The sequence below is a fragment of the Eleutherodactylus coqui genome, chromosome 4 (genome assembly GCF_035609145.1).
Source record: "Eleutherodactylus coqui strain aEleCoq1 chromosome 4, aEleCoq1.hap1, whole genome shotgun sequence".
In the NCBI taxonomy this organism is placed as follows: Eukaryota; Metazoa; Chordata; class Amphibia; order Anura; family Eleutherodactylidae; genus Eleutherodactylus; species Eleutherodactylus coqui.
In genome coordinates this window covers 22,251,056-22,395,234 of record NC_089840.1, presented here as the reverse complement: position 1 = coordinate 22,395,234, position 144,179 = coordinate 22,251,056, and positions in this window count along the sequence as shown.

Sequence of the window (144,179 nt, the reverse complement as noted above, 5' to 3'; positions counted from 1 at the left end):
GATTCCCCCAGAAGTAATTATATCCTTCAGTGCTCCTCAAGGTAGTGGTGGTCCCTCTGTAACTTCACCAACCCGCTTTGTGCCATCACTGGGCTCCTGCACAACAATACAGTTGTACAGTGAGGACGACAGATACTCACTTGGACTCTAGTAGACAGAAGGGAATTGGAAGTCAATAAAATAACAAAACAAAAATACTGTAGAAATAAACTGAACACACACACTCTCTCGGAAAAGTAAATATTTGCCAAAAATCTGTTCGGGTTGAACTGATTTTATGAAAATTGAGAAGCTTACTTGGTTGGACCTTAAAGAATCCTAAAATATAACTTTTATTCTAATTAATTAAAAAGGTATAGAAGGACAAACATATACATATATTTACAAAAAGAGAAAGGATTGTTGAAAATAATCAGTTTAGAGCCACTAAAGCACTAAGATAACGACTGATTTGGTTAAGTTCCAACGGTGGGCGCTCAACCAACTAGTTCAATCAGTCCAGAACGTAACAGATATCTTAGTTGTTTACAGTGATTACAGGACAGGTGCCTACCCGATAGCTGGGTGACTACTACAAAAAGACCTGGACTGTAGGTTTATCCCTACGCGTTTCCCCCATTAAAGGGTTCCTCAGGGGCAAGAAAAATTGGATGATTCCAGTCGTAATGAACCGGATAGTGGCTTGCCCCTGAGGAACCCTTTAATGGGGGAAACACCTGCTATCGGGTAGACACCTGCGCTGTACTAACTGTAAACAACCAAGATATCTGTTACGTTCTGGACTGATTGAACTAGTTGGTTGAGCGCCCACCATTGGAACTTAACCAAATCAGTCGTTATCTTAGTGCTTTTGTGGCTCTAAACGGATTATTTTCAACAATCCTTTCTCTTTTTGTAAATATATGTATATGTTGGTCCTTCTATACCTTTTTAATTAATTAGAATAAAAATTATATTTTAGGATTCTTTAAGGTCCAACCAAGTAAGCTTCTCGATATATACAATTCTTGGACTCACACTGCCGCTGTGAAATTCTGATTTTATGAAAAAAGGCTCGAGTTTATTGCCCAACTGATCTCTGAAACCTTACTCCCTGATTTTAGTTACAGGAATATATCCAAAAGAGTGGAACAACCTGTGTTCCAAATTGTGAGGCTGGGGCATTGGAAGCACCCATCTCTGATGAGGAAATTCGGGAGACTATTAAATCAATTGTGACACCATAAAAAGCATTTTAGTATGGCAATGGGGAGGGTGTGGAACAGGTATAGTAGAAAGCATTTTAAGGGTGCGTTCACACGAGCGTAGGCGTATTTACGTTTGCACGAGCGCAACGTATATTCGCCGGAGAGAACTTTTTTCGCCGATCACGACCAGAGCTAGAAAGCGTATTTTCGTTTGTTCCTACTTTGCAAACGGTCTTTTCGGCCATCGAATATGCGTTGGCGCGTATTTCGGTCGCATATGTTCTGTTTTTTTTCGGGTTGCCGTTTTTACGCGCCGTAAAATCGCCCATGTGAACGAATACATTCGAAACCATTGCCTCAGATGGTCACGTATATACATTTGGTCGCAAAAACGTGCCGTTTATGCGCTCGTGTGAACGCACCCTAAAGGTGGCAAATCCTTCCTTGCCATGATATGTCAAATTTAGAAAGTCTGAGGGATTCTTCCTGTAGCCCCCTTAGCATAGATTCAATTATATTAGAATAGATATGTGTGTGAGGCGCTGGTTGTAGTACCCAAATATTTGATACCATTTTGTTGCCAATCAAACATTTATGTTGAAGATAGTGTATTGTATCCCTAGCTAAATTCATTGATAGAAATTGAGATTTTTGCATGCTCTGTAGTACGAGATCTGTCCAAATTCCTTGATAACTTCCAATGCGATATCTAGAGAGCTTATAGGGATTGTTATAGTTAATATGATGTCACCTGCATAAAGTGATATTAACTGTGTACGGTCTCCTATGTGAACCCTTTCAAGCAAAGGGGTTTTCTCTAAGGGCTTGGGCTAGTGGTTCTAATGATAACAGAAGATCAACGGAGATGGTGGGCAGCCTTGTATAGTGCCAAATGCTAAATTCTGTTGATAGGGCCCCATTTGTAAAAACAAAGGATTGGAATATAGATTGAAAACATGAAATCCAATTTAGTAAATCCGTCAACAAATATGCCCAATTTATGCGGTCAACATATTGTCCGGTGCCTAACGGCCTTTCCCAAAACCCACTTGATCTTCCCCAATGAATGTTGGTAGAATAGAAGGCAATCTAGAGGCCAGTACTTTTGCATAGATTTTAATGTCGGCGTTCAATAATGAGATAGGTCGGACATCTGGTTTTTTTTCCCGGTTTAGAAAGAGTGACTATTAACCCTTTCCAATCCACTGCCTGACGTCTAAAGACATTATGATTTAAGGCTGTACATCTCCGATGTTGGAAGACGTCCGTCAGGGTTCTCTTACTGTATATTGCCAGCCTCTCTGCTGTCGGAGCCTATCCAACGTGTCACCTCATGCAGTACTGGCTTTAGCCAGTAGATAGCGTTGTTGTATAACAGCAGAAAAAGAGTAACCCCCCTAGGAAAACCAGGATACAAATTGGATTGGAAAGGGTTAAAGCTTGTTGGTTTTCCTTTGGGAAAGAACCTTCTACAACTGATAGCTGAAAAACTCTATGCATTTGCGGAGATAGAATAGCTTGAAAAGTTTTGTAGCAAGCATTTGTGAGACTATCTGGGCCCGGTGATTTACCCACCGGTAGAGAATTAATATGTTTAAGCACTTCTGCTAGTGTGATGGGAGGATCAAGGGATTCCTTCTAAGCAGTGGAGAAGGTGGGTAGATTAATCTTTTGTAAGAATGCTTGAACATGATGGGCTGCACTCGGAAACATACGAGTTATATAAAGCTGAACAACAGTCTTGAACGCTATTTGCCATATCTGTTAGATTCGTTAATTTCCCGGCATTATTTGGGCTTAGTATGTATGGGATGCGAGATTTAAGATATTGGGCTTTAATGCAAGAAGCTAATAGTTTCCCAGATTTGATGTTTTGTGAGTAATATTGGATTTTGTTTCTTTTTAGTTTCCTTACGTAATTCTTAAGCTAAACATTCCGAAGTGTCCGTCTGCATTGAAATTATTTTTTATGCTTGTTGGGTTTTTGTATCGATTTATTTTGTACTTCAAGGAGTTTAATTTAATCTAATATTTCTTCTAAAAGTTTTTAACATAATGTTCTATTCTTTTAAACGAGCCTCTTATATGTGCTTTTTGTGCATTCCATACATTATGGGGCTTTGTCTCATGTGATGCATTGAGATTAGAATATTCATGTAATTCCCTTACAAGACAAGTTCTATGTCCCAGGGCTGAGAGAGTCAAAAATCATTACTTTGCCACAAACATGTTGGTGCTTGGTTGCGCTGTTCCTTGATAGTTAAAGATATTGCGGCATGGTCAGACCATGTGGTGGCCTCAATCGTTGGTTTCCGGCATAGCAATAGTACATTTCTGTCAATTATAAACATGTCAATCCGCGAATATGTGAATAAAAGGAGTAGTCTTACTCAGAGCTATGCATGGCTCGCCAAGCACCAAAGAACTCCTCTTTCCATCATATATGTCCTAAGAACTTGCTGTGTCTTCCCAGTTTAGAAGATGTCACCGAGGCCATAATTCTTCAAATATGTCTGGAAATAATCACTGCAGAAGAATCTATTAAAACTTACTAACTTTATTAAAGAAATCTAAAACGGACAGAACAAAACATATATAGCGATAGTGGTAGCCTCTGGGAGTAAATTTAAGATGAGAGAAACCATTGGCTCCACAATCGGAAGACCCGTTTGTCAATGAACCTGCTAGTTAATGGGTATTAGGTATCAGACCACCAAATGAGTGTTTATACAGTACATGGAGTGATAACCTTAAGCCATTTATCAGACACGGTCATTGGGTTGGGTAAGGCTTAGCAGAAAATATCTGGAGATCGTGATTTCACATTTTCTCACATGTACTATTCAATCCTTTAAGATTTAACAATACAATTTTAATCACCAACAGTAATTAAAGTCATAGTTAAGTAGCTAATCAAGCAGTTCAAAAAAGTTGACTGCATGGAAGTATCTTTCATATGCCATCGGGCCCAATGGGCGTATCTGGTCAATAATGAGAGGAGAGAAGAAAATAACTGAAAAATATTCAACACTAACTTCAAACTTTACAAGTTATTTAGCTGTTTTCTGGTTTGTTTATCCATACAGCAACAGGGCATGCAAAACAGTCAAAAGTGTGATTGCGTGTGTGGTTTTGCAGTACACCTGTAAAGTCAAACTGGGACATGAACACTCAGCAGAGTCTTACCGGCACGTGAACTGTAGAATTGCGAACTAGACACAAAACTCGCTGGCAGGTGAACGTAGACTGAACTGCAGAACTGCGGACTGGACTCGGAAACAGTGGACATAACTGAGCAGCATACATAGATGCCATGCCACTCACACTCATAAACTGTGGAAAGGGACTTCATACTCGTGGACAGACATAAACCAATGATTGACAAACGCTCAAAACACTCACCTACATGTCTGCACACATAGCCAGATGGAATAACTATAGAATGTACGAAGTATTAGTTCATATTTTGGCCAAGATACTTAAGCCCATGAGCCCAACTTCAAGGGTCCTCATTGTCTCACGGGTTCCTACACTAACGAGAAACTAACCACAGGAAATCTGCCTGTAATGCAGGGTGATTGTCCCGGTAGGGACGACCCTGCCTCATAACCTAGGGACCTTGTTCTAGATGAAGCATGACACTGTTTACACTGAACATTATGAACGCTTCACAGGCACACAGGAGCATGACACTGTTTATACTGAACATCCTGAATCCTTCATAGACACCTTATGTGCAGAACATGCACAGAAGATAATGAAGACTGCACAGACATGAAGGAACACAACACAGTTCACACTGAACACACTGAAGCCTGCAAAGACAAACAGGAACACAAGACTGCTCACACTAGAACAGGCCAGAACAGACATGCAGAAGCATGACACAGTTCACATGGAACAGAACAGGGACAGAGACGCAGGAGCATGACACTGCTCACACCAGAACAGACAGGAGAAAGACCAGCAGTCTCCAGCAAAGGAGCATATATATATATATAAACATAGACATTGGGGATTGGCTGGCCAGAGCAAGACACACACAGCCAGCTCAATCATTCCTGTGGGGCTGTGCTGTTGAAAACCGATGCAGTACAACAGATCCCAGCAGCTACCCTAGCAACATCATTCTTCCAACAAGTGTTGAGGAATCTGATTAGTATGTTTGGCAGGTTCCATTGTTTTAGAAGGTTGATTCCACCTCTTGGAGATTTGATAATAAAGTTGGTATTGTCGTTAGTGATCAGAAGACGAACAAGAAAACCCCAACTGATGTGGAGTAGTTGTCTCCTTTAAGCCAAAAGTGCTGCAGACAAATCAGTGTATAGCAACTAGGATTGGTAAGAGCCTGCTAGAGAGTTCACTTTTTGAAGCCGCAGCCCGTAGTTTCTCTTTTATATGGAAAAAATGAATGCGGACTAGAACATTCTCCAATTATTGATCCGCTACATGTTTTGGGTGAAGAAGCCTATGTGCCCTATTGATTCTAAAGTCCTGAAGTGCACATTCTGGCAATTATGCTCTCATGAGGCTCTATAGGTATTGCACAAGTTCAGAGGTGGGACTGTGAAGATGTGAACATTCCTTCACATTTTCTGGTCATGTTGTACTCTTGGCCTACAAAGTGCAAGAGGTGATGCAGAAGGTAATGGGTCTGACGAAAGACCGCTGTCCTACACTCTTTTTGCTTCATTAGCACTCTGCCCTTCATCTACAAGCAGTCCATACTTTGTTTCTTAGTGATACTGCTCGGGCTTGCATCTCTTTGCAGTGGAAGCAACCACATCTACCCACTATGTCACTACGGTTCACTAAAGTTAAAGATGTTATGCTTACGGAGGATCTCACCTCTTCCCTTCATGACTCTTATGACTTGTTCTTTAAAACTTTCTTCTATTGGATGGAATTCCAAGAAACCTCAAAATATAGGAACCTTCTGTGGGAGACTGAGTAGGCTTACTGCAGATTGACTGTTAGGTAGGTCCGATTTGGACTTTCTCCCTGTCCCCCTCCCTTTTTTAAAACTTCTTTCGTTCCCCTCTCCTTCACCCCTTTTTCTCTCTTTCCTTTCATCTCTCCTTATTTCTCTTGTTCTACCTTCTTCTTGTTGTTATTTATTAAAACAGTTAAAAAGCTTTGGGTGGCTGCAGGGTGAGATCTTCCAACTTCTGATGGGATATATTATTATATTGCTGTTGACCTATTCTTTCACTACTTTGTTACCTGTCTAGTAATCATGTATTTGCATTTATGTATCTTGCACATTCTGTACTTACGTCTTTTGGTTTGGGGATTTCCATCCTCCGCATTTCCACCCTCGTTATAAATAAAGAATAAAAAAAAAAAAAGAACTGGACTAACCCAGGAAGGTATCGCTTTTCATGTGTTCATACTCATTGTATCCTGCGCACAATGTGTATTTATTAGCTATAATATGCCTCTTCCTCTAAGCCTACAAGTTGGAAAGAATAGAGTTAAACATCTAACATGGTGAAGTCTTGGCGCTCGTGAATGCAGCCCTCCTGGGTGGACATCTCATTAAATGATACTTCCATCTAACAAGTGTAGAGCCTCATGCCAACCGCCTCACTTATGTGTATGTGAATACGACATTAGAACCTTCCTTGTGTCAGCAGCTTCACTTTATCACATGCTCATAAATTGACAGCTTGTTGAAGTAAATCTGTGGGTGGCAACTTTCAAAGAGCCAATCTCACACATAACGGATGAAGATGGGAGGTAGAAGTCGTGAGTCATCTATAAACTTTGGACATTGATACAGTAATGATTTCATTATGGGGTATAGATGGGGTATAGATGCTTTTGTTTACAGGATTACGCCCAATGCTCATTGCAAACAGTATATAGAAGATGTTAAGAGGTAACACCAAAACTGTTACAAACACATCACTTGGATGAATTGTTTGGAACAACCATTCTTTTATCGTGACGCGAACAGTAAATGATATTGTATGTTTTCTGTACTATTAGTTACAATGGTCACCGGTAGAGATGAGCGAGTATACTCGTTAAAGGCGATTGCTCGAGCGAGCATTGCCTTTAGCGAGTATCTCCCCGCTCGAAACTGAAGGTTTGGGTGCCGGCGCAGGGGAGTAGCGGCAGTCAGCTGGAGGGAGCGGGGGGAGAGAGGGAGAGAGGGAGAGAGAGATCTCCCCTCTGTTCCGCCCCGCTCTCCCCCGCAGCTCCCTGCCCGCTGCCGGCACCCGAACCTTCCGTCTCGAGCGGGCAGGTACTCGATAAAGGCAATGCTCGCTCGAGCAATTGCCTTTAGCGAGTATACTCGCTCATCTCTAGTCACCGGTCACATCCAACCCCACCAACACAGGTCTAAAGTAATTTAACACAGTGACCCCAGTATTATTCTGCTGGAATCCCAAACTTTCAGTGACTTTAATATTATGTCCAAACCCTAAATAATAAAGTCAGTCATGCAATACTGAGTTAACACCAGGGGCGTAACTATAGAGGATGCAGGGGATGCGGTTGCACCCGGGCCCAGGAGCCTTAGGGGGCCCATAAGGCCTCTCTTCCCCATATAGGGAGCCCAGTACTATGAATAAAGCATTATAGTTGGGGGCCCCGTTCCAGGTTTTGCATTGGGGCCCAGAAGCTTCACATTACACCTCTGGTTAACACTATATATTCATACTGGGTAACTGATTTTGCATGTGACCCCATTTTTCTATATATACACTATACTACCAAAAGTAGTATTTATTTCCATATGTTAATACTTACTGGGGCCACTGCCCAGAGGACAGCAGAGCACCAAATGCATTTGTACCATACAGTATATATTTCTATTGCCAGCTGAATTAACCCTTCACCTTTGTGTCTTATAAAGCAAGAATTCACTATGACCATGTATAGATAGAGTGAATGTTAACTTGACCTATAATGCAGGTATCTCTACAGTTGCAGCAAACTTTAACTTGACTTTTCAGTGCTTTTTGTTGTGTTGAATGTCAATTTAAAGTTTGCTACAGCCGTGCATTCAACACTTTATGCGGCAACATTTGTAGGTCAACTGGTTTGTGAATTATTTTCTGAGCCGTACCAGTCTGCTGGTGTAAAGAAATGCATTCAGTATCATTTCCATTATGTATTCCCAGTGCCTGTTGTCTATCTTGTCTGTTGAGTATCGTAACATACACATTACCATGATAGTCAACCATAATTTCTAATGTAAAATATTACAGTAGCAGGGGTAATGGGGTGTCGACTTCTGGATGGCTTTGTAAATGAGCCAGAACTCCATCAGAGACTCATTTATTCTCTAAAGTGAGAAATCAAATGGCCAAATGTTATTGTGGAGGTTTTACAGTATTTGTTGTTGTAGACGTTCTCGTTCCTGAGAATACTATACAACGAACGGTCGATTAATTAGAGACACCCATCAATAACATTGACTCTCTATTCTGCATCTACACAATAAAGACAAATTACGGAACTAACACAGGTAATCGGCAATGAGTGATTAGCTTTGTGAATTTCAACATTGCCTATGTACACTGAATACTCTAGTAGACTGTCCAACCTAAACCGATGCAAGTCATCGTGGTGCCCATGCACGGGCATCAGAGGACTCAGGGTGCGCCAAGAAAACCTAACCCACACCATTACTGCATCTCCACCAGGAAGGGGTCAGCGATTCATGCTGCTTGTGCCAAATTCTGACCTCCCATCAGCACGGGGCAAGAGAAATCTGGATCCATCCAACCAAGCGTTGTGTTTCCACTGCTCAATGATACAATTTCAGCTCTTTGACTTACTCGAGTCTCGCCTTTCTGTTTCTCTTGTGGTGTATTTATGTGGACGATGTTAATGCGCAATTTCAGCGAGTTGCATATTCATTGAAACACTAGTGTTGCATTCAGCTGCAATTTCCTTGACTGTGCATCGCTTGTGTAGTGGGCCGGAGATAACGGGGCCCCTCCATAATGTATGAATGCATTTGTCTTGTGACCACATGTTGTCAGTGTCTTTTATGTTGCATGAATATGATGTGTATTGCATAGCTGCAGCACTGAATGGGTTAACTGTCTGGTATGCGAGAATGTCTGAGAAATGTATCTGGTTGTTGGTCACATGATCGTGCTATGTAAGTAAATGCAAGGTGTTTGCATGAGTGAGAGAGTTAAGAGTTGTCATTGGCTAGCCCATCCGGATGAGAGAAAGCCACACAGACACCTTCAGTCCTGTGTGGCTAGGAATGGAAATAGCCCAGAGATAACCTTAGCCTTCCCTGGGACTGCCGTACCCAGGAGTTACCAGTGGTAGCCAACGCCACAGATGGAGAGAGCAAGAGGCAGTGGGATCACCATTGCAGCGTGGAGTGCCTGCCAACGTGAGTGCCGACCGGTAGAGAGTTGGAGAGTTTGAAAGGAGTTTGTGTCGGGACCAGAGCCCGGCAGATAACTAGGGCTGTAGATTCCTCTGTGATTCCTGTGATTTCCACCCTGTCGCACCACTTTGTGATTTCTGCACCGTGTTCCTGCTGCATGAACTTGTACTTTTATGGAACTGTAAATAAGTTTTGCAAGTAAAGGAGCACTGCCGACCGCTCCCGGCTTTGCTAGTTAAACATTCCCGCTCCTTTGACGCTGCACTTTTTGTTCAGAATGATTCCCGACATCCTCCTCTGACCCCTTTTGGTGAACAGTTGCTTGCATCCACAGGATCCCCTTTCACTGGAAGTTTTTCCTTAATCACAGCATTCTCTATATACTCTCCACACTATTACACAAGAAATCCCGGCCCCGGCTAGTCTAGCACCAATGACCGGCCTCGTTGGAATCACTCAGATCGCTGGCTTTTCCCATCTAATGTGGATTCACACTGAACCTGATCCACAAAAAGCTTGCTACCTGATTTTATTCTGCACTCCGGGGTCACGGCTCTAATTTCCATTGCTCCAATCCTGAAATGGCCGGGGTCTCTAATAAATTGTCCAGTCGGTGCAAATTTTTATAATATAAGCCGGTTCCTATTTTTTTGTTGTTGCTGTTTCGAAATACTAGCTTAGTAATGACACGGGCTCGAGAAGATCAGTGACTGTTGTCAAGGGTAGGAATTCAGTGATGTTTCCTGCGCTGTCATCCATCACCTTAATGAGCCAACAAACCACTTTGAAATTGATGTCGGTGATCAAATTGAGTCAAGCAGCATCTCTTTATATAATTCCACAATGCATTCAGATGTTTACACATGTGACCCAGGCTGCATGCAAAGACGGAAACCTTATTATCCTACTAATGTATCTAGAACTTCTATCCTGCATCCAAAAATAAATGCATATATAATGTGGAGCGCCGACAACAATGCACTTGTAGGCTGCAGCCGCGGAACCGAATATCAATCTAATCAACTCTATTGAAATTTTCTTCCCTTTTGACAAATAGGCTATTTCCATGTCCTCATTTAGTCCAAATGATATTGGTCATGCATACTGTAGAATGAGGTCAGAGACATAGAAACACCATAAAACAGGCTTCCATTCAAACATCAATCTTCTCAGTGGCTTGTTTCCCATGTCAATTTAGAATTTATTCCAGCGTCTCACATGAAGCATATACTGGAGTTAGAGAGGACTTTGAGATCTTCCTAAGATCTCATGCACATGACCTTGTTACAGATTTGTGTTGCAGAGGTGGATTAATTAGACCCTAAATAGGTCCACATAAATAGATTAATGCAACTTGCTCCTCCGCAAGGTAATAATGATCGACCTAGGAAAAAAAAAAAAAGAAAGCTCGGCACCCGGCGTCCCACATACAAAAATGCTTGAGTCTCCCATTGTAGTCAATGGGGTTCGTTACTCGAGTAGAGCTCTCGAATTTTAGGAAAAGCTTGACTCGAATAACGCAGACTCGAGCATTTGGGTGCTCAACTCTACTGCTTATCTCTGCTGACACTCTCTACCTGCAAAACCGCTCTTAGTGCCTTCTCATAGTAATAGTTTCCCACTTTGTGCTGCAAAGAGTACCAGTGCCCCATAAAGTAATACTGCCCCCACGTACCATAGTAATAATAACCTCATAATGCCCACAGCAAGCAATGATGCCTCTTTGTACTCTACAGTAATAGTCTCTTCCTTTGTGCCCCATACAGTAATAATTCCCCTTTCTGCCTCCCTTGCAGGTAGTAGTAATGCCCAAATCATGCCTAGGATAAGTTGTAGCACCCTTGTGTACCCCCACAAGGTAATAAAGCTTGTTGCATGTCTCCAAAAGTAATCACACTGTCTCTGTGCCCTCACCTAAATAATAAAGCTTCCTCTGTGCTGCCAACAAAGTAATATAGCACTCTCTATGCCTGCACAAAGTAATAGAGCCCCCTCCATACCTCTTCCATGCATCCAGAAGTAATAGAGCCTCTGCCATGACCCCATCAACCAATACAGACCCTTTCTGTGCTGCCAGCAAAATAATACAATCCTCTCCACAAAGTAATAGATTCCGCTTTGTGTTTCCACAAAGTAACAGAGCCTCTTTCATGCACCCATAGGGTAATAGAGCTGGCACTAAAAACATTATAAAGCCCACTATGTGCTTCCACAAAATAGAGCCACCATGTCCTCACAAAATATTAGTGCCACCTTTGTGCCCCCAGATGAATAGGAGCCTTTTGCATGCCCCTGCGAATTAATAGAGCTTCCTTCATGCACCCACAAAGTAATAGAGCCGTCTCTGCATCCCAACAAGGTAATAGAGACCCCTCTGTTGCCAACAAGAGCCCTTTTCATACCTCTACAAGATAATAGAGCCTCTTCCATGTCCTCAAAAAGTAATATAACCTTCTCTGTTCCCACACAAAGTAATAGAGCCTCTTACATGTCTACTGTAAAATAATAGAGCCATCTCTGTGCCCCCCAAATAATAAAGCCTTTCCATGCATCTATTGAGTAATAGAGCTACTTCTATGCCCCCCAACAAAGTAATGGAGCATGTGCTTCCAAAGTAATACAACCTCGGCCTGGTCACTGACACAGGAAAAGCTGTAGTCCAGACACTGCAGCCTCATTGCAGCGTGTCCCATGCGTAGCGTACTCAGGTATTAGTGTATCTTGACACCACCAGGAAGCTAGGGGTTTGACATGCGGAACACCCCTGTCACACCCCCAGCTCCTGATAGGGTCAAGAGACCTAGCAGAGATTCTAGCAGAGCTGGCAACAAGTAATGTTCAGGGTCCACCACTGACTCTCACCGCTGCTTGTCTGTGATGTGTCTGTTCAGTTACGCCACCCGGCTACCTGCTGCAAGCAGCCTGGGGCCTGTGTGCTTCCCCGCCCACACCTAGTGCCCGTGTGTTGGCGCTGCCGCTGAGAATCCTGCTGCGGTCCCGCGGCGCACTGCGATCGCTGCTGTGCTTCAGCACTGTGCGTCCTGTTCTCAGAGTGGCTTTCTCCTGGCGCAGAGCCCTCCCTGCTACGGTCGTAATGTCACATGCTGGGGTCTGCTACTGACCTGCAGGAGAAGGCAACAACCTGGATAATATGCGGCCGCTGGCGCGGACTATACTGCTTTTGTCCCGCGTTGCATTGCCATTCCTGGTCTGCTGCTGCACTGTGCGTCCGGCGTAGTATGACAATGGCTCCCCCCACTTCACTGCCGTCCCTACTGCGCCCGGCGTCAGTAAATAACATGGGTGGGGACCCGAATGGTGTGCAGGAGAAGCCACTTCTTTAGCCTCACCGCTTCATAGACTGGCCCAGCAAGCGGCCGACGCTCTATGCCTTTTTGAGACACATCTTATCGCCTTTCAGGACCTACTGCCTTGCCATCTGTCTAGCCAATCAGCTACAGGGGGCGTCACCCCCCCTGTCACTCTTGACTCCACCAGGACTTCCTGGTGGCGTCAAGATACACTAATACCGTGTACTCCTACCCATCTCCTGCACATACTGTACTGGGATTAAGAGGGGTGATGCAGAGTTATGCTATAATGAGGCAACAGTGCCTGGAATACTTGTAAACTAAATGATTGAATGTACGACAAAGGATATTATGGCCGTAACATACAACGGTATTATTTGGATGCAATGCAAACGGTTTACTAATGTTTAAAAGGCTATAACTCACCTGCACCCTGTGAATAGGGGATCCTTAATATTGTGCATGCAATACAGAGCTATCACAATCAATAAATGGTTTACCCCGGCCAGAGACAAAAAGATGCACAGATGCTGGCTGCAAATAAAAGGCTTCTCTGAAGTTACTTAGTCTTGCAGGAACTTTGGTTAAAGGGGTTGTCCGCCCACTTTTCCACTTGTCGCAGGGAGGTGATGAGTGACAACCCCTTGTGGCAACCAGAATGACTGGCAATAAACAATCTGAGTTTCCCTCTATGGTTACTTGTGCGCACTCAGTTCTGTGTCGGTCACTACAGGTGATAAATCAAACAACATGAATGACATTTACAAGAGTGATAGCAGTGACCCCCAGACATGGGAAGAGGTACACAGTCCTTTTGAACCAGGTTTTCACTGCACTACTATGAATGTGCTATAACTAAACACATGTCTGTACTCCCAAGGTGCACGGTTATGTATTGCATTAAGTCATTGTTATTAATTAGGGAGCACTGTCTAACTAGAAATCATTACAGTGTTTCACTATATAACAGGCATGCTGTGAGTCTGTACTAGTGTGCACACTTACGATACGGGTTGGAGCCGATCTCACTTACAGTTTGTCACTGGAGAGCACATCTCTGTTCCAGTATACCCTTAACTGGTTTCCAAGTATACGAGCCGCAGCATGTGTGCCTTGTACAAGCAGCACCAGCAATTGATCTCTCTCCCTCTTGCTATTGACTGACACTGCAGTGGTGGTTTGGAAGAGGTTGATGCTGTGCAGTTGGAAACTGGAGCATAATGTCAGCAAGAGTTGTCAGAGGTTTGTTTTCCTAGGACTGCGTTATGTTTAATTGCCGGCCAGAGTGGGAGATGTGGATTTCCTGGGACTATTGAACTGTTAAACTCTAGTGTACAAGGTGAAGATTGACACCATTGTAGGGTAATGCAAGTTCTTGCATAGTTAGTTAGGATGATCTAATGATATTATATATATGATGTCATGTAAAATGTTTAATATGATGGCTGTAATGGAGCAGCAAAGCATCTGACAGGGAGAGCAGTAATGGTATGTGAAGTAGAAAGGCCACGTATTGTAGCTGTTCCGTGGTTAGAGACCTCAGTGGATATGGTGTTTACAATGTAAGGCATCTTCTATGGAAAGGACGCGGCTCCTACAGAGGTTGGGCTACGGCTGAGGAAGCTCAGTGTAACGGTTGTGCTGCAGTAGAGCGAAACATAGTCGGAAATGGACGGATAGTCTTGTGTGTAGTCATGTACATTGCTGCCGCCACTTAGAGGGGATGTACAGGTGATATATGTGCCGGTGTGAAACGCCAGGTGATGATAACATTATTTTGGTTCATGCAAGCATGTGCAACCTCCGCTCCATTCATCGGTACTCTTGTTCTTGGGATTGGTGGGGGTCCTGGTGGTTGGCCCCCACTAATCAAAAAAGTTATCCATTATCCTGTTAATAGGGGATAACTTTAAAACTTGGTACAACTCCTTTAAGATATTCATTCATCCCCATACAGATTGCTTTTTTTCAGTAGAACACCCCCTGGATCTGTACTGCCAACGTCAGAACACAAAAGATGTGATTAGCTGATGAACAAGTAATTGCTTGTTTGTTAACTAACTGTGAGCTTATTCACATGGACAAGTGATCATGCAAATTAACATTTGCACAAACATTTGTGTCCAATCATCGGGCCATGTAAAAGCGTCTTAAATACACCAATAAATGGCACTGATGGAGTTTTCAATCCCTTTAAATCACCTTGATTCGCCAGATGTTTGTATGCTCGGTGCGTGTACTACCGGCATCATTGCCAGCCCCTCTATTAGATATACTGTAGCAGAGGCTGGAGCAGAGACAGCACTGAATGGGTAAGTACATCACAATGTATCAATGTGTATCCGCAAACATGTTGCGGTATGGGAAGGCAACACAGGAGCCAGAGGACAATGTGGACACCAGGCTTACAAAAACGGAAAAATGTATAAAAAATAAACGTAGAATAGGTTGGCGATGGAAGCTTCCATTAATAGATAAGCAGTATGAACGTGTTACAGAAACATTTGATAACCTAACTAACTCTAAGGTTATGCACATGTGCACAGACTATTATTTTATAAATCCTAAAGATCAGCAATACACCTCAGTTATAAAACACATGGTAGTACCACTGAGCGTTTCAACTCAGCAGTGGCAGTCGCCTGCACACAGTCCGAAAGTTATGCAAATGTTGTCCAATATCTTGTCCATCCCTAGCAGATAAATATGTATTTTCCTGGTGTTGCTGGAGCTTGCATATTTTAACTGGCAGGTCAGCACTTAAGTCACTATCGAAGTTCACATGTTTTTTTTCTGAGGGTCGACCTCACTTACATATCTCCAATGTCTTTGATATTATATCATAGGTGAAGCATTTTTGGTCATTTCTTGGGGGTACCCTGATGCACAGAGCTGTAGGATAATGTGGACTCTCATGTGCAGTCACTCTAGCAGTAATCCCTGCAGCTTTGTTCTCTCAGCTATGTTGGTTCTGATGCCTATAACTGAGAACTGAGCTTCTCAGTTATAGGACCCTTTTTTTTCCTATGCCACTATCCCTTTCTAGCAGGCACAAATCTCCAGGACACATCTCACATGGATCCCCCAATCAACACCACACTCATCTTGCAGCTCTTTCTCCCTGCAATGCAGTCTCCCTTGGCTGAGTACTACTGGGATCGCTTTCCAGCTTGTCCTTCTCTCACCTAGTGTCCAGCTCTTACAGTTCCTGCCCAAACACACCTCTCTATTATCCCCAGTACTCCAGACATCCCAGCTGATCTCTTCAGCCAATTGGAAGTAGTATGTATTACTCCTTAGAGAAATATACAAAATGCAGTAATGTATGATGGCCAGTAGAGGTCACCCTGATACCATCCAAGTAAAAATCATCTGAGCCCCTTACATATACGCCAAAAATACACTATTTTGATTACTTTTTTAATCAAATGAAGCATGCAATCATAATCTGGCAATACAAGGGTTAAGCTGTTTAACACAAGCATGCAGTGATGCTCTACAGTCTTTCATCTTACAGCAAGATTAGATTTGTTGGTGCAATATGAGCCATTTTCTCAACAGACCACCAAATAAAAAGTGTGAATTCTATAAAAAGCAGTATGAGATGATTTCTTGAAAAGTTCCATCCGTTCACTTCCTGGGATAAAAGTACAAAATATAAACCATCATTTTCGAGAATCGGTGCAGAACAAAAAAAAAAATCAGCATATTTTAATTTGGAAAAATGTGGTTTTCATTAGACGCGCTCACTGTCATTTTTCAAACCAGCTTTCAATCTCAGACATAAAGCTGGAGACTTATGCAAACATTTCTTGTGTCTATAAATAATAAATTATCCCACCAAGGAAAGGAAATCAAGAAATGGGGAGATGGAAAAACAAGAACAGCGGGATAACCAGAAATGATAGGTTCTTGACAGTCCATCGTGCCCGCATTGCATATCAGAAGGAAGTGTTGCACTAAAGTATGCAAGTAATGAAATATATACATGCACACGTACGCGGTGCTTGCCTCCACTCACTATAAATGCACAGCACTTGGATAAAGTTGTGACAGTTACTGTATTTTTCTGACTATAAGACGCAATAGTCAACAAAATAAAATCTTGCTGAAAAGTGTCTGTGCCTTATCATCCAGAGTCAGGGGGGTCTGGTAAATCCAAGGCCCCTGACCGCTGCCTTACCCCCTTACAGACACGGACTATTATGGTCCAAAAAACGCAACATTTGGAGGAAATTTTCATCTACACTTTTCAAAAGCCATTACTGGCTTGTTTTTTTGTTTTTTTTTTGCGTGGCAAGAAGTTTTTATTGGTACCATTTTCGTTAACCTATAATATATTGAAAAACTTTTAAAAAATTTTTTAGGGCAGGGAGAGAAAACATCCATTCTGCCATTGTTTTTTTCTTCAAGTAAATAAATCTTGTTATTTGTATAGCGCCAACTTATTCCGCAGCGCTTTCAGGTAATTTATTTATTACCCCCCAACAAGCTGGGTTCTCATTTTACTGACCTTGGAAGGATGGAAGGCCGAGTCAACCTTGAGCTGGCTACCTGAACATTACGGGGATTGAACTTGCAACCTTCAGGCCGTGAATGAGAGTTTAGGATTGAGGATTTTTAGGTAATTCCCAAAAGTTCCTGAAATAATATTAAAAAATGTAAAAAATATTAGTTTTTTTTTAATAATAATACAAACAACTTCTATAAGAGAAACGCATTTTTATTTACAAGAATAATTTCAATAGAATCAAAACATAGAACTAACGAACATTGAGCATTCTTTTTTCCCTAACAGAGGATTTAGTAGCAGTTGGGTATTATTTTTATGGTCTCGCGCGACAATCTGTAAAACAAATTGTGTCTGAGTTTCATCTTTTGTGAGAATGCTATCGTAATCCCGAATGAGTTTGACGCCTCTTTCTGCAACGTCATTCACAACAACGGTCTTCTCAAGTTTTTCAGTTCCACTTTTGTAACCACATCACAGAAGGGGAAAAAAAAAATTAAAAACAATCACAGAAAATGTCCGTTACTTACTGACTGAGGAGTGCATATAGATGCATCCTCCTCTCACCATGCAGGTAGCTGACTACCAAATGGAGGAGCCAATAACACCTGTGAGGGCACCGATGAGACACCCAGTCACACTGCCTCTTGATAATGAGGGGGGTGGATGCTTGGTGTATACTCCCACACATAGTGGATACAGGGTGCCAGACCATTCTGATATATGTAGTTCACCATGCAGACCAGCAACCTATTAATGACGCCATGATAATTCGGCGGGTTGCCCTGCATTTCAAACGGTGAACCACATTGGTACTGCCACCCTGGGCTCCCTCTGGAGTCTTAAAGCCACAATGCATGTGAATGATAGATAATAAATGCAAGGCATTGGTTGGATGTTGGCCAAGATACATGAGCCCACTAACCACTTCACGGTTCCTTGCCTTGTAGTGGGTCCCTACTAGAGATGAGCGAACGTGTTCGTCCGAACTTGATATCCGTGCGGATATTAGGGTGTTCGGGATGTTCGTTATTCGTAACGAACACCAAGCGGTGTTCGGGTTACTTTCACTTCCTTCCCTGAGACGTTAGCGTGCTTTTCTGGCCAATTGAAAGACAGGGAAGGCATTACAACTTCCCCCTGTGTTGTTCCAGCCCTATACCACCCCCCTGCTGTGAGTGGCTGGCGAGATCAGGTGTTCGCCTAATATAAAAGTCGGCCCCTCCCGCGGCTCGCCTCAGATGCGGTGTGAGTTAGATGAGGGACAGTGCTGTTTGTACCGGAGCTGCTGTAGGGAAATAATTGGTAGTTAGTGTAGGCTTCAAGACCCCCCAAAGGTCCTTATTAGGGCCACTGATAGCTGTGTGTTGGCTGCTGTTAGCAGTGGCAATTTTTTTTCTTCTCAAAATCGCCTCTGCAGAGCGTTGCACCCGGCATTAGGGACAGAAGTGTTGCATAGGCAGGGAGAGTGTTAGGAGTGAGTGTAGCCTTCAAGAACCTCAACGGTCCTTTCTAGGGCCATATTTAACCGTGTGCAGTACTGTGCTGGCTGCTGTTAGCTGTGCTGCATATTTTTTTTCTTCTCAAAATCGCCTCTGCAGAGCATTGCACCCTCCATTGATACTGCAGGGAAAGAATTGTGTAGGCAGGGCCACAACACAGTTATTATTCATTGAATATACGCAGTGCGGCCTTTTGCTTGTAAAACAAGTGAAAAAAATTCTATTTGTCCGGCCTCTGTCCGTCCTAAGGGCTGTGGACACGTGTCGGCTGCGTGTGCAACGTTTAAAAATCAGACGCACCCAGCTACGTTTTACTGCTGGCTTCGCCATTTGCTTTCCTTAATTGGGAAAAAAATACCTGCTCTGCCAGAGTTATAATAACTCTGCTACCCTCACGTTCTGTGACACATTAGCAGGGCCACAGCACAGTTATTAAACTTAGATTATTCATTCACTAGAGGCAGTGGGGCCTTTCGTTTTCAAAAAAGGGAAAAAATTATATTTGGCCTGCAGTCTTGCGCCAATTTATTTCCTGCCTGTGAAATCAAATCACTGGTAATACAGCATGCTGAGGGGTAGGGGTAGGCCTAGAGGACGTGGACGCGGCCGAGGACGTGGAGGGCCAAGTCAGGGTGTGGGCACAGGCCGAGCTCCTGATCCAGGTGTGTCGCAGCCGACTGCTGCGCGATTAGGAGAGAGGCACGTTTCTGGTGTCCCCACATTCATCGCCCAATTAATGGGTCCACGCGGGAGACGGTTATTAGAAAATGAGCAGTGTGAGCAGGTCCTGTCCTGGATGGCAGAAAGTGCTTCGAGCAACCTATCGTCAACCCGCAGTTCTGCGCCGTCCACTGCTGCAAATCCGAATCCTCTGTCTGCTGCTCCTCCTTCCTCCCAGCCTCCTCACTCCACTACAATGACACCTGCTCAGGAGCGGGAACACTCCCAGGAACTGTTCTCGGGCCCCTGCTCAGATTGGGCAGCAGTGGTTCCTCTCCCACCAGAGGAGTTTATCGTCACTGATGCCCAACCATTCGAAAGTTCCCGGGGTCCGGGGGAAGAGGCTGGGGACTTCCGCCAACTGTCTCAACAACTTTCTGTGGGTGAGGAGGACGATGACGATGAGACACAGTTGTCTTGCAGTGAGGTAGTAGTAAGGGCAGTAAGTCCGAGGGAGCAGCGCACAGAGGATTCGGAGGAAGAGCAGCAGGACGATGAGGTGACTGACCCCACCTGGTGTGCAACGCCTACACAGGACAGGTCTTCAGAGGGGGAGGCACGGGCAGCAGCAGGGCAGGTTGCAAGAGGCAGTGCGGTGGCCAGGGGTAGAGGCAGGGCCAGACCGAATAATCCACCAACTGTTTCCCAAAGCGCACCCTCGCGCCATGCCACCCTGCAGAGGCCGAGGTGCTCTAAGGTCTGGCAGTTTTTCACAGAGACGCCTGACGACCAACGAACAGTGGTGTGCAACCTTTGTCGCGCAAAGCTCAGCCGGGGAGCCAACACCAACAGCCTCACCACCACCAGCATGCGCAGACATATGATGGCCAAGCACCCCACAAGGTGGGACGAAGGCCGTTCAGCGCCTCCGGTTTGCACCCCTGCCTCTCCCCCTGTGCCCCAACCTGCCACTGAGATGCAACCCCCCTCTCAGGACACAGGCACTACCGCCTCATGGCCTGCACCCACACCCTCATCTCCGCTGTCCTCGGCCCCATCCAGCAGTGTAGTTCAGCGCACCGTTCAGCCGTCGCTTGCGCAACTGTTGGAGCGCAAGCGCAAGTACGCCGCCACGCACCCGCACGCTCAAACGTTAACCGTCCGCATAGCAAAATTCATCAGCCTTGAGATGCTGCCGTATAGGGTTGTGGAAACGGAGTCCTTCAAAAGTATCATGGAGGCGGCGGCCCCGCGCTACTCAGTTCCCAGTCGCCACTACTTTTCCCGATGTGCCGTCCCAGCCCTGCACGACCACGTCTCCCGCAACATTGTACGCGCCCTCACCAACGCGGTTACTGCCATGGTCCACTTAACAACGGACACGTGGACAAGCACAGGTGGGCAGGGCCACTACATCTCCCTGACGGCACATTGGGTGAATTTAGTGGAGGCTGGGACAGAGTCAGAGCCTGGGACCGCTCACGTCCTACCCACTCCCAGAATCGCGGGCCCCAGCTCGGTGGTGGTATCTGCGGAGGTGTATGCTTCCTCCACTAAAGCACCCTCCTCCTCCTCCTCTGTCTCGCAATCAAGATGTGTTAGCAGCAGCATGTCGCCAGCAGTCGGTGTCGCGCGGTGTGGCAGCACAGCGGTGGGCAAGCGTCAGCAGGCCGTGCTGAAACTACTCAGCTTAGGCGATAAGAGGCACACGGCCCACGAACTGCTGCAGGGTCTGACACAGCAGACCGACCGCTGGCTTGCGCTGCTGAGCCTCCAACCGGGCATGGTCGTGTGTGACAACGGCCGTAAGCTGGTGGCGGCTCTGCAGCTCGGCAGCCTCACGCACGTGCCATGCCTGGCCCATGTGTTTAATTTGGTGGTTCAGCGCTTTCTGAAAAGCTACCCACGCTTGTCAGACCTGCTCGTAAAGGCGCGCCGGCTCTGCGCACATTTCCGCAAGTCCTACACGGACGCTGCCACCCTGCGCACCCTGCAACATCGGTTTAATCTGCCAGTGCACCGACTGCTGTGCGACGTGCCCACACGGTGGAACTCTACGCTCCACATGTTGGCCAGGCTCTATGAACAGCGTAGAGCTATAGTCGAATACCAACTCCAACATGGGCGGCGCAGTGGGAGTCAGCCTCCTCAATTCCTTTCAGAAGAGTGGGCCTGGTTGGCAGACATCTGCCATGTCCTTGGTAATTTTGAGGAGTCTACCATTCCTCTGCTATGCATCTTGAGAAATTCCCTGCAAACCATAAAGGCAGCTGCTTTGCGCTCGGAAACGGGGGTGGTGGAAGACAGTATGCCGCTGGATAGTCAGGGCACCCTCCTGTCTATTTCTCAGCGCGTACAGGAGGAGGAGGAGGAGCATGAGGAGGATGAGGAGGAGGGGGAAGAGACAGCTTGGCCCGCTGCTGACGGTACACCGGCTGATTGCCTGTCATCCTTTCAGCGTGTATGGCCTGAGGAGGAGGAGGAGGAGGAGGATCCTGAAAGTGATCTTCCTAGTGAAGACAGCCATGTGTTGCGTACAGGTACCCTGGCACACATGGCTGACTTCATGTTAGGATGCCTTTCTCGTGACCCTCGCGTTGCACGCATTCTGGCCACGACGGATTACTGGGTGTACACACTGCTCGACCCACGCTATAAGGAGAACCTGCCCACTCTCATTCCCGAAGAGGAAAGGGGTTCGAGAGTGTTGCTATACCACAGGACCCTTGCGGACAAGCTGATGGTAAAATTCCCAGCCGACAGCGCTAGTGGCAGAAGGCACAGTACCGAGGGCAAGGTAGCAGGGGAGGTGCGGAGATCGAGCAGCATGTACATCCCAGGCAGTGCAACAGTCTTTAAGGGCCTGGCCAGCTTTATGGCTCCCCACCAAGACTGTGTCACCGCTCCCCAGTCAAGGCTGAGTCAGCGGGAGCACTGTAAAAGGATGGTGAGGGAATACGTAGCCGATCGCACGACCGTCCTCCGTAACGCCTCTGCCACCTACAACTACTGGGTGTCGAAGCTGGACACGTGGCCTGAACTAGCGCTGTATGCCCTGGAGGTGCTTGCTTGTCCTGAGGCTAGCGTCTTGTCGGAGAGGGTGTTTAGTGCGGCTGGGGGAATCATCACAGATAAGCGTAGCCGCTTGTCAACCCACAGTGCCGACAGGCTTACACTCATCAAGATGAACAAAGGCTGGATTTCCCCAGACTTCTCTTCTCCACCAGCGGACAGCAGCGATACGTAAGCAATACGTAGGCTGCACCCGCCGATGGAAGCTACGTTCTCTCTCACCATCCAAAACGGGGACATTTCTGCTTCATCAATCTGTGTCTAATATTCCTCCTCCTCCTCCTGCTCCTCCTCCTGAAACCTCACGTAATCACGCTGAATGGGCAATTTTTCTTAGGGCCACAAGGCTCACTCAAATAATTTTTCTGAACAATTTTTATAAGTTTCAATGCGCTTAAAAGCGTTGGAACTTTAACTTGAAACAATTTTTCGTTACACTGGGCTGCCTCCAGGCCTAGTTACCTCTTAAGCCACATTAACCAAAGCGATTCACCTGCCATCTTGGTTGGGCATGGCCAATTTTTACTGAGGTACATTAGTACTGTTGGTACACCAATTTTTTGGGCCCCTCACCTACAGTGTAATCATAGCAATTTGTATGTTCTTCGCCTGCACTCATGGTACAGAAAGGTGTGTGGGGTTGGCCTACACTTTAGCTACATAAATGTAACTTGGGCCTTGGCTATACTAAGGCTACTGAAATGGAACTAAGACTGCGCTCCCACTATACTGCTGCTTCAGAATTGTTACTGGAGCCTGTCTTGAGTGCTACTATTGCTGACATGGAACGAAGACTGCGCTCCCGCTATACTGCTGCTTCGGAATTGTTACTGGGGCCTGTCTTGAGTGCTACTATTGCTGACATGGAACGAAGACTGCGCTCCCGCTATACTGCTGCTTCGGAATTGTTACTGGGGCCTGTCTTGAGTGCTACTATTGCTGACATGGAACGAAGACTGCGCTCCCGCTATACTGCTGCTTCGGAATTGTTACTGGGGCCTGTCTTGAGTGCTACTATTGCTGACATGGAACGAAGACTGCGCTCCTCCTATAATGCTGCTAGTGATATGTTAGTGGGGCCTGTCCTAATGCTACGGCTGAAATGTTACGAATTCTGGGCTCTGCCTATACCGCTGCTAATGGTATGTCTCTGGGGTGTGGAAACAGAGGCTTCCCAAAGACATGATGGCGGCGAGGCCATTTCCCACCAACGCGGTTACTGTTAAGGTGCATATAACCACGGACACGTGGAGAGGACACGTAGTGCCTCAAAAACATCCCCCTCCTCCTCCAACAGGGAAAACATTCTTGGCAAATGCCTTTGCATTGGTTCGTCTGGTGGCAGTCCAAGAATTTCACCTTTACCGACACAACAAGAGAGCCCCCACACCATCCCCCCGCCACGGCCCACTTAATCCTGGCCGCATTCCGAAAACCAACAAAATACAACCGTGCTACTAGGTCCGCAGTCACCACCACATTACCACCAACGCGGTTACTGTTAAGGTACATATTACCAGTCTGACTGGGGCATGCAGACACCTTGACAGAATGAATAGTGTGTGGCACATAGGTTCCCCATTGCTATGCCCACGTGTGCAGCTCCTGATGGCGGTGGCACAGGATTATATTTCTCATTGCTTCTGTACAGCATTGTGGGCTATCGCCCCGCCCCTTTTAAAGAGGGTCGCTGCCTAGCCGTGCCAACCCTCTGCAGTGTGTGCCTGCGGTTCCTCCTCATGGCAGACGCACTTCTAAATAGACATGAGCGTGATGTGGCATGAGGGCAGCTGAAGGCTGCGCAGGGACACTTTGGTGTGCGCTGTGGGGGGGGGGGGGGGGGGTTGGTCAGCATGTAACCCAGGAGAAGTGGCAGCGGAGTGTCATCCAGGCAGTGATTGTGCTTTGTTGTAGGTAGTGTGGTGCTTAGCAAAGGTATGCCATGCTAATGAGGGCTTTTCAGAAGTAAAAGTTGTTGGGAGGGGGGGGGGCACTCTTGCCGGTATTGTGGCTTAATAGTGGGACCTGTGAACTTGAGATGCAGCCCAACATGTAGCCCCTCGCCTGCCCTATCCGTTGCTGTGTCGTTCCCATCACTTTCTTGAATTGCCCAGATTTTCACAAACGAAAACCTTAGCGAGCATCGGCGAAATACAAAAATGCTCGGGTCGCCCATTGACTTCAATGGGGTTCGTTATTCGAAACGAACCCTCGAACATCGCGGGAAGTTCGTTTCGAATAACGAACAGCTGAACATTTTGGTGTTCGCTCATCTCTAGTCCCTACACTAATATAAATGCGTCACAGAAGGGGAAACAAAAAATTAAAAACAATCACAGAAAAATGGCCGTTACTTACTAAGAGAGGAGTGCATATGCATGGTGAGAGGATGCATGTATATGCACTCCTCACTTAGTAAGTAAGGCCCTTTTCTGTGATTGTTCTCCACTTTTGTAGCCAGGATCATCCTTCCATGTTGAAGGGTCTTTGTCAAGGAAATCGAAGCCGATAGAAAATCTTGTGAAGAACGTTTTTGTACCAGGAGTTACAAAAGATCAAAACTCGATGCTTGTAAAGGAAGAAAAATCATTTTGGTGCAGAATGTACCTCTTCAGTTTATTTTCTTCTTCCTCCTCTTCTTTACCTTCCAGCATAACTTGAACCATATTTGTGTTAACAGCTGTTGGAACATTGGCATCAAATATCGGTAGAGCCACAGTTTCAGGTACTAAGTACCAGAGATGGTTGGAATTTTTTTTCGCAGCAGCCTTACTGATTTCTGGATCAATATCCTGATATAATTAATCAGTTGACGCATGAATACGAAATCATAACATAATTCACGCAGAACATAATTGTATGTTAAATCAATTGTAGCGCCAACTTAACTTAGCAATAGCAATGCTAATTAAATTAATGAAACCTCACGTTAATTTCCATTACTAGTGCTTACAAGTAATTATACATAAAATAGCTAAAAAAAATTGTATCTGAAAAAATGAATTTCCAGGTAAAAATACTCCATGGATGATGAGGTTCACCGCGCAGTTGTCCAATTGTGCTAAAATATTGCACAGATCATTTTTTTTGCTGATTGGAACAAGATGGGGGTCAGAGCTAAATTTTTAGGGCTCAGTCACACGGGCGTTTTTTTGCCCGATTTGCAGATGCGCTTGCGATCTGCAAATATATATACCCACTGCTTAGCAATGGGATCGATCACATGGCCATTTTTCATGCGGATGTGCTGAAAATTATATGACACAACGATTCAAAAATTATATGACACAAATCATTGTTCTTGTATATGCGCTCAATGGGGCCGGTGGCAGCAGCGCCAACCCCATTGAGGACATATACTAAAGATCGTTCTCCTCTGCCACAGCTATGACAGCTGTGGCAGAGAAGAATGATGTTCTCCCATTGAATTCAATGGAGTCGGCAATACAACCGGCTCCATTGAAAGCAATGGTCTGCCGGCAAGCGCTGTATTAATTTTCGGGGAAGGGCTTTAAATGTAAGCCCTTTCCTGAAAACCATCCAAAAAAGTGTAAAAAATAAAAAAATATATATACTCACCTTTTTGCAGCTGCCGTAGATCAGCCGCGTCCAGCCGGCTCTTCTCCTGAACTGCTTTCTGTAGTATTCAGCAGGTGGGGATTCAATAGCTGAGAGCTGCCTCTGATTGGTCACAGTGCTCAGCCAATCAGAGGCAGCACTCACTCACCCATTCATGAATTCATGAATGGGTGAGTGAGAGCTGCCTCTGATTGGCTGATGGCTGTGACCAATCAGAGGCAGCCCATTCAGCAGGCAGGGATTTTAAATCCCCGTCTGCTGAATACTACAGAAAGCAGTTCAGGAGAAGAGCCGGCTGGACGGGCCTGATCTCCGGCAGCTGCAAAAAGGGGAGTATATTTTTTTTTTATTTTTTACACTTTTTTTGGATGGTTTTCAGGGAAGGGCTTATATTTGAAGCCCTTCCCCGAAAATTAATACAGCGCTTGCCGGCAGCCCATTGCTTTCAATGGAGCCAGCTGTATTGCCGGCTCCATTTACTTCAATGGGTGAACATCGTTTTCCTCTGCCACAGCCACAGCCCTGGCTTCGGTCACGCGGTTTTTTGTGTGCATCAGTTTTGCGCACAAAAAAAATCGCATGATAAAACACCCGTGTGACTAAGCCCTTAGAAAGTTGAAAAATAAGGGCCACCCTATTGTGCAGTTGTAAACTACTGATGGCCCATCCGCCTTCTGCAACAATGTTGGGGAGACGTTTCTGAACGCCCTCTGAATTCAGTTCTAGAAAGAAAGCCTCAATTGTGTAAAGCTGTTCTATCAACTAGCGGGAATAACTTTGAAGAGTCAAAAATCTACATTTAATTTGGTGAAACAAAGTCAATCTGTTACTTTTATTCATCTTAACTAGTTTGTTTGTTCTCTGCTTTCATTTCAAAGTATATTTGAGAAATTAAACTTGAAATAATAAGAAAAACTGGAAAAATTGAGGTATTCTAAAACTTTTGACAGTTAGTGCATACAAGTATTTATTTTGGCAATTAACCTTAAAAGGGTTGTCCAACTTAAAGGGAACCTGTCATCACATTTGAGCCCCATAAACAACATTATAGAGCTCAAACATGAGGGAATGAGGAGCTCGAGAAGCTCTCTTTGATATTCACCGGGTTGCTCATTCCAGCAGTTTGTCCCCATGAAGTTGTCACACACAGCGTAACTCTCTTCAGCAAGTTCTCATTCATCTCTATGGCAGAGCATGTGCACACAGCTGATCAAGTCCTGCTATGTGCATGCAGTAACCTTGTGGGGGCACAATGATGGAATCGGGGACCCAGTGAGTATCAAACAGCTCCCCAGACTCCCTGTTCTCTCATGTTTTAGCCCCATAATACAGTTCATGGAGCTCAACCGTGATGGCAGGTTCCTTTAATTCTTTGATATAGTTTTGGGCCCCTCATGCCCCAAACTATTTTAAAGCAATATACTTACCATTGCGCTGGAGCACCATTTCAGCACTGGCATTCGGCAGGCGAAGTCACGAGGTTTTCTGCTCTGGTGACCTTTTGAAAATCTGTCACATGGGGTTCTAACGTAAAAGCCCCCACAGGTTTGCAGGACATCACTGATGATGTTCCTGCTAGGCTTGCTGTTGGCTGAAGTGGCAACGTGGGTAAATAACCACATGACTACTTCAGCTGGAGTAAACATAAGATCAGAGGTTCGGGGCGGCACATCAGTAGGGAGGTGAGTATTGCTTTTTTTTTTTTTATTACTCATTTCCCCATTGCTACTGATGCTTTATAACTTGGAAAAACCCCTCTAATTTGAAAAATCTATTTTATGTTTGCTTTTCATAGAAATAAAATGATACTAAACTTGATTACAACTGTCATCGCAGCCAAGCCGGACATCTGCATCAGGGTCAGAGAAAGAAGAACAATAGAAGGCACCCAACTCAGTTTCACTGAGACTGGGCCGGACGATCAGTTGATTGGCGTGGATCTCAAGCTGCAGACCCCCACGATCAACTGTTGATTAATAAATGCCCAGAATGCACCTTTAATATTTTATGGAGTTCATCCCTAAATTGACTGCTTCTAATGCAGCACAGACTGCTCGACGTCCACACTGCATGTATGAGCACTATAGCCACTTTATTAGAAACCCCTTTCTAGTGGCACGTTGGACCTTCTTTGGCCTTCACAACTGCAGTAATCTGTCATAGTGTAGATTCCACTAGATGTTGATATTGTTCTGCAGGAACATTGTCCCATGGGACAGGAAGTTTCTTACAGTTGCCGTGAACTAAATGCAAGTACTAACATGCTCTGAACAGCTGACTAAACACGGATGGACTCTGACAGTAGATGACCAGTTCCAGTGGAATTGCTGTCCAAAAGAAACAGAAAGATGAAACTCCAGAGAACAAAAATTGTATCACTGAGCAGTGGAGAAACTTCTCCTGGTCAGAAGAATCCAAATTTCTGTTGCTGATGGGGCGTCAGAATTTGACACAAGCAGCATGAATCGATGACCCCTTCCTTTCAGGCTGTTGTAGATAGAGTAATGGTGTGAAAATATTCTCTTGACACACCCTGGGTCCTCTGATACCTGTGGATGGATGTTTGGACAGTAGGGCTAATCTAACATTGTGATTGACCAAGGTGATTGACTTCTTGGCATCTGTTTACCCTATATAAGAAGAAGACTTTCAGCAGGACACTGCACCATGCCACAAGGTCATATAGTCATGGATTGGTTCCAGGAACATGATTTGCTTCCCTTCATAGTCCTCAAATCTTAATCTTATAAAACAGTGCTTCTCAACATGGGCGCCTGGGGGGTGTTTTTACTTCTTAAGTGGAAAAAAAAGGGGTGGCAGGAGGGCGTTGGAACATAAAGGTGGTGGTAGGGGGGCTTTGTGTGTTTTCTTTGTTGATTTTTTTTTGTCTAGCAGCTAAATTTTACTAAAAATTAGTAGTGATATCTCGGTTTTCATCGATAATCCATCCGAAAGCAACCGATGAAATCCGAAACAAACGAAAACCGAGGCAATTATTTCCATATGAATCACTTCCATGTAATGGGAGTTGTTTGCTGCCTGCGCACCTCTATTATATAATGTATGACTTTTATAACTCCATGACTCCGCTGCAGATCAATCACATTTCATAACACTGGATAACCTACTCCACAACCTAACCGCTGATTGGCTGGAAGCACTTCCACTTGTGTGGGGCTCTGGGAGTTGTAGTCTTAGTGGACGTCAAGCGTCTTTTCAGAACAGTGATAAAAACTACAACTCCCAGAGACCCACACAATTGAAAGTTCCCGCCAATCAGTGGCATTATGGAATGCAGTAGGTTAGGTTGTTTAGGTTATTCAGTGTGATTAATCTGTAGCGAAGTCATGGAGTTATAAAAGTCATACATCATTATATGATAGAGCAACATGTGCATACTTTATAAAAATGACTGAGAAGAAATGCCATCAGCATTCAAATGAATACTTGAAATACGGATTCATCCCTTCTCCTACAAATGGACAGCTTCCATTGTGCCTCGTTTGTGAAAAAGCATTTTCAAATGAAGCTATAAAGCCTTTGAGATGGAGTGATCACCTTCCAAAAAGGCAGTCAGACAAAGTGGGTAAGCCTATTTGGTTTTTCCAAGGTTTAAAGTCAAAGTTTGAGAACCGCAGCACTGTAGGCAAGCTATTTGGAAAATCTGCTCTCATTGCTGACAAAGGCCTACTTGCTTCCTGTAAAGTCTTTTTATAAATAGCGGAATGTGGAAAATCACATACTATTGGTGAAACACTTGCGTTACCCACAGTTAAAGAGATTGTCAGTACTATGCTGGGGCCTGATGCGAGTGCCATGGTGAAATCGATTCCTTTGAGTAATGACCCTGTTTCAAGAAGAATTGATGAGATGGCTGCTGATGTGGATGAAACACTTTTGGATGTGTTAAAGAACACAGAATTTGTAGTGCAAATTGATGAGTCAATGGTTAGAGACAATAAAGCATTGCTGCTAGCTTATGTTCAATTCATTAATTGGAATGAAGAGGTAGTGGAGGAACTGTTATTTACCAGAAATTTAACCACCGACATGAAAGGCTCCTCTATGTACAAAAGAGTGGAAGAATTTTTCCAAAAACCCCCCATCCTTTTAACAAATGTACTTGCTTGTGCAACCGATGGAGCTGTACCCATGATTGGTTGATATTGTGGATTTATAGCCCATTTAAAATCTGCTATACCTGGCATAATGATTCATCGGCAGCACCTTGTTGCTAAATATTTATGTGAGAGATTGCATTCTCTGCGCTATGTAATTAATGCTCTTAGGACAAAAGCACACTCACTGAATGAACATCTTTTCCACATGTTCTGTCAATACCATGATGCAGAATTCAAACATCTACTCCTATACACCGAAGTGAGGTGGCTGTCAAGAGGAAAGTGCTTACAATGTTTCTACGAATTGTTTGATACAGTAGTTGAGGTTTTTTGGCTTTTTGACCCAAGCCTTTGTGATGCAATCGAACTACAATGTCTTGACGTTGTCTATCTCGCAGACATATTTGACAAACTCAACGAGGTCAACACAAAGCTACAAAGGAGACAAAATGAATTTCATTAAGGCTAAAGGTATAATCTCTTCCTTCATTGCCAAACTGGACCTTCATACCAATAACCTGAGTCATTGCGAGCTCTGTCAGTTTTCAAGTCTCAAGAAATTGCACGCGAAGATGGAGTCAAACTTCAAGAGGCAGACTTAGACGTTTTTTGCTCCCACCTCGAACAAGCCAAAGAAGACATGCAAACTAGGTTTCATGATTTATGTATCCTTGAAATACAAAGGTGGGTACTCAATCCATTTTCAGCAGATGCAGGAGAATTTCATCCCAGATTACAAAAGCAGTGACCGACTTTAAACACAATAGTGAAGCCCAAGCACTTTTCCAACAACGTGGCCATGAATGTTTTTGGGTGAAAGTGAAGGATTCCTATCCTATCCTGTGGCAGGAAGTCAAGTAGCTCATGTAGCTTTTCCATCTATGTACTTAGTGGAGAGGGGCTTCAGTGTGGTTCAGCAGCTCCTGACAAAAGCGAGAAATAAACTTAAGATATGTGTAAGGGGCGACGTGAGACTGCGGTTGACGAAGATAGAACCAGATATCGCGAAATTGGCATCCGCTCATCAGGCCCAAGACAACCAATAATGACACAGGTTAATTATGGCAAACATTATTATTAGTTGAATTTCATTGTTCTTGCATTTTAATTAGTCTTCTGACCATTTAGGATTAAGGTGTATCTTGCATTTTCTTTATACGTTCTACGTTTCAATCAAATGATAATTAAGGATGGTATTATTGCTTGCTTCCCCCAAAAATTATCTTTTGCAATAAAACCTATTTAATATTTTATTCACAATTAACCTGTTTTTAAATATTTAGCACTTACATTTTAGCAGTTAAAATCTAGCTGACTGAAATACTTTTAGAGACATGTTTTCACAATTAAAACTAATCTGTTAAACACTATTATACTTTGCAAAAAAAGTATTCAGTATTTTAATTTGTACTTTCAACTTTGTAAGGGTGCATTCACACGAGTGTGTGCATGTGTGTACACAAAAGCGCACACCCGCGTACGTGCACAAACACGCGTGAATGCAGGTCCGTGCAGCATGGCTTTCAATGGGGCCGTGGCTGCTGCCAGCAGCCCCATTGAAAGCAATAGGATGCCTGCAGTGATTTTCAGGGAAGGGCTTACAATATAAGCCCTTCCCTGAAAATCATCCCTGGTTTGTGTAAAAAAATAAAAATAAATTATATATATATATATATATATATATATATATATATATACACCTCTCCGCTGCTGCCGTGTCAACGTTCCCCGTGGGAGTCCCCTTGTCACTGAACACTGTGACAGCACTGTTACAGTGTTCAGTGACAAGAAGACTCCCCTCAGGTAGTAAAGAATCCCCTGCCACAGCTGTGGCAGAGGATCGCGATGTTCTCCCATTGCTTTTAATGGGACCCGTGCCTCTGCAGCCCCATTGAAAGAAATGGGCTGCCGGCAAGCCCCGCAGGGATTTTGGGGAAGGGCTTTAAATATAAGCCCTTCCCTGAAAATCATCCCTAGAATGTGTTAAAAATAAAAAAAAAATTATGCTCACCTCTCCTCAGCTGCCGGGGCTCAGGCGCGTCTAGCCTGTCTTCTCCCTGCACTGCTCTGAACCTCTTTCAGTAGCCGGGGATTTAAAATTCATGACATGTGAATTCACACACGTGTGGTTTTGTGCGCAGCTATATACGCACATGCATACACTCGTGTAAATGCACCCTTAACAAGGTAAACTTTGACTGGGTTTAAGCTAGTAAGGCTGGGGTCGGGGGGGGGGGGGGGCTTTGGGGCTCTGGCCACCATCCCAATACCTAAAGGGGGCACTGGGCTGAAAAAGGTTGAGAACCACTGCTATAAAGCATTTCTAGGATGAGGTAAAACAGATTGTTCAGAACTAGAGATGAGCGAGCGTACTCGGTTCAGGTGTTTTTGCACTCGAGCACCACTTTTTCTGAGTAACTGACTACTCAGACGAAAAGATTCGGGGGGCGCCGGGGGGCTGGGGGCGGCGTGGTGGAGCGCGGGGGGGGGGGTAGCAGTGGGGAACAGGGGTAGCTCTCCCCCCCCCCACTCCCCTCTGCAATCCCCCGCTCACCCCCGGCGCCCCCCGAATCTTTTCGTCCGAGTAGTCATTTACTCGGAAAAAACGGTCCTCGAGTGCAAAAACACCCGAACCGAGTACGCTCGCTCATCTCTATTCAGAACATGTCAGTACCTCCTTCTAATTTGCAGCAACTACAAGAAGCTTCCTGTCCGCAGGGGCCGATATTCCTGCAGCACAATTACAATACCTAGTGGAATCTACGCCATGATAAATTGCTGCAGCTCTGAAGGCCAAAGGAGGTCAAACATGCTACTAGATGGGGGTCTCTAATAAAGTGGTACGATTCTATAGAATTGGAACCCCCAGTCATTTATTAGAGCTCCCCTTTAGTATGTCACTGTATAATCCCATTATGTTCCTGCTCCTTGCAGCAATAAAACACTGTCGATTTTGTTTGAGTACAATAGAAATGTACTCAGCGCACAACTATCATATTTTCATGTTGGGATATAAAAATAACTAATCCTGCAAATCATTTAGATAAAGCAAAACAAAACCAATTTCTTTTTCTAATGAAAATCTACAACTCATGTTTGTTGCTTCTGGTGGATTCAATATAACCAACGCTATTGTGAAACATTGAGTATAAATTGGTCCCGTCACATCCATCTAGAGGAAACATTTCTTGGGTCGTTATCGCCTGCGCTAAAAAGCATTTTTTCAAACAAAATCTAGTTAATTTGTCTTGGCCCTGTAACTTAACTCACTCGTGTATTATTATAATGGGCCGGCAGGTGTAGCTTAGGCAGCAAATAAATGCTCATTGATGGTTTCTCAGTGGGGAATCTGATGAGATTTCATTCTGCAGAACCTTACCCTGGAAATTACTGTCCAAAGAGCAATGTTATTAGTTCAGAGGCAGAAGTATCTCTGCGCCGCAGCTGGTGTATAGTAAGTGATTACTCACATGCTTGGAGAACATAAAATAAACCGTAGCCTTCTCTCAATAGCTAAATATATGTGATATCAGTGTCAAAATAAGACCAATTCAAAATGAAAAGTAGATTTTCTAAATCAGTATACACAGATTTTTATTACATCGTCTATATATCTAATTATCATATAGACCCCGATCATCACTTATGTCCATATCTACCCCTTCTCTAAACTACTGACTGCAGAAAAAGACTACATGTAAGGGGGATGAATGAGTTAACCTAGTGTAGGTGACTAAATGCCAAAGCGGCTGATGTTGATTGTACAATGCTAATGTTTAATTAGGAAAGTTACATAAATGCTGAGGGTTATTAGGAGAAAGCTATAGTAAGTGATGATTATTGCATTATCACTAATGGTTATTGTATGTTGCTATTGTGCATTATGCAATTGATTGACTTTACAGGTACTGTCTTGACCCTCTTGTGGACATTGTGTGTGTGGTCTCAATCTCAGTCCCAATGGCCATACTGAAGGTTGGCATATCTGGTCACCATGCTAGGGGGGCATGTGAGTCTGTTGACGAATGGTAGGAGTGTGCCTGCTGATGGTATCAATGGAGGGGATTGTAAAGCTCGTCAGTGTAGACATGTGGTGTTGAATGAAATTGGCCGCTGTAGTAAAGTGTGCCATAGAAGTAAGGTGGGACACTGAAGTAAAGTTTGCTGTAGTCGAGTGAGCCGCGGCAAAAAGTAAGTCACTGAGTCAAGTGTGCCACTGTGTTGAGTGAGTGGCTGTTGCAGAGCGAGTAAGCATTGTGGAGTGTGAAAGCAAATACCAACGCCAGATAGAGTTTACGAACAGCCAAAGAGTGTGAGCTGTGGAGAAACCCTAGAGTCTCCGGGCTTCGGCAGCGGAGCATACTCCGGTCAGATACCTGCTGTAGTGCTGAAAACCTCAAAGCAAAGAGACTGTTAGCTAAGAGACTGTTAGTTAAATTTCCTGTGTGCCGTATGTTTATTCCTCTGAGCTATGAAAGGCCTGCTGTGTGCTAAAAGACCCATCATGGGAGGGCCAGTAGGCCGATACTGTATTGCCAAGTTCCAAAGACTATGAGCCACATTGGAAAGACATTGTGTTTACTTGTCTCCTGATCCATCTCCCCATAGATGTGCTGTACACATGGTCCATCTATCCTGCCCTTACATTATTTCCTTTTTTTTTTTCTTTCTTAAGATAAAAATATGGTTATACTAGACAATATTAACCCCTCGGTGACATCTGCCGAACATGTATCCTGCTTACACTCTGGTTTGACCCTCTGGCTGAATACCCAGCTTTTCCATACGGAGCCTGTCCTAACCTCAGCCTTTCTACTGACTACATCTTGTCTGTAGGCTTCCTACCCTGACCCTCTGGCTGTCTTCTGTATTGCACGTACTCTGCCTGTCCTGACCATGGTCTATTATCTGACTCTCTGTTATGCAATGTGTGTGGACTCGCTGTGCCACTGAGTGATTTTAATTTGGGCTACTTCTGAGTGATAAACAAAGTGGTCCCCCGATTTTGCCCTTTAACCCTTTTTTTAACGATCTAGTCTTAGCTGCAGGGACTTCCAGGCTGTTACCCAAAGACTAATCTCAATGCAGTGGCAGCTGATTAGGACAGGTTAGCGCCACCATAGTGTGGTATCGGAGGCAGAGACATAGTCAATTTAACAGACTGAGTTCAAGACAGGCAGCGTTCATGCGAAACGGAGAGACAAGCAGAGGGTCAGGTCAGGCAGCAATCATGCAAATTGTGCTCAAGGAACAAGCTGAGGTCAGGAAAGGGAAATTGGGAAAGCTGGGTGAAAAGGTGCAGGTCAAAACCAGGAGTCAATCACAAAACAAGTACAGTTACAGAAACTAATGGAACCTATTGCTCAAGCACTCACCAGAGGGGAGGGTTCCTTAAATAACATGATAAATGTTGGACTGGCTAGAGATGCAAAAGCTAAGTATGGTCTGGCCATTTAAGAGGCAGACTGGATGCATGTGTGCACCTTAACCCCTTAATGACGCGGACCCTTTTTCTTTTTCCATTTTCGTTTTTGGGGATGACTTGATAGGCAGTCTGGTAAGGCAGCCCTGGGGCCTTTCATTAGGCCCTCGGCTGCCATGACAGCTGCACGGCTCCCCCGATCTCACCGCGGGGGGGCCGTGCGGGACACCCAAATACGTTCGGGGGATTTAAATGCCGCTGTCAGAATTGACAGCGGCATTTAAATGGTTAATAGCCGCAATCGGCCGCGCGGCCGATCGCGGCTATTGCCCGTGGGTGTCAGCTGTTATACATACCCCGGTACGTCATGGAGCGGGAAGGGGTTAAAAGTCACAGTGAGAGAAGGAAAGATGGTGCTGTATCTGCTAAACTGAAGACAGATGGGACACTGATGGTCGCACCAATAAAAAATGAATAAATCAACACTTCCCAAATATAAATCTATAGGTGCGCGTTAAATCGTGGCTACGACTAACCAGTACAAGTAGAAACACATGGCATCAGAAAAATGCATAACTCTAATGTATACACTACCGGTAGCCACTTTAGAAAATGCACGGTCCTTAGTATGTAGTTTGATCAGCCCATCCACCAACGTCCAGGTGACCATGCTTACGGATGGGTCCCAGAGTTCTGAATTTTCTAATAAAAAATATATTTGAATACTCTTGTCGTGTGTTTCTGCTTGTACTGTTTAGTTGTAGCCATGGTTCAATGTGCACCAATAGATTTATATTTGGAAAGTGCGGACATTTTTTTTTTTTTTGTTTGCGCTCCATGTACGGAGGTGGAGATGTGGCTGCCTCCACCTTGTTGGTCACTCCTGCCCACTTACCTCCTGTTCCCTTAATTGGACCATATATGTTGGTATCCTGCTTTCCTTGGTTTTATTTGTAGGCTTAGGCCCAAGAGAGATTATTACTCAAAGGTAGGAACCCATATTTCCCAAGTTATAATTAAACCACCTGGTATTAGTGCTAGGACCCATCCAAAAGCATGGTCACCTGGATGTTGGTGGATGGGCCAATATACTTTGATCAAACTATATACTAAGAAGCTTCTATTTTCTAATTAGGCTAGTATATATATATTACAGTTATGTATTTTTCTGATAAAAAAATGTATTTTAGTGCTGCTACCATGTGTTTCTGCTGGGACACTGATGGTCATGAGCCTGGGGTGTAACTATAGGGGATGCAGGGGATGCGATTGCACCCAGGCCCAGGACCCTTAAGGGGCCCATAAGGCCTCTCTTCTCCATACAGGGAGTCTAGTAGTATGAATAAAGCCTTATAATTGGGGGGGCCCTGTTACAGATTTTGCATTGGGGCCCCAAATCTTCAAGTTACTCCTCTGGTCATGACTGGTGAAAGGAAAAAATGGTGAGAGAAGTCACCAGCCATTGCCAGCTGCCATAACACTCTCTCCTAACCTGATCCTCTGGTACCATTCTCCAGTACATCTTGACCATCTGGGTCAGCTTTCACTAAACTAAGACTGCTGCTGAGTTGATGTCCAGAAGGTTCCCTACAGTCAAGACTACATCCCTCAAAAAGGGGTTAAAGGGTGAAGACCAGAAACCTCTTGAAGCTGTACTCTAGAGCAGCCCAAAGTCAAATCAGTCCATGCCCACTATGTTACAGTCCACCATGCCCACTATGTTACAGACACATCTATATCCTGTTAAACATCAGAGTTGAATGGGATGGGCGCAATTTGCACCCCCTGTCTTTGCCCCTATACTCTGCATAATAGTAAGCAGTTATCATTTGTTATCATTTATAGTATATATGCCAACAATTCCCCTGCGGGTATCTTCACATCCTTTCCACTATCGACATGTTTATAAATAAGGGACAAATTAATGAAAAATGGAATGTTTTGTAGGGTACAAGGATGTTGGAACGGTGCCACGTACCCATATGACAAGGCATATGTTTTCATTAGGATGTCTGTTGATCCATTTTTAATGTGCTGAGATTGCGACTTCAACGGTAAATATTCCAAGGAGTGGAGACCATCTCCCGGGACTGCAGAATCTCCAGAGTTAATTGACTTACAGCATAAACAATATTTTATTCATTTATTATAATTAGACATAATGGGAAATACAAAGTATCTGTTCATTTAGTCATTTCTTATTAAATCGGTCAGTTTATTGCTTTCCTCTGTTAATTGATCAAAATGATCTCTTTATTTATGGTGTTTTAGCATAATTCAATGCAGAATGGTGGCCGGATGGAAATGCACAGAGCCGCACAGAGAAGATGGAACAGCAATTGTGTCAATCACTTACGGAAAGAGCGTTTCAGCTCAAAATAAACCATAAGCTGTAAATAGAAAACTTTTGATGGGTTTTGCAATAGTATTGATTGTGTGATCCTAGTCATGCTATAAGACAGGTTAGAGGACATAGGGGAAAAGTTGCCTAGCTCAGCATTTCAAACACCGGTCTTAGTACAATTTCCCCCGATGCAGCTAATACATAAGGAGCACGCCTCTTCATGTTTTAGGCAGATTTTGGCAAAGCTTACAAAGAAATGCATGCCAGTTCCAACCTGGTGTACATTTCTGTTGGTCCGTTGTGGCCACGTTCCCTTTCAACAAGCCTTGCCCACTTTTTACAAAAGGCTTTGTGCATGTCCCCCATTTTATGTTTGCCTGACTGCATGACCAGGGACAAAACTTGTCATCATCTCCTCCTTTGTAATGGACACAAGATAGCAAAGCATGGAAATACAGTGGGACACATTTATTAGTGGTGATGCATCAGAACTCTGACATAAATTGCGCATTTGAAAAAGAAAATGTGCCAAAAACCCACTTTTTTAAATTTTTAGGCAAATTGAAGGAGTTTTTGCAAAATGCAATACATTTATGGTATTCAGATGACACAGAGGCTGAGACTATGCCATTGGCATTGGAAGTGGACTACGAATGACAGCCAGGGTCCTGCTGTTATGGCAGGGATTGGAAAGAATACTGATCCCTATCTTAAAGGGGTTCTATGATAATAGCAAAGTACCCCCTATTCAGGATATGTTCCTGATAGGTGGAGGTCTCACCTCTGAGACCCCCATCCACCTGTAGTAAAGGACTCCCGTGTCCGGCTCTCTTGTCACTACGAAGGTCGCTTTTCCCCCCACAGTGACATTAGTAGGAAGTGAGCGCTGGCCGTGCATACGTGGCCAGTGCTCCATTTACTTCAATGGCGCTAAAGGAAATACCCAAACAGGCGCCACTCAGGAGTCTCCGCAGTTCCACTGAAAATCAATGGAGCGCTAGTGTGATCAGCGCTCCATTCAGTTTCCATCATACTGCAGCGGGTGCAGTAAACCACAGTAAGGAGGATGGGGGACACAGGACCCCCCCTGTTCTTGCTCTCAGTGGTGAGACCCCAACCAATCAGCAAGTTATCACCTACCCTGTGATAAGGGGATAACTTGCAATTGTGTTGACTGCAGCAAGCACAGAGTTAACAGAGGGAGGGAGCTCCCTCTGTGATATCATCAGCCCTTCTCCATCCAATCATGGAGGGCTGATTGGTGGCAATGGCAACTGGACGCCCATCAATGGCCTTCAAGTCTGCCTTATCAAGTACTGGTAAGGACATCAGATAATACATTGCAGTACAGAAGAAAATTAAGTACAGTGTATTATCTTAGCAATCATTGGATAAAGATCCGCGCCGCCACACAATGTTCCGAAAACTGAAATAGGATTCTACTCACCTGGTGCAAAGCGGGGCCCCTAAAACTTAGGTGTTAAGCCGCTTGCACCGATGATCCTGGTTTTCTTGTAGTATACAAAGATCCCTGGATATCTTTAAAAGTTAAGGAGGTGAAGCAGGAAGAAAAAAAACCAAAAGGTGTCAAAACCAAAATGGGGAGATTACAGGTATACAAAATTTTAAAAATCTCCTTCCGCGCTCTTTCTATGGATCTTGTCACGCGGAAAAGTTAACTGTCATAACTCAACAGTTTTTTACGGAGCACATTTTAATATGATTACCATAAACGAAAAGCAGTAAGTACAAATGCAACGCGTTTCGGCGTTCTGTTAAACGCCCTTTTCAAGCATAACATACATATACCGATACAGACTTTATATAGTATTGCTTACCTTGCGGGGTTAGGGGTCCAGGATTCATGGCGTGGGACGCTGGTCGATCCCGCACTGACGTAATCTTTTAGCGTCTGAAGACCGGGTATGATGTTTAGCAATCATAAGATTGCAGGTTCATGTCCCCATCAGAGACATAAAAAACAGATTTTAAAAAATTGTAAAAAAAAAATATCTGCTACAAAAATTAATTAAAAACAAATAATTAAAATTTTGGACACATTTTTTATTTGTTTTCTGGAAAAAAAAAAGGAATTAAAAAACCACGTTTTGCCTACTAGTATTGCTGCAAACACAATGGATGCACCTTTTATCCCACACAGCAAATGCTACCAAAAAAAATGGAGCCAAAATGCTATTTTTTGTTCATTTCACTTCCCAAAAATTCGATAAATTAATCAAGAGAGGCATGTTTGCCTCAAAATGGTACCAATTAAAATGACAGCTTGTCATGCAGAAAGTTCTGGGTCTTTCAATCCAAGCTGGAGTCCAAAGTTAGTATTAGCGCAGCATATTACGCACAAAGAAATCTGTGTGCACAATAGGCAGTGAATAGAACACGTTGACTTCAATGGTCCATTCACATACGCATATTTTGTGCAACAAATATGCAGCATGCTCTATTTTCCTGTTCCTTTGCTCAGGTTAAGAGCACAGATTGAACTAATTACACTAATTGGCCATTTTGATGAATAGAAGCATGGCTGCATGTTGTTTTGCACACACAGATGTACACGGTTTGCACACTCAAAATGTGTAGTACAACATGCACATGCGCATGGAAATGCATTTACACTTATGTGACACTTATGTACAAAAGTAGAAAATCCTAAAAAAACATACCGTGATATAGGCATTTGATTTTTATTTTTGTCCTCTATCACTTTTTAGGTATGATTTTCACATTTTTGTTGTGTCCAGTTTGTTTTATTGGCCTATTTTTAATATTTCCATTTAATAAAGGTTATATTTTAGGGGTTTCTCCAGAGAATTGTTCTTATAAAGGTTCTCCCCTTCTGCCACACTGTGCCTTATCCTTTAGTACCAAATTAAACCGTGCCCTAAAGCTTTTTTTGGTGATGTTTTTTCTTTACATTTTGATGTCACACTCAATATTTAAAAAATCCTGAAAGCCTGCAGTTCTCACACTGACCACCAAGCCTAATAATATTCTGACACTTCCTATTTTGCACAGAGGGGCCATCATCTCATCATCATCACCGGCAGGATTACACTGAAAGGTGACGTCTATATATAAATAATACAGGATCCACCATTCACAAAATGTGTGGTTAAAGGTCACCTCCTCCCCTTCCTGCGCAGGTCACAGAGCATACCCATACCACTCTCTCATAGAAATCAACGGGTCAGCTCCTGTCCATTGTGTCTGGCCCACAAGGCTGCCATAAAGTATATCTCTATATGCGGATAAATGTAGCTCAGGCAATTAATGGGAAACTGATCAAATTTGCCGACGACACAAAGCTAACACCAGAGAAGAGAGGGAAAGTATTCAAAAAGGTCCAGAAAAGCTTAAACAGTGGGCAGCGACTAACAGAATGGTGTTTAAAAAGGAGAAATGCAAAGTCCTACATCTGGGCAATAAAAATAAAAAAAAAGCACATACAGAATGGGAGGAATTGGGCTAAGCAGCAGAAGAAGTGAAAAAGACTTGGGTATACTAATAGATCATAGACTGAACATGAGTCAACAATGTGATGCACCAGCCAAAAAGGCAAACACAATTCTGGGATGTATTAAGAGAAGCATAGAGTCTACATCATGTGAGGTCATTATCCCCCTCTACTCTTCCTTAGTCAGACCTCATCTGGAATACTGTATCCAGTTCTGGGCACCCCACTTTAAAAAAGACATAGACAAACTGGAGTAAGTTCAGAGAAGAGTTACCAAGATGGTCTGCAAGTCATATCCTATGAGGAACGGTTAAAGGATCTGGGAATGTTTAGCTTGCAGAAGAGAAGGCTAAGAGGAGACTTAATAGCTGTCTACAAATATCTGGAGGGCTGTCACAGTGTAGAGGAATCAGCCCTATTCTCATTTGTACAAGGAAAGACTCATAGAAGCAATGGGATGAAACTGAAAGGGAGGAGACGCAAATTAGATATTAGACAGTGAGGGTGATCAATGAGTGGAACAGGTTACCATGGGAGGTGGCGAGTTCTCCTTCAATGAAACTGTTCAAACAAAGGCTGGACAAATATCTGTCTGGGATGATTTAGTGAATCCTGCACTGAGTAGGGGATTGGACCAGATGACCCTGGAGGTCCGTTCCAACTCTACCATTCTATGATGGCCACTTCCATAGTCATGTACAGACAATAGAATAAAAAAATCTACAAACAGAAAATAAAAACAGATTAGAAAAATGGAAAATGTTTCACCATCTGGTTTTAATCGGTAAAAAAATATAGTTGCTATATCCCCATTATCTATCAAGCTACAGCTGCAGTCCGGGGGAATATTGCGAGTTGCAGGCAGCCAAGTGCATTCCTGTGAATTGTAGCTGTCACTCAATAATGGGATTTGCTTGAGAAAGGTTCTGTAGACTGATGATAGGTCATCAGCATCTGAGTCTTAAAAAACATCTTTAAAATCGGGAAGTCACACAATAAAAAGCCTCTATGTAGCCCCAGCCTGACCCCAGCCGGGTACAATTACGAGTGAAGATGCTTTTTCTTAACTACAAATAAAGTAATAGACATGAACATTGGCAATTTGTATGAAGCTTCTTAATCTTTACAAGATATTGTGAGTTAATGCAGGCTTTTTTTTTACTAGCAGATGTCTAATTCGGTTTCTATGGTAACAAAGTCTCCCGGTAATTTTATTGTGGATGTGTATACAGTCGTGGCCAAAAGTTTTAAGATTGACACAAATTTTCACAAAGTTTGCTTTTCAGTGTTTTTTGATCTGTAAGGCTACATTGGGTGGGAGCGATATAACGCTTGCCAATGTGCATTTTTCATGTCGAGGCAAGACATTTTTGATTCAGTTGCAATCCTAGAATCATAGAATGGTAGAGTTAGAAGGGACCTCCAGGGTCATCAGATCCAACCTCCTACTCAGTGCAGGATCACTAAATCATTGCACACAGATGTTTGTACAGCTTTTGTTTGAACACTTCCATTGAAAAACTCACCACCACTCATTGCAACCTCATAGAATGCTAGATTGGTAGAGTTGGGAGGAAACTCCAGGCTCATCCGGTCCAACCCCCCTGCTCAATGCAGGATTCACTAAATCATTTGAAACAAATGTTTGTCCAGCCTCTGTTTGAAGGCTTTCATTGAAGAACCCACTACCTTGCATGACAACCTCATAGAATGGTAGAGTTGGAAGGGACCTCCGGGGTCATCAGGTCCAACCCCTTGCTCAATGTAGGTTTCACTAAATCATCCCAGACAGATGTCTGTCTGGCCTCTGTTTGAAGGCTTTCATTGAAGAACTCACCACCTTCTGTGGCAACCTCATAGAATCAGAGGATGCTAGAGTTGGTTATCGGGTCCAACCCCCTGCTCCATGTAGGATTCCTTAAATCATCCCAGACAGATGTCTGTGTAGCATGCCAGAATTGGGGTTGGTGATGGAATTGTGGTGATGGCGTTCATTTTGTGGAAACAATGACACGAGAGGTAATCTCAGGGCCAAATGCCCATTCATAGTGGCTACCTGTCCTTAATTTAATTTCCCACAAACTGGCAGTGACTGACAGACTCGCGTAAAATATTAGAGTGGGAATGATTTTATAGTTTGTCATGACACCAGTCATAGCCAGGCCTGAGCCCACTATAAACAAAGTTTTGGGGGGTTGTAGTCCCTTCCCCTGGAGGGCAGTGTGGTACTTAGTGTTATGCTGGTGGTCTTGGGTGAGAAGGAAGGCAGCATTTATATTCGTCACAGATTGGGAACATAATCCAGAGTCCAACAGGAGATGAATCGATGGAATCTCGCAGGGACACAGTTAGCTCCTCCATTCGCATGATCTCGTCAGCCCAATGTATCCATTAAATGAGTGTAGGAAGGGGGGCAGAATCTTGCGGCATTGATTAGATGTTTCAAAATAGATTTATCAATGTCTTGTTCACTGAGTCACTTGGTTATCACTTTTGTCTTGTGACATGGTGCTTCATCAGGCTGGAAAAAACATTGTCCATCACCAAACTGCTCCTGGATGGTTGAGAGAAGTTGGTCTTGGAGAATGTTTTGATCCCATTCATGGCTGTGTTCTTTGGCAAAATTGTGAGTGAGCCCACTCCCTTGGATGAAAAGCAACCCCACACATGAATGGTTTAAGTATGCTTTACTGTTGGCATGACCCAGAATTCATGGTAGCGCCTAACTTTTCTTCTCTAGAGAATAATTCTTCAATATGTCCCAAACAGTCTGAAGGGTGCTTAATCAGAAACGTAGCGGTGACACAAGTGCTTTCAATATATGAGAAAACAGGGGTAATACAAGAGCTTACGATCTATGATGAAATAGGGGTGACAAGAGGTAGCACTGTTTGTTTTGTACCATGGTCTGGCCATCTTTTATATAAATAGAGTAGTATACATAAAACCGTATGAGACACTCACCAGCCACTATCTGTGTATGTATAGATATGAGGTGTATTACGGCGCATGGGGTGTGGGGCAGGAGATCAAATTCTAAGAGGGGGATGTAGAAGTGGGATAAGTGGGAAAGCACTACATTAGGCCATGTGATAGACCTCCCTAAGGAGATGTATTTTTAGGACACGCTCAAAGCTGCGGAAATTGGTGAGTAACCAAACTGCCTGGGGTAGCACATTCCAGAGAACAGGTGCAGCCCGAGAAAAGTCTTGTAGATGGGAGTGGGAGGTTCAGATTACAGAGCAATTTAGAAGCCTTTTACACAGGACTACCTGTTGGGCGCTGATGTCTAACAGGTCGTCCCTGCAATAAACATTACACAGCAATGGGCATCACTGTGTGAATGGAGATGGAGGGGATCGTTCTGACCCGTCCGCCTCTATTCACAGGAAACAGGCAGTCGCTCCTAAGTGATACTGCCTGTTTACATGGGCCGATCCATCGTTCAGTTTTATGCATGCAGAAACTGAACGGCAAACGAGAACCCAATAAATTTGTGTTTGTCATTCAGTCGGGTCATGTATTTACACTGAACGATAATTGCTGGATGCGGAAGTCTGAACATTTTATCATTCTGTGAAAGGACCTTTAGGCCAAGATCATCAGCAGAATGGAAAGCATGGGTAGGTAGGGTGGTCAACAATGATGAGGGAAGAGATATAGGGCGGTGCAGCACTGATGAGAGCTTGATGGATAAGAGTGAGGACAGCGATAAATGCAATGCATATGGCCACTTTTAGTCCTGACATATAAGGTAGAGTTACATCAAAGAATTATTGAAGGATTATGAACTGACAAGCATGGCCGTGTATTGCTTCTTAATCATCTAATATGTTCATAATTTTAATATTGTCGGAGAGAAGAATTCCTGGGGCTATTACGGTTGGATCGGATCTATCTCGACCCTTATCCTTTCCGCGGCTCAAATACTTTACTTCTTAAACTTAAAATACAATAGAAACAAATCTCGGCGCTTATAGCCGGGGGGCGCAATCAATGTGTCATACAGGATTTCATTTGTATCCCTTAAATATTTTTAATAGTGATGACTTTTACACCTCGGCATTATACTCGGATTAGGCTGAGCGTTTTATCATGTATTATTCTTGGCGTCCTCACAAATGTTTCTATAATGAAGAGGAAGAATTACAAATAAAAGAGGTTTACAGCCTTCAGATGTTCTAATTTATCTTTTCTTCTAGTCTAGCTCACTGAACTTCAATGTTAATCAGGGTAGAGACCAGAGAAAAGCTGATTTTCATTTCCATTATTCATCCTCCGTCGTCATCACTAAGGTATTTGCGGCCTTGATCTCTGTGTTATTGTTTCTCCTTCTCCTTTATTTTGTAGTCATGAAGGGTGTCGTGTCCTCCACCATCTTCTGGGTAGACCAAGAGGTGACATGAAGACGGAGGGGGGGAAATGATTAAGATTGATTGCTTTAATGGAATTAAACTAAGTTTATTAGTTTACTGTAGCTACGGCCTCTCTCATGATTTCCACTACTGCTCAAATATCAGCAGCAATTTGCTACATTTTAGGTAATTTTACCATTATTACTACTAATGCCACTGCTACTAACTAATTAGCTCTTGTCATTAACAGAGATGTTCACTTACTTTTTCTCTGTGCACTGTGGATGCTATTCAATGTGCTTCAGTAAAAGACATGGGTCGGGAGGGGTATCATCTCTTCTTAAGGAGACCACCTAGGAGGTGAGTGAGAGACTTGTAAGGCCATGCAAGCTTCTCTGGGAAATATATGCAAATAAGGGGGATGGAACAATACCTCTGCAGCACCATCTATTGGAACGCAGTATTCCTTCAAGTCAATGTCAGACTTTTTATATAAGTCTTTATAACAATGATTGGGAATTGGTTAGAAAATCATACACAGACAGCTGTTTCAGGGTTTTTTCCCCCTCATTAGTGTGCAGTATGGTTCCTGATTTGCAGGAATGCTGCCATCCAGTAGGTGGCGCTGCAGAGGTATTGTTCCATCTTCCTTTTTTGCAATAAAAGACATAAACAGTACAAACTGACTGTGTGTTATTAGTTGTATTGTTTGTCTACAATTGTGACCAGGCTCACATTACCATGATTGTAAAGCGTATATCTCCCATAGGAGACCATGTTGCCACTCATACGAATTATGTGAAAAACGCGCTCAAGAAAAGTTGCAGCATGTTCTATTTCAGCATGTTTTAAGTGCACATGTACATCAAGATAGCCAATGGTAATGGTCAGTGCGAAGCAAGTATGCAATGTCATTCGGTACTTGTTGTGTGCCATGCATATACCTCTCGCAAGCGGCATGGCACGATTCACAGCCGTCGGAGCCCGCCCTTAGATGTCACTCAGATCACATTTTATTAGTAATCACTGCAGAAACTCAGATAAGGCCAGAGGCTACACTTACTTTTTCTTGCAATTTTATCTCTCTCTCTCATAGTTTTCTATCTATCTCATATCTATCTATCTATCTATCTTTCTATCTCATATCTATCTATCTATCCCATATCTATCTATCTATCTGTCTATCTATCCCATATCTATCTATCTATCTATCTCTCTATCTATCTATCTATCTATCTATCTATCTCTCTCATATCTATCTATCTATCTATCTATCTATCTATCTATCTCACATCTATCTATCTCACATCTATCTATCTCATATCTATCTATCTCTCATATCTATCTATCTATCTATCTATCTATCTATCTAACTATCCATCCGTCTGTCTGTCTATCTATCTCATATCTATCTATCTATCTATCTATCTATCTATCTATCTCATATCTATCTATCTCACATCTATCTATCTCACATCTATCCATCTATCTAGCTCTCTATCTCATATCTATCTATCTCATATCTATCTATCTATCTATCTATCTATCTATCTATCTATCTGTCTCATCAGCCATAATTGCTGTGGTCCTTGGTGGTTTATAGACATTAATTAAGGAATATACAGAAATCTCATGACTATTCATTTTATATTTGTCAGTAATATCATTTCCAATTAAGCTCCTCATTTTATTGCCATTTCAATGCTTTAAGGAATGCAGCAAGATCAAATTTAGTTTTAATGATTGCTGGATTTGTCTGCAGTGATGACATGTTCAGTAAAATAGTTTAGAGAAAGTCAAAACAACAGTTTGCAAATTGTAAGTTTTAATCCATAGACATCAGTGTTAAAGGAGTTTTTACTATTGATGAGCCATCCATAGAATAGGTCATCAACAGTTGATTAGCAAAGGGTCTGCAGCTCAGGATCCCTACTCATCAGCTGTTCACCACGCCAGTTGTTAGAAGCAGATAGTGCTGGTTGGTATTGCAGGCATAGCTCCCACTGAAGTCAAAGCAGTATCAACATGGGCCACCGCAATATTGACAGTGCTATTTACTTCCATCACTGTCTGCACTGGATAGCTGATCAGTGTGGATCCCGAGTGGCAGAGCCCTGCCGATCAACTATTGGTCACCCATTCTGATTATAGGTTATCAATAGTAAAACTCCTGACCTGGTGATTGGGCCCACATGTTTTGATCAAAATATGCACTAAGAACCTTGCATTCCTATATGTTTAATGTATACAACAGTTATGGAACTTTATTCAAATATTAAATGCATATAAGTGCTGGAGTGTATGTTTCGGTTACTGTATTTGTTACATTTAACTTATTTTTGGAAGTGCTGATGTTTTTTGTTACTACCCTGAGGATAGGTCATCAATAGCAGAAGACCCAAACAACCTCCTTAATGTGAGGAGGAGGAGGAGCACAAAGGTGGAAGCCTTCACATTTCACTGATGACTCCTCCCTCTTATCCAGAGCAGATCTCCAGTGATACAGTAGACTTCATTTTCATCATATATTGTGTATACTGCTCATCTTTGTAAAGGGCAGCATCTTTTAGTTGACCATTTTTTAGTATACTTTGAGGTGGTCGTCTCAAACAGTTTCATTTTACAGAATGTGATAGAGGATAAGCATTTGATCAGTGGGGAGTCTTCCAGTGTCACCCACTGATTACAAGAATGGTGGTCCCAAAGGTCATCAAACGAATGTAGTAGAAGTTAAGCTTGTGCAACATCACCCTATACATTTCAATGGGATGGCAGGAGAGATTCAAGGACAAACAATCCTTTATTTAATACAGTGTGTGATTACTTATTTAGACTTAAGGCCCATTTACACACAACAATAATCACTCAAAATGTGCTCAAAAGCCATCTTTTGAGCAATAATCATTGTGTGTAAATGTGCCCATCTTTCACTGTTCTGCCTGAAATCCATCGTTCGGCAGAACAGCTGATAAGACGGACCGCATGCTGTATTGTGCCCGGGGAGCCCTGATTACAGCTAATTGCATTGTCTCAGATGTTCTCAGCTGTCAGCCCCATGGCAGATCAAAGGGAATATAATCAGGGAACAGCAGGTGGTCTATTCCCACACACTACTAATTGGTACTAATAGGCATTAGTACCAAGCAATAGTTTATGCAAAATGATCACTCAAAAGCCATCTTTTGAGCGATCATCTTTGTGGTGTAAATGCACCTTTAGGTCCTCCAATGCTTTTGATGCATTGAATGATAAAAGAAAGTCATCACTGGTGATCAAAGTCAGCAGTTTCAGCATCATATCATTAAAGGTTGACAGTATGCAAGTCCTCTATAAATGTACATTGCCAGGTGATCTTTTGCCTTCCCCTTCAACGTTTCCTATTTTTTGGATTGGGTGTGCTAGTGATTCTTGCAGGTCTTGTCTCAGGAAAGCCTAAAATGTGTCCAACAAAGCAAAGTCAGCCTTCAGTAACTCGAAAATGGAGTGGCCACATAGCAGAGCAGCAGTAAATTTCTTAATTGCTAACTCAATTATGGTAGGGGACCTTAAACAGGCCGCGAAGGCATCAGTGTTAGAAAACATCAAGTCACTATTAGATTGATGTGGTCACTTTCCATGTTTCAGATGCACATAGCATAGTTGGGATCATGATAGTGTTTAAAAGTCATATCTTAATTTGTAATGGGAGTGAGGCAGTAGCTCATATCAGATGTAGACTTTGAAATGTCGCCCACGCCTTCCCAATATGACACTAGACATCATGTTCGGCGTTCCTGTCATTGTTGATTGTACTGCCTAAATAGACAAATCGGTCAACCTCTTGCAACCGCTGTTGTTAGTTGTCCGTGGTTGAGTCATTTGTGGATGTTGCATATGCTAGAGATGAGCGAGTATACTCGCTAAAGGCAATTGCTCGAGCGAGCATTGCCTTTAGCGAGTACCTGCCCGCTCGAGACAGAAGGTTCGGGTGCCAGCGGCGGGCAGGGAGCTGCGGGGGAGAGCGGGGCGGAATGGAGGGGAGATCTCTCTCTCCCTCTCTCCCCCCCCCACTCCCTCCTGCTGACTGCCGCTACTCACCGCTCCCCCGCGCCGGCACCCGAACCTTCTGTCTCGAGCGGGCAGGTACTCGCTAAAGGCAATGCTCGCTCGAGCAATTGCCTTTAGCGAGTATACTCGCTCATCTCTATGCATATCAAACTCGCATAATCTGTGTTTTCTTGTAGTTAATCCATAAACCAACCATTGTTGCTTCTTGTTCCAGAGCAGATACTTTTTATTGGAGGAGTTTGGGGTATAATAGTACAAAGAGAGCTAGCCTAAATCAGTAAACCATTGTAATGGCTTATGTCCCACACCAATTATATTCGCCTAAATTGCTCATTTCATGATGTGGTCAAGCACTGGGTTGAAAATGAATGGTGGTAACTTACAGCTTGTGTTGATGTTGAAGAAATACTTAGCTCCTATATTGGTTTGAATGCAACAAGTTGGAGGGCAGTGAAGAAAAATGTGAATTGATTGGTTGGGTATTCCATGGGATTTGATGATCTGATTCTAAGTAAAATGTGTTGGAATTATGTTTGTAATTGTCCCAAAGTAGTGATGCACATGCCATACACCAAACTTATATTGTGTTTTAAGGAGAATTTAGACACTACTTTCCCTCTACTTAGGTTCTCATATGACACCATGAAAATGCCAGAACAAGAGGATGATGTTTACTCATGGAGGTACAGAATATTTGATAACTTTTAGAAATTACATTGAGACCAGACCACCATGACGACTTCTTACATCCTTAACTCAGCAGTGTGTCTTCAATTGTCATTTCCTGTCTCTCGCTCTCTAGTTTCTTCTGAGGTACCGTAAAACAGGAGAAAGGAGAGGATAATGGAAGATACATGGATGCTGATCTGTGGCCCAGACTGTGTGAGGAACACATTCTACTAATGACAGGTGAAGGGCACTTAGACTTTCTCCTCGGTTCCCTGGGTGGTGGCACATACTGCCTCGTAGCAGAAACAGCCCTGGAGGCTTACTAACACTACGGGGAGTATGGAAGGTGTCTCACTTTTCCCCTTGCCAGAGAGTTGGCAAGTATGAGGTAGAGCCAAAGAATCTCCTCTTGCTGAAGGACTGTAGCTCCTAGTCACTGATCAACGACTTGTTGATTAGTCATTGAAATACAACGACTATTTGATTATACCAGACGATAATTAACAAGCGACAATTTTTAGGTGAGCTGAAATGAAGCAACTAGCGACTAGTGAATGAATTATTGCTCATCGCCCGTTTGGTGGCCGTATTGACACTGAAAATCTGTCTCTTGCATTCACTCTATCGAGCGACTATTCGAACAGTAGTCGCCCTGCGTATTCCACAGTTATTTTAGAGTTCACAGGACTATCTCAGGACAGCCCTAGGAGTCTTTGTAAGGTTCAGTGCTGACAGAGAAATAACCCGAGGCTTTGGGGGCTTCAAATGCCAAATCTGTAACAGAGGGAACACCAACCATGTGCCATTAATTATACTGATGCCTTATGTGAGGAAGAATCCTTTGGGCCCTCTTTGCATCAAGGCCACTTGCATCAGTAGCTTCAATGTCCAAGTGCAAATGCTACCCTTGTATACCTTATAGAGAAAACAGCTGCCAATGGCAAGACAACACTCATGGGTAAAACTACCACTATCGTAGGTAGCTAATAGAATTATTGTAAAGCCAGACCCAATAAAGTCAATGTGCAGACTGCAAAGTTCCTGTTGGCCCATAGAGGGAGCTCCAATACAGACAATGACTATGGTCAATAGAAATCAATAGAGCCTTTATATTCTATGGACTTTACAGAACATGCTCAAAAGGAATGTGAAGAAAACTTCCAGAAGAAGGCTCTGAGTAACTCTATTAGGAGGCTGAGCAGAGCAGTTGAGGTTACTGCTGGTAAAGAGTTTAAGGCAGACAGTTCTGGAGCTGAGAACTGCTGCTGCCGAGAACCTCTGATTCAACAAGCTGCCGGATCGCCCAACTTCTGGAGCCATTTGCCCACCACAGACAAGAACTCTCATTGACTCTCCATGAGGAAGTAACAAGGTCAAGACCACCACTGCTATGAATTTCGCAAGGAGTAATTGCTCGAGCTATACATCAATGAAGACACAACTGTTGGACACACAAGAGACCAATCTCTGACTAGCTAGTGTGCGCTCACTGATAGGCATGATTACTTGATGGTCTCATAAGGCCCTGATTACTCTGGGCTGACACAAGCTGGGGAAATATCTCCTCCAAAAGACTGTAAATTGGGGACTTTTTGGTGGTTTAAATGTTATTATAGTGATATATTTGATTTCTACATTTTTCTTTTGATGTCTGACATGTGTATATGAATATATCAATATCCAGTGTGAAAGGGTTGTTGTCCAGTTGTAAATCATTAACGCTTTGCAATCCAATTTTGGATTCAGGGTTTCCCAGGGGGCTTTCTTTTTCTGCCATTATAAAATGTCGCCATCTGCTGGCTAGACCCAGTACTGCGGTATGGGACATACTGGAGAGGTCCCTGACAACAGAGCGGCCAGTAATATACAGTAAGAATACCCTGCCAGGCGTCTTCCGACAGCGGAGCTGTACAGCCTTCAATCAGAATGTCTTCAGACGTCAGACAGTGGATTGGAAAGGGTTAATGATCTATTTGCAGGATAGATCATCAATAGTAGATCAGCAGTTGTCCACCCCCTGGTACCCCCACCGATCAGCTGTTCTGTTTTCTGCAGGAAGCAGACAGCCCCGTACTCACTGCAGTGGTCATGTTTGGTATTGCATGCAATGTTTCACTTGAAGTGAATGGGAAACTTTGCCTGTAATACCATGTCTCATCACTGTAGTGAGAAGAGAGCTGCGGCATCCTGCAGAAATCAGCTCAGTGCACGAACACACCAGCCCAGATCTGCGGGCATTCCAGTAGACCATCGCCAGTCTTCTATTGTGATGGCCTATCTGAAATCTAGGCCATCTATAGTTTACAAATGGACAACCTCTTTAGGCCTCAGTCAGACGGGCGTTTTTTCGCGCGTTTTGCGCATCGCATGTCGGATGCGCATGCGCAAATCGCGTGACCGGAGGCGAAAAATCGCGGGAAAAATCTGCACCTACCCGCGTTTATCGTCGCTGCAAAACGCCCGTCTGACCGGAGAAAAATCACCGTGCGCATCAAAATGCGCATGAAACTTCGTCTGACCGGCGAAAAAAATGATTTTGGTGCGCACATAAAACGGCGAACGCAGATAGGCGCGATTTGCGAATCGTCGTGTCCTATAATTTTTCGCAAAAGCGGACATGTGACCGATATCATAGCGAACTATTGGTTCTATATATGCGCGAAACGCATGCGCATGCGCAAAACGCGCGAAAAAAACGCCCGTCTGACTGAGGCCTTAATGTGAAGTTTAATAATCAGTTATAATAAGTCATACTATTTACTTACTTTGCTGGTGTGAACTGTTCCATACAATCTGTCCTCAAGTATCCTTATTCCGTACTGTATCCTAAAAGAAAGTGGGTGCCGCACCCATTACACCGGGATTAAAGTTTCCTCCGGTCTCATCCATTCCCGAGGGGCAGTTGCTGTCAGTCGGCTGGACACTGCAGGTGAATGTGTCGGCACAATTACTCTGCCTAAGGGCTTCTTCAGACAACCGTATTTGTGTGCGTAAAATATACGTGCACAATGCCCCGAGAATAGAACCCATTGGTGTTATTTGGTTCGTTCTCATGTTTTGCCCGTACATTTGGTGCAGAGGAAAAAAATAGGACCTGTTCTATCTTTTTTTTTATATTGCGCAGTAAAGGCCCCCATAGAAATCTATGGGGGGTGGGCAAATGCACGCTCAGTGCATGCGCAGAAGTGCAATATGCTGTCCGATTTCATGAAACAGAGAACACATCTGGACCTCATTAGGCTAAATAGCCTTTTAAATCAGGGCAGGGGTGTGTATACAGGCCATGCATGCGCAAAAATTTCAGTACTATGCGCCAATATGCACACAAATCTACATCATGAACTTCATTCCCTGCGCAAATAGGTTGCGCTTAAGCGTGCACAATTACACATACAGTCATCTGAATAAGCCCTAATAGTGCGGTCGGTATATGGTTCACAGCAGGAAAGGATTCGCAAATGAAAAACTTTGCATAAGGCGTCCTTACTAGAGATGAGCGAGTATACTCGCTAAGGCACATTACTCGAGCGAGTAGTGCCTTAGCCGAGTATCTCCCTGCTCGTCTCTAAAGATTCGGGGGCCAACGGGGGGCGGGGAGCGGCAGGGGAGAGCGGGAAGGAACGAAGGGGAGATCTCTCTCTCCCTCTCCCCCCCCCCTCCCGCAGCTCACCTGTCACCCGCGCCGGCCCCCGAATCTTTAGAGACGAGCGGGGAGATACTCGGCTAAGGCACTACTCGCTCGAGTAATGTGCCTTAGCGAGTATACTCGCTTATCTCTAGTCCTTACTTTTCACCTGACTGTTTGTAAACTCTGACTGCTAACTTTATCAGGACTGAAATTGAAATTCAAGAACCTTCTCACCTCATGTAGTCAATGGAATGTAAATGCAAGAAAATCAAACAATGGCCAAGTAATGGCTTAAGACTTAATAATGTCAGGAAAGTTCACTTTAGTGGAAGTATATTGTTTACCGTAATCTCTTCCTTTCCCCCATAAATTGATCTCCATCTATTCTGCGCGAGCAACAGGTAGCGTATTAAGCCGTAACGCAATCTCTCAGCTGGACTCTTTCTGTGTTTGCGGAGTGATATGTTTTATGTGATGATTTTAATTTATTTTAAGCAGAAGTGGTCAGCAGGCCATCAATTTCAACATTTTACCGATTACGTTTCGCTACAGTTGAAAACTGACAACCTCCCCGGGAGTTTATCTAAATACGCTTGATTCTTAATACATTGCATTAGTCAACTATTATTCCTGGTTGATATAATCCTGCTTATTATCAAAGTTATAATTACTTTTTTTCAAATCACTCTTAATACATGTTTAGTTCAAAGGATGAAAACCACAAAACTGAAATTCAGATGCGAGTTAATTTAAAAATATTCTTCTTTAGAGCGTAGAAGTCATTGTGTGTAATTGTGCGAGCGCAAAGCTGAGGAGGGAAATAATGATAATAATCATACTGTAGGTGTAAAGTCTCAAAAACTGGAACAAAAAACAGTGATTAAAAAAACCAATAATAATTATTAGACTACTATTAATAAGAGTTTTACAACATAATAACAACAGCAACAATAATAGATTACCGTAGAGCGGGAAAATAGGCAAAAGTCATTAACTAACTTTATTAGAGCCCCCGGCCCTTTCATAGTAACATAGTATGGGAGGCCGAAAAAAGACTTATGTTCATCCAGTTCAGCCTATTACCCCCCACCGCACCCTCTTCCACAATGCTGATCCAGATTCATGATTGGCGCTTCCCTGTATAGAAATTAAAGCCGTGACCCCGGAGCAAAAAATTGCATGACAAGGATGTGAACTGGTGCTAGACTAGCCGGGGCCAGGATGTCACTGTCAACCACATGGGGTTTGGCATGTAACAGTGTGAAGAGTATACAGAGAATGGCATGAAAAACATCCAGCGAAAGGGGATCCCGTGGATGGAAACAACTCATCATGAAAGGGGTCAGAGGAGGATGTCAGGAATCATTCTAAACACTCAAGCAAATTGCTGCTGAATACATTGCTGGTGCTCTAATATGTCAAAATACACAACTCGCCGTTTCTTAGCACAGTTGGGCTATAAGAGGAGATGATTAGAGATGAGCGAGCGTACTCATCCGAGCTTGATGCTCGTTCGAGTATTAGGGTACTCAAGATGTTCGTTACTCGAGACGAGCACCACGCGATGTTCGAGTCACTTTCATTTTCTTCCCTGAGAAATTTGCGCCCTTTTCTGGCCAATAGAAACACAGGGAAGGCATTACAACTTCCTCCTGTGAAGTTCCAGCCCTATCCCACCCCCCTGCAGTGAGTGGCTGGCGAGATCAAGTGACCCCCGAGTATTTAAATCTGCCCCGCCCGCAGCTCGCCACAGATGCACGCTGAGAGACATTAGGGAAAGTGCTGTCCTGCTGTAGCTGCTATAGGGAGAGTGTTAGGCTGTTATCTTCGTCTTCAAGAACCCCAACGGTCCTTCTTAGGGCCACATCTGACCGCGTGCAGTACTGTTGAGGCTGCTTTTAGCAGTTTTGTACAATTTTTTTTTGTATATCGGGCGTGCAGACCATAGCGTCCTCAGTCTGCAGTCATTTTACTGAGTATAGGGGCAGTACTGGTGAGGCAGGGACAGTGGTACAGGAAAAGAGATATACTGGCTATATAGGCAGTGGGCTTTTAAAAAAAAATTGGAAAAAAAAAATCTTTGGGCTGCCTGTGACCGTGTTCAGTTTACTACGTACTCTCTCCTAGACCCCTTACAGGCTGGCTTTCGACCTCAACACTCGACAGAAACTGCCCTTACAAGGTTATCCAATGACCTACTGACAGCCAAATCGAGGGGCGATTACTCCCTACTGATCCTCCTCGACCTCTCCGCAGCATTTGACACTGTTGACCACAAACTCCTCCTCAGTATGCTACGCTCCATTGGCCTAAAGGATAATGCCCTCTCCTGGTTCTCTTCCTACCTATCTGACCGCTCTTTCAGTGTCTCCTTTGCTGGCTCTACCTCCCCTCCTCTTCCCCTTGCTGTTGGGGTCCTCCAGGGCTGTGTCCTCGGCCCCCTTCTTTTCTCTATCTACACAGCCCCTATTGGACAAACCATCAGGAGATTTGGCCTCCAATACCACCTGTATGCTGACGACACCCAGCTATACACCTCTTCCCGTGACATCACAGCGCCGATCCTCCGAAACATCACCGACTGTCTGTCCGCTGTCTCTAACACTATGTCCTCTCTCTACCTAAAACTAAACCTCTCTAAAACTGACCTGCTGGTATTTCCACCCTCCACTAACCGACCTCCTCCTGACATCTCCATCTCAGTGTGTGGCACGACCATAACTCCTAGACAACATGCCCGCTGCCTTGGAGTCATATTTGATTCTGATCTCTCTTTTACCACCTACATTCAATCTCTGGCCCGAACATGTCAGCTGCACCTCAAGAACATCACAAGAATCCGCTCTTTTCTCACAGTGGACACGCTAAAAACGCTTACTGTTGCCCTCATCCACTCCCGGCTCGATTATTGCAACTCGTTGCTGATCGGCCTCCCCTGCACCAGACTCTACCCTCTCCAATCCATCCTGAATGCGGCAGCCAGGCTCATCTTCCTGTCCAGCCGCTACTCGGACGCCTCTGCCCTGTGCCAGTCACTGCACTGGCTGCCCGTTAAATACAGAATTCAATTTAAACTGGCTACCTTCATCCACAAAGCCCTCCACAGTGCAGCGCCCCCCTACATCGCCTCCCTCATCTCAATCCATCAACCCGCCCGGGCTCTCCGCTCTGCTAACGAAACCAGATTGAGCGCCCCTTTAATTCGAACTTCTCATTCCCGCCTCCAAGACTTCTCCAGAGCAGCACCGGTCCTCTGGAACGCACTACCAAAGGCTACCCGAGCAATCCAGGACTCGCAGAACTTCAGGCGTGCTCTAAAAACGCACCTCTTCAGGGAGACATACCGCATTCCCTAAACAAACCCCTCTGTACTCCGCCTGATAACATGCTCCCAGCCGTATGCAGGGTATGACTAGTGAATAGAGATAAGCGAGCACCAAAATGCTCGGGTGCTTGTTACTCAAGTCGAAATTCCCGCGATGCTCGAGGGTTCGTTTCGAGTAACGAACCCCATTGAAGTCAATGGGCGACCCGAGCATTTTTGTATTTCGCCGATGCTCGCTAAGGTTTTCATTTGTAAAAATCTGGGAAATTCAAGAAAGTGATGGGAACGACACAGAAACGGATAGGGCAGGCGAGGGGCTACATGTTGGGCTGCATCTCAAGTTCCCAGGTCCCACTATTAAGCCACAATAGCGGCAAGAGTGGGCTCCCCCCTCCCAACAATTTTTACTTCTGAAAAACCCTCATTAGCAATGCATACCTTAGCTAAGCACCACACTACCTCCAACAAAGCACAATCACTGCCTGCATGACACTCCGCTGCCACTTCTCCTGGGTTACATGCTTATAGCCGGTTCCACTGAAAGCAATGGGCTGCCGGCGTGCGCGGGATGAATTGTCGGGAAGGGCTTAAATATAGAAGCCCTTCCCTGCAATTCATCCAGAAATGTGTAAAAATAAAAAAAATATATATACTTACCTTGTCCCGGCAGACGGAGTTCAGCGCGGCCTACAGTGGGTGTGAAGGGAGTGTGAGTCAGACCTGCCCCCTGATTGGCTCAGCCTGCTGTATTGCCGGCTCCATTGAATTCAATGGGCAAACATCGTTCTTCTCTGTCACAGCTGTTACAGCTGTGGCAGAGAAGAATGATTTGTCTTCTATATGTTCTCAATGGGGTCGGAGCTGCTGCCGCCGGCCCCATTGAGCGCATATAGAGAAGAGAACAGGAATCGCAGATCGCAGATAGGTGCGATCTGCGATTTCTGACTATGTCCTAAGAAGGACCGTTGGCGTTCTTGAAGCCTAAAATACTCCTAACGCTCTCCCTATAGCAGCTCCGGCACCAGCAGCACTGTCCCTGATCTCTGTCAGAATGCATCTGTGGCAAGCCGCGGGCGGGCAGATTTTAATACTCGGGTGACACCTGATCTCGCCAGCCACTCACTGCAGGGGGGTGGTATAGGGCTTGAACGTCGCAGGGGGAAGTTGTAATGCCTTCCCTGTCTTTCTATTGTCCAGAAAAGCGCGCAAATTTCTCAGGGAAGAAAATGAAAGTGACTCAAACACCGCGTGGTACTCGTCTTGAGTAACGAGCATCTCTAACACACTAATACTCGAACGAGTATCAAGCTCAGACGAGTACGCTCGCTCATCTCTATCCCTGACCTACTGACTGCAATTCCTGCTAGCCATCATAAACCGCGCCTGCAGTCATACTGTTTCTGCCGTCACACGGCTAAATGTCTGACCATTGTCTATGTGTATATCACCCCTCACTCTCCACCTCGCCATACCGTGCACATCTCCACCTCACCATACCGTGCACATCTCCTGCCCCTTTACCTTCTGTATCCCCCCATTACTTGTAGTATGTAAGCTCGTTGGAGCAGGACCCGCACCCCTATTGCTTCCATCAATTGATTACTTTGTAACCGTGGCTCTGTAATGTTTGTACTTTTGTCTTTCTGTATCCCCCCTGTCTATGTAAGCGCTGCGGAATATGTTGGCGCTATACAAATAAAGTTTATTATTATTATTACTATGTGTCTGCTGGGGGTAGTAGTCGCTCACTATTACCCAGCTAGGTGTTACTGCAGCCTTGCACATAATTTTTTCTGGCTGCACTGTGCTTTCAATAACCACAGTCATCCTCCAACAGGGAAATCCATACACAGGCTATGTAGGCAGTGGGCTTTTTCCCAAAAATAGGAAACAAAATACTATATTTGGCCTGCCTGTGACCGTCTTCAGTTTACTGCGTGTCTGCTGGGGGTAGTAGTCGCTCATTATTACCCAGCTAAGCGTTACAGCAGGCTTGCGCATAATTGTTTCCTGGCTCTGCTGTGTCCGTTACATGATCGCCGTCATCCCGCCAGAGGGAAAGAGTATACATATATACGCTGCATACGGTGTCTGTCTGGTTTTTCACCTCACCATTTTAAAAAATTGAAGCAAAATACTTAAGGCCTACCATTGGCCTTTGGTCATTTGACTGGTTCTGCCCTGTGAATTCCAGTAGCTCAGTCATACGCACCTAGGTCTGACTACAGGCTTGCGCATAATTGTTTCCTGGCTCCAGGCTACTATTACTGAAATGGGCGGTTGGGCAGCATGTTACCCTGGAGAAGTGGCAGCGGAGTGTCATGCAGGCAGTGATTGTGCTTTGTTGGAGGTAGTGTGGTGCTTAGCAAAGGTATGCCATGCTAATGAGGGCTTTTCAGAAGTAAAAATTGTTGGGGGGGGGGGCACTCTTGCCGCTATTGTGGCTTAATAGTGGGACCTGTGAACTTGAGATGCAGCCCAACATGTAGCCCCTCGCCTGCCCTATCCGTTTCTGTGTCGTTCCCATCACTTTCTTGAATTGCCCAGATTTTCACACAAGGAAACCTTAGCGAGCATCGGCGATATACAAAAATGCTCGGGTCGCCCATTGACTTCAATAGGGTTCGTTACTCGAAACGAACCCTCGAGCATCGCGGGAAGTTCGACTCGAGTAACGAGCACCCGAGCATTTTGGTGCTCGCTCATCTCTAGAGATGATCAGCTCCAGTGTCATTGTGTCTTAGAGAAACAGAAAGGTGAGACTCCAAGGATCAACAAAAGCACATAATTTGTATCACTGCATGGTGAAAAAACATCCCCTGGTCAGATGTATCTAGGTTTCTGTTGCCCCGTGGTGATGGGAGGTGATAATTTGGCGCAAGCAGCATGAATCAATGACCCCTTCCTGTCCGCTGGCCAGTACATGTCAGCACCTCCAGCTAATTTGCGGTAACTATAAGTAGTTTCTAGAGATGAGCGAGTATACTCGCTAAGGCACATTCCTCGAGCGAGTAGTGCCTTAACCGAGTATCTCCCCGCTCGTCTCTAAAGATTTGGGTGCCGGCACGGGTGACAGGTGAGTTGTGGCGGTGAGCGGGAGAGATCTCCCCTCTGTTCCTCCCCGCTCTCTCCCGCCGCTCCCCGCGGAGTCGGCGGCCGAGGAGTGACATTTTTGTGCGGGGCTCTGCGAGACCCGCACAGAAATAGAGCATGCTGCAACTTGTTTTCTGCGCGTGATTTCGCACAGACAAATCGCGGCCGTCTGCCTAGGATTTCGTTTTCTAAGGTAATCCTATGGCAGCTTCGACAGGCGGAAATTCTGCAGGAAATTTCCGCCCGTGTGCAGGGGGCCTCAGTCTATTATTAGACTTATTGGTCAGTATGCAGGGAAGGGGAGGAGGTGGACTGTGACATCACGTATTGTAAACAGAGGATCCTGTATTATCTATATATAGATGTCGCCTCTCAGTGTAATCCTGCCTGTGATGATAATGAGATGACTGCTGAGAAGTTTTCTCTACAGAACAATAGTGTCAAACTATTGTTGGGCTTATTGGTCAGTGGGCAGGGAGGGGAGGGGGTGAGCTGTGACAGCACCTATTGTGAATGGTGGACCTTGTATTATCTATATATAGGTATCACCTCTCAGTGTTATCCTGCCTGTGATGAAAATGAGATTATGGCTGAGAAGTTTTATCTACAGATGAAGAAGTGTCAGGCTATTATTAGGCTTAGTGATCAGTGTGCAGGGAGGGGGAGGGGGTGAGCTGTGACATCAGCTATTGGGAATGGTGGATCTTGTGTAATCTTTATATAGGTATCACCTCCCAGTGTAATCCTGCCTGTGATGATAATGAGACGACTGTTGTAAAGCTTTCTCTACAGAACAGGAAGTATCAGACTATTATTAGGCCTAGTGGTCAGTGTGCAGGGAGGGGGAGAGGTGAGCTGTGACATCACCTATTGTGAATGGTGGATCTTGTGTTATCTTTATATAGGTGTCACCTCTCAGTGTAATCCTGCCTGTGATAATAATGAGATGACTACTGCAAAGCTTTCTCTACAGAACAGAAAGTATCAGACTATTATTTGGCCTAGTGGTCAGTGTGAGAACTGCAGGATTTTAGGACTTTTTTTAAAAATATAGATTGTGACATCGAAAATGAAAAATAAATTCTTTAAAAATATGTGTAACATAGAAAACTTGATGTATACAAGAGGGCATTTTCTGACGACGCGTCCCTTTAAGCTTATCCTCGGTCGGTCTAGATGATGCAGTATTTACAGTAGGCTGAACAAACAGCCTCAGACTTTTGTTTGGCTTCGATGTTGGAGTAGCATTTTGAAGAATGTGCAAAACTGACAAAAAACAATGGGCCGGCTCCGATCCCCATTAATATTCTTTACAATAAATGTGGATATTGAATTTATGCAGCATAATATTCGCTGTAAGACACGGCTTGGCTTAGATTATCTGAGCCCGAGGCGCAAACATTTACGATTCTTCATAGCACTTGAAAAATAAAAATGGATTAAAAACTAAGTAGGTCATACATTACTAATGCAGCGTTAGGAACTCGGCTCGTTTTAGCAAGGTGGCAAAATCTCAATTCAAAATAAATCTATTCATCCCCGCAATCCCGAGAAGAAGTGGAAAAACAGACATTCGTCACAGCGAAATAAGTTTCAATAAATAACATGTAAAACTTTTTGCAATAAAAGCCGCCGTTCACCAAAGCTGCTTAAGTTTAAGAAAATGAACGTTGGAGAGGTTTTCAATTTAGCTGTAATAGTGGTGTTTTATTGTGTGATATTAGCGGTATAAGCTCTTAAGCGGAGGGTGTTAAGGAGGCAGATTCATTTATGTGATGTTTCTTGCCCTTTGCTTTTACATCTAGTGAACATGACCTACTTCTTGTTGAATTTTAATGCACATTTCAGTTATTTTGCATTTCATATGCTGGCGAGCTTCACATTTTCTGTCTATCTTATATCCCTCCTTCCCTTCTATCTACACAATTCTACCAAAGGTAGTTGAACACCTGACCAAGAATCATAAGTAGTATTTATTTCCATATGGTAATGGTTAGTGGGGCTCCTCTGGCCCTAATGACCGCAGATACTCTCTGTGGCATACTTTGTAGTAACATTTGATACAGTTCAGCTGGTATTTCCTTCCATTCATCCTGCAAATGTCAAAGAAAATGCAGCAGCCCATCTGCAATGATGCAAGAAGCGTCGTCAGTTCAGCAATGGAAGAATGTTCGATAGAGGGATGAATCTCACCGCGCCATCTTCACATCAAAAGCATGCACCTGGGTGTGGGGGATCCTGGGGGACGTCTTCTGCCTGAGTGTGTTGTACTAACAGCTAAAGGGAACCTGTTAGTGGTTTCTGGCTGCAGGTTTTAGTATACACCCACCGACCTCGCCTGCCGCTGTGATCCATCATTCTGATTTCACTTAGAATTTCACGCATACGCCAAATGCTCCACTAACAGATCGGAATGACAAATCTGCCCACAACAGGGATACATGCGCTGGACTGTGGATACGGTAGTCTGCAAATTTATCTATCCATCCATCTATCTATCTCATATCTATCTATCTATTTATCTATCTCATATCTATCTATCTATCTATCTCATATCTATCTATCTCTATCTATCTCTCTATCTCATATCTATTTATCTCATATCTATCTCATATCTATCTATTTATCTCATATCTATATATCTATCTATCTATCTATCTCTCTATCTCATATCTATCTCTCTATTTCATATCTATCTATCTATTTATCTCATATCTATCTATCTATCTATCTCATATCTATCTATCTATCTATCTATCTATCTATCTATCTATCTATCTATCCATCCATCCATCTCATATCTATCTATCTCATATCTATCTCATATCTATCTATCTATCTCTATCTATCTCATATCTATATATCTATCTATCTCATATCAATCTATCTATTTATCTATCTATCTCATATCTATCTATCTATTTATCTATCTATCTATTTATCTATCTATCTCATATCTATCTATCTATCTATCCATCCATCCATCCATTAAGAAACGTTTCGTGGCCCCAAGATAAACCGTGGCACCCAGGCCCATGCGTTTTTTAGCTACGCCCATCCATCCATTCATCTCATATCTATCCATCTATCTCATATCTATCTATCTATCTCATATCTATCTATCTCATATCTATATATCTATCTATTTCATATCTATATCTATCTATCTATGTATCTATCTCATATGTATCTATCTATCTATCTATCTATCTATCTATCTATCTATCTATCCATCCATCAAGAAACGTTGCGTGGCCCCAAGATAAACTGTAGCACCCAGGCCCATGAGTTTTTTAGCTACGCCCATCCTTCCATTCATCTCATATCTATCTATCTATCTATCTATCTATCTATCTGTCTCATATCTATCTCATATCTATCTATCTATCTATCTATCTATCTATCTATCTATCTATCTATCTATCTCATATCTATCCATCCATCCATCCATCCATTAAGAAACGTTGCGTGGCCCCAAGATAAACCGTGGAACCCAGGCCCATGAGTTTTCTAGCTACGCCCATCCATCCATTCATCTCATATCTATCTATCTATCTATCTATCTATCTATCTATCTATCTATCTATCTATCTCATATCTATTTATTTATCTATCTATCTATCTATCTATCTCATATCTATAAATCTATCTATCTCATATCTATCTATCTATTTATCTATCTATCTCATATCTATCCATCCATCCATCCATCCATCCAATAAGAAATGTTGCGTGGCCCCAAGATAAACCGTGGCACCCAGGCCCATGAGTTTTTTAGCTACGCCCATCCATCCATTTATCTCATATCTATCTCATATCTATCTATCTATCTATCTATCTCATATCTATCTATCTATCTCATACCTATCTATCTATCTCATATCTATCTATCTATCTATCTATCTATCTCATATCTATCTATCTCATATCCATCTATCTATCTCATATCTATCTATCTGTCTCATATCTATCTCATATCTATCTATCTATCTCTCATATCTATCTATATCTATCTCTCATATCTATCTATCTATCTATCTCATATTTATCTCTCATATCTATCTATCTCTCTTTCTCATATCTATCTCCTATCTCATATATATCTATCTATATCTATCTATCTATCTCATATCTATCTATCTATCTATCTATCTATCCATCTATCTATCTATCTATCTATCCATCTATCTATCTCATATCTATCTATCTTTCTCATATCTATCTATCTATCCATCTATCTATCTATCTCATATCTATCTAACTCCTATCTATCTATCTATCTATCTATCTATCTATCTATCTATCTATCTATCTCATATCTATCTCATATCTATCTATCTCCTATCTATCTATCTATCTATCTATCTCATATCTGTCTATCTATCTATCTATCTATCTATCTATCTATCTATCTATCTATCTATCCCATATTTATCTATCTATCTATCTCATATCTATCTATGTATCTATCTATCTCATATCTATCTGTATATCTATATATCTCTAATCTATCTCCTATCTATCTATCTATCTATCTATCTATCTATCTATCTATCTATCTATCTATCTCTAATCTATCTATCTCATATCTATCTATCTATCTATCCCATATCTATCTATCTATCTATCTATCTATCTATCTATCTATCTATCTATCTATCTATCTATCTATCTATCTATCTATCTATCCATCTATCCATCTATCTCTGTAATTCACAAATGTTTGAGAATTATAATATTATGCAATAAAATGAAACAGAATGCAATCACTTTGTTGCAGAATCTTAGATGCACATTAATTGTATATTTATTGATGTTTGGCCACAAGTCTTTAAATGTTAATATAGCCTGAGGTAACCATATGGTGTCTGGGACAGGAACTATGTTGAGATTCTCATTTTCCATGGGTCTCTGCCAGGGGCCATTTTTTTCTCTTCGACAATCGTGATCTCAGTGTTTCAATAATTAATGTTCCTTACAATATCATTTGCTTTATTATTTATCCGTGGAGTAGATCGCGCACGCTGCACTCCACAGTATATAGGTACTAAATCCCTGAAGTGAATTTCTGATGCTGACAAAGACTTTCAAAGAAGATAGTTAGATACTTTATGTGGAAAGCTCTGAATCACTCATAGATATTAACTTACTAATTGTTTGTTCATTAGTATTTCCTCCTAAACAATAAGCAACTCAGTCTTTTCTCTGTTTATCAATGTACCGGTACACCAGGCCCTGCGCCTACACTACTGGAGCGTCTGATGTCCCTCTCCTTGTTTCACTGTGGCAGAGTAACCTCTTAAAGGGACAGGCATGCATTAGCTGTTGGTGCAAGGGACATCATCACTCGAATCCACCTTCCATCCCCGCAAAGGCCTCAATCTCGTTGACACGGTCTTGCTCTTCAACACAGTATCATTTCTCCACCATTTTACTACCGACCCTGCTAACTACGCCACTTTGTAACATGTACTTTATGGCTGACCGATACAGGTTGTCATGCAAAAGATGGAAAAAAAGGTCTGGTCAATGTAAATACAGGCTTAACTAATTGCAAGTACTGGACTAAATGCCCACAACAGTAAGGTAGCAATATTTGAACTACAAGGTTGACACAAACAAGAATAGGTGGCGGTAGTATTTTCCTCTCCCCTATCAAATGGCCACAATGACAAGACTCAGGCCACAGTGTTATGGCGGTGCAGATTTGTGTTCCGTTGTAGTAAGATCCTATTTCCTGGGCACTGTTTAGAAGTTTGCCATGTACCAACCTGTTTTCAGGACTGGTACCCATAGCCTCGCCTACAGACTGTCAACACTCCATTGGAAATAGCCTGACTTCCAAAGAGGCCTGATCATTGGTGCTTGAATGTCCAGGGCCAGGATTTCACTGCCAACCTAGACTAGAAGAGTATACTGTAAAGGTGTGGAGAGTATACTGAGAATGGTGTGATCAAGGAAAGATATCCAACAAAAAGGGATCCTGTGGATGGAGACAACTCATCGATGAAAGGGGTCAGAGCATGTGTGCCAAATCATTGGCTCGTATTAAAGGGCCTTAAAGGGATATTCTTATCTAAGACTTTTATGGCATATCCACAGGATATTGCATGAAAATCTGATAGATTTGGGTGGTCAGGACTTACAGGAGCAGCCACATTGGCTTTGCTACACTATTTCTATAACCCCCATAGAAGTCAATGGAAGTTAGGCAAACAGTGTAGCACAACAACCTACTCTGTTTCTACAGTTCCCAAGTTTAGCTTAATGTGCTACGCCATTTGACTTCTAGGGGAGTTCTGGAAACAGCTTACTGAAGCTTGCTTGGCTGTTTCCTTGAGTTTCAACCACCACTAACCACTGCATTCAGCCAGGTAGGGGGCAGAAGAGGGTCACAACTAGAGATAGGCATGGATCCTAGAGGTAGCCGAGATCTATCAGGCATTCATGGCATACTGTATCATGTGGATATACTATAAAAGACTCAGGTTATCACAACCTTTAAGCTAATACGACATATTATGGTGTATTGCATTTTCTACACTGTTTTATATCAGTATCCCTTTTTTTATCTCCCATTGTAGATGGTAGAACCAGATACCGGCGCTGAAATCTTCATGAGCGGAGCATGTATTAGATATGACACAATGATAATGGAAAGGAAATTACTGAAATTGAATTCTCCAGCTCAAAAGTGAGCAATCATTTCTCTGGAAGGGAAAATGTTTTCATGTGTCGGCTGAGTCAGCAGCCCCTCATATAGGAATTTTATGAAAGATTTAGCAGCACAAGTGGAATCAAATACAGGTGGCTCTCCGAGGGTGAAAATTCTTACAGAGATGAATTGATCCATCAGAAGTAATGTGTGAAGGCGTGGGGAAAGTGCTGATTATTCCATTATTCTACCATGAAGTATTTATCATAGATTGTTCCTATCTGATGACTACAACAATGCACAAGCCAAAGCAATTCATTGCGTCGGTGTTCACTTAACATCTAACTATGGCGCATCCATGTAATACATGTATGTACGTATTGTCTGCTTACTCCAGGTTATTATGTATGATATCAGACTAATTATATTGGGAACATGGTTTTATGGTTAAACAGAGGAGCAGGCACAAAACGGTGGGGGCTCCTGGGCAAAGAATGTGCCCCCCCACCCAAGGAAAAAAAAATAATTCTATATATATATATATATATATATATATATATATATATATATATATATATGCAACTGGAAATGGCTGGGCCCCTGAATGTGAGTATCCCTCTTTGCCCTAGGTGCATGAATATTTAACAGCCCCACATAAGAATTCAGATGTGAACATACTTTCCTGCCATCTCACACTTAACCCGATGACCCTGAAGGTCCCTTCCAACTCTACCATTCTATGATTCTATGACACCAACAATACAGGCATTCTGCACCCTGTATAAGTGATTACAGTACAGTTACCTCAAATGATATCATAGGTAATTTCTGTCTGACCAAAGTCTTTCACTTTATGTTTTCTCCTCCATCTGGCTTAGACCACCACGATGACTGCTCCCAGACATAACCTTTCTTTGCCGAATGACACACAGACATCTTTGGCTTTTCTTGCAGCCTGTCTACATTTTCTCATGTCTGTACAATCTCCCCATTAATAGTGCCCAGATAGTAATAATGACACCCCTGGTGCCACACACAGTAGTGGTATCCCACTTTTTGTGTCCCTTGTAGACACCAAACATTAAGTGCCACTTATGGTGACCTTTACCATGTAGCCCACCTTAGTAATAATGTCTTCTTTATGTCCCCACTCAGTAATAATAGCCCATTTTGACCTCATTCAGTAATGTTGCCTACTTTTGCTCCATTCAGTAATGCCTCTTTTACTTCATTCAGTAATTATGCCTCCCCTTGCCTCATTCAATAATGCCCTCTTTCGCTTCCAGTCAATAATAATGCCTGTTATGCCATTTGTCAGTAATAATGCTCCCATTTACCAAAATATATGTGAATTTGCATGTACAATATGCCACCTACTAGTGATTTCAATGGGAATTAGTGCTATAGTTCATACTTCACATGGATTCTGTGCGGAAATCTGTGTGGATAGCCAGATGTGCATTAGCTAATCTGTGTGTAGCTCTGCGGTGGGCAAACTGTAAATATGCAGTAGACATTGAAAAGTCAATCACACTGATTTCTGCCACAGAATATTATTGCAAATTAGCATCAGAGTTTTCGGCAAAAGTTGGTTGTCTAAACCTAGCCTAGGGCTCTATATTATCCCATTAGTGACCTTCCACACATTTTTACGGCGGTCACAAGTTGGCTTTATTCTGGTAAAGCCCCTTTTTACGGCGCCTGGCTGTCTGTTGATAGCCCGACACATTTTCTAAGAGCGGGGATAGGAGAAACCATCAATCCCCACTATTTACCCTTTACATGCCTTTCAATGTAATCGTGGCATGTGCAAGGCTGACAGAGGGAGGTGGTTCACTCTATCACCCATCGAACCTCCACGATGTGATCATAGGGTAATGATTGGCTGCTATGGCACCCAGAGGCTTGAAGATGGTCTCCAAATATACCATCTATGGTGGCCTATGGTGTATGAGCCTTATAGACCAATATAGACCAAATAGACCAATATAATACTGCTATGTTAGTGCAAGCCATGTGAACAGCGACCTACACGATAGCAATATGTTTATAGCAAGAGGGATGAATATGCACTCAAAACCAGACACAGAGCTCATCAAAACAGACCAAACAAGAAACAAAGTAAGAGTAAGTATTCTGACCCTTACACCACAGAAGAAAGGGAACCCTGCCTAAATGCGGGGTGATCGTCCTGATAAAGATGGTCCGTCCCACAAAGGAACCTAGGCAAAACCTGACTCGCCCTAGATGGAAATAGGTAAAAAGGTAGGGAACACTAGACAGGGTCAGGCACAACAAACTGCAAACAGTACATAGTTCAGACAAGGGAGTCTGCACACCTATCTATGGGACAAAACATAGCTCAGATCTACGGATGGAGGGGAATTCAAGCATCTGAACACCTATGGACAAAAGGGATACAGATATAAACCCAACAGTACTTAGTTCCAACACGGGCATCTGGACATCTATAGATGGAGGGGAATTAAGGGATTCAAACATGAACCAAACAGGACATAGTTCAGACCAGGCAAACCTACAGAAAACAGAAGTGCATGCATGCAGACGACAAACCAATCAATATTTGCAGACGATACAAAACTATACAAGATAATTAATACAATTGAGGACAATGTGCGGCTACAAACGGACCTAGAAAAATGGCAAATGAAGTTCAATGTTGATAAATGTAAGGTTCTGTACATGGGCAGGAGAAACGGATGTCACCAATATACACTGAATGGGATACTGCTAGGGAAAAGTGATATGGGAAAAGACCTGGGGGTACTAGTGGATTATAGACTAAACTGGAGTAACCAATGCCAGTCAGCTGCTGCAAAAGCTAATAAAGTCTTGGGGTGCATTAAAAGAGGTATAGGGGAGAGGGATGAGAACATTATCCTCCTACTATATAAGGCACTTATCAGGCCCCACATGGAATACTACGCACAGTTCTGGTCACCGGTGCTCAGGAAAGATGCTACAGTACTTGAGGGGGTTCAAAGAAGGGCAACTAAATTAATACATGGGACTGGAATACCCAGAGAGGCATCAAAATTGGGATTATTCACCCTGGAAAAAAGATGGTTAAGGGGCGATCAAATGACTATGTATAAGTACATATGGGGACAATACAAGGATCTCTCCCATGATCTGTTTATACCCAGGACTGCCACTGTAACAAGAGATAATCCGCTATGTCTAGAGGAAAGCAGGTTTCATCACCAACACAGAAGGGGGTTCTTTACTGTAAGAGCAGTGAGACTGTGGAACTCTCTGCCTGAGGACGTGGTAATGGTAAAATCCATAGAGGTGTTTAAGAGTGGATTGGATGTTTTTCTAGAGCGCAATGATATTACAGGATATAGACACTAGGTGACCAGCGGGATTGTTGATCCGGGTCTTGGAGTCAAGTAGGAACTATCAAACCTTGATCCAGGGATAATTCTGACTGCCATTATGGAATCCGGAAGGAATTTTTTTCTCCAAGCAGGCTAACTGGCATCTGCCTCATTGTTTTTTGTTTTTTTTTGCCTTCCTCTGGATCAACAAAGGGTGGTGGAAACAAGCTAAACTAGATGGGCATTGTCTTCATTCAGCCTAGCATACTATGTTACTATGTTCACATGGGCGTGAGACATCCCAAGATGACCAGACATCCTGATTTAGGCAAGGGACAATCTCGCTTTGCCACAATGTGTCCCGCAGTCTCCAGAGTCTCCTTTTGTCCCACTTTCAGGATGTTGGGTGACCATGAAAGTGATTAACAGTCAGGGTACTGCAGATCCCCGGCTGGTAATCACTCAGTGGCACTGCTACGGGTGCACAAACTGATGGCAATGTGTGCCCCCGGGATTCACCTCCCCTGACCTCTCCTGCTTGGTTATGCAGGAGTTGATATGGGATACTATTACTACTGAGGCCCCTCTGCACATCACAGTGTACCTCAAGATGACTTCTGATATGTTTATATGTGGCAGAAATACTGTGGAATGTCCACAGCAGAAATTTTTGCAGCAAAATTTGCAGCATTTCTGCATTTAAAAAACAGTCAAAAGCCGTACTTTGTGCGGATTTTGACTGGAAATCAGCCGCGTATCCACAGCTGATTTCATACTATGCGGCGCTCCCCTCGCCTCCTCTGAAGGCTTTCTGCAGTCAGCACTCCCCAGTTTCCGGTTCCCATTTGTTTTCCGCTGCGGACATACCACAGCATTTCTGCCACATGTAAACATACATTTAAAATATAAAAAGTGAAAAAAGTCTAAAAAAATATACAAAATATACAAAAATACATAACAAAGAATATAAAATATAAAATAAAGTCAAAACCCCTCCTTTCCCCCATTACTGTGTAAAAAAAGAAAAAAAAAATCATCCCAGAGTTGGAATCGTCACATTCATAATAACCCACGGAGAAATAAGCACATTATTTAACCCGCACACATTGCACGCTGAGAAAAAAAAAAAAAAAAAACATGACAAAAATAGCTTATTATGTATATCACACTGCACAAAAAAACTGAATAGAACAGAAGTGATCAAAAAGTCATATGGATCACCAAATGGTACAATATGTTCGGCAAAAAAACCCAGCATTGTGGATGGAAAAAAAACACTGTTAGGGGTCTTTGAATGTGACGATACAAGGCAATTAATCTTTTTTAGAAAAAAAGTGTGAAAAAGTAGCAAGATATAAATTTGGTGTCGATGTAATCATACTAACCCACCAAACTAATTTAATGTATTATTTATACCACACAGTAAATATCATGAAGAATAACACATCTTGACTGAACTATTGTTAGGCTAACTTCACACGGGCGCGATATGGAGACCCCGTACCACACCCCCCACCATGTGAATTCCCCAAGGATGTGAGACGTTTTCATGCCAAAACAGCCTCGCATCACTTCGGGGATGAAGGGAATCCTCCCCACGAGGTGTGATGCTTCCGCCGCCCCTTTGAAAACAATGGGCGGTGCGAAAACACATACAACATAGAACATGCCGCAGTTTGTTTCACGCATATCATCGCATAAAAATGTTTTTTATTTAAGTGTACAAAAATAGCAAAACTTAAAAAACTGTATCACCAAAATCGTGCTGACCCAGAGAATAATGTTATCACAGTATTTATTCTGCATGCTGAATGCTGTAAAAATGCAATAAAAAAAATAATGGTGGAATTTCATTTTTTTCCCATCCCCCCCCCCCCAAAAAAAAAATTATAATAAAAGTTATACAATACTTTATATGTATCCAAAAATGATACCATTTAAAAAAAATACAACTTGTTGCCCCCAAAACAAGCCCTCATACAGTTATGCCAATGGGAAAATTAAAAAGTTATGGCTTTAGGAGTGCGATGATGAAAAACACTGAAAAATCCATTGGGCTTAATTAATGTATCCTCCGTGCTGTCATGTCTATGTTTAAAATACTGTCATTAAAATGGTGAATGGAAAAGAATTTAATGTAAAAATGAAACATACAGTATGTAGGGCTGTTTTAATACTTGATCGTGGGATCAGTGCATGGGTATTAAAATGGCCCCTTCTCCACTGTCGCCCCGTCCTTCTCAATCCCCAAACCTTTTTTGTAGCAAGAAAACCCCACAATCATGCTCACCTAACCCAGGTCCATCAGGCTTTCCTGTAATTTATACTCTCCTCTGGCTCTAGCAGTCACTTACCCTTCTAGGTACATGACAACTACGACCAATCATCAGCCTTTACAGACACTGAGACCAGTGACTGGCCACAGCCATCATGTGCTTCCACAGACATGTGAACACTGGACCCACAATAAGTGAGAATAGCTTTTTATTATTTTTAATTTTTAGTATTTTTTAACCTACTCAATACTTTTCAACTGTATTCGCACTCTGAAGACACTATAGTTAAAGCTGCCCTGACAGTATTGTGCAACCCACCACGATGCCATTGGAAGAGGGTGTTGACCTACCAACTTTTGTTGTCTTGTTGAGAGAATTTTTTTTTCTCTTAACATTGTAGGAAGGAACCCCCCCCCCCTTCGCAAATGTGCACATATTCGCGAATATTTGTTACGCTTGTGCGAATGTTGACTCCCATTGGTGAGTATTTTCATGCTAGAACAAAGTCTGCCCCCAGAGTGGGATGGGACTTCAGAGTGTGGCCAGTCTTGTCCCCTCGCCTCATTCTCTCTGACCGGAAGTTGGAAGGAAGGCGTAGTTGGCAGGTGGCTGATAAACTGCAGTGTGTTGGTGTGCTGCTCCGCCCAAGGGGACATAAGCAAAGTATCTGCTCTATGGGCTTTGTGGAAGCTGTCCCTGTGGACATGCAAAAGAGAAGGGGACACCAGTGGCCATTCCTGGAGGAACCTGTCCTGTGGGATATGATTGTGCTAAAACAGGATGTGAGACACTGCTTTTCCTGAATATTGCAAACTGCGTTGAGAAACATTGTTAATTGCTATCCTATTCTAATTACGAAGTAAATCGGCACACAGAAACGACTTTCCTTGCATTATTCTATATTTCGGCTGGATAGGCCTCAAGTTGAACCTTTTACAAATAAATGTTGCAACATGGCTGACTTCATGTGTTTCCTCGGTGATCCCACTGGGCCTTGCTTCCAAGGGGGTTATACAATGAGGTAAAGCATCACCCTGTACCTGACTTGAAGTGGCACAACCCCGGGCATGAGAACCTAGTAGCTTCACTGCCTGAGGGCTCGTTCATAGAGATGAGCGAGCACCAAAATGCTCGGGTGCTCGTTACTCGGGACGAAATTTTCGCGATGCTCGAGGGTTCGTTTCGAGTAACGAACCCTATTGAAGTCAATGGGCGACCCGAGCATTTTTGTATATCGCCGATGCTCGCTAAGGTTTTCATTTGTGAAAATCGGGGCAATTCAAGAAAGTGATGGGAACGACACAGCAACGGATAGGGCAGGCGAGGGGCTACATGTTGGGCTGCATCTCAAGTTCACAGGTCCCACTATTAAGCCACAATAGCGGCAAGAGTGCCCCCCCCCCCCCCGCACTGTCAGCATAAAGATCGTTCTTCTCTGCCACAGCAGTAACAGCTGTGGCAGAGAAGAATGATGTTAGCCCATTGAATTCAATGGAGCCAGCAATACAGCCGACTCCATTGAATTCAATGGGCTAACATCGTTCTTCTCTGCACAGCTGTTACAGCTGTGGCAGAGAAGAATGATTTCTCTTCTATATGTTCTCAATGGGGTCGGCGCTGCTGCCGCCGGCCCCATTGAGCGCATATAGAGAAGAGAACAGGAATCGCAGATCGCAGATAGGTGCGATCTGCGATTTCTGTTCTATAATTTATCGGACGAGCGCATAAAAAGCGCTCATGTGTCCGATAAAAATTTGCCGGACGCATGCGCAAATCGCGCGAAAAACGTGCGTCTGACTAAGGCCTTAGTCAGACGGGCGTTTTTTCGCGCGATTTGCGGATCGCATGACGGATGCGCATCCGCAAATCGCGTGACCGGTGCCCGAAAATCGGGCGGAGCTGTCCAGCGCATTGCATTCAATGGAGCCGGCAATACAGCCCGCTCCATTGAAAGCAATGCGCTGCGGGCGAGTGTGGGATAAATTGTCGGGAAGGGCTTAAATATATAAGCCCTTCCCTGCAATTCATCCAGAAAAGTGTTAAACTAAAAAATATATATATATACTGACCTGCTCCCGGCAGCTGAGCCAATCAGGGGGCAGGTCTGACTCACACCCCCTTCACACCCACTGAATGGGTGTGAGTGAGACCTGCCTCTGATTGGCTCAGCGCTGAGCCAATCAGGGGGCAGGTCTGACTCACACCCCCTTCACACCTACTGCAGGACGGCCGCGCGGAACTCCGGCTGCCGGTAGCAGGTCAGTATATATATATTTTTTAGTTTAACACTTTTCTGGATGAATTGCAGGGAAGGGCTTATATATTTAAGCCCTTCCCGACAATTCATCCCGCGATCGTCGGCAGCCCATTGATTTCAATGGAGTCGGCTGTATTGCCGGCTCCATTGAATTCAATGGGCAAACATCGTTCTTCTCTGCCACAGCTGTTACAGCTGTGGCAGAGAAGAATGATTTGTCTTCTATATGTTCTCAATGGGGTCGGCGCTGCTGCCGCCGGCCCCATTGAGCGCATATAGAGAAGAAGGACCGTTGGGGTTCTTGAAGCCTAAAATCACTCCTAACACTCTCCCTATAGCAGCCCCGGCATCAACAGCACTTTCCCTCAGCTAAGTGAGAACGCATCTGTGGCGAGCCGCGGGAGGGGCAGATTTTAATACTCGGGTGACACCTAATCTCGCCAGCCACTCACTGCAGGGGGGTGGTATAGGGCTTGAACGTCGCAGGGGGAAGTTGTAGTGCATTCCCTGTCTTTCTATTGGCCAGAAAAGCGCGCAAATTTCTCAGGGAAGAAAATGAAAGTAACCCGAACATCGCGTGGTACTCGTTACGAGTAACGAGCATCTCGAACACCCTAATACTCGAACGAGTATCAAGCTCGGACGAGTATGCTCGCTCATCTCTACTCGTTCACATGGGGGTCAAAATCCTGGCAAAATTGCCTGAAAATCGCGTGACTGGAGTTTCCACAATCAAGTCCCAAGCCTCATTAGCGTTAAGTTCGCCCATTCACACAATCGGGAGCGGAGTGTTGCCGAAAAAATGTGCTGCTGATAGAGAAATTTTTCTTTTTCTGGGCAGCACAAAACCTTCAACTCACTACATACACCTATCTGACATCCTCTATCAGCACTCCCCACTGCTAATCTCAATCCCCCTCCCATTGCCATTGTTAAGCAGCTTTAGCTAAACAATGGGAATGTTTAGCTAACACTGCTAATCTCACTCTCCCTCCTCCTCACATACACTTCTGTAGCACTCTATCTTGTTGTGTTTTTCATTCAAAAGATAGGTCAAAACTTATCTTTTTGCGCAGCAGGGAATTTCAGTCTCCGAGTTCAGTCGCTGATGTCCTATCTTTTTAGGTGCGTTTTATTTTTTGCATCGCTCATCTGAACTTTTCCGTAGGAAACCATTGTTTTTATTAGTCACAATTTTTTTGCACATGTAATTTAACTGTGCAGACAGGCCATTCAGTACCAGGCAGACCAAATTCACAATCTTACAATGCACCTCGATGACCTCGAGAATAGAAATAGAAGAAACAACATACGTATCCGAGGTCTAACAGAGGAAATCGAGGGCCACCAATTAGAAAAATGGGCACAAACGTTTTTCTCCCAACTCCTGGGCCGCTCACCTGAAAACCCCATTATGATGGACAGAATCCATAGGGCACTAGGGCCCAGAGCAACAGATCCAAACAGGCCCCGAGATATAATCTGCAGAGTCCACTTTTATAGAGAGAAAGACGCGATCCTGCGCGCCGCTAGAGAGAAAGGTGAACTCATACATAAGGACAGACCAATAATTATATTGCAAGACCTCGCGCGCCACACTCTGCAGCTTAGAGGAGCCCTCAGACCACTCTTGACAGCACTTAAAGACAACAATATTCCATATCGCTGGGGGTTCCCGTTCTCCCTGACGGCCACGAAAGAAGGCAAAACATCCACATTACGCTCACTGGGAGACCTACCCAAGTTCTTAGGAACATTCCAGCTCCCACAGATCAATCTCCCAGATTGGCCCACTTCTCCGAATCTACTCACGGAAAGTACCAAAGATCAGTGGCAAACTGCACAACCCAAGCAACGCCGTGAGCGGCGCAGAGGACACATAGCAGACACCTGAAAATACAGTACGACAATCCAGAGAATCCACGCAACCACAGGACTCTAACTAGGGATTCATACCCTGCCACTGAACAGCCCAGGACCGCAGAAGACACCACCCGCCTGTTGAATGTTTTGACTTAATTTGTTTAAAGTTTTAACTTAGATCATACTATGACTTTAGCTCGCCAAAAAATTTGGAGGAACATACATGAAAAGGACCCCTTACGGGTTCCCTAGCTTACCAATACTCACTCTGGGGGGGAGGGTGACCGGAGACCGATTCCATTCTTGCGGACCTCCCTCCACTTCCCACCCAGGGTGAACCGTCGCGCAACACAGCGACACCTAGCATTTTCGCTAGCACATCACCACGAAGTTACACGCAGCAACCTTTAGCTGCGCAAGGTTTGTTTGCTAAACAAAACCTTACTTCTCCCTCTTTCTACCTTTTCTTCCCTAACTCTTCCCTTCTACTTGCCCTCCCTGTCCCCCCTCCCAAAACCAACCTCTACCACCCATAACCAACTTAAGAGTAACAGCAATAACGAAGATTACATCTCGTTTGGCACATATAACGTGAGGGGTATAAAGAACCCCGCTAAGAGGGGACAGATATTGGACCACCTCCACAAACATAAAATCATGGTAGCTCTCTTACAAGAGACACATTTTCAGGCTAATAAAATCCCCAAAATGAGAAACCGCAACAATACCATATGGCACCACAGCCCTCATCCTACTAAAAAAAAGGGAGGCACCTCGATTGCAATTCATAGACAGTTCCCCCATAAACTCATCTCCTCATCAATAGACCCGGAAGGACGCTACCTTTTCTTAAAAGTACAAACTGGAAGCGAAATCCTTGCCAATGTTTACTTCCCAAACCAAGCACAGGTACGCTACGGAATCCGGATACTGGGGGCATTGAGGGCCTTCGCGGACGGCTCCAACGTTATCTTAGGAGGGGACCTCAACCTCAGCCTGGACCCCGCGCTCGACTCCTCTGGGGGTAAGTCTAAAACTACACACACAGCACTACGCAGACTCCGCAGGGAGATCCACAGCCTTAGGTTAGTTGACCTTTGGAGGACACTACATCCAAAAACAAAAGATTATAGCTTCTTTTCCCCCTCCCATGGCTGCTACCAGCGTTTAGATTACCTACTAGTCTCACATAAGCTCTTGGACCGAAATCCCCTCAGCTCGATAGGATCCTTTATATGGTCGGACCACGCTCCGGTATGGGGATCGCTTAAAGGGATACAGAGGGAACAGAGGGAGTTTAACTGGCGTTTAAACGACAATCTGCTGAATGATGCAATATGTGTGCAGGAAATCCAGCAGACTATCGAAGACTTCAAAAATAACCATGCATCAGACACCACCCCCGCACCGACTAAGTGGGAAGCACTTAAGTGTGTGATACGCGGAATACTCATTTCGCATGGGGCAAGGCTAAAGAGAGAAAGAGCTAACACACTAAAGGATTTACTCAACCACCTAAGTCACCTAGAGAACCTAAACAAAAAAGCAACCCAAGACACTAGGACGGCAGAAATATCCGCTGTCCGAAACAAAATACTCCTTCTAATGGACCAGATCTCACTATGCCAACGGGATAGAGCTCGGGGGAAATTCTACGAATATGGCAACAAATGCAGCAAAGGTCTAGCCAGAGCCCTGAACCCTCGAACACCTCAGACATACATATTCGCAACACAAATCCCAGGGGGAGACCTAACTCACACCAACTCTGGAATAATGGAAAATTTTTATAATTACTACCATAGCCTATATAATCTACCAGACAAATATAGGGAACAAAATAGAGAACTAATCAAAGACAGAGATGAGTACCTAACCAATCACGCCCAAAAACGGATATCAGAGACTATACAGGAGGCCCTGGAGGAGGACATCTCCCTTCAGGAAATAAAAGAAGCGATCCACTCCCTCAAAAATGGCAAAAGCCCAGGATCCGATGGCTATACCCCACGTTTCTTTAAACTCATGGGGGAAAAACTAGCCCCCTTGATGCTCAACGCATTCAACTCCATATCAGAGACCTGTCCCTTCCCCGCCCAGGCACTGCAAGCAGTGATAACTGTTATACCCAAACCGGGCAAAGGCCCAGCGGCCTGCGGCAGCTACAGGCCATTTTCCTTATTAAATATAGATACGAAAATATTCGCTAAAATTCTGGCCACACGCCTCCAGGCACACATCCCGACCTTGGTGCACAGGGATCAGGTGGGCTTTGTCACGGGGAGGGAGGCAGGGGACAGCACAATAAGAACATTGGCCCTCATGTCCAGAGCTCGCAAAAATGGGGAGCCCGTATGCTTACTCTCGGTAGACGCCGAGAAGGCGTTTGATAGGGTGAGCTGGGGATTCATGGAAGCGACTTTACAATGCACAGGCCTCGGACCCAGGTTCATGGACTGGGTGATGGCACTTTATAGAGGCCCCTCAGCCCGTGTAAGGGTTAATGGCCTGCTGTCACGCACGATAGACATCCGTAATGGCACCAGGCAAGGCTGTCCCCTGTCCCCCTCCCTATGCATATTAGTAATGGAGACGCTGGCGAGCGCACTTAGGACAAACCCCAACCTACAAGGAATTAGAACAGGTGAAACTGAACATAAGGTAGCATTAAACGCAGACGACCTGCTGATCTACATTAAAAACCCAAGGATAGCACTACCCAATATATTAGAAGAATTTAAACGATTCAGCAAACTATCTAACTTCAAGGTCAATCTAAGCAAGTCACTGATTCTCAATGTAACCCTACCAAACATAGAAGTCGAGACCCTAAAGCCATCCCTCCCGTTCCAATGGAAACAGTACTTACCACAGATCTAGACAAACGTTTTGCAAAAAATTACATACCCCTCATAGCTAAACTAGAGTCTGACTTTACTAGGTGGAAGGGAGTCCCATTATCTTGGTTCGGAAGGATCAGCACAGTAAAAATGAACGCGCTTCCGAGGTTTCTGTATATCCTCCAGACGGTCCCAATCGCTATACCGGGCTCCTTCCTGGCACGGGTTAGAAAGGTAATCATGAGTTTTATATGGGGAGGCACCAAACCTAGACGCAAATGGAAAGCCCTAACCAGCCCGAGAGAACTAGGGGGCATGGCAGTCCCGAACATAGCCCTATACTATAGGGTGACGTTATCCAAGCGCATTCTTGATCTTCTCCACGGTAGAACACAGAAGATGTGGGTGGAAATGGAACAAGACATGACACTCGGCCAGGGTAGAGGGATCATATGGCTACCCAGTAGGGGGAAACACAGAGGACTGGGATTGTCCCCATTCATTGAAGATATGGTGACAGCCTGGATGGGCCCTGCGACTAAGACAGATCTGATCCATAGACCGGGCCCACTCACACCCTTGATAGGAAACCCAGACGCTCCCCCGTTCTTGCGAGGCTTTGAGGTGACTGACACGACCACAGACACAATCCCTAGGGTACGAGACGTGGTTTCTAGCACTGGCCTTAAACCATTAAGCGAGATCCTGGGAGGGAGGCGGCCCCACCCCGGAGCGTGGTTTCAGTACCTACAACTGGGCCACTATATTGGCTCACTGGGGGATATGCAAGAGCTGAGGCGGCCCATTACCCCCTTTGAGAATTTACGCACCTCAACCCCCACAGATCAACATAAAATCTCAAATCTATATCGGATGCTCCTAACCGAAGACACACGACATTGTAACAGAGCGCAGGAGCGGGAGTGGGAGGGGGAACTGAACACCATACCCTCAGAGGAGTCATGGGCAAAGGCCTATACATTAACCCACAAAATAAACATGTCCAGCAAACTACAAGAATTAAACTATAAAATCTTAACGCGTTGGTACCAGACACCTGCGAGATTGGCGAGAATATTCCCCCAGTATCCGGATACCTGCTGGAGATGCACGACGGGAACTGGAACACTCACACACATCTGGTGGGGTTGTCCACTGATCTGTCCCCTCTGGCGGGAGATCAACTCCCTCTACACCGCAATTAGTAGGAATCAAATACAGCTGACTCCTGAGATTGCATTGCTTTCAATGTTCCCGGGCTCCCAGAAGCAAGCAAAAGGTTCTCTCTTGAGATTTTTCATTCAAGCAATGCGCCTGGTAATCCCAAAAAAATGGAAATCATCAACTCCCCCCTCCAGGCTAATGTGGTTGGAGGAGTTAGATCACATAAAATATATGGAGGAGCTTTGTGCCAAAGACGAGATGAAACTAGACAATTTCCAAGCCACCTGGACGCTATGGAATCAGTTCCGTTTCTCCCAAGACTTAGGCCCATGGCTTGAAAGGGGGTCACTCCCCAACACAAACACGACCAATGACCCTTCAGATACTACCAGACCCTGAAAACGTAACCCTCAAATCAAGAGACGAGATGACTCCCCCCCCCCCTCTCCTCTCCTCTTGCCCCTGACCAAGCCCCCCCCCCACTCTCAACATTCCAGCCCTCTTTACTTCCCCCGCCCCCTTTCCTCAATCTTTCTTCATAAGAAGCTGTTATATTTATGTTTAAGTTTTCCTTTTCTCAGTCTAACCAATCAGTAACTGAAGCTAGAGATACCAGAAATTAATCTGAGAAGTTACAAGCTATAAATGTTGATAGCATCAGAGTTCATACTTATATTTAAAAAGAAAGTCTGTCTCAAAGAATAAGACAGAAAACTAGACAAAGGAAGACAATTGAGGATAATGTAAGAATGTTTATTTGATGAAAATGATACCACAATTTTGTAATTTTCATATCTGCATAACAGACAAAATAAAAAACTTTTGAACCATAATTTAACTGTGCAAAATCGTCCATGTGAATGAGCCCTGAAATACGGGAACAAGGTACGATGACCCCTACCTGTAAATCGAGCCTGCTGCAGTCTGATTTTAACAACTCTGTAGTTCCTTTTACATCAGTGAGTACACCCTCCATTCCAGCCGGGGCTTCAGCAGTCCCCGCACCTTCGCCTGAGTCCAATCCACCTTCAACATGATGCAGTGGATACCTAAAAACATGTCTTCTTTGTTCATAGGGTGATTGTTTCTTTAAGAAAATGCCTTTTTGTGCACAGCATGTTGGCGCGAAAAGGCCGGGGGGTGGAGTTGTCAGTTGTCCGGAAATGCTAGTTTATAAAAGGGTATTTCTGAGGAGCTGAGCGCTCTAGGAGTGTGTTGGTTCTCCCTGCAAAGAAGTCACTGGAGACCGAATCCTTTGGCCGCACCTGTCAGAGGTGGCAGCTGACAATACTGCAGTCTGCTACATTGGACTCTAGATTGGAGTATCCAAGGGGTGAAAGTTAGGCTTTACCAGAAAGAAGGTTGCCGTTGCCTCCTTACACCACTCCCCAGGCCAGAGTAACCTGGAAAGTATGTCCGCAGAGTTTCTTACTGTTCTTGTTTCATGCAATAAAAGTTTTTAAACAAAGAAATTAGCCAAGAGTTGTAATTGGTCTTTCTTGAAGTGCATCATCAGATTCCTGGTAAGCCTTGCGACTAAGCCTTCGCACACCCCTTTCCTGTAGCTGCTCCCTACCTAATTCCCTGCACTAAAGCTATGCCCCAACCTAACAGAAGTCTTACCTGCCATACAGACATCTCCACCCTCACAGGCTCACATAGTAATGGTGGAGAAAACTCAAAAAGACCATAATGTGGAAAAGAATAAACAAAACATTTTCGGGTCTGAAGCCCAAGTTGGGTCCTGAAGGGGTTAAGACCAAAGACGTGACAATGAAATGTTTCTTGAGAACTTTCAATTACAGAAATGACAGTGTCATGTCACCGATAGTCATCCACTAGACCCTGTTGTCATGATATACGATAATGCCCACACATAAAGATAATGATAATAGGCCGGGCTTAATTGGAGGGTAACAGCAGGCCGCTCCATGTAGATCTCATTTGTTCTACATGCTATTCTGTGATCTCTTCATCATTTTCGTGCATGTTCTTCCTCGCAATTCCTACCCGTATTAACCTTCTGGCCTCAACCATTTCAATGCAGAGCCTAATGGCATTAAAAACAGAGACAGCTGTCCTTTTTGTCAGGTCCATCTTGAGCTGAGGCAGAGGTTGCAATTAAATTTTCGCACTGGGCCTACTTGCTATCCAGATGGTGGTGGAAATAAGTACTGTATATGTAAAGCCATTACAATTCATATAAAGTTAATTGTGTTTCCTAATAATCTAAGCCATTAAAAGGTATCATATCTGCAATCTTACTTGGTTTCTCTCACTAGGAACAATCACACTTTGCTAATAATCTTCATTACTGTATCTACGTTTATAAGGTAAATGAACCCAAAATACATCTTGAAACCTGTGATAATGTTATGTGTGCTATTCTTGAAGCTTCTGGGTTTCAATGTAATCTCCCTTTATTTGCATATTACCCAGAGGAGCATGAATGGCCTTATAAGTCTCCTCACTGACTCACCTTCTAGGTGCTCTCCCTAAGTAGAAAAGATAGCGTTCCTGACCAACGTAACAGGCCTATTGCTAGCCAAGCCAGAAACCTATTGCATGCATGAGGGGCTTGATTCTGGCTTGGCAATCAATTCACAGTCATTGTTACAAGGCTTGTATAAAGAGTCTAACATTGACTTGCAGGAATGCTGCCTTCCAATAGGTGGTGCTGAGGAGGTATTGTTCCATCTCCCTTATTTGCCTATTACCCAGAGGACCATGAATGGCCTTATAAGCCTCCACACTCACTCACCTTCTGCTCTCCCTAAGGAGAAAAGATAGCGTTCCTGAGCAATGCAATTTTTTTAACAGTGCCCTGCACTTACCATGTGCCGTTCGTAATACTACATACCCCCCAACCAATCCAAAGTCAGTGGGACAGCCCTGGATTTTAGGAGTTGTCGGCCCATCCTAGGAGGCAGGAGAATTGTACTGCAGAAGCATTAGAAATAAAGTAAAATTTAAAAACCAACTTATATTCACTCCTTTCTCTCCTACACTGCATCAGTCTGTCCAAACACCACTCACTTCTGGCTAGCGCTAGTCAAAGAGGTCCCTGAGGTGTTGTGAGAAGGGCCAGAGACCAGTCTGTAGCTGGGGGGTTTGCGGAGGTCTGCGTCTCTGTATTCCCATTATTCAAAAAAAAAATCAAATCATGGTATTTGTATAGCGCCAACTTATTCCGCAGCGCTTTCAGGTAATTATTACTTATTACCCCCCACCAAGCTGGGTTCTCATTTTACCGACCTCGGAAGGATGGAAGGCTGAGTCAACCTTGAGCCGGCTCCCTAATTCATGCGGGGATCGAACTTGCAACCTTCAGGTCGTAGGCGAGAGCTTACACTCTGCAGATGCGATGTGGTGAGTCCCAGATACGGTGAGGGGAGCATAGTTGAATCCTTCTCTGAGGCACCATTTGACGCCTGGGAAATTGGAGGGCGAGTGCTTGACCCGGGTATAACAGAGTCGTTTCCAGCTGTAGCCTTCAAACCTTTTATCCACTACCAACCACCACCTCCTATGCCCAAATAATGACAGACACCTATTATCTTTTTGGATAATTTGGCCACAGCAGACATTTTATTCTAAACAAAATTTACATATAATTAACCAATTCAACCATCAACAATAATTAACATTCTCCACCAAAAGTGGGAGCTCCTTGGATCCCCAAAATCTGTTGTCTCACCAGTTAAGGGAAATATCCCAATTTCCCCCAGCTGCACTCCAACTGACTCAGGAGACCCAATATTCCAATTGCCTCCAGCTGCACAGCTCCTGACTCCGAGACCTTCTAGCCTTTACAAGGCTAGACACACCACCATCTCTGTAGGGACTCCGCCCTGTCAGAGCCAAGAGGCGTCAGACCCAACAGCAACTATTAATCAAAGACTGGAAGGTGGCTATCCACCCCCTGCCTTCCCCCCAATCAAATTTTTATGGACTCCAAGGACCCCCCACCTGCCACTGCCACGACAATGCTATACACTCCCACTAACCTTCTCCAAATACTAAAAGTTAACTATACCATCTACTAAAATTATACCCTCTTATAGGGCCGGAGTTTGGGACTTCCTTGTTTCTTGTCTGTGTCCTCTTCTCCTCTGATGTCTTCCAATGTTTTTTTTTCTGGCCTTTTGTAACACCACGACAGAAAAAATCAACAACGGGAAATATTCATGTTGCAGATTTTCAAATCCTCAGCATGCTTTGTCGCAGAAAAGCAATGGATTTTCACAGCAGATTTCATTCATTGCAATGCAGTAAGTGAAAACCGTGCTGAAAAATCCACAGGCTGGGGTCAAACAGGATTGAAATCCTACGGAAATGTTGCCACTGAAATACCGCAAGATTTCCGCGGGAGAAATGCAGCTTCAAAACTTGCGGCCTTTCGCGTGGGTTTTGGTACGGCATCGCTGCCTGTTTTCCGCTGTGGCCATCTCTCCCCATAGAGAGGAGAGAGGCTGCCGTGGAAACGGGGGAAAGAATTGATATGCCGCATCTCAGCGCAGCTTGGCCACAACAGACCAGCCACAGCGTTCACTTTGCTGGCCTATCCTGGGATAAAAATTGCGGGCGGAATTTTTTGTGCAGAAAGTCTGCACGGAAATTCTGCAGCAATTCTGCCCGGTGTGAACCTAGCCAAAGGCCGTCCGCGCATACCTGTTACTTTTTTTCTCCATCTGTAATGGGCATGACATAGGCGAGCCGCCATTGGACCTGCGCAGTGTCGATTATTTTTTAAATGTTTCTTCTTCCCGCGCCGTTGCTAGGTGATGACATTGGTACCTGCGACCTACCTGCCATGTCAATTGTTGATGGACCGTTGAGTTGGACAGCATCCATCGACTTCAGTGGAAGACGTCCGTGTGGAATCCACACTAAAATAGAAGATGCTGCGGTTTTTCCTCTGCTCGCGAAAACTGTAATTAGATTCTGCAAGTGTGTAGCAAAAGGCGATTTTACAAAGCATGTTACGTATTTGCTCTAGATCTGCCAACCACGGATTGCACAATGTTCATGTGCCTAAATGAAGTCATGTGTCGATTTTTGGGGTGAGTTTACATTCGCGAAAATTCTGCTCTGTCTGCACACACTCCTACAGGAGTAGACTGTCGCCTCCCTCACCCCCTCTAGAATACCAAAAAAGGGGGCGCTACACTGAACCAAAAAAGTTAGTTGTATTGAGCCCCTCCTCCTCAGACTATCAAGAAAGTTTTAATTAGCATAAAATATTTATTTCCCATTTCTTGTTGTCTAAACCCGAGTGCGCCTTCTAGACAGGTGCGTCTTATAGTCCGAAAAATACGGTAATTCAGTAATTAAAACACTATACAACATAGTTAGGAGGACGGGGGGAAAAATAACCAAAAATTACGGCTTGCTTTCTCATAAAAGAGTTGCAGTGAAAAGCTTCATAAACTTAATGCTGTAAAATCAGATTGCATTCCGTTGTCTGATGTTTTATATCTTTGTAAGAAGCATTTTTAAATTTCCCCTGAGAAAAATTTTAAAACAAAAGTAAGTGCACAGAACCCGAGCGAAAATTGTACTTAAAGCTTTCAGCTTTACAACAATAATAAAAGGATTACAGGCAAAATATATGTCACAATAAAAAATTTATGCTGTGATAGTAGAAACAAGAAAGTAATGAAAGTTATTAGCTTCTGTGTCAAATAGGGGTTTGAGGGTTTCCAATCCTGAGCTATCGCTGGCCGTGGCTTTAGTCTCACTTATAACGATAGTGTTGAGAAGAGAAAATAAAAAAAAGTATTTTATTTATCTACCCTGGTTAAAGGGAATGTATCATAGATTTCACACAGCACGTTACAGAAGGTCGACAGAAGTATTGGGACGCACGTAGAAGGTCATGAAATTCGATTCGAATCACATTTTTCAATACGTTTGGACCACCTTTGGCCTCAATGACTGTAGTAACCCTCCTAGGCATGATTTCCACCAAAGTCCAATAGATATGTGGGAGTACTTACCTCGAGGAGATCTTCAGATAGGGATGTGGGGGATGATGGGCATATTGAGCATGCACAGATGCAGCATTCTAGTTCATCTCGAAGACTGAGATCGGGACTTTGAGCTGGCCAGTGAAGTTTGCGTGCTGTATGATACGGTGCTCAGTTGTGTTCGTAGAGGAATAGAGCTGTATTAAAGTATTGCCACAGGATAGGTAATACCACATTATCCAGAATGCCTTTGTACCCATTGGCATTAAGCGTGGACTTTACTATAACCAATGGCCCTAGTCTTTCCCAGCAGAAACACCCCTGCACCATGATAGTTCCTCCTCCAAACTTCACTGTTGGGACGATGCAGTCATGTAGAAACCGCTTTCCAGGCAACCACAACACCCAACTGCAGCCATCCATTCGGAAGTTGGTGTACCTGGATTCAGCTGTCCACAACATTTGCTTCCACTTATTTACAGTCCAAGAATGATGCTTCAAGCACCTTCGCAGGCGCCGCTGTACGTTCACTGCTGTGATGTTGTGTGCAGCCGCTCGTCCATGGTTACCCTTCATATGCTATTTCCTACAGATGGTTCCTATGCTAATGAATGTTCCAATGGCCTTCGAGACCCCCTGAGCATGGGCAGACGATGTGTGTGATGCCTTCACAGCTCATACAAGGCTTCGTTGTCCATATTCTGTCAGTTTACGAGCTCTCCCTGAACGTGGCTGCACCGCAAACACCGGGTGGTTTCCATTTCCAAATAGCATGGCCATCATTGGACTTTGGGAGGTCCAAAAGTGCCTCAATGTCCTGTACTGATTGGTTGCTCAGGTGATATCCTACCACCATACTCTATTGGAAGTCTGTCAAGTCTATACCTGGGGGCACTCTAATGGTTTCTACTAGGATATGCCCATATGATACTCTCATGTTACGTGTGCTGCTGGGATCTGTAGTTCTAAGCTTCCTAGCAGCTCAGCTCCACAAGTGGTTGAGGGTTAATTGAGCTGGCTGGGTGTGGTATTCTTAAGCAGCCAATTCCCTTTAGCCTGCAGCACATATAAACCCAGCTCCTTCAGTCTGTACTCTTGTACTGTTTGGATGTATCTGTTTTGTTCCCACTCAGATCTGTGTTTGCAAGTAGGTCTGTGTCTCTCTGCTTCCCTAAAGACGGCTTGGACACCTGTAGTCCTAGTCTGCAGCTCATGCAGTGCCCCTTTTCCCTTCCCCTTTACAGGTGCAGCATCCAAACGTCTTATGTCTTGCTCTGTGTGTCAGTTGGTGGATCCCTGAGACAGTTTCCTATGTCACCTCGGTGGCTGACTGTCTATCCCCCCTGTATGAGGACACATAGACTTGCTGTGAGTTTCATTTGTGTTCATGTGAGCTCTGGGTGGAGTCTGTCTGGTTCATGTCTGTTTGTACATTTATTTTTTGTCAGTTTTGTGTCAGCTTGCTGGGTGACCTGTGATCTGTGTCCTGTCTTGTGCAGCTTACTGTGTGAACTGTATCTGGTGCTGCTGGACTCCTGGTTAGTGTAGGGACTAGCGGTATAGCCAGGAGCCGTGAAATGGCCCGCTAGCTTCCACGTTTTGTACAAAATGTCAACTAATACCTGGCATTTATATATAGTTTATTATGTGTTACCAGTGGTTGCATTTTGCCTGCTGTATGTTTTCTGGCTCTGTGTATCCTGTTGTTCTGTCCCTGTCATGTGGCATGTGTATGTCTCCTGTTCTGTGGCGTGGTTCCTAGGATCAGCTAGGGCCTAGTTCCGAAGACCGCTGGGCTGCCCTTATTGGGGCAATGTTCCCCGCTCAGGTAGGGCCATGTCACCCTTCCTTGTAGCATAGGGCTAGTTTGTCTGAAACAGTTGTGCATCCATCTTTCTCATTTGGTCACGATCGTGTGGGCCCCATTCTTAGTTTGCCCACACGATTGTGACATCTCCTTTATATCTAATGCTCACACATCTGATTTGCGTATCCCCTTCTTCTAATAGCACCAGATTGGTGGGGGTCCCAATATTGTTGTCAACACAGTGTATATTCTGTAGAAGAATTGCATCAATGGGAACTCATATATCTGAAATTCAAATAACCCCTGGAGAACACGACCAAATATCATTTTTCTGTTTTGTTTTATCCTCCCCATTTTCAAAAAGTGCTAACTTTTTTTTTACCATTCAGCCTAACAGTAACACATAAGCAGTGTTGACCAATCAGAAAGCATCATTCAGAGATGGAATTACTTGTGCGCTTCGGATTATTGTCCTGCTGTATAACCCAGGGGCACTTGAGCTTTTAGCTCACAACCTAACAGATGGACATTCTCATTCTTCAGGATTTTCTGATAGAAAGCAGATTTCATGGTTGCCACCAATTATGATAAATCGACCAGATCCTGTCCCCGACCATCGAATGACCATCACCCAGGTCTGACTGTTGGTGTGATGCTTTTATTGTGGAATGCAGTGTTGGCTTTGCACCAGATGTAATTGGGTCCATGTCTTTCAATATTTTCCACCTTTGACTCATCAGTCCACAGAATATTTATAAGGCCTCCTTCACATGAGCGAGAAACTCATGCCATATTACCCACGCAAAAAAATCATGGCTAATAGAACCAATGTATTGATATGAAAATGTTCAGATGGGAGAATTTTAAGTGTGCAAAAAAAAAAAATGCACCTTAAAATAATCGGACATGCGTGACTGAAATCTCTCAACTAAAATTCCCAATGGTGTGAAAAGATGGGACCTGACTAGAGATGAGCGAACATACTCGTCCGAGCTTGATACTCGTTCGAGTATTAGCGTGTTCGAGATGCTCGTTACTAGAGGCGAGCACCACGCGATGTTCGAGTTACTTTCACTTTCATCTCTGAGACGTTAGCGCGCTTTTCTGGCCAATAGAAAGACAGGGAAGGCATTACAACTTCTCCCTGCGACGTTCAAGCCCTATACCACCCCCCTGCAGTGAGTGGCTGGCGAGATCAGGTGTCACCCGAGTATAAAAATCGGCCCCTCCCGCGGCTCGCCTCAGATGCGTTGTGACATAGCTGAGGGACAGTGCTATAGTGTTGGAGCTGCTGTAGGGAGAGTGTTAGGAGTTAGTGTAGGCTTCAAGAACCCCAACGGTCCTTCTTAGCGCCACATCTAACCGTGTGCAGTAGTGTGGAGGCTGCTTTTTGCAGTGTTGCATTTTTTTTTTTTTGGGTATATCGGCCGTGCAGAGCATTGCGCCCTGCAGTAATAGTCCAGGGACAGAAGTGTGGAGGCAGGGAGAGCGTTAGGAGTTATTGTAGGCTTCAAGAACCCCAACGGTCCTTCTTAGGGCCACATCTAACCGTGTGCAGTAGTGTGGAGGCTGCTTTTAGCAGTGTTGCACATTTTTTTTTTTTTGGTATATCGGCCGTGCAGAGCATTGCGCCCTGCAGTAATACTCCAGGGACAGAAGTGTGTAGGCAGGGACAGAAGACATATATTATTGATTGAATATACGCAGTGGTCCTTTTCAAAAAAATATTGGGCAAAAAATCCATTTGGCCTGCCTGTCACTGTGCTCAGTGTTCTGGGTCCGTGTGTGCTGGGGGTAGTAGTTCTCCAAAATCATACGCAGCCAGCTAAGTGTTACAGCAGGCTTGCGCCAAATTATTTCCTGGCTCTGAAATCACCGCTCTGTTGCAGTTAATAACAGTGCAACACTCTGCAGTTCCGTGACACACTCCAGGGACAGAAGACATATATTATTGATTGAATATACGCAGTGGCAGTGGGCCTTTTCAAAAAAATATTGGGCAAAAAATCTATTTGGCCTGCCTGTCACTGTGCTCAGTGTTCTGGGTCCGTGTGTGCTGGGGGTAGTAGTTCTCCAAAATCATACGCAGCCAGCTAAATGTTACAGCAGGCTTGCGCCAAATTATTTCCTGGCGTTCCGTAAGCGAACTCAGCCTCCAACCACAGGCCAATAAGCGGCCCATTTAATTACAGCGTTGTGTTTCTGCATTACTGGTAATACACCATGCTGAGGGGTAGGGGTAGGCCTAGAGGACGTGGGCGCGGCCGAGGACGCGGTGGCCCTAGTCCGGGTGTGGGCACAGGCCGAGCTCCTGATCCAGGTGTATCGCAGCCGACTGCTGCGGGATTAGGAGAGAGGCACGTTTCTGGCGTCCCCACATTCATAGCACATTTAATGGGTCCACGCGGTAGACCTTTATTAGAAAATGAGCAGTGTGAGCAGGTCCTGTCGTGGATGGCAGAAAGTGCTTCAAGCAACCTATCGTCCACCCAGAGTTCTGCGCCGTCCACTGTTGCAACTCAGAATCCTCTGGCTGCTGCTCCTCCTTCCTCCCAGCCTCCTCACTCCATGAAAATGAGACATTCTGAGGAGCGGGCAGACTCCCAGGAACTGTTCTCGGGCCCCTGCTCAGATTGGGCAGCAGTGGTTCCTCTCCCACCAGAGGAGTTTATCGTGACTGATGCCCAACCATTGCAAAGTTCCCGGGGTCCGGGGGATGAGGCTGGGGACTTCCGGCAACTGTCTCAAGACCTTTCAGTGGGTGAGGAGGCCGATGACGATGAGACACAGTTGTCTATCAGTGAGGTAGTAGTAAGGGCATTAAATCCGAGGGAGGAGCGCACCGAGGATTCTGAGGAAGAGCAGCAGGACAATGAGGTGACTGACCCCACCTGGTTTGCTATGCCTACTGAGGACAGGTCTTCAGAGGGGGAGGCAAGGGCAGCAGCAGGGCAGGTTGCAAGAGGCAGTGCGGTGGCCAGGGGAAGAGGCAGGGCCAGACTGAATAATCCACCAACTGTTTCCCAAAGCGCCCCCTCGCGCCATGCCACCCTGCAGAGGCTGAGGTGCTCAAAGGTCTGGCAGTTTTTCACTGAGAGTGCAGACGACCGACGAACAGTGGTGTGCAACCTTTGTCGCGCCAAGATCAGCCGGGGAGCCACCACCACCAGCCTCACCACCACCAGCATGCGCAGACATATGATGGCCAAGCACCCCACAAGGTGGGACGAAGGCCGTTCACCGCCTCCGGTTTGCACCGCTGCCTCTCCCCCTGTGCCCCAACCTGCCACTGAGATCCAACCCCGCTCTGAGGATACAGGCACTACCGTCTCCTGGCCTGCACCCACACCCTCACCTCTGCTGTCCTCGGCCCCATCCACCAATGTCTCTCAGCGCACCGTCCAGCCGTCGCTAGCGCAAGTGTTTGAGCGCAAGCGCAAGTACGCCGCCACGCACCCGCACGCTCAAGCGTTAAACGTGCACGTAGCCAAATTTATCAGCCTGGAGATGCTGCCATATAGGGTTGTGGAAACGGAGTCCTTCAAAAGTATGATGGCGGCGGCGGCCCCGCGCTACTCAGTTCCCAGTCGCCACTACTTTTCCTGATGTGCCGTCCCAGCCCTGCATGACCACGTCTCCCGCAACATTGTACGCGCCCTCACCAACGTGGTTACTGCCAAGGTCCACTTAACAACGGACACGTGGACAAGCACAGGCGGGCAGGGCCACTATATCTCCCTGACGGCACATTGGGTGAATTTAGTGGAGGCTGGGACAGAGTCAGAGCCTGGGACCGCTCACGTCCTACCCACCCCCAGAATTGCGGGCCACAGCTCGGTGGTGGTATCTGCGGCGGTGTATGCTTCCTCCACTAAGCCACCCTCCTCCTCCTCCTCCTCCAACGCAACCTCTGTCTCGCAATCAAGATGTGTCAGCAGCAGCACGTCGCCAGCAGTCGGTGTCGCGCGGCGTGGCAGCACAGCGGTGGGCAAGCGTCAGCAGGCCGTGCTGAAACTACTCAGCTTAGGAGATAAGAGGCACACGGCCCACGAACTGCTGCAGGGTCTGACAGAGCAGACCGACCGCTGGCTTGCGCCGCTGAGCCTCCAACCGGGCATGGTCGTGTGTGACAACGGCCGTAACCTGGTGGCGGCTCTGCAGCTCGGCAGCCTCACGCACGTGCCATGCCTGACCCACGTCTTTAATTTGGTGGTTCAGCACTTTCTGAAAAGCTACCCACGCTTGTCAGACCTGCTCGGAAAGGTGCGCCGGCTCTGCGCACATTTCCGCAAGTCCCACACGGACGCTGCCACCCTGCGCACCCTGCAACATCGGTTTCATCTGCCAGTGCACCGACTGCTGTGCGACGTGCCCACACGGTGGAACTCTACGCTCCACATGTTGGCCAGGCTCTATGAGCAGCGTAGAGCTATAGTGAAATACCAACTCCAACATGGGCGGCGCAGTGGGAGTCAGCCTCCTCAATTATTTTCAGAAGAGTGGGCCTGGTTGGCAGACATCTGCCAGGTCCTTGGAAAGTTTGAGGAGTCTACCCAGGTGGTGAGCGGCGATGCTGCAATCATTAGCGTCACCATTCCTCTGCTATGCCTCTTGAGAAGTTCCCTGCAAAGCATAAAGGCAGACGCTTTGCACTCAGAAACAGAGCCGGCGGAAGACAGTATGTCGCTGGATAGTCAGAGCACCCTCCTGTCTATATCTCAGCGCGGTGAGGAGGAGGAGGAGGAGGAAGATGAGGAGGAGGGGGAAGAGACAGCTGTGGGTACACATGCTGCTGGCCTGTCATCCTTTCAGCGTGTATGGCCTGAGGAGGAGGAGGAGGAGGATCCTGAAAGTGATCTTCCTAGTGAGGACAGCCATGTGTTGCGTACAGGTACCCTGGCACACATGGCTGACTTCATGTTAGGATGCCTTTCTCGTGACCCTCGCGTTACACGCATTCTGGCCACTACGGATTACTGGGTGTACACACTGCTCGACCCACGCTATAAGGAGAACCTTTCCACTCTCATACCCGAAGAGGAAAGGGGTTCGTGAGTGTTGCTATACCACAGGACCCTGGCGGACAAACTGATGGTAAAATTCCCATACGACAGCGCTAGTGGCCGAAGGCGCAGTTCCGAGGGCCAGGTAGCAGGGGAGGCGCGGAGATCAGGCAGCATGTACAGCACAGGCAGGGCAACACTCTTTAAGGCCCTTGACTGCTTTATGGCTCCCCAGCAAGACTGTGTCACCGCTCTCCAGTCACGGCTGAGTCGGCAGGAGCACTGTAAAAGGATGGTGAGGGAGTACGTAGCCGATCGCACGACCGTCCTCCGTGACGCCTCTGCCCCCTACAACTACTGAGTGTCGAAGCTGGACACGTGGCCTGAACTCGCGCTGTATGCCCTGGAGGTGCTTGCTTGTCCTGTGGCTAGCGTCTTGTCAGAGAGGGTATTTAGTGCGGCTGGGGGAATCATCACAGATAAGCGTACCCGCCTGTCAACCGACAGTGCCGACAGGCTAACACTCATCAAGATGAACAAAGCCTGGATTTCCCCAGACTTCTCTTCTCCACCAGCGGACAGCAGCGATACCTAAACAATACGTAGGCTGCACCCGCGGATGGAAGCATCGTTCTGTATCCCCATCAAAAACGGGGACCTTTTCGCTTCATCAATCTGTGTATAATATTCCTCCTCCTCCTCCTGCTCCTCCTCCTGAAACCTCACATAATCACGCCGAACGTGCAATTTTTCTTATGCCCGCAAGGCTCAGTCATATAATTTTTCTAAACAATTTTTATACGTTTCAATGCTCATTAAAGCGTTGAAACTTTCACCTCAACCAATTTTTATTTTAACTGGGCTGCCTCCTGGCCTAGTTACCAATTAAGCCACATTAACCAAAGCGATTAATGGCTTTCACCTGCCCTCTTGGTTGGGCATGGGCAATTTTTCTGAGGTACATTAGTACTGTTGATACACCAATTTTTGGGGGCCCTCGCCTACAGTGTAATCAAATTAATTTTTAGCCCACCTCCATTACAGCTGACGTTACCTCAGCTGTGATGGGCAATGCAATGGGATATTTTTATGTACCGCCGGTGGGTTCCAGGGAGCCACCCATGCTGTGGGTGCACAGGGAGTTGTAAATGCATCTGTGTCCACTTCTAAAGAACCCCAGTCGGACTGGGGCATGCAGTGTGGGCCGAAGCCCACCTGCATTTCATCTGACGTTAGCTCTGCTGTCCAGGGCACTGCAATGTGATATATTTATGTACAGCGGGTGGGTTCCAGGGAGCCACCCATGCTGTGGGTGCACACGGAATTCCCATTGCGGAGTTGTACCTGCCTGTGACTATTTATAAAAAACCGCAGTCTGACTGGGGCATGCAGACACCTTGACAGAATGAATAGTGTGTGGCACATAGGTTCCCCATTGCTATGCCCACGTGTGCAGCTCCAGATGGAGGTGGCACAGGATTGGATTTCTCATTGCTTCTGTACAGCATTGTGGGCTATTGCCCCACCCCTTTTAAAGAGGGTCGCTGCCTAGCCGTGCCAACCCTTTGCAGTGTGTGACTGCGGTTCCTCTGGCAGACGCACTTATAAATAGACATGAGTGTGGCGTGGCATGGGGGCAGCTGAAGGCTGCGCAGGGACAATTTGGTGTGCGCTGTGGACACTGGGTCGTGCAGGGGGGGTTGGGCAGCATGTAACCCAGGAGAAGTGGCAGCGGAGTGTCATGCAGGCAGTGATTGTGCTTTGTTGGAGGTAGTGTGGTGCTTAGCTAAGGTATCCATTGCTAATGAGGGCTTTTCAGAAGTAAAAGTTGTTGGGGGGGGCCCACTCTTGCCGCTATTGTGGCTTAATAGTGGGACCCGTGAACTTGAGATGCAGCCCAACATGTAGCCCCTCGCCTGCCCTATCCGTTGCTGTGTCGTTCCCATCACTTTCTTGAATTGCCCAGATTTTCACAAATGAAAACCTTAGCGAGCATCGGCGATATACAAAAATGCTCGGGTCACCCATTGACTTCAATGGGGTTCATTACTTGAAACGAACCCTTGAGCATCGCGAAAAGTTCGTCTCGAGTAACGAGCACCCGAGCATTTTGGTGCTCGCTCATCTCTAGACCTGACCTATCTTTGGTGTGCAAAGTGCAGAAGCCTCCACAGAGTCCTATGGAGGACTATGCAAGGCAGCCGGCAAAGAGATATTAATTCCCCAGGAACTCAGTGCTGGGTTTTCCTGCAGGGTAAAAGAAGGAAATCCCCAGCAGCACAATGCCAGACTTCACTTTCATGGTAAAAGAAGGAAATCCCCTGCTGCTGGGAATTTCCTTATTCTCCCCTGCAGGCAAATCCCAGCATTGTGCTGCTGGGGATTTCCTTATTCTCGCCTGCAGGGAAACCTCTCTATCCCAGCTATGGGGTGATTCCCTTATAGCGGTGAGAAAGAGGTGGAGTGGCTATAGGGCTTCCCTGAGAGCAGAGAAAGAGAGGGCTGGGTTAGCGGGAACCACCCCTTAGCCCCACCCTCTCTCTATCTTTGCTAGGGGGGAATCCCTGGGAGAGCCCCTCGGGCCTTGCCCTCTCTGTGTAGCCCCGCCCTCTCCCCACTATGGGGGAATTGCCCTGTAGTGTAGAGATAGATTGGGCGGGGCTACACAAAGAGGGCAGGGCTAGATGGGCTCTCCCAGGGATTCCCCCATAGCAAAGAGAGAAAGGGTGGTTTCCTTAAGCCCCACCATTCCTCTCTCCAGGTATTGCTCCCAAACAGGGTGTGTGTGTGCTGAAAGAACTGAAAATGCCTAGGGCAGTATGAACTCTAACTGCCAGCTAAGTGAATAGCTATGTAAATTTTACTGCTACAATCAAATGAGCCTGTGCAAAAAAGTGAGCTTGAGTGCTCCATTGAGTCAAGTGAGCCAGTGTTGCAGAGTAAGCCATTTTTGTGGATTGTGAAAGCATATACCTAAAGTCGGAGAGGTTGGGTGCATCTGAAGAGCTGGGGAGAAAACCTAGAACCTCCTGGCTGTGAATCAGAGTGAGCAGTCAGTTACCTGCTGTATTGCTGGAAGGCTGAAAGCCTCAAACGAAAGAGACTGTGAGTGTATATGTCCCTTGTGCTGTACATTTATGCTACAGACCCACAACAGGCCTGCTGTGTGCTAGAAGAGACTGTAACTTGATCCAGTGTGGGCTGATAGGCCGTTACTGTGTTGCCAAGTTCTAAAATCTGTGTGCCAAGTTCAAAAGATTTTCAGCCACTTTGCTCTTCAAGCAAAAACTCTTCACTGCAATATGTCTCTTTATCTACAGCGGAGGAAATGTGGTTCACGTATCTATATAGGAAGGGGTTCTTTACAGTTAGAGTACTTAAACTATGGAGTGCCCTACCCCAATAGATAGTAATAGTTAAGACAATACCAGCATTTAAAAAATGCTAGGCCGGTGACACACAAGCGTATTCTGACTGCATTTGTTTTTACTGAGGGCAGATCAAGTCAAACTAATCTTATTGATTTCTTTGACTATCTCATAAAAGTGGTGGATGAACGTGGGGCCGTGTATATCACCTATCTGGAATTCAGTAAAGCCCTTGATACAGTGCCACATAAAGAGCTTATAGATAAGATTTTGAAAATTGGACTTAGTCTTTCAATAGTCAGGTGGATTTGCAGTTGGTTAAAAGATAGATATCAGAGTATTGATGGTAATGGAGTGTATTCCGAATAGGAGTTACAAGCGGTGACCACAAGGGCTCTGAGTCCTGTTTTGATGTGTTGGCAAATGACATAGGAGAAAGTTTACTAGGTAAGGTTTGTTTGTTTGCTGATGACACAATTATGAATTTAAAGTGGCCCTGGGAAAAAATCTAATATTTTACCATGTCCCTATGTGGGACAAGGTAAAGTATTAGGTTGGGCACTAAGTAGATGCTAAATGGGCGCATTTGAACAAGGGGAAATCGGGAGAATGTGCACATGGTGCATAGGTTTTCGTTGGGAAATCGTTCTTACTAAGAATAGATACAATACCAGAACCAAGCTTGCTAAATAGATACAGTATCAGTGTAGTGGCCCAGAGGGTCCTACAGAACAGTCTCACTAACAATCGGTCCTGTCACACCTGTCTATGGGCTTTACTTAGGCATAGAAGGTGCCATGCGTCAGAGAAACCCTGTTTCTCCCCTTTCCTAAGCTGAGAGCTTAGCGCTGGCAGTAGCCGGTTGCCTATTGGCTATATGTCATGCCTCCACTCATTCGTGGGTGAGTCCAGAGCGGTAAAACACTACATGAGTCCCTATGCAGTGGGGGTGGAGTTTGGAGAAAGTGTGGGAAGCAGAGAGGAAGTGGAGGAGGAGTTCGTTAGTGAGTTGCTGCAGTGAGTCAGTTGCAGTTGGAGAGGAAGCAAGACGTTGTCAGAGAAAAGAGGTGTCCGCAGTTCAGCATGTGTTCAGCAATTCAGCAATTCAGCAGTCCAGCAAGGGTAGCGAGGTCTTTTTCCGCTCCCTTGTCGTTTCAGCAGCCAGGAGGAAGGAATTGGAGGCCATCATCCCCAGCTAACAGTGAATCTAACTACCCGGTGAATTCAAAGTCGGGATTAGTTCAGCAGCCATTACAATTTGCATTTCACTCCTTCATATTACGCTTCTAGTAAACCCTCAACTAGTAACAATTGGGGAGATTAATACTGAGTTACTTCGAGTACCAGAGAGAGAGAGAGCATTGAAGAAAAGTGGAAATCAAATTTTTAAACTGTTTTCATCGTATCAATTCAATGCATTGTTGTGGACCCTTCTGTACCTGCATAACATTGCCTATCTATCTGTTATTGCAACTAAGCTTTAGTAAAATTGCATGCTCCCAGTTTACTAATACAAACTACTGGACTCGACTCAAGTTGTTCCGCCATCATCAGACTTGTGAGTTCAGGTTGGAGTACTGGCGTCACCCGTGACAAAACTATTACTCATTTCAAATGTAACCATATACTTTATTTGAGCTACTGTGTGGCAGCTGAGTAGAGCCCTGTTATTGCCACTGTCGGGAGGGATTACAGAGCCACCCATGACAACCATCTTGCAATCCCTGTTGTCTCCCCCACTTTGGCACGCTCAGCTTGGCTGTCGCATCAGTATCTAACATACTACATAGGTGTGAAAATAGGACCAAACATACTACTTGGGTATGGTACCAAAACTGAGCATACTACATAAATAGGATAACAGAACAAAACCTACTATATAGATATGTACCAAAGTGGAGCTTAGTATATAGATATTGTATCAAAATCAAGCTTACTACATAGATACAGTATCAGCACCAAACTTACAACATTGGTATGATATCAGAAACAAGATTAGTACATAGATGCAGTACCAGAAACAGTAGATACAGTACCACAGGTTGTAAACACTCCAGAACAGAACGATTCAGTCATTAGTGAACCGAACACCACTTTGGTGTCAGTTTGACAAGGATTCTGTTTGTTTTCATTATATTATGAGTACAGAATAACAGGTGAAATCTGCTGCCAATCGGCACCATGAACTGAGGCAAATCTGACCCAAATGGTGCAGATCCACACCAAAACATGCTACATGTGGACATTCACTTAGGGACCGTTCACATAGTGGTAATTGCTACTGAATTCTCCATGCAAATTCCACCTTTTAAAATTGGGCAAAATCTCCAGATTTCATCAACCGCTTTTCACTGCAAATTTAGCCCTGTCAATGAGCAGCATCCGCATGTGAAATTCCGATGTATGCGCAGATCCGTGGCAAACATTGTGGCAGAAAGCTGCAAACGTTGCTGCGATTTTTATAGGCTGAATTCGCACAGAAAATCCCACAGCGAATACCCATGTAGAGACCCTTTACATATAAACATATATTTCACACACACATAAATCTATATATCTAAGGCGAAAGCCCTGACTGATTCGCCACTGGAAACCTTTATATGTGTTACAAGAGGGAAGGAGAGGGAGGGATACATGATGGAAACCTTTATATCCGTTACAGGAGGAGAGAAGGGAGAGGAGGAACATGATCGAAACCTTTATATAGAAGGTAAAAAGGGAGAGGAGGGACATGATGGAAACCTTTATATATGTTACAGGAGTAGAGAATGGAGAGAAGGGACATGATAGAAACCTTTATATATGTTATAGAAGGTAAGAAGGGAGAGGAGGACATGATGGAAACCTTTATATATGTTATAGAAGGTAAGAAGGGAGAGGAGGAACATGATGGAGACCTTTATATATGTTATAGAAGGTAAGAAGGGAGAGGAGGAACATGATGGAAACCTTTACATATGTTATAGAAGGTAAGAAGGGAGAGAAGAAACATGATGGAAACCTTTACATATGTTATAGAAGGTAAGAAGGGAGAGGAGGACATGATGGAAACCTTTATATATGCTATATAAGGTAAGAATGGAGAGGAGGAACATGATGGAAACCTTTATGTATGCTATAGAAGGTAAGAAGGGAGAGGAGGAACATGATGGAAACCTTTATATATGTTACAGGAGGAGAGAAGGGAGAGGGGGACATGATGGAAACCTTTATATATGTTACAGGAGGAGAGAAGGGAGAGGAGGAACATGATGGAAACCTTTGCATATGTTATAGAAGGTAATAAGGGAGAGGAGGGCATGATGGAAACCTTTATATATGTTATAGAAGGTAAGAAGGGAGAGGAGGACATGATGGAAACCTCTATATATGTTACAGGAGGAGAGAAGGGAGAGCGGGACATAATGGAAAGCTTTATATATATATGTTACAGGAAAGAAGAAGAGAGAAGGGGGACATGATGAAAACCTTTATGTGTGTTACAGGAGGTAAGAAGGGAAAGAAGGACATGATGGAAACTTTTATATATGTTACAGGACGAGTGAAGAGACAGGGGGACATGAAGGAAACCTTTATATTACAAGAGGTAAGAAGGGAGAGGGGGACACGATGGAAACCTTTATATATATTACAAGAGGTAAGAAGGGAGAGGAGGACATGAATGAGACCCTTATATATGTTACAATAGGAGAGAAGGGAGAGGAGGAACATGATCGAAACCTTTATATAGAAGGTAAAAAGGGAGAGGAGGGACATGATCGAAACCTTTATATATGTTACAGGAGTAGAGAATGGAGAGAAGGGACATGATAGAAACCTTTATATATGTTATAGAAGGTAAGAAGGGAGAGGAGGACATGATGGAAACCTTTATATATGTTATAGAAGGTAAGAAGGGAGAGGAGGACATGATGGAAACCTTTATATATGTTATAGAAGGTAAGAAGGGAGAGGAGGAACATGATGGAAACCTTTATATATGTTATAGAAGGTAAGAAGGGAGAGAAGAAACATGATGGAAACCTTTACATATGTTATAGAAGGTAAGAAGGGAGAGGAGGACATGATGGAAACCTTTATATATGCTATATAAGGTAAGAATGGAGAGGAGGAACATGATGGAAACCTTTATGTATGCTATAGAAGGTAAGAAGGGAGAGGAGGAACATGATGGAAACCTTTATATATGTTACAGGAGGAGAGAAGGGAGAGGAGGACATGATGGAAACCTTTATATATGTTATAGAAGGTAAGAAGGGAGAGGAGGAACATGATGGAAACCTTTGCATATGTTATAGAAGGTAATAAGGGAGAGGAGGGCATGATGGAAACCTTTATATATGTTATAGAAGGTAAGAAGGGAGAGGAGGGCATGATGGAAACCTTTATATATGTTATAGAAGGTAAGAAGGGAGAGGGAGACATAATGTAAACCTTTATATGTGTTACAGGATGAGAGAAGGGAGAGGAGGAACATGATGGAAACCTTTATATATGTTATAGAAGGTAAGAAGGGAGAGGAGGAACATGATGGAAACCTTTATATATGTTACAGGAGGAGAGGAGGGAGAGGAGGACATGATGGAAACCTTTATATATGTTACAGGAGGAGAGAAGGGAGAGCGGGACATAATGGAAAGCTTTATATATATATGTTACAGGAAAGAAGAAGAGAGAAGGGGGACATGATGAAAACCTTTATATATGTTATAGAAGGTAAGAAGGGAGAGGAGGAACATGATGGAAACCTTTATATATGTTACAGGAGGAGAGAAGGGAGAGGAGGACATGATGGAAACCTTTATATATGTTACAGGAGGAGAGAAGGGAGAGGGGGACATCATGGAAACCTTTATATATGTTACAGGAGGAGAGAAGGGAGAGGATGACATGATGGAAACCTCTATATATGTTACAGGAGGAGAGAAGGGAGAGCGGGACATAATGGAAACCTTTATATATGTTACAGGAAAGAAGAAGAGAGAAGGGGGACGTGATGAAAACCTTTATGTGTGTTACAGGAGGTAAGAAGGGAAAGAAGGACATGATGGAAACTTTAATATATGTTACAGGACGAGTGAAGAGACAGGGGGACATGAAGGAAACCTTTATATTACAAGAGGTAAGAAGGGAGAGGGGGACACGATGGAAACCTTTATATATATTACAAGAGGTAAGAAGGGAGAGGAGGACATGAATGAGACCCTTATATATGTTACAATAGGAGAGAAGGGAGAGGAGGAACATGATCGAAACCTTTATATAGAAGGTAAAAAGGGAGAGGAGGGACATGATCGAAACCTTTATATATGTTACAGGAGTAGAGAATGGAGAGAAGGGACATGATAGAAACCTTTATATATGTTATAGAAGGTAAGAAGGGAGAGGAGGACATGATGGAAACCTTTATATATGTTATAGAAGGTAAGAAGGGAGAGGAGGACATGATGGAAACCTTTATATATGTTATAGAAGGTAAGAAGGGAGAGGAGGAACATGATGGAAACCTTTATATATGTTATAGAAGGTAAGAAGGGAGAGAAGAAACATGATGGAAACCTTTACATATGTTATAGAAGGTAAGAAGGGAGAGGAGGACATGATGGAAACCTTTATATATGCTATATAAGGTAAGAATGGAGAGGAGGAACATGATGGAAACCTTTATGTATGCTATAGAAGGTAAGAAGGGAGAGGAGGAACATGATGGAAACCTTTATATATGTTACAGGAGGAGAGAAGGGAGAGGAGGACATGATGGAAACCTTTATATATGTTATAGAAGGTAAGAAGGGAGAGGAGGAACATGATGGAAACCTTTGCATATGTTATAGAAGGTAATAAGGGAGAGGAGGGCATGATGGAAACCTTTATATATGTTATAGAAGGTAAGAAGGGAGAGGAGGGCATGATGGAAACCTTTATATATGTTATAGAAGGTAAGAAGGGAGAGGGAGACATAATGTAAACCTTTATATGTGTTACAGGATGAGAGAAGGGAGAGGAGGAACATGATGGAAACCTTTATATATGTTATAGAAGGTAAGAAGGGAGAGGAGGAACATGATGGAAACCTTTATATATGTTACAGGAGGAGAGGAGGGAGAGGAGGACATGATGGAAACCTTTATATATGTTACAGGAGGAGAGAAGGGAGAGCGGGACATAATGGAAAGCTTTATATATATATGTTACAGGAAAGAAGAAGAGAGAAGGGGGACATGATGAAAACCTTTATATATGTTATAGAAGGTAAGAAGGGAGAGGAGGAACATGATGGAAACCTTTATATATGTTACAGGAGGAGAGAAGGGAGAGGAGGACATGATGGAAACCTTTATATATGTTACAGGAGGAGAGAAGGGAGAGGGGGACATCATGGAAACCTTTATATATGTTACAGGAGGAGAGAAGGGAGAGGATGACATGATGGAAACCTCTATATATGTTACAGGAGGAGAGAAGGGAGAGCGGGACATAATGGAAACCTTTATATATGTTACAGGAAAGAAGAAGAGAGAAGGGGGACGTGATGAAAACCTTTATGTGTGTTACAGGAGGTAAGAAGGGAAAGAAGGACATGATGGAAACTTTAATATATGTTACAGGACGAGTGAAGAGACAGGGGGACATGAAGGAAACCTTTATATTACAAGAGGTAAGAAGGGAGAGGGGGACACGATGGAAACCTTTATATATATTACAAGAGGTAAGAAGGGAGAGGAGGACATGAATGAGACCCTTATATATGTTACAATAGGAGAGAAGGGAGAGGAGGACATGATCTGTGATTAATTAGAGTAAAAATCAAAAGCAACTTCAGGAAATAATATTTTACTGACAGAATAGTAGATGCTTGAAACAAACTTCCAGTAGATGTAGTTGGAAAATTAAACATGAATGAATTCAAGCTGCCTGAGATCAGCATCTATCTATCCTAAAAAGGAAATTATACAAGGGCGGACTACATGGACCATTTGATCTTTTTCTGCTGTCAAATTTCTATCTATGTTCATCTAATAACAAAGTATATCGAGGGCTACAATCAGTCTAAAAAAGGTTGAACCTGATGAACTTATAATTATGTGTAGAAGCTTTAAAGCATTAACCCTTTGCAATCCAATTTTAGATTCAGGGTTTCCTTGTGGGTTTTCTCTTTCTGCCATTATACAATAGTGCCATCTGCTGGCTAGAGCCAGTACTGCGGCATGGGACATGCTAGAGAGGCCCCCGACAACAGAGCGGCCAGTAATATACAGTAAGAATACCCTGCCAGACGTCTTCAAACATCAGAGCTGTACAGCCTTCAATCAGAATGTCTTTCGACATCAGACAGTGGATTGGAAAGGGTTAAGATGTGGCACTATCTCTTCTCACCCCGCAAGATATAACATGACTACTACAACTTCATGTTCAAATCCCCTGCAGAGGCTGTAAGTAAGCCAGACATTGCAGTAGTAGCCAGCCCCATAGTTCCTGGCCAAAGCAATGCGCCTGAAGGCAGCTTACACAGATACTTACATTTTTTTTTTAAAGTATGCTCAGAATGCTCAAAATTAATAAAAGAAGCAATACTCAACTACTGATTCCCTACCGCTCCTGTTCTGATGCTTCCTGGAGTTCTCCACTGGTTGCTGTGCATTGTGGACCCTGTTGACCTGGATATGTGACTGCTGCAGCCAATCTCACGCTGCCCAGGTCCTTGTTGACACAGACATAAGACCACTGCAGCCAGTGGTTGTAGTAGATAGTCAGTGAGTGGCTGCAGCATTCATATACCCATGTCAACAAGGACCAAGAAGTACAAAGACCATCACGGAACTCTGGGAAGCATCTGACTGGAAGAAATTAGGCTTATATTATGACTAATCTTAAACATGGTGGTACCTTTGTTTGGAATAGCTGCAGAGTGATTAAGTGTCTCCATCTCTAGGAACCAGGACTTGCTTGGGCATTTGAAGCCTTATGTTGCTTCCTATCTTGGCTTACACAACTGGACTCTTGCACCCACTCTACAGCTCCATCAGTGTGGGTATCTGTATAGCTACTGGTGCCTGAAGCTCACCACAAAAACTACTAATGCATTCCACTGTACCACCCTCACAGGTCACACAACAACACTCTAACCCCGAGGACAGGCATGGGACCACAAATATGTACTACTCCACAGAGACACATGGGTCACACAACACCCTTGCATCCTCTCCTTTCCTGGCATGACAAATGGGCTGTACTTCGTCAAGTATTCTATAATAATTCTATAGCTACTATTATAGCTGCTGACGCAAAACAAAACTTCTAATGTTACCATTGAAAAATACAACTTGTTTGACAAACAACAAGTTTTTGGGTATCTATGTCACCAGAAAAATAGAAAATGTCTGCTCTTAAATTACTCTATCGATTTTGCCATCACCACATCCTCAGGCAGAGAGGTCCTCAGTCTCACTGCTCTTACAGTAAAGAACCCTCTTCTATGTTGGTGATGAAACCTGCTTTCTTCTAGACATAGCGGATGCCCTCTCGTTACCGTCACAGTCCTGGGTGTAAATAGATGATGGGAGAGATCCTTCTATCGTCCCCTGATGTAATTATACATAGTTGTTTGGTCGCCCCTTAACCATATTTTTTTAGGGTGAATAATCCCAATTTTGACGCCTCTCTGGGTATTCCAGTCCTCCCATTCCATTTATTAATTCAGTCGCCCTTCTTTGAACCCCCTCAAGCACTGTAACATCTTTTCTGAGCACCGGTGACCAGAACTGTACGCAGTATTCCATGTGGGGCCTGACAAGTGCCTTATATAATGGAAGGATAATGTTCTCATCCCTGCATGGGGCAGATGTGTTCTTCATCCCTGCGGGGGACACGGCAGCAGTGGACAGGTAAGTATATATATATATATATATATATATATATATATATATATATATCATTTTTTTTTACACTAAAATGGTTGATTTTCAGGGAAGAGCTTATTGAAGGCAAAGCGTGCAATCCCTATGGTGCACGCATGTCCTATCTTTACAGTTGCACGCCTGTAAAACACGGACATGTGCACACACCATAGGAAATGCACGCACATAAACACACTCGTGTGAAGCCACCCTTAGGCAAGTGATATTTTGTGGGGGGTTCATTTTATCCCCCTGCATCTCGTGTGACATTTCTTTTTCTTTTGTGAATACTAGAGATGAGCGAGCACCAAAATGCTCGGGTGCTCGTTACTCGAGTCGAACTTTCAGTGATGCTCGAGAGTTCGTTTTGAGTAACGAACTCCATTGAAGTCAATAGGCGACTCGAGCATTTTTGTATATGACAGGTGCTCCGCTAAGGTTTTCATTTGTGAAAATCTTAGCAAATCACCAAAGTCATGTAAAAAACACAAAAATGGATAGGGCAGGGCTGCATTTCGGGCTCCGAGGTCTCAGTATTAAGCCACAATAGTGGCAAGAGTGAGACCCCCCTCCCCCCTTCCCGCACTGTCAGCATAAAGATCGCTCTCCTCTGCCACAGCTGTAACAGCTGTGGCAGAGAAGAACGATGTTAGCCCATTGAATTCAATGGAGCCGGCAATACAGCCGGCTCCATTGAAAGCAATGGGCTGCCGGCGAGCGCGGGATGCATTTTCGAGAAGGGCTTAAAAATATAAGCCCTTACCTGAAAATCATCCTAAAATGTGTAAAAAAAAAAAAAGTATACTCAGCTTTCCGCTGCAGACGGAGTTCAGCCGCGGCCGGCCGGCAGTTCTCCTGAACTGCTTTCTGTAGTACTCAGCAGGTGGGGAATGACAGCTGAGAGCTGCCCCTGATTGGTCCCTGCGCTGAGCCAATCAGAGGCAGCACTCACTCACCCATTCATGAATTCATGAATGGGTGAGTGAGAGCTGCCTCTGATTGGTGAGGCTGTGACCAATCAGAGGCAGCTCATTCAGCTGCTGAATACTACACACAGCAGTTCAGGAGAACTGCCGGCCGGCCGCAGCTGAACTCCGTCTGCCGGGACAAGGTGAGTATATATTTTTTTTTTACTTTTTACACATTTCTGGATGAATTTCAGGGAAGGGCATATATTTTTAAGTCCTTCCCGAAAATTCATCCCGCACTCGCCGGCAGCCCATTGCTTTCAATGGAGCCGGCTGTATTGCCGGCTCCATTGAATTCAATGGTCAGTGCTCGTTTAATCGAGACGAGTACCGCGTGGTGCTCGTCTCGAGTAACGAGCATCTCGAGCACCCTAATACTCGAACGAGCATCAAGCTCGGACGAGTATGATCGCTCATCTCTAGTGAATACACTTCAGAAAAAAACTATTTAATAGATTTGCCTTCCTCCTATCATCTTCTATGATTTCTCCTGCAATATTTGTTAAAGGGCCAGTTTTTTCAGTGCAAACCCTTTTACCGTTTATGTAATTAAAAAATAGTTTAGGGTTCTTTAGCAATCAGTCTCTCTGCCTCCTCCTTCGCAGTTTTGATCTTTTCCTTACATAATTTGTTTATTTCCCCGTATGTTTTTAGCGCTATTTTGGTACTGTTATTTTTGAGGACATTGTCCCAATTAATGTAGCTCAGAACATTCATGATCCTTCTTTCCTTCGCCATCATCTGTTAGAAGAAAACTGAATGACCCAAATATACGTTAGAAATTCCTCTGGCCCCATCGAATGGCCGAGTTCAGAAGATTAAACCCTAATGTGTATGGGGCCATTGAGATGCATCCTGTTAAAGAGACTCTGTCACCATCTTTTTGCAGTCCTCATTGAGATCACCATGAGATAGCGCCTGTCACATTGATTACAGTGATACTTCTGTTGTGTGTATCTGTGCAGTAGTTTTGGAGAAACTTGCATTTTATTAAGAGCAGGGAGACATAGAAGTAGTCCTGTATATACGTGAGCTGCAGGCTGGCCACAGCTCTCTCTCTATGCATAGTAATAGGCAGACAGCAATGGCTGGAGGGTGGGGTGGGTGTAGCAAGCCTTCAGCTCATGAATATCCAGGACTACTTCAAGTAGTCCTCTAGGCATGTTTCTCCAAAACTACTGCACAGATCCACACAGCACAGATATCACTGTAATCAGGCACTTCCTTATGCTACCCTCAGAGAGGAGCATAAAACAATGGTGACAGAGTCTCTTTAAATGCCAGAATCTAGCGGTGTCCAACCAGCATCTCTCGTGCTTATAGTCAATTTTCCCATCTATTTCTGTACTATTTAGCTGCATATTCCGACTGATAACTCATTTGCATAACAGTTCCTTCATTATGTAAATCAACATGTGCTGTGAGGCCTCTACATGGAAGCGGAATGTAATCAATAGCAAGTACTAAACACACAAGCTTTGATGCGTCCCTGTTTTTTGTTCCCTTCTATCCTCATTTTGATTTATATTGGCTCCGCGTGAATCGGGGAAGCGCTGGTCTGTGAGGTACGGCTCTCCAGATGTCCATGGGTTTGATCTATAGTTGTAGTTTGCTTTCAACAGTATTGTTAGGTAATGGAATGAAAGGAAGTTTTGTAATGATGTGACATCTGCTAAATTACAATGTATTAGGTGGATACTTAGCTCTGATATTTTCATACATTGTATCATATCCTTTATGTTGACTTTGACAACATTTTGCCTTTTGCACATGGTACGATAAAAACCAAAACTGTGGACATCAATAAATGTCTGTGCCAATAGATTGTACATACAAGAGTGTAATGCCTCCACCATCAATACAACTTTATTAGTGAACACACCCAAGCAAAAGTGACAGATTATAGCCTAAAGTCTCCTTACACAAAACTACTGTTTAAGATAGTCACCATTGCATTCAGTATATTTTTACCATCGTTGAACCCAATAACAGGAAAGAAGCTAAAACGTTTGGCATTCATGGTCTCTTCGGCAAAGAACCCTGTCCATCCACCCAATAATAGACATTGCTACCACCAACATGTATTTGATCTTTGCTATACTCCTATTCTCATCCTTCCTACAGCAGTCATTGGCTGCTAGAAACAACTCTCTGTTGCAGTGATGCTAGCCCTGGATTATCATCCCCAGTATGAGCCAAACTGGCATATTTAATAGGATGTGCCAGCTCAGGACCAGTGATGAGCGATTAATGGAATAATCGGTCCGTGTCGGGATCGGTCCTATTTCAGCATTGTGAATTGGGATGGCTGATTTCGACTTCCATTAAAGTAAATGGGAGTAAAAATCGACTGATGATTTCACTATTTTGCCCTTCAGATGATCCCTAATGCAGCCAAAGCAGTCAAAATAGCATGGGAATACATCTGGGGGACACTGTGCTCCTCCAAAAAATTGGTAAAAATAGTGTACAGTGGTGTAGGGGTCATTCATAGCACACGAGTGTCACTGAAAACAAAAGAAGGCCCACGTAGGGTATCCGAGACCAAAAATTGTGCGAAGGAAGACAGCAGGCTCCAAGGAACAGCTGGAGAGCTACCAAAAACGACTCTACGCAAGACGGCAGACAGGCTGCTTGTTTTAAAAGCAATTTCATAAAGTTCGCAAAGAACAAATTCTACCTTTTCTGCAAGCTGCAGATGTAAGACACGGGCAGAACCACTTCTAAGAAAAGGTAGCTGGCTTAACTCGCCTCCTTCAGAACATGGAGCTGTTGCTTAGTGGGAGCCACTTGAAGTGCCAACTTGGCCCATCCTCCACCACCTTCGCCACTATGAACATATGTACCACCCCTTGCCTTTTTCATGTTTCCCTTTCATTTAATTTATTTACTTAGTCCTTTTCTTTTGGTTTACTTTTTATTTTAGTTTTATGTTACTGCTAGCTGTGTAAGGCCTGTAAATAATTCATATTGGCTTGACCTGTAACTGAACGGCGTCTAATGTCGCTGACATGCACTGTGTGTATTTGCTGTTTCCCTGTTTTGGTTTTATTTTATATTAGCACAAAACTGCACCGCCAACTAAAAAAGCCGCAATCCAGAAGGCTGCAGATTACAGCATGTATCTTTGTGTACTGTCCCTGTTTAGCACAGCATAATGGAATCCCCCAAACCCCACTGCTAGTTGCATACGGTCTGAAAATAATTACTAGCGGCTGGACTGTCGACTTTGAATGACATCTGAGGCCACAAATAGAAGTGCAATGTTCCTCACACCAAAGTGTAGTTTCTCAGTCTGCTCTGCTGCTATATCCTTTGACAGAAGCAAAAATATACCTTCTTCCAATGTTTTGTGAAGGCATATGCAGCTTCTTTCTCTATTCCCTCCAACATAACTCCAGTATACAAGCTTTCACATCAGCAGCAATATATCCACTGTAGATTCTGTCCCTAACAACAGACCACATGTTATATAGGCATGTAAACATGATCCAGCTTCTCTGTCCTGTGCTCAAATGTAAAATTGCTGCAGATTATTCTGTGCCTATGTTATATCTGGCTAGGTCATGTGATGCAGGTGTCCAATGAAACTGCAGTTTATGCAAGTTGGAGGACACATTTAGTGATATCATCAATATGCCGTAGCTGCTGATTAGCTGCATACTGACCTCTGTAGCAGGCATAATGAGAAATTAGATTTTTGCGCAATTTTCACCAAATATCGGGTTGGACAGAGGGGATACCCGAATTATTTGGGACCACAGAGGGAATGTCATTACTATGTGGGTCTACTAAGATTTCCACCTTTGTAAAAAAAAAAAAGTAACGGCCAAAGTAAAAGGGGGTGTGGTTTGGGGGTGTTGTTAGGAACGAGGCATGATTTTGCCCCCTTTATTCTAGTTGCCCCAGTAGTAATGGTGCTCCCAGTAGTGGCCCCAATAGTATATTGCTTCCAATAGTAATAGTGCCCCCTGTAGGGGCCCCAGTCGTAATAGTTCCTTGTGTAGGGGCCCCAGTAGTAATAGTGTCTGCAATTGCAACAGCACCCCGAGTAGTGGCCCCAATAATAACAGTGCCCCAGTAGTGGCTCCAAGTCTTGGCCCTAGTAGTAATAGTGCCTCCAGTGGTGGCTCCAATAGTAATAATGCCCCCAGTAGTCCACCCCCCAGTTGTAATAGTGCCCCCAGTAGTGAACCCAGTATTAATAAGGCCTGCTCTATATGCTCTCCCCATCCTGAACCTACGGTGGGGCAGTAAACCTGCATCATCGATTATTTCACTCTTTATCTCCCATTCGGCCACTGCAGCTGTAATGAGAGGCTATGACCCCTGACCTCTCCCCCCCAGTGTCTGCATCCTGCATTACCTGTACACATCACAGAGAGGCGGGAAAGGTCAGGGGTCACAGCCTTTGATTACAGCAGCACTGGCCGAACAGGAGCTAGAGAGTGAGTGAAATACTTGATGATGCAGGGCTGTTGCCCTGTCGGAGGTGCTCTCACTTGGCAGTTGCTTTTTACTAATATGGTCGGTAAAAATTAAATACCGGCACCAGCCTTTCAAGTTAATTCCCAGCCAGGCCGGTGAGTTAACAGCTGGGTAGCAACCCTAGAGGTCACAGAGGGTATTGAAGCATTATTTGGGGCAACAGAGGGAATTTCAGTACTATGGGGGGGGGGGGGGGGGAAGGGGGGTAGTGAGAAATTTATTGGTGGGGAGCAGCAAGATGGAGGAAGAGTGCTGAGACAAGTCATCGCTCCAAGATATCATCTTGGGGGTCTGGTCCCAGATAAAGAATAAGAATAAAAATGTGAAAATGTATGTCGCCAATCAGAGGAGACGTCATATGTGATTACCGGAGGTAACTGCACTGTAATCACTATCACTGTGTAAAGCTGGTAGCTGGCCATTACATGGTGACTTCATTATCTGGAGCTAAACTAGAGCTGAACCGCTGTATCTAAACCCACAATGTTATAGATATGCTGCCTCTAATATCATTTTTGCTTTAGGAAGGGTAGGGGGCAATTCTTGCTTTGGGGTCCCATAAATTCTATATAAGCCCCTGTACCAGAATATCTGCTAATTATGTTTACATGATCTAATAAAATATTATATGTTTACCTACAACAACCCTACCGACGCGTTTCAGTTTTGCTGACGTGTATAAGTACATGACGGTACACAAGGAAAAGTAAAGTTTGAATGGGTTTGGAACACAATACCCTCGGTAGTCTTTCTTCTAGTCGAACATGATCTATCTTGATTACTATCTGTATTCTCATCTTGAAAACACAAAGAGACTAAAAGAGCGAGTAATCTGCCAAATAAATGAATTTCGCCGGCGCACCGCAATCCTGCCGAGAGTCCATCGAAGATGATGAAATTCTTTCCCTGGGAGTACAAAATATTGAGTGCGGAGCGCGGAGGACCAGAGAATATCCTCAGAATATTATCATAGTCTTATCCTTCCTCTCCGTATTCATTCGCTCATTTTCATATAAATGAATCATCCGGGCGCAATTGGGGAAAATGTCAGCGGCGCGATGATTGTAAAAAACATGACTTATGTTATGAACTTCCCCTAGTTCAAAGCTTCTATCATCAATGCTATAAACATCATACAAATCAGTATTCTGTCACATCATTCTGTCATTACTGGAATCAATCAGATTTCAATCAAAGAGAATGCGGCGCCGGGACATAAATTACGCGTTAATATATGAAGAGTCGCCTAATGAACAATGCGCGGAGTCATTTATTTTCTTACCATTTCTAATACAAATACCAGAAGGAGCGGATAGTTACCGGAGAGCAGAGAGTCCGATCGGTCTACGACCATTACCTTTAATTAGAGTTACCGCGCCGCACATCAGGTAACGCGCCATTGTGAAATGTAAGGACGAGAAAAGGAATTATCCATGAATTCTATAATAGGCATGTTGTTAACCCCTTAAGGGCGAGGATTATTTTGGCTACAAGGACAATGAGGGGGTGTTTTCTGCGTGGCGAGCTGTCATTTTTTGGGTACATATAACGTTTATTATTTTTTTGGGAGGGCAGTGAGAGGAAACACGAGTTCTGAGTCTGACACTTTTTTTTATAGCGTTAATCATACAGCATACATGATGACATGATGCTTTTTTTTCTGTGGGTTGGTATCATTACAATACTAAAATTATAATTTTTCTTTTCATTTTTTTCACTTTTGCACAATAAAACTCACCTTTTTTTTGATTTTTGGAGGGCTTGTTTTTTGCATGATGAGTTGTAGTTTTTTTTTTTTTTTGGTACCATTTTGAGGTACGTACGGTCTTTCTGATTATTTTTCTTGTATTTTTAAAGGCCTAATGAACAAGAATAGCATATAGGCCACTTTTTTAATCACTAATCTGCTATGGAGGGACACAAGTGTGTCTTATTTATTATATGGAATGTTATGGATGAGACAATCCCAAACGTGGGTTTATTACTTTTTTTTTTAGACCAGTGGTTTCCAAACTTTTTTAGCCATTGAACTCTTTTTGAAGCAAAAGTTTCTTGTGGAGCCCCAAAGCGGGACAGGGTGTGTGTTTAGGGGAGTGGTTAGGGGCGTGGCTCATCACAACATGTGATTTTTACCTCTGTCCTTATAAAAAGGTCAGGGCCGTTTAAAAAAATAAAATAAAATAAGGAGGATTGCTGGCACACTGGATGAGCTATTGATATACATTATATTTAAAATTAACATGCTCCGGAATTAAATCCCGCACCACATGACAATATTCACACGGGTTTTGTGCTGATTTCTCCACAACGTGCGGATGAGATTTTCAAAATCTCATCCATTTTGCTGCTACAGCTACTGTAAGTTCTGTAGTATTAGTGACCCCTATTGTGGCCTCAGTAGTAATAGTGACCCCCTATATTGTTGGCGCCAGTAGTAATAGTGATCCATAATGTGGCCTCAGTAATAATAGTGACACCCTATATTGGTGGCTCCACTAGTAGCAGCATCCAGTATATTGGCCCTGTGTAGTAAAAGCAACCCCTATTGTGGCCCTGTAGTAATAATGTCTCCCACAGTGGCCTCAGTAGTAATGGTGACCCAAACATTAGCTCCAGTTGCAATAGTGACCCCACAGTGGCCTCAGTAATAATAATAACCCCACAGTAGCCCCAGTGGTAATATTAACCCCACGGTAGCCCCATTTGTTATATTAACCCCACAGTGGTCCCAGTAGTAATATTAACCCCACTGTAGCCACAGTAGTAATATTAACCCCACAGTGGTCCTAGTAGTAATATTAACCCCACTGTAGCTGCAGTAGTAATATTAACCCCACAGTGGCCCCTGTGGTAATAGTGAAACCCACAGTAGCTTCAGTAGCAATATTGACCCCCACAGTGGCCTCACTAGCAATAGTGACCCCACAGTATCACTAGTAGTAATATTAACCCCACATTAGCCCCATTAGTAATATAAACCCCACAATAGCCCCTGTTGTAATATTACTGGGGCTACCGTGGGGTTAATATTACTACTGGGGCTAATGTGGGTTAATATTACTACTGGGGCTATTGTGGAGTTAATAATAGTGACTAGAGATGAGCGAACGTACTCGGTAAGGGCGATTTCGCAATCGAGCACCGCGATTTTCGAATATTTCACTACTCGGGTGAAAAGTACTCGGGTGCGCTGTGGGGGTTGCAGAGGGGAGTGGGGGGTAGCAGCGGGGAACAGGGGGGAGCCCTCTCCCTCTCCCCCCCCACTCCCCGCTGCAACCCCCCGCTCACCCACAGCGCACCCGAGTACTTTTCACCCGAGTAGTGAAGTACTCGAAAATCGCGGTGCTTGATTGCGAAATCGCCCTTACCGAGTACGTTCGCTCATCTCTAATAGTGACATCAAAGATTTAAAAATCACTAAAAATTCTTAAGTATATGTTCAACCTAAAAACTTGATTTATACACGACATCATTGTTGATACATTCCCTGTAAAAAGGACCCAGCAGATCATCTGAAGTGACCGGTTTAGTAAACACTTGTATCTTCCAAGAAATAACAATGTTGGAGTATTAGTGTGGCAATCCTCTGCTATTCCAAACATTTCAGCCCATTTAATGTTTTTTTTTTCTTTAAGTGACTGAAACGTCTCACTGAGTGAATAGAAATATTTTGGGTAATATTCAGGGAGTGCTGCAAGTATTTCGATCCCATGCTTGGCTCCAGGATTGGGGTAAGGGTCGCTGGTACACCATTCTCTATACTATGCTGTACATTACACTGTGTGTTTTTTGGGGTACACATTCTACGAATGCGGAAAAGAATGCAGCCTGCTCTACGTCTGTTCACATCTGCATGCCAAAGGTACCCAAAGAAGTCTATGAGGGGGGGCACAAATGTGCACGCAATATGCAAGAAGATGGGCAATACGTTGCAGAATTCTGTGAGACAAAAACACATTTGGAACTCATTAGGTTAAATAGCTCTTTAAATCGGGCATTGTTGTGTCACAAGCGCAAAAAATCATGCCCTGCGAGCAAAAAGAGTACCGTAAAATACGCTGATGTGTGCATAAGAAAAAGCCTGGTTCATAGCGCAAATACCTAGCACTGAGGCATGCATAAAAACACGTACACCCCTGTGAAGGAACCCTAAAGGCCTGTTCACACCAGCCTGTTCATACAGACAGATACATTGCTCAGCCGTTCACATTCGCTGTATAAGTGACGGAACAAATCATGTTTAAACTGAACGATAAGCGAACGAGTCAACCATGGTTAATATGCCTGCATAAAATGAACGATAAATGACACACAAATGATTTATCGCTCGTCGTCCAGCGGTTGGCTGCGTTTACACTGAATGATTATCACTAGAGATGAGCGAGTATACTCGCTAAAGGCAATTGCTCGAGCGAGCATTGCCTTTAGCGAGTATCTCCCTGCTCGAGACAGAAGGTTCTGGTGCCGGCAGCGGGCAGGGAGCTGCGGGGGAGAGCGGGGCGGAACGGAGGGGAGATCTTTCTCTCCCTCTCTCCCCCCCCCCCCCCCCCCGCTTCCTCCTGCTGACAGCCGGTACTCACCGCTCCCCCGCGCCGGCAGCCGAGCCTTCCGTTTCGAGTGGAGATGTACTCGCAAAAGGCAATGCTCGCTCGAGCAATTGCCTTTAGCGAGTATACTCGCTCATCTCTAATTATCACTCATTTTCACTTGCTGGAATGATATTTAAGTGAAGTTCGCCATAAAGGCTTCTTCGGGTCACCATTATTCTCTGCACATTCCCCCTATCCTGCTGTTATATCTGCCCTGTGCGGTGCGCTGTATTGCTCTTCTCCACAAACCAAATATCCATTTCTTATCTACTATTGTGGATATTTTAATTAAATGTGTTGTATGAATTTTTACAGTGTTTTTACGATGCGCGTTTTAGGGTACGTTCACGCGCAATTAAAAACTAGGAATATTACGCAGCAAAAAAACTGCAACATTTCTGTATCAAACCCTCCTCAAAATCCTCACCAATTTTTGATGGCAGATTTTGGGATTTTGGGGCAGATCCGCAGCAGACTTCCCCTCTTTTATTGGAAGGGTGAGATCGGTTGCAGATCTGTGCCAAAATCTGCACCAATACCTATTTTTTAATGCAAAATGATGCAGATTTTCTGTTGTGGAAGGTCCGCACTATTATCTGCTATTTGTGGACATACCCTAGCTGGCAATGTGCTGCATGATCAAAAGCTGGACCGCAATACTACATGTGTTTTTTTCTAAATCTGCACGTAAAACCACATGCAGTAACAAAAAAATCACAGAAAGCAGCCATATACTTACTGATATACTGATACAAGAAGGCAGACATATACACCACAACCCTCAACATGCAGACAGCCAGAATGCTAAACGGAGGAGCAAGTAACACATGTGAGGACACCGATGATACAGTCACTCACAAACCCTCCCTTTATTGAGGGGGGTGGCTGTTTGGTGTTAATTTCTGTACAATAAAAGTCAATACAGGGTGTCAAACCATATGGTATATGTAGTGCATCATACAGGCTTACAACCTAGTAGTGATGCCGTATTTGAAATTCAGCTGGATGCCCTGCACCCCACAGGTGAATCACACAGGCATCCTGGGCTCCTCAGTGTTCAAAACTGCACTGCATGTTAATGATAAATACAAGCTGATATTTTGGCCAAAATACGTGAGCCCACAACCCATGTCATGGGTCCTCGCTTATTGTGGGTACCTACACTAATATTTGTTTTGAATGTTTTTGTACAGGAATAAACACCAAACAGCCACCTATGAAACACCAGTGGTGTATATGCCTGCCCGCTGGTATCAGTATATCAGTGAGCATATGGCCGCTTTCTGTGATTTTTTTGTCTGTTTCATATTTCTGTAATTATAACATGCAGTAACAACATCTAAAACTGTGACATTGTCCTTAAGAAAAAAAATAAACATTTTCAAGAAGTACTTGGATGAGAATGGAATAATTAACCAGAGCCAGCATGGGTTTGCAACAAACAAGTTGCCAGATGAATCTAATTTTCTTCTATGACAGAATAACCGACTGGGTTGATCAGGGAAATGCGATGGATATAGTATATAATGGCTTTAGTAAAGCATTTAACAAAGTATCTCATACCATACTTATTGAAAAAATGACCACATATGGGATTGACAAGGTAACTGTTAGATGGATTCAGAACTGGCTGAGTGATCGTACTCAAAGAGTGGTCATAAATGGCTGCACATCCAAGTGGGAGAATGTATCAGGTGGGGTAACACAAGGCTCTGTCCTAGGCCCAGTGTTGGTCAACATTTTTATAAATGATCTGGAGGAGAGAATTGAGGGGAAACTGATCAAATTTGCAGACGACACAAAAGTAGGAGGGATAGATAACACTAGGGGAGAGAGAGTATCCAAAAAGATCTAGAAAAGCTTGAACAGTGGGCGGCGACTAACAGAATGGTATTTAGCAAGAAGAAATGCAAAGTCCTACATCTGGGCAAGAATAATGAAAAAAGCCCATGCAGAATGGGAGGAATTGGGCTAAGCAGCAGCACATATGAAAAAGACTTGGGTATACTAATAGATCATAGGCTGAACATGCGTCAACAGTGTGATGCACCAGCCAAAAAGGCAAACACAATTCTGGGATGTATTAAGAGAAGCATAGAGTCTAGATCACGTGAGGTCATTATCCTCCTCTACTCTTCCTTAGTCAGACCTCATCTGGAATACTGTGTCCAGTTCTGGGCACCCCACTTTAAAAAAGACATAGACAAACTGGAGCAAGTTCAAAGAAGAGTTACCAAGATGGTGAGCGGTCTGCAAATCATGTCCTATGAGGAACGGTTAAAGGATCTGGGAATGTTTAGCTTGTAAAAAAGGAGGCTGAGAGGAGACTTAATAGCGGTCTACAAATATCTGAACGGCTGTCACAGTGCAGAGGGGTCAGCCCTATTCTCATTTGCACAAGGAAAGACTAGACGCAATGGGATGAAACTGAAGAGGAGGAGACACAAATTAGATATTAGCCAGTGAGGGGGATTAATGAGTGGAACAGGTTGCCATGGGAAGTGGTGAGTTCTCCTTCAATGGAAGTGTTCAAACAGAGGCTGGACAGATATCTGTGTTGGATGATTTAGTGATCCTGCATTGAGCAGGGGGTTGGACTCGATGACCATGGGGGTCCCTTTCAACCCTACCATTCTATCATTCTATGAATATACATACTGTGCATTCTATTGTTATTTAGGACCCCTTCACATCAGCATACGTGCAAAATTTCTCGTGTATGTCAATGCTTTTGCACTGTGAACCAATGCGCTTTTGCGTGCCTTTTTGCGCATATTATTGTACTTTTTGTGCTCGCAGGGCCAGTTCACATGAACACAGGACACAACCCAGGCATAATTTTAAAGGCTATTTAGCCTAATGAGTACCAGATGTGTTCTTTTTCCTACAAAATTGTGCAGTGTATTGGGCATTTGCATATTGAGTGTGCCTTTGTGCACCTCCCATAGACTTGTATGGGGACTTTTGAAAATAGAGCATGCTGCCTTAAAAAAAAGTGTTGAGAATTAACCCAATGAAATCAATAGGTTCTATTCTCTGTGTATTGCACTCACAAATATGCTCATATGAAGGTGCCTTTATACAGTATATATACACCTGCAGACAGACAGATATTGTACACAGAGGTGCAGACACACCAAGCACAAAGAGGTGTATATTGCCGATTTTCAGACAAAAAGGCATAGCATCTGTGAAATTCTGATCCTCTCGAACGAGTTTTACGTGTGATAGAGCAGTGGTTCTCATCCTTTTTCAGTCCAGCGCCCCCTTAAGGTATTGGGATGGTGGCCAGTGCCCCCCAAGCCTTACTAGTTTAAACCCAGTCAAAGTTTACCTTGTTTACAAAGTTAGAAGTACGAAAAAATAAAATACTGAATACTTTTTGGGAAAATTTGATTAACCGATCAGCATTCATTGTGAAAATGTCTCTAAAAATTACCAAAGAATTATTTCAATCAGCTAGATTTTAGCTGCTAAAATGTAGGTGCTAAATATTTAAAAACAGGTTAATTGTGTATACAATAATAAATAGGTTTTAATGCAGAAGATAACTTGTTTGGGAAGCAAGCAATAATACCATCTTTAATTATCATTTGATAGAAACATACAAGGTATAAAGAAAATGCAAGATACGCCTTAATCCTTAATGGTCAGAAGACTAATTAGAATGCAAGAACAATGAAATTTGCTAATAATAATGTTTGCCACAATCAATCTGTGTCATTAATAGCTGCCTTGGGCCTGATGAGCGAATGCCAATTTCGCGATATCTGGTTCTATCTTCGTCATCCGCAGTCTCAAGTCGCTCCTTACACATATCTGAAGTTTGTTTCTCGCTTTGCCAGGAGCTGCTGAACCGCGCTGAAGCCCCTCTCCACTAAGTATATAGATGGAAAAGCTAACATGAGCAACTTGACTTCCCGTCACCGGATAGGATGGAAATTCTTCACTTTCACCCAAAAACATTCATAGCCCCAATGTTGGAAAAGTGTTTGGGCTTCGCTATCGTGTTTCAAGTCGATCAACTGCTCTTGTAATCTGTGATGAAATTCTCCTGCATCTGCTGAAAATGGATTGAGTACCCACATTTGTATTTCATGGGTACATAGATCATGAAACCTAGTTTGCATCTCTTCTTTGGCTTGTTTGAGGTGTGAGCAAAAAACATCTAAGTCTGTATCTTGAAATTTGTCTCTATCTTCGTGTGTAATTTCTTGAAGACTCGGAAACTGACAGAGCTTGCGTCGACTCAGGTTGTTGGAATGAAGGTCCAGTTTGGCAATGAAGGAAGAGATTGTACCTTTAGCCTTAATGAAATTAATTTTGTCTCCTTGTAGCTTTGTGTTGACCTCATTGAGTTTGTCAAATATGTCTATGATAAGGGCCAATAGGGGCTGTAAAGAAATTAATAAATGTCGCTAATCAAAAAGGAGTTAATATATTTTGCTTAGTAATCTATTTGAATCAAGAAGGTTGAATACTGCAAATATTCTATTCTGCTCTGAAGGACTCATGACTATTGAGTAATAGGCCAAACGTCTGATCTAAGTGGAATCAGGAAGTTCTAAGGCCAGATGTCTCGGAAGACATAGCCTAACCGCAAAGAAGTTGCTAGCTCTTACATGTGAAATCAGCTATTTCTTAATGTCATATATCACAAGGATTAAGTCACAAGAGCAGATGTTCATAACTATAGTAGAATTATCAGCAATTTCTTAAAGATGTGTTTGTCTGAGTCATATATCACACGTCTAAAGTTTATTGAATGATTATGTCATAAGTTTATTGTAAGATGTAAAAGTCATGAGTTTAAGATGTATGGAAATCACGAGGTTATTCCCTGTTTAGCCACACGTCCCGTCCTGCGAGAAGGGGCTGGCTATAAAAGCTAAGAGATACAGACAATAAAATAGAGTTCATTACTTCACCATATACCGTGTGTAATGGTCAGTACTTTGACTCTCAAAAGAGCGCTCCTCCTGCTTAGGTCAATTTGGAACCGACAACATAACTGACCAGTCTGTTTGAACAAATTAACCCTCGACAGTTCTTGGCGCCCAACGTGGGGCGGGGCTTACCTTTACGGGACATCGCAACCAGTAGACTGAAACAAACTCCTGGCCCGTTGACGTGGATACTGGATTCGGAGACCCCAGACTAAAACACCGGTGTACAGGTAAGAGCTTATCTTACTATTATACAGTCTGGATTCTTTTGATCTGTGTCTCTAACGGACTAGAGGTATGTTGTTGCCTGTTTCCTATATTTTCTGCCCCGTCCATATTTTAGAGTGAATAAGTTCATTTAACTGTCCTAGACGGAAGAACTCACTCATTGGGACTTAAAGAGTCATGTTGTCTGTATTGGAGATTGAAATAATTGTTATTGTTATAGTCTCATTTCTGGCAGTCATATTGTTACTCTGGATCTGTTATAATATTACTAAAAGTTCCCTAAGAGGCGAAGTCTGGTCTCCCCTGAATCCTAGTGTCTGAAGTTGACCACGTTTTAGTTCTGTAAATCTATTCCGGGACAGGGAACTGTGTGTTCCCAGATAGTCTCAGTGATTATCTTAGTTTACTGTGTGAAATATACGTCCTGTATACTTAGTGAAGAATAGTCGGAAGTGGTCAAGATGGGGTCTGAACAATCTAAGATATATCAGACTCCTATTGAGATAATTAAAGATAGAGAAGGGGAGGACATTTGCAGACAAGCCTATAAAGTTTACAAACGTATAGGCCTTAAGAAGGCGGGAACATTCAATTATGAATTTTGGTCACAATATGAGGATAAGCATAGAAAGGAAATAAGAAAAAAGGGTTTGGAAAAAGGCATGAAGGCTATTCTGGACTGCTCTAAAACAGCAGAAGACGAACACTGGGACTCCGAGTCCCGAGGCGAGGGCATTTTAGTTTATTGTCCTATGCCCCGGCCACCAATAGACGTTCCCATGGAAACCCCTACGGTTCCATTAGTCTCTCCTGTCGTCCCGGCCGTTCCACCAATGTCTCCAAATAATCCCTTTAATTCTCTGTATCCCAATTTGCCACCCTTGCCTCCTACGTATCCACAGGCTACTGCCCAGATGGATACACCTCCCTACAGCCCTCAATCAGGATCCCCGGGCCCTGAAGTAAATAGAGGTCCGGCTTGGGATTGTCCACGTTGTGGTCAACAGAATGCCTGTTTTAAAGAACTCTGTACAGTATGTGGGACTCCACGTCCCAGGGATCAGTGTAGACAACCGATTCCCTTATTCCCAGTTACAACCTCCACTACCCATTATAGAGAAACAAACAGACCGAGTCCACCATTGGGCACGGTCAGACAAGAGGACACTGACAGACCATCGTCTTCTAATGACAGACCTACGGACGCACATAGACCAACTCCCGGGTCTACAGTCACTACATGGCGACCCTGGAGCGCCACAGACCAGATGGCACTGTGTCAGCAACTGCCCGATCCCCAGACAGAGCCAGCAGCTTTCCATAGAAAGTTGGAAGTCATACAGAAAAACTACTCTGCCACTTGGACAGATATGGAATGTCTTATGAATGTAAAATGTCCTCTGGGCCTTTACAATAGTATTGCTCAATTTTGTGGTCTTGAAGATCGCCCAGATGACCCCCAGACATTACTTAGTGGTACTCAATATGTGGACAAGGTTAAAGCCTGGTTTAAGGACAAAGCCCAAGAGAGACGTACAGCCCTAACCCAGTGTAGACAGAACAAGGGCGAGTCTATTGAATGTTACTTTGGCCGTTTAGAGGAAGTTGGCAGAGATCTGGGTTTATATGATTGTCCAAAAGCAATACGTAATGCTGCTTTTTGTGAAGCCTTTATGCAAGGAATAGATAAGCGCCTGTCCGAACGCGTTAAAGCATGTACCCCCGATTGGCGACAGGCCAGACCGCGTGATCTATATAAGAAAGCTGTAGGATTTGTCATGGACACAGAAGACCACGCAAAGAGTGTTATGATTAAACATTACACCATGGAGGGGGACACAGTCCGACTTACAGACCCCAGGCGGGAGACCCGTAAGTGTTATAACTGCGGGAAGACTGGACACTTGGCCCGTAATTGTAGAGCCCCTAAACGCCCTAGACAGAGCACGTCAGACGAAAGGGGGCAACAGGGAAGTACGGCCAATACCACATCATCCCGCCCACAGGGAAATAACGGGTATACCAATTACCAATGAAGGTCTGGCACTCCTTCTCCCGTTTCCCTTATAGTTACTGACGCACGTGGGTCACAAATTTTTCAGCCTCTAAAAATCCAGGGGAAGGAGGTGCCCTTTTTAATTGACACAGGGGCTACTAAATCATGTGTCAGTACCTCACAAGTCAATGACCTTAGTATTCCCCTCTCAGACTCCATAGCCATAGCCGTTGGAGTGTCCGGTGAACCAACACCCATGCGTGAGACCGAGCCCATAGAAGTCTCTTTTCAAGGGTCACGAGTCCTCACTCGCTTCCTGGTGTCACCCGCTGGGGATTGCATCATGGGAACCGATGTGATGGGACCCCTGGGGTGCTGTATTCAGCTCCATCCTTCCGGTGAGGCTCATGTCAGTACCTCTGCGGCCGACCACCAAGTATTCTGTCTCATGGCAGCAGACTTGGTCACTCCGCCTCCTTCTTGTACTGTATATGTGTTGACCCCAGAAGATACGCAGGTTCTCTCAGCAGTGCCAGAGACCCTTTGGGCAAAAGGGAAGACAGACTTGGGCCATCTCCACGTACCCCCAGTCATGGTATATCTCAAAGATGGGGAAAAAGCCCCCATGATCCGCCAATATCCCCTAGCCATGGCACAGGAAGACGCAATAGCCTCCACTATTACAGAGTTATGTGCCTTGAATGCTTTAAAACCTTGCGTCTCACCCGCTAACACGCCACTCTTCCCGGTTAAAAAGAAAGGGAAGAAAGGCGAACCTGATACCTACCGGATGGTTCACGATCTAAGAGAAATCAATAAGGTGACCATCCTAGAAACACCTTTGGTCCCCAACCCTTACACTCTGTTGTCCACCATACCATCCGGAACCTGTTCGTACACCCTGATCGATCTCGCCAATGCATTTATGTCCGTCCCGCTCCACCCCGATTGCCAGTACCTGTTCGCCTTCACGTTCCGAGGAAAACAGTACTGCTGGACTGTCCTACCACAAGGGGCACAAAACAGCCCAAATCAATTCACCCGATGTATGAGGCTTGTACTTGATGCATGGACGGTCCCACCAGGTGTGGCCCTGCTTCAGTATGTTGATGATCTCCTACTGTGTGCACCGGACAGACCTACCTGCGTTGCGGCCTCACTCAGCCTCCTTTGTTTTCTTGCAGACAGTGGGTGTAAAGCCAGTAAAGACAAATTACAGTTTTGCAAATCTCATGTTGTGTTTCTTGGTCATTGCCTAGGTCCTGGTACAAAACACCTCACGCCAGAACGTACCAAGGTGGTGGAGGACAGGCCACTCCCTACCTCCCATGCTCAGTTGCGGACATTTCTGGGGTTAGTTTCATATTGTCGGCCGTGGATTCGCTCTGCCTCCATGACCATGCAGCCTCTGTACGACTGCCTGAGTTCTAAGCCATTTGCTTTGTCTCCGGAAGCCGAGTCAGCTTTCCATCAGCTGAAAATACAGATTACCAGTGCTCCAGCACTGGGTCTGCCAGACTATGATAGACCCTTCCAGATGTTCGTGACTGAGATGGCGGGACATGCTACTGCCGTCCTCACACAAGAGCATGGTGACAAAAAGCGCCCTGTAGCATACTACAGTGCACATCTTGATGCAGTAGCCAGGGGTTCACCCTCCTGTGTAAGAGCAGTTCTGGCTGTACAAGCACTACTTGAGAAAGCTTCTGAGGTGGTCCTAGACTACCCTCTTGTGGTCCTCACGCCCCATGACGTACATGGAATTCTGACACAGGTGAGCCGTAGACATCTTTCTCTTGCTAGACAGGTCAAAATGGAACTTGCAGTACACTCTTCATCCAATGTCTCATTTCAACGTTGCACAACTTTGAATCCGGCCACCTTACTGCCATTAGGTGACACTGATTCAAAAGGGGGAGTAAGCACAGGGGATCAACTTTTTGTCAATTCCCTAGGCGAAGAGGAAGCTTTTGACACCGAGCACCAGCATGACTGTGCTGCTCTGATGGAGCAGGAGACAGCTGGATTTGCTCATGTCACAGATAAGCCTCTCCTGAACCCCCACCTTGAAATGTTTGTGGATGGATCACGATACCAGAATGAGATGGGCAGATTTGTGACAGGGTTTGCTGTAGTATCAATGAATGAAGTACTGATAGGCCGCGCCATGCCCCCACATATGTCAGCACAGGAAGCGGAGCTGTGCGCTCTGACCGAGGCCTGCAAGTTAGCCCGGGGAGTCACTGCTAATATCTACACGGACTCCAGGTACGCGTTTGGCGTTGCGCATGACTATGGGCCGATTTGGCGCGCGCGGAGCTTCCTAACAGCTCAAGGCAGACCGATAAAGAATGGTGAGGCAGTAAGTAGTTTAATGTCAGCTATCATGCTCCCGAAGCAGGTAGCCATAATAAAGGTAAAGGCACACACCTGAGGGGACTCCTTGGAAAGCAGAGGCAACGAGAAGGCAGACGGAGCAGCTAAGGCTGCAGCCCTGCTGGACTGGAGGGCACCCGTGTGCAGAGTTCAGACCAGGTCCTGCCCAGCGGAGGAGGATCCTGATCCCCCTGCCAAGGACCAGACCCTCTCTGTCCCACCACAGAAGGAGGTGGACCTACTCCCCTCAGGGCAAGAGCAGGAGCGCTGGGCAAGTGCAGGGGCAGTAAAAGGAAATGAAGGTTGGATGATGGGTTTCCGTATGTGTTTACCTGCGGCTGCCTATCCTAGTATGGCCCTTTTGGCTCATGGAAAGGTGCACGCTTCTCGTAATGCCATGGTAGCCCTGGTGGAGAAAATGTGGTACGCTCCGGGATTTGACAGGATGGCAAAGGCATACGTCAAGGCTTGTGAAATCTGTGCACTACACAACCCCGGTCAAGTAGTAAAGACCCCTCGGAAGTGCACTCCGCGACCTTTGTACCCCTTCCAGAGACTACAGATAGATTACATCCAGCTGCCCAGATCAGGAAGGTATGAGTATGTCCTGGTATGCATTGACCTCTTTTCTGGGTGGGCTGAGGCCTACCCGGTCACGAAGGCCACTGCCCAGGCCACTGCAAAGAAACTTGTGTCAGAGTTAGTGTGCAGATTTGGGGTACCAGAGACCATTGAGAGCGACCGTGGTACTCACTTCACTGGTGAGGTAATGAAGGAAGTCATGTCCGCCTTAGGAGTAGAGCAGGCCTTTCACACCCCCTATCATCCGCAGAGCTCCGGAAAAGTAGAAAGGCTCAATGGCACCCTCAAACTTAAGATACAGAAAGCCATGGTTGAAACAGGAAAACCTTGGCCCGAGTGCCTACCTCTGGCACTCTACTCAGTACGAACCACGCCAAATAGGAAAACAGGACTGTCTCCTTATGAGATTCTCTTTGGCTCCGTGCCCAGGTTAGGACTGTATCACCCCCAAGCTCTATCCCTGGGTCATGATAAAGTTACTTCCTTTGTGCAGGACTTATGCCAAAAGCTAAAAATAACACACGACCTAGTCTTCTCTTCTATTGCAGACCCTGATAGTTTGGAAGGATCCCACTCTCTGAATCCCGGAGATTGGGTGGTGGTAAAGAGACACGTCAGAAAGACTTTGGAACCTCGCTTTGACGGACCATACCAAGTGCTGTTAACCACTCCCACCTCGGTCAAGCTAGAAGGCAAACCCACTTGGATCCATGCCTCATACTGCAAGAAAGTTCCAACGCCTCAGCACCACGAGGGGGGTGGAGAGTAAGCCCAACCCAGGGTGGGGGAGGAGGATGGCAACCTGGACACCAGCATTGATAGTCTGGATAGGTGTATTATTTACCCTTTGTTTTCTTGGACTACTCTCTTTTCGGGACAATTCTTCATCAACTGTCGATGTAAGAAGAAGATGGACTGTTTGGGCGGAAGGACACCCCAACATGTGGGAATACTTTGCAAAAGACGTACTGAATATTTCCCACATGTGCATGCCCAACCTTCGGAGTGGGGAAGATATTTTACGGACTTGCTTACTGTCTATCCCCACTCCAATAAAGACACTTCGCGATATATATTCAATAGTGCATAACGATAGTGATGTGGAGGAAAGCAATGTCATTCAGGAAAATACCTTTCTTAATGTATATGAATATTGTTCCATTGTGATGCGGTCAAACATACACTTTATGTTTCACATAAATGATAAGAGATTTGTTTAGATTCATGAAAACAATAATACATTTTAAAAAGTCAGATGTCGGCTGTGATCTTGGGACTTGTTCCGATCGCCATATTTGGGGTCAGGAAGGAATTTTTCCCTTTTATACAAGGATAATTGGCTTTTTCCTAAAAGGGTTTTCGCCTTCCTCTGGATCAACTCAGCCTCAAAATTCCCCATAATTGTCATTCCTGTGTGTGACTTCCTGATGTCCAAAATGGGGGAATGATAAGGGCCAATAGGGGCTGTAAAGAAATTAATAAATGTCGCTAATCAAAAAGGAGTTAATATATTTTACTTAGTAATCTATTTGAATCAAGAAGGTTGAATACTGCAAATATTCTATTCTGCTCTGAAGGACTCATGACTATTGAGTAATAGGCCAAACGTCTGATCTAAGTGGAATCAGGAAGTTCTCAGGCCAGATGTCTCGGAAGACATAGCCTAACCGCAAAGAAGTTGCTAGCTCTTACATGTGAAATCAGCTATTTCTTAATGTCATATATCACAAGGATTAAGTCACAAGAGCAGATGTTCATAACTATAGTAGAATTATCAGCAATTTCTTAAAGATGTGTTTGTCTGAGTCATATATCACACGTCTAAAGTTTATTGAATGATTATGTCATAAGTTTATTGTAAGATGTAAAAGTCATGAGTTTAAGATGTATGGAAATCACGAGGTTATTCCCTGTTTAGCCACACGTCCCGTCCTGCGAGAAGGGGCTGGCTATAAAAGCTAAGAGATACAGACAATAAAATAGAGTTCATTACTTCACCATATACCGTGTGTAATGGTCAGTACTTTGACTCTCAAAAGAGCGCTCCTCCTGCTTAGGTCAATTTGGAACCGACAACATAACTGACCAGTCTGTTTGAACAAATTAACCCTCGACATCTATGAGATAGGCAACGTCAAGATGTCGTAGTTCAATTGCATCACAAAGGCTTGGGTCAATCAGCTGAAGAAACTCAACTACTGTGTTAAAAAGTTTGTAGAAGTGTCGTAAGCACTTTCCTCTTGACAGCCACCTCACTTCGGTGTGTAGAAGTAAACGTTCAAATTCTTCATCATGGTCTTGACAGAGCTTGTGGAAAAGACATTCGTTCAAAGAGTGCGCTTTTATCTTAACAGCATTAATTGCATAGGGCAGAGAATCACACAATCTCTCCATAAATGTTTAGCAACAAGGTGCTGAGGATGGATCACACAGAGGACCTCCATTATGCCAGGTATAGCAGGTTTTAAATGGGCTATAAATCCGCTATATGAAACAATCATGGATGCAGCTCCGTCGGTTGCACAAGCAAGTACATTTTTTAAAGGGAGTAGTAGGCAGTGCAAAAAAAGAAAAAAGGGGGGCTCGGCGCTCCACGAAACAGGTGCTGTTTCGTGGAGCGCCGAGCCCCCCTTTTTTCTTTTTTTGCACTGCCTACTACTTTCTAGTAGTCGAGGCCTATCTTTAGGGATACGATGGGCTGAGGCCAGCTCCTCCCTGTTAACACAGGGATCGGTGAAATGAGGACATGAATTTCCATCTGGATTTATTACACGCTTACCAGGACCTAGAGGTGTTGTGTGGGGGGCCCATGTTTGGGGGCTTTCCCACCCACACCGGGTAAGTCTGATTTATTTTCACATCTGTTAGAGCTATTGTCCAGTGGGTGGAGCGCTGTCCCTATATCCATGTTCTTGTTATTTTTTTAAAGGGATGTTTTTTTCCTAGGAAAAATTCTTCCACTCTTTTGTGTCGGTGGTTACATTTCTGGTAAACAACAGTTCCTTCACTACCTTTTCATTCTAATTAATACAATGAACATAAGCTAGCAGCAATGCTTCATTGTCTCTAGCAATTGACTCGTCAATTTGCATTACAAATTCTGTGTTCTTTAACATGTCTAAAAGCATTTCTTCCACATCAGCAGCCATCTTGTCCATTCTTCTTAAAATGGTGTCATTACTCAAAGGAATCATTTTCACCATGGCATACGCATCAGGCTCCAGCATAGTACTGACAATATCACAAGTGTTTCCCCAATAGTATGTGATTTGCCACATTGTGCTATTAATAAAGAGACTTTATAGGAAGCAAGGAGGCCTTTGTCAGTATTGAGAGCAAATTTTCCAAATAGCTTGCCTACAGTGCTGCAGTTCTCAAACTTTGACTTTAAACTTTTGAAAAATGAAATAGGCTTACCCACTTTGTCTGAATGCATTTTTACCATGCGATCACTCAGTTTCAAAGGCTTTATAGCTTCATTCGAAAATGCCTTTCCACAAACTAGGCACAAGGGAAGCTGTCCGTTTGTAAGAGAAGGGATGCATCCGTATTTCAAGTATTCATTTGAATATTGATGGCATTTCTTCTTCTCAGCCATCTTTATAAAGTATGCTTCAAGAATGTACTGCTTATGTGGCTCTATCATATAATGATGTATGACTTTTATAACTCCATGACTCCGCTACAGATCAATCACACTGGATAACTTAAAGAACAAACTAACCCGCTGTATTCCATAATGCCGCTGATTGTCTGGAACTTTCAATTGTGTGGGTCTCTGGGAGTTGTAGTTTTTATCACTGTTCTGAAAAGACTCTTGGCATCCACTAAGACTACAACTCCCAGAGACCCACACAAGTGGAAGTGGTTCCAGCCGATCAGCGGCATTATGGAATACAGTGGGTTAAGTTGTGCTGCAGTGATTGATCTGCAGCGGAGTCATGGAGTTATAAAAGTCATACATTATATAATAGAGGTGCGCAGGCTGCACACAACTCCCATTACATGGAAGTGATTCATATGGAAATAATTGCCTTGGTTTGCGTTGGTTTCGGATCTCACCGATTGTTTTCTGGTGGATTATTGACGAAAACTGAGGCATCACTACTAATTTTTAGAAAAATGTGGTTGCTAGACGAAAAAGAATCAACAAAGCAAACACAGAACGCCCCCCCCCCCCCCCCAGCCACCCCTTTTGTTCCACCACCTCCTTGAAAAGTAAAAACGCCCCCCAGGGGGCAATAACTCCCATGTTGGGAACCATTGTCATAGAGCCAATCACAGAAAATGGCCATATACTTACTGACTAAGGAGGGCAGATTGCTGCATCCTCTCAACATGCAGGTAGACGTGGTTAGTGAGCTGATGTATCTTGTCCAAAATCCATCTAATACATTGCATTTATCATCTATTATTCACATGCAGTGTGGCTTTAAAACGCCAGGGGGAGCCCAGGGTGGCAGTACCAATGTGGTTCACTATTGGAAGTGCAGGGCAACCCGCCAAACTATTATGGCATTATTAATTGGTTGCTGGTCTGCATGGTGCACTACGTGTATCAGAATGGTCTGCCACTTTGTATCTACTCTGTGTGGGAGTATACACCAAGCAGCCACCCCCCTCTATATTAAGAGGCTGTGTGAGTGGCTGTCTCATTGGTGTCCCTCACAGGTGTAATTAGCTCCCTCATTTGGTAGTCTGCTACCTGCATGGTGAGAGGATGCAGTTATCTGCCCTCCTTAGTCAGTAAGTAATGGCCGTTTTCTGTGATCGTTTTTATGCCTTTTGTGACCACTGTGATACAGGATCGATAGTGTTTGCCATTGATTTCAATGCGAAACCTCGCATCGCACTCGCGTGCACATCACACTTGCATTTACATCGCACGACATGCGAAAAACTATGTGATGCATTAAGGGTTCTATTGAAATCAATGGATGATGCGTTTTGAGGAACACAAAGAAATAGGACATGCCGTGGGAAAACATCGCTTGTATATACGACTCTACTCAAAAGAATTGGGCTCATATTTACGCAAGGTTTGTGTGTCTCACAATGCACAAATCTTGCGAGAGTTTCACCAGTGTGGGAAAGTGGCCTTACACAGGAACGATCATCACTGGGTGAATGGAGATGGAGCGGACCGTGGATCATTCTAGCCCACCCGCATCCATTCACCGCATGCAGGCTGTCGCGTATAAATGAATGACTGCTTGTTTACACGGCCGACCCATCGTTCAGTTTTTGTGCCTGCAGAAACTGACCATCGAACAAATTTATCATTTGTCGTCCAGTCGGGACATGTATTTTGATTTAAAGGAAATCTTCAGAATCTGAACCATTTCTCGTCCCGTGTAAAAAGGCCCCTAAATAAGTGCACAGTGCCAAGACCCACTGGAACCCTACTACAGCATTAGTGTGGTGACCGGCACAAGGATGATTCTGGGTATGTGAACCCCCAAGACTGGAAGAGATTGGAATGAAGAGAGCGAAAGTCAGCATGAGCGCCATCTCGTGGCGGCAGTGAGACACGGAGGGGGGATCCGATATGTTCTGTTTTACACAGAATTGTGCAGTGTATTGCGCATTTGTGCACCTCCTATAGATTTCAATGGAAGCCTTTGCTGCGCAATATGCAGAAAGATAGAGCGCGCAAAACACATGAATGAGAACTAACACCATTGACATCAAAGGGTTCTATTCTCTACGCATTGCAAGTATACATTTTGTGCATGCAATTACGGTCATCTGAAGAAACCCTTAAGGCGGTTTCAGATGCATATATACACAAATACGATCGCCTCAGGGAAACGTATTCGCTGAATGAACGAGGTTGATTTGCGCACAGTCCTGTACTTTTTGCATACGCAGGGCGTATTCATATGTGCATGCGACACCCCTCCTCCATGATTTACAAGGCGATTTAGCCTAATGAGGGCCACATGTGTTCTTTTCTGCGCAGTTTTGCGCAGTTTTGCATAGCATATTGTGCAGGTCCTGGCGTATTGTGTGCGCATTTGCTCACCTCCCATAGACTTTTGTGGGGCCCTTTGGGGCATAAATATGCAATAAAATACAGCAGGTTTTGTGCACAACCAAAATGCGCGCAAAACATCATTAATGTGAAATAAACCATTCATATCAACAGGTTCTATTCTCTGTGTATTTAGCGCGCAATTTTTGCATGCGCAAAAACTTGCGAAAATATGTCCGTGTGAAGGGGCCCTAAATGTTAGAAGCACCTTTGGAAACAACGGAGGAGTACAGAGGTTGCCCAGCAGTAAGAGTACCATGCTTATCAGCCCATGTAGAAATAGTGCTTCCAGCAGTAACAGTACCAACTTTAATGGCCCCTGTAGTGCCCCCTTTAGTGGCCTCTGTAGTAATAGTGACCCTCTTAGTCTCCCCAATAGTAAGTGCCCGCTTAGTGACCTCAGTAGTAATAGTGCTCCTCTTAGTGGCCCTAATAGTAATTATGGCCCCTTTATTGACCCCTGTAGCAATAATACCCTTTTAGTGCCCCAGTAATAATAGTGACCCCCTTAGTGGCCCCAGTAGTAATAATTAGTCATAATGACACCCTTAGTGACCCCAATAATGACAGTGCCCCGTGGACCTTTGGACAGGCAGCAACCACACCATAAGGAATTTAACTCCCTTTCTAGCTCCAGTCCAGCTGCTGGTGATGTATTCAAAGACTCTGACCTCTCTCCCAGGAATGCAGATACTGCAGGGCAGAGTCAGGGGTCAGAGTCTTAGAAAGTGAGTTAAAGTTCTTCATGGTGTGGTTGCTGCCCGGCCGTGCTCGCAGCTAACAATTTTTTTTATCAGCCATTAATATGACCGGTAAAAAATAAATACCAGCACCGGCTTTTGGATTTAATTACCAGTTGGGACAGTGATTTACCAGCCAAGTGGCGACCCTAAGGAGGAGTAAAGGTGTGGGGAATGTTTTCTTGGCACATTCTGGCTTTTCTGATAAATGTTAATGGACACCATGATAAATGGCTGCAATTCTTAAGGCCAATGCCCTACTGGATGGGTCTCTAGTAGAGTGGCCATCCAACGTACAGTACGTTCGTATAGTGGATGAGGGGGCACCGGTGCACTTCCTGTTTACTACTCAATACGGAACCTTTTGTTTTTATACCTTGACAGAAATACAATTATAACCTCCTTTTTATGCGCTCTTTCCTTTAAGTTAATAATTCCATAAATCACCGGCTGATAGCGGCGGCCGCAGAATCCATGTTAATTATCTCCTAGAATATCAGCATAATATTAGAATTCCATATCGCTAACATAATCTTGTCAAGCTATTTTATTTCAACATGTCCTTGGATTAATAAACATCGGCTAGAGGAGGACTATTGCGCTCGGTCCTAATCTTCTTTGCAGTCTGCAGTCATTTCACTATAATCTTCTAACAATGTAGATCCATAAATTGCTTCATATCAATTACGCCATCATTGGCAGTTAATTGCAAACAAGTAGTTGTATCGGTCGGTCTCTGGTGTCCTAAGATGCGTTCATATAAATTATCCTCCAGAATGATGTTCAACCACTGTGAATGACATATTCACCTTCTGTTCACTTACAAAGGACGGATAATTCCGTAATTGAAGTATGTTTCCTTTCAACTTTGCAGAAATTCAGAGTGTGAATATTTTTACGTCGACTTCTTTTTCGCAATTTTTCGAACTTGCCTTAATACTTTTTGTCGTTTGTGCAAAGGCAGACTCATTCGCAGCGGGACATTTAAAGAAACTTGAAAAGGGGACCTGGAGCAGTTCTAACCAATCAGCTTTCAGCTCTCACTTTTTAGATGCCTACTTTTAGAATCCCTTCCCGAGCTCCATTGTATTTGACTTGAATAATGGTGTTGGGAAACACCTCCTGGAACTCGGATGGGTAGGAGGGCATGTGCCCCCTGGAGTAGTCTCCCAGAGGTATTTTGTAACAGTCTGGAGAGAGTTCGGAGCCTCATGTTGTAACCCGAATGGACAGATAGCGCACCCCCTCTTCTAGCTGGTTGGTGCCTGGGAAAAACCATTATGGTTCGTAAAATAAAAGTTCAGTGAATGGGGCGGGCCACTTGACCCCAGGACCCCCTGTCTTGCAGGCTCCTAGCAGTCATGTGGTCTGCCTCTACTGACAGCACAATACTGGACAAGTCCTATTCTTGTCTGTATCTTGGATGAGAGATAAGATATGCCAGTGCATGTCAATGTGTTGTGCCCATGTTAATCGGACAGTACACGGACTGGTGTCCATCTGCTGTCTGATATGGGTTCTGCCAAAGCTTATTGGGCACAGCTTGCATTCACGCTTGATTAGTATCTAGCTTCTCATCGTAACTAACTGCTCCGAAGCACTGGACCGAAAACAGGAGGAGCCAAGGTCAACAAGCGGTGCTGTGGCAGCTCTGATGATGTGCGAACTGAAGCGGGCAGAAGTGGGTAAAAGTTTCTGGGGGACTGGCCTGACGGACTTATACTCCCCTACCCTCCAGTCTAGCCCTTCCCTCAGGGAGGGCATTATTTCCATGGGCACAAAGGAGGCATTATTTCTTCTGGTGGGCACTATGGAGGAACTACTGTGTGGGGCATGAGAGAGGACACTATTACTAAAGGGGTCACTGAGAGGCACATTGTGCATAGCCGCAAGAGGAGAAGAGTGTGTAGAGATAAATCATGACTGCAAGAGATCTTCACGTCAGTCTAGACTTGAATAGAGAAAAAAAGAGAAATCAACAAAACGCGGGAAAAAGAGGAGACCAGATCCTTATTAGGCTTAAGTCGCCATTAAATGACGCATATGCTCGTGTGTAGCCACCTTTAGGCCAGGCGCACATGAGAGTATTTGAATTGTGTATTATGTGCGCGATATATCCTTGTATAATCTATGTTATTACACTCACATTAGCGGTTTTTCATTGCTTATAATACGCAAGGAAACTAGAATGCAGCATGTTCTCTTTTATTGCGTTTTATGTGCGATAGAGCCCTATTGTTCTCTATGGGTGCGTACAAACGCTGCGTTATATTCACAGTGTTTTACCGCACGCTCTCCTCTCAAACAGAGCAATTATCATTCCAAAAAGTTGACCAAAAAGTTATTGAAGCGAACGAATGACAGTTGTTTGTTAACTTCTACACAGAGTGATTAAAAGTTGTTTGCCAAGATATTGTTCGTAGGGAAAATCTACACGCAACTTCATTCGCACCTCGTTCAAATATGAACAACCGTGACTTTACACCAGAAGACTTTTAATCATCCAGTGACTATTTTTTGACAAGCTGAAATAAAGCGACCAGCAACGTATCACTGATCACCAGGGGCGTAACTAAAGGCTCAGGGGCCCTGATGCAAAACATGAGCTGGGGCCCCCCTCTATCTGTATCTGTACCCGTAGCCATACCTAAACCATGCTGCACAGAGGCGTAACTTAAAGCTTCTGGGCCCCAATGTAAAACCTGTAACAGGGCCCCCAACTATAATGCTTTATTCATAATACTGGGGTCCCTATATGGAGAAGAGAGGCCTTATGGGCCCCCTAAGGCTCCTGAGCCCGGGTGCAACCGCATCCCCTGCATCCTCTATAGTTACGCCCCTGCTCATCACCCTGTTGATTGCTGAGTTCACACTGAGAGACTATTTGAATTCACTTTTCAGAAAAAAAAAGTTTTAAAGGGGGGGGGGGGGGGAATCTAATGTTTTCGGTAGCGAGTTCCAAGTACAGGTGAAGCATGGGAGAAATCTTAGAGACAACTGTATGGTTCGGGGACTAGTAGAGAGCAGAGGTAGGTCTTGTGAAGAGCAGAGATTACACGAGGGGAGGTTTCTGGACATTAGGTTAGAGATGTTATGGAAGACAGTTTGTATTTAGGAGATTACATGTGGGATGTATGGAAAAGGCAGGTTGTATATAAATTACATGTGGGGAGATATCGGGACATTGGGTCAAAGGTGTATGGAGAAGACAGGTTGGGCATAGGAGATTACATGTGGTGAGGTATTGGGAAATTAGGTCAGAGATGTATGGAAGTGACAGGTTGTACTGCATATAGATTACATGTATGGATGTATCAGGATATTAGGTCAGAGATGTAATGGAGGACAGGTTGTATATAGGAGATTACGTGTGGGGAAGTATTGAGATATTAGGTCAGAGATGTATCGAAGGGACAGGTTATACTGCACATAGGTTATATGTGGGGATGTATCAGGATATTAGGTCAGAGATGTATGGAGGGGACAGGTTGTACATAGATAATGTGTAAAGAGTAGAGATGAGCGAACGTACTCGTCCGAGCTTGATGCTCGGGCGAATATTAGGGTGTTCGAGATGCTCGTTACTCGTAACGAGTACCACGCGATGTTCGGGTTACTTTCACTTTCATCTCTGAGACGTTAGCGCGCTTTTCTGGCCAATTGAAAGACAGGGAAGGCATTACAACTTCCCCCTGCGACGTTCAAGCCCTATACCACCCCCCTGCTGTGAGTGGCTGGCGAGATCAGGTGTCACCCGAGTATAAAAATCGGCCCCTCCCGCGGCTCGCCTCAGATGCGTTGTGAGATAGCTGAGGGACAGTACTATAGTGTTGGAGCTGCTATAGGGAGAGCGTTATGAGTTAGTGTAGGCTTCAAGAACCCCAACGTTCCTTCTTAGGGCCACATCTAACCGTGTGCAGTAGTGTGGAGGCTGCTTTTAGCAGTGTTGCACTTTTTTTTTTTTTTTTGTATATCGGCCGTGCAGAGCATTGCGCCCTGCAGTAATACTCCAGGGACAGAATTGTGTAGGCAGGGACAGAAGACATATATTATAGATTAAATATACGCAGTGGTCCTTTTGAAAAAAATCTTGAAAAAAAATCTATTTGGCCTCTCTGTCACTGTGCTCAGTGTTCTGGGTCTCTGCTGGGGGTAGTAGTTCTCCAAATTCATACGCAGCCAGCTAAGTGTTACAGCAGGCTTGCGGCAAATTATTTCCTGCGGTTCCGTAAACGAAGTCAGCCTCCAACCACAGGCCAATAAGCGGCACATTTAATTACAGCGTTCTGTTTCTGCACTACTGCTAATACACCATGCTGAGGGGTAGGGGTAGGCCTAGAGAACGTGGACGCGGGCGAGGACGCGGAGGCCCAAGTCAGGGTGTGGGCACAGGCCGAGCCAGTGCGGTGGCCAGGGGTAGAGGCAGGGCCAGACTGAATAATCCACCAACTGGTTCCCAAAGCGCCCCCTCGCGCCATGCCACCCTGCACAGTTTTTCACAGAGACGCCTGACGACCGACGGACAGTGGTGTGCAACCTTTGTCGCGCCAAGATCAGCTGGGGAGGCACCACCACCAGCATGCGCAGGCATATAATGGCCAAGCACCCCACAAGGTGGGACGATGCCCGTTCACCGCCTCCGGTTTGCACCACTGCCTCTCCCCCTGTGCCCCAACCTGCCACTGAGATCCAACCCCCCTCTGAGGACACAGGCACTACCGTCTCCTGGCCTGCACCCACACCCTCACCTCCGCTGTCCTCGGCCCCATCCAGCAATGTCTCTCAGCGTAGCGTCCAGACGTCGCTAGCACCACAGTTTGAGCGCAAGCGCAAGTACGACGCCACGCACCCGCACGCTCAAGCGTTAAACGTGCACATTGCAAAATTGATCAGCCTAGAGATGCTGCCGTATAGGCTTGTGGAAACGGAGGCTTTCAAAAGCATGATGGCGGCGGCGGCCCCGCGCTACTCGGTTCCCAGTCGCCACTACTTTTCCCGATGTGCCGTCCCAGCCCTGCACGACCACGTCTCCCGCAACATTGTACGCGCCCTCACCAACGCGGTTACTGCCAAGGTCCACTTAACAACAGACACGTGGACAAGCACAGGCGGGCAGGGCCACTATATCTCCCTGACGGCACATTGGGTGAATTTAGTGGAGGCTGGGACAGAGTCAGAGCCTGGGACCGCTCACGTCCTACCCACCCCCAGAATTGCGTGCCCCAGCTCGGTGGTGGTATCTGCGGGGGTGTATGCTTCCTCCACTAAACCCTCCTCCTCCTCCTCCAACGCAACCTCTGTCTCGCAATCAAGATGTGTCAGCAGCAGCACGTCGCCAGCAGTCAGTGTCACGCGGCGTGGCAGCACAGCGGTGGCCAAGCGTCAGCAGACCGTGCTGAAACTACTCAGCTTAGGAGAGAAGAGCCACATGGCCCACGAACTGCTGCAGGGTCTGACAGAGCAGACCGACCGCTGGCTTGCGCCGCTGAGCCTCCAATCGGGCATGGTCGTGTGTGACAACGGCCGTAAGCTGGTGGCGGCTCTGCAGCTCGGCAGCCTCACGCACATGCCATGCCTGGCCCATGTCTTTAATTTGGTGGTTCAGCGCTTTCTGAAAAGCTACCCCCACTTGTCATACCTGCTCGGAAAGGTGCGCCAGCTCTGCGCACATTTCCGCAAATCCCACACGCACGCTGCCACCCTGCGGACCCTGCAACATCGGTTTAATCTGCCAGTGCACCGACTGCTGTGCGACGTGCCCACACAGTGGAACTCTACGCTCCACATGTTGGCCAGGCTCTATGAGCAGCGTAGAGCTATAGTGGAATACCAACTCCAACTTGCGCGCCGCAGTGGGAGTCAGCCTCCTCAATTATTTACAGAAGAGTGGGCCTGGTTGGCAGCCATCTGCCAGGTCCTTGGAAAATTTGAGGAGTCTACCCAGATGCTGAGCGGGGATGCTGCAATCATTAGCGTCACCATTCCTCTGCTATGCCTCTTGAGAAGTTCCCTGCAAAGCATAAAGGCAGACTCTTTGGAATCAGAAACGGAGGCGGGGGAAGACAGTATGTCGCTGGATAGTCAGAGCAACCTCATGTCTATATCTCAGCGCGTTGAGGAGGAGGGGGAGGAGCATGAGGAGGAAGGGGAAGAGACAGCTTGGCCCACTTCTGAGGGGACAGATGCTGCTTGCCTGTCATCGTTTCAGCGTGTATGGCCAGAGGAGGAGGAGGAGGAGGAGGGGGAGGAGCATGAGGAGGAGGTGTAAGAGACAGCTTGGCCCACTGCTGAAGGTACAGATGCAGCTTGCCTGTCATCCTTTCAGCGTGTATGGCCAGAGGAGGAGGAGGAGGAGGACAATCCTGAAAGTGATCTTCCGAGTGAGGACAGCCATGTGTTGCGTACAGGTACCCTGGCACACATGGCTGACTTCATGTTAGGATGCCTTTCTTGTGACCCTCACGTTACACGCATTCTGGTCACTACGGATTACTGGGTGTACACACTGCTCGATCCACGGTATAAGGAGAGCCTTTGCACTCTCATTCCCGAAGAGGAAAGGGGTTCGAGAATGATGCTATACCACAGGGCGCTGGTGGACAAACTGATAGTAAACTTCCCATCCGACAGCGCTAGTGGCCGAAGGCGCATTTCCGCGGCCCAGGTAGCAGGGGAGGCGCAGAGATCAGGCAGCATGTACAGCGCAGGCAGGGGAACACTCTCTAAGGCCTTTGACAGCTTTATGGCTCCCCAGCAAGACTGTGTCACCGGTCCCCAGTCAAGGCTGAGTTGGCGGGAGCACTGTAAAAGGATGGTGAGGGAGTACGTAGCCGATTGCAGCACCGTCCTCGGTGACGCCTCTGCCCCCTACAACTACTGGGTGTTGAAGCTGGACACGTGGCCTGAACTCGCGCTGTATGCCCTGGAGGTGCTTTCTTGTCCTGCCGCTAGCGTCTTGTCAGAGAGTGTGTTTAGTGTGGCTGGGGGAATCATCACGGATAAGCGTACCCACCTGTCAACCGACAGTGCCGACAGGCTTACACTTATCAAGATGAACAAAACCTGGATTTCACGAGACTTCTCTTCTCCACCAGTGGACAGCAGCGATACCTAAGCAATACGTAGGCTGCACCCGCGGATGGAAGCATCGTTCTCTATCACCATCCGAAACGGGGACCTTTTTGCTTCATCAATCTGTGTATAATATTCATCCTCCTCCTCCTGCTCCTCCTCCTGAAACCTCACGTAATCACGCCGAACGTGCAATTTTTCTTAGGCCCACAAGGCTCAGTCATATAATTTTTCTAAACAATTTTTATACGTTTCAATGCTCATTAAAGCGTTGAAACTTTCACTTCAACCAATTTTTATTTTAGCTGGGCTGCCTCCAGGCCTAGTTACCAATTAAGCCACATTAACCAAAGCCATTAATGGGTTTCACCTGCCATCTCGGTTGGGCATGGGCAATTTTTCTCAGGTACATTAGTACTGTTGGTACACAATTTTTGTGGGCCCTCGCCTACAGTGTAATCCAATAAATTTTTGGCCCACCTGCATTACAGCTGACATTACCTCAGCTGTGCTGGGCACTGCAATGGGATATATCTATGTACCGCCGGTGGGTTCCAGGGAGCCACCCATGCTGTGGGTCCACAGGGAGTTGTAACTACATGTGTCCACTTCTAAAGAACCCCAGTCTGACTGGGGCATGCAGTGTGGGCCGAAGCCCATCTGCATTAAACATGACATTACTACCTCAGCTGTGATGGGCAATGCAATGGGATATTGTTATGTACCGCCGGTGGCTTCCTGGCACCCACCCATGCTGTGGGTCCACAGGGAGTTGTAAATGCATCTGTTTCCACTTTTAAAGAACCCCAGTCTGACTGGGGCATGCAGTGTGGGCCGAAGCCCACCTGCATTAAACATGACATTACTACCTCAGCTGTATTGGGCAATGCAATGGGATATTTTTATTTACCGCCGGTGGGTTCCAGGGAGCCACCCATGCTGTGGGTGCACACGGAATTCCCATTGCAGAGTTGTACATGCCTGTGACTATTTATAAAAAAACGCGGTCTGACTGGGGCATGCAGACACCTTGACAGAATGAATAGTGTGTGGCACATAGGTTCCCCATTGCTATGCCCACGTGTGCAGCTCCAGATGGAGGTGGCACAGGATTGGATTTCTCATTGCTTCTGTACAGCATTGTGGGCTATTGCCCCGCCCCTTTTAAAGAGGGTCGCTGCCTAGCTGTGCCAACCCTCTGCAGTGTGTGCCTGCGGTTCCTCTGGCAGAAGCACTTATAAATAGACATGAGGGTGGTGTGGCATGAGGGCAGCTGAAGGCTGCGCAGGGACACTTTGGTGTGCGCTGTGGACACTGGGTCATGCAGGGGGGGGTTGGGCAGCATGTAACCCAGGAGAAGTGGCAGCGGAGTGTCATGCAGGCAGTGATTGTGCTTTGTTGGAGGTAGTGTTGTGCTTAGCTAAGGTATGCATTGCTAATGAGGGCTTTTCAGAAGTAAAAGTTGTTGGGGGGGGGGCCACTCTTGCCGCTATTATGGCTTAATAGTGGGACCTGTGAACTTGAGAACTTGAGATGCAGCCCAACATGTAGCCCCTCGCCTGCCCTATCCGTTGCTGTGTCGTTTCCATCACTTTCTTGAATTGCCCAGATTTTCACAAATTAAAACCTTAGCGAGCATCGGCGATATACAAAAATGCTCGGGTTGCCCATTGACTTCAATGGGGTTCGTTATTCGAAACGAACCCTCGAGCATCGCGAAAAGTTTGTCTCGAGTAACGAGCACCCGAGCATTTTGGTGCTCACTCATCTCTAGTAAAGAGATATCGGGTTATTAGGTCAGAGATATATGGAGGAAACAGGTTGTGTATAGGAGATTACATGTGGTGAGGTATTGGGAAATTAGGTCAGAGATGTATGGAAGGGACAGGTTATACTGCATATAGGTTACATGTGGTGATGTATCTGGATATTAGGTCAGAGATGTTTGGAGGGGAGGGGTTGTATATAGGAGATTACATGTAGGGATGTATTGGGATATTAGGCTAGAGATGTAATGGAGGACAGGTTGTGAAAGGTCTTGTAGGTTATTGATAATATTTTCAATTGTACTCTCTCAACAATGGGCAGCTAGTACGGGAATTGGCAGAGGGCAGAAACAGAGGAGTACCGGGAGGGGAGAGGCAGAGGAGTATCGAGGTAGAGGTAGATTAGTCAGGCACAAGAGTTGAGAATGGCGTGGAGGAACACAAGAGTCTTAGATGGCATGCCATAGAGAAGGATGTTGCAGTAGTCTAGGTGGGAGATGATGAGGACGTGTACGAGCATTTTTGTTGACTTGAGGTTGAGGAAGGATCATATCAGATAGATGTTTTGTGTTGGAACCAACAACAGGGTTGTGTAGGGTTTGTAGGAGAGGGTAGAACGAAATGTTACACCAAGACAGCAGACTTGTGGGACTGGGAATGTATGGAATCATTGATTACAATAGATCTGGTGGGGGAGATGAGGAATAGAGGATGAGTTTAGTTTTCTCCATCTTAAGTTTTAGAGAGCCTGAAGAGCTCGGGGATAAATAATTTTGGTCGGAATATCCCTTTAAAGCAAAAGCGATGTCTTCAACATTTCCAGAGGTCATGTGATCCACACTTAATACCCCTTCTGCAATTAATCATGAAATGTAGTTTTGCCCATGAATATGAATGTCTTCCTTGTGGAATGTGAAGTATGCTATAATTCCCTTTTAATTCTATGCTTATAGAAAACACGGGGACTTGAGTGCATCAGTGTTTAATTTAATAGAGACAGATTACCCCGTGATATTAATGATATTGTGCATTGCAAAGTATGCCTTGACAGTTAATTAAATCACTGATGCATTTTGCCTATAAGAGAAAACATCTGAACTCATTTATTACGACAAAGAAAGCGCGGCCGGTTCTTTACAAATAAATCTAAAAGGTTTCATATTTATAAAGCAATAAGCTAATAAATGCTGAGTAATTCTGTATAAATTAAGGGACAGCAACTATTATTTCATCCAGTGAATTAATTACTACTTCTATTCCGGATTGGATCATAACGTGTATTGGATTTCAATACGGTCTACTACTAGTGTACCGTGCCTGATTCTGTGTGCTGGGAAACTAGTACAGTGTGCGGTTAGTGTTACTTAAAGGGATTTTTCCTTATAGGTAACCCCTTTAAATATGGCCTAAGGAAGGAGATCTGAGCAGGAGGCTCTATTATTCAGAACTGAGTGCTGTGTAAAGTAGACCAAAGGGTGCTGTACAAAAAAAGCTATCTCTGTCCTCCTCACCTGACTTCCTGTTACGCTCTAGAGGTATCATCTATGTATTCTAGCCACTTCCCTGCAGTGCAGCTTCCTGTCTGATGCTTTTAAGACACCATCTTGAAAGTGAGATTTTTTTTCACATCTTTCACTTTCAACCAATCACATGATACATCAGCCCAGCATTAGTTAAGGCTATAGAATTTTTGAGACAGGTGAGACAGTTTTATTATCATCACCCTCTATATGTACCTAAATAAGCTATAGAGCATAAGTATACAGTCAGGAGGATGAGCTGTGATCTCCTCTATTATAACTGTGTGACAGGAACATTGTGGTTATCATCAGTAACTGTGATAATAGTGTCTGTGTTATCCTCTAGGCAGTGTCTGTGGTAGGTTCATGTAATAGCATCACACAGACTGAAATATTGACTATAAAATGAATCAATAACCCTAAGTAGATCTGAGTTGGTCAGAATTGAGATCACATGACTATCTCAGGAAAAAGAGGCCCGGAGTTTCAGGAAGAAAGAAATAACTAACCAAGGTTACACTGGTTTACTAATATATAGTGGTATACTGGGGGAATAGCAACATGATGAACGCCCCCCAGTATATATAATAAATGCGTTATTAACATTTTTATTACATTTTTAAATAAATGAATATATATATATATATTTTTTTTTTGATGGTCCAAACCAATAACAAAAGTTTCCCCCCTCCGATCTTTCTATATAAGATTAACCCCTGAAGAATGTAGATTTACATCCTGCACATTCGGGGTATGTATGAAGGGAGATCACA